At 45.7% G+C, this 120273-nt stretch overlaps 2 protein-coding genes, 1 long non-coding RNA gene and 1 pseudogene across 13 annotated transcripts; 2 read left to right on the top strand and 2 right to left on the bottom strand.

Annotated features, from left to right (window-relative positions):
• Nucleotides 1–15993: 15993 nt before the first annotated feature.
• LOC129526225 (L-lactate dehydrogenase B chain-like) lies at nt 15994–17252 on the bottom strand (annotated as a pseudogene).
• Nucleotides 17253–28787: 11535 nt separating this feature from the next.
• CUL4A (cullin 4A) lies at nt 28788–88210 on the bottom strand. 6 transcript variants are annotated; one of them, XM_019039598.4, is made up of 20 exons: nt 88083–88210; nt 86578–86693; nt 75359–75462; nt 66308–66377; nt 64822–64895; nt 61163–61325; nt 60547–60636; nt 59324–59406; nt 57592–57659; nt 54925–55043; nt 51308–51500; nt 49960–50064; nt 49411–49521; nt 49233–49318; nt 48400–48507; nt 40998–41111; nt 39391–39496; nt 39062–39234; nt 33428–33580; nt 28788–30379 (listed from the first exon to the last, which is right to left on the bottom strand). In XM_019039598.4, exons 3-20 carry the CDS (start codon nt 75424–75426, stop codon nt 30284–30286), a joined length of 1980 nt encoding a protein of 659 aa, XP_018895143.1. In that variant the 5' UTR covers nt 75427–75462; nt 86578–86693; nt 88083–88210; the 3' UTR covers nt 28788–30283. The 6 variants fall into 6 exon arrangements, with proteins under 6 accessions (XP_018895143.1, XP_055216210.1, XP_018895142.1 ...); XM_055360235.2 differs by lacking the exon at nt 88083–88210 and adding an exon at nt 87322–87386; XM_019039597.4 differs by lacking the exon at nt 88083–88210 and adding an exon at nt 86891–87141.
• On the top strand, nt 44878–48413 carry LOC109029409 (uncharacterized). The gene is made up of 4 exons (XR_008671011.2): nt 44878–45634; nt 45801–45885; nt 46309–46496; nt 47727–48413. It is a non-coding gene; the product is annotated as an uncharacterized lncRNA (long non-coding RNA).
• On the top strand, nt 87969–119417 carry PCID2 (PCI domain containing 2). 6 transcript variants are annotated; one of them, XM_055360236.2, is made up of 15 exons: nt 87969–88091; nt 96092–96181; nt 98396–98469; nt 99416–99481; nt 100437–100478; nt 101532–101586; nt 105650–105753; nt 111507–111582; nt 112579–112720; nt 115806–115906; nt 116805–116878; nt 116994–117119; nt 117943–118070; nt 118741–118854; nt 119020–119417. In XM_055360236.2, the coding sequence occupies exons 1-15, from the start codon at nt 88056–88058 to the stop codon at nt 119022–119024; spliced, it is 1233 nt and encodes a 410-aa protein (XP_055216211.1). In that variant the 5' UTR covers nt 87969–88055; the 3' UTR covers nt 119025–119417. The 6 variants fall into 6 exon arrangements, with proteins under 6 accessions (XP_055216211.1, XP_063553653.1, XP_055216212.1 ...); XM_063697583.1 differs by having other exon boundaries at nt 99416–99483; nt 100439–100478; nt 117943–118066; XM_055360237.2 differs by having other exon boundaries at nt 117943–118066; nt 118741–119417.
• Nucleotides 119418–120273: the final 856 nt, after the last annotated feature.

Below are 120273 nucleotides of genomic sequence, written 5' to 3'. Positions count from 1 at the left end.
ACTACGTCACGGGGTCGTCGTGCCATCTAGTCTGAGTTAGGACAGATGCACAGGACAATGAAGGAGGCGGCTGGTCCACAGCAAAGATCAGTAATGGGAAGCGGGGAAGTCTGGTCTCTGGTTTCTCCTAGTCATTTACAAAACAAGAACAAGAGGCTGTGTGGTCACCTGTCAGCCTAACCAGTCCAAGAAGCTGAAGTTGCAAACGTGCTGCATGACTCAGGCCACAGGGCCTAGCTTCCCCCTTGGCACAAGAAACAGGCTCCTGAAATTTTCTTCTGCAGTTTCTGCCACAAGAGTTCAGGTTTGGTAGCTGATACATGGGCTGAGTATTTGAAATAAAGTAGTGGTTGATAGGTAAAAATTGAGATAAGTAGTCTTTTTATAACAATTCTAAAGGATATTTTAAATAAAAGTAGAATAATATAATGATCCCCGCCTTGCCTACCACTATTACCCGCCTTTCAGTTACTAAGTAAAAAATGTTTTTTAGAGGTAGGGTCTCACTGTGTTGCCCAGGCTGGGTTGCCCAACACTGCAGCCTCATCCTTCTGGGTGCAACTGAGCCTTCCACCTCAGCCTCCCAAGCACCTCCAACTACGGGCACGCACTGTCACACCTGGCTAATTTATTTTTACTTTTGTATAAAAGACAGGGTTTGCTATGTTGCTCAGGCTCATTGTGAACTCCTGGGCTCAAGTGACCATCCCGCCTCGGCCTCCCAAAATGCTGGGATTATAGATGGGAGCCACTATGTCCAGCCCAGTTACCAACATTACGGCTAAACTCACCTTGGGCATTTCTAGGTCACAGTTGGAATCCATGATTTCATCAAGAAGCCCTGGTTTGGGCCGGGCGCAGTGGCTCACACCTGTAATCCCAGCACTTGGGGAGGCTGAGGTGGGAGGATCCTGTGAAGACAGGAGTTTGAGACCAGCCTGGCCAACATGTTGAAACCCTGTCTCTACTAAAAATACAACAATTAGCGGGCTGTGTTGGCGTGCGCCTGTAATCCCAGCTACTCCAGAGGCTGAGACATGAGAATCACTTGAAACCTGGGAGGCAGAGGTTGCAGTGAGCTGAGATCATGCCATTGCACGCCAGCCTGGGCAACAGAGTAAGACTCTGTCTAAAAAAAAAAAAAAAAAAAAAAGCCCTGGTTTATTTTGATGAAAAATGGTCTTTAGAGATGTCAGAGTCAAAATAAAAATGTAGAGATGACTCTCCAAATTTAACGTTTTATTTGGGAAGAAAGCATTGCAATTCAGGTGTCAACCGCAAATAATGAGATTCAGAAAATCTGATTACCTATAGTGTGTATTTGAGTGCAGAGCTTGAGGATGGCCACCCAGGAAGGCACTGACTGCAGACAAATGGGGTCAGCGTTTCCAAGTGGAGAAGCTCAGGTTTCACTTACCAGGCAGAGACAGAAACTCCAGCAGGATCACCACAGTTCTCATATGAGACCAGGGGCACACGCCGCAGCGGTTCCATTGGTTAGGGATCTCTGTATTTGAAGGAAGATTGCGTTATAACTCCATGAGGAGGGGTAGTGATCTGAGGGGGTCTTATCTCCGGTGCCATTTGGTCTTTATTGTTTACAGGGAAAAAGGCAGAAGTTGCAGCTGCGTGTGGCATGACCTATGCCGTATAGCCACATTTCCTTCAAGGCTCAGGATAATTCACAATCTCAAAGGCTTTGTGTTTGATTCATTCAATTTCACAGGGGCATACACACAAACTGCGTGTCTTTGAAGAACAAAGAGAAGATTCGGGGTTCGATAAGAATGAGGAAGGTCTTGAGAGAAAGTTCCCTGCTGTTGGTAAAGCTCTGGGGAGCTGGCAGGGTCCGTGGGCGTGGGCGGCAGCGGGGGCGGGGAAGTTTGTCCTCTGAGGCTGTCGGGTGTCTCAGCAGCCATGGATGGAACTGGATTCAGGTTACAGCAGCAGTTTTCACTGCCAGGCTTGAAGAGAATTACATTTTGGAGCAACATTGTGTGTCCTGAGTGCTTTCTCCCCGGGCTCTTTGACTGTTTTAGTTGGGTGTGGCGAGAATGACCCAATTTCTCTGATCAACTTTCATCGAGATCACAATCTATTTTAGCAACTGGTTTGTCAAGCTTCTAGGTCTTTTCCATACACAGACCTAAGAAAGACAGAACATTTAAGAGAAAATCAGGACTTTATACTGGGATTTTCTATTCAAATGATAATTAGGGAGTTTTAACATCTTTTTTTTTTTTTTTTTTTTTTTTTGAGATGGAGTTTCACTCTTGTTGCCCAGGCTGGAGTGCAATGGTGCGATCTCAGCTCACCACAACCTCCGCCTCCCAGGTTCAAGCGATTCTCTTGCCTCAGCCTCCTGAGTAGCTGTGATTACAGACATGCACCACCATGCCCGGCTAAATTTTTTGTATTTTTAATAGAGACGGGGTTTCTCCATGTTGGCTTGGCTGGTCTCAAACTCTTGACCTTAGGTGATCCTCCCGCCTCAGCCTCCCAAAGTGCTGGGATTACAGGTGTGAGCCACTGCACCCAGCCTAACTTCTTGTTTATGTCTGTATTTGCTCCTGTGTTTTCTTACGCTGACAATCTTGACTCCTGACAAGGGTCCCATAATTTGCTTTCTCCTACAATCCATGAGTGACTGCTTTGTGGGGCAGCACCCAGGTCGCCACCAGGACTGCTGGGTGCTTTGAGGGTCTGTCCACAGCTCTTTTTCATCTTTTGGGCATGTCCTCTCAGGGCAGCAGCCGGTGCTCTGTGTAAAAGTCACTCAAGGCATCTTCTTTGTGTGGTTGTGCCACCCACTGTTTATACAGTTAGGTTCATTGACTTCATTTCTTTCCAAGTTTTAAGGAGTGCTTTTTGTTCCTTTTCTTTCTTTTTTTTTTCCTGGTTTTTTTTTTTTTTTTTCTGTTTTTGAGACAGGGTCTTGCTCTGTCACCTAGGCTGGAGTGCAGTGGCACAATCTTGGCTCACTGCAACCTCGAACTCCTGAGCTCAAGTGATCCTCCCCCCTCAGCCTCCCGAGTAGCTGGGACCACAGGTGCGTGCTACCACACATGGCTAATTTTTTGAACTTTAAAATTATAGAGACGGGGTCTTGCTGTGTTACCCAGGCTGGTCTTGATCTCCTGGGCTCAAGCGAACCTCCTGCCTTAGCCTCTCAAACTGCTGGGATTACGAGCTGGTCTTGAACTCCTGAGCTCAAGTGATCTTCCCACCTCAGTCTCCCAATGTGTGGGGATTATAGGCGTGAGCCACCACGCCCAGCCTGAACCATAAATGCATTTTGTGAAGCAAAACAAAACAAAACGAAACAACAAAACAAAACAAAAACAAGCCCCAAAAGATCACAAGTGGGATTCCGTGCACATGGCATTCTGGAAAAAGCAAAGCACTAGGGACTGCTGGGGCGGCGGGCAGCTGGCTCCAGCATTCCAGCATGACAGGACAGTTCTGGGGCCGGGGGGAGCAGGCCGCAGCATTCCAGGATGACGGGACAGTTCTGGGGCCCGGTGGGGAGCCGGCCGCAGCATTCTAGCATGATGGGACAGTTCTGGGGCCGGGGGGAGCAGGCCGCAGCATTCTAGCATGATGGGACAGTTCTGGGGCCGGGGGCAGCTGGCCCCAGCATTCCAGCATGACAGGACAGTTCTGGGGCCGGGGGGAGCAGGCTGCAGCATTCCAGCATGACGGGACAGTTCTGGGGCCCGGGGGGGAGCCAGCCGCAGCATTCCAGCATGACGGGACAGTTCTGGGGCCCGGGGGGGGAGCCAGCCGCAGCATTCCAGGATGACGGAACAGTTCTGGGGTCAGGGGGCCGTGGGGGTTCTGGGATGACAGGAAAATTCTGGGGTTGGGCCGGGGCCATGGGGGTTCCAGGATGACAAGACAGTTCTGTAAGGAATATGGTGGTGGAGGACATTCTGAATATTTGTCAAACCCATAGAGATGCACATCACAGACTAAACTTTACTATACATTAATGTTGGAAATCTACCTGGAGGTAGGGACGGGGGAAGACCCAAGACAGAATGCAGGCTGTGACCAGCAAAGACGGTGCATGGGAGTGAGTCCCGCAGCCACACTGAAGGACGTGAGGAAGAAAGGAGCTGGTCTAAGTGACTTGAAGTCTTCACAGGATGCTTTTGGGGAGGAAATATGATCTTCCTCAACCTCCATGACTTCTGAGTTGGGACAGAGTCCTGTGACAAAAGACAGGTTAACGAGAGAAAAGCAAACGGTTGATAAACACACACAGTGCGCACCAATGGGAGGAATCTCAGTGTGTTAGCTGTTTGCATCGCTAGAAAGGCATACTTGAGGCTGGGTAATTTACAAATAAGAGGTTTATTTTGGCTCATGGTTCTGCAGGCTGCACAGAATGCATGGTGCTGGCATCTGCTTCTAGGAAGGCCTCAGGGAGCTTCCAATCGTGGCAGAAGGTGAAGGAGGAGCAGGCGCATCACCTGGCGAGAGAGAGACGCCAGGCCGCCTGAAACCACCAGCTCGCGTGAACTCAGAACAGGTTCTCGCTTGGTACCCGAGGAGAGAAGCAAGCCATTCACGAGGAATCCGCCCCCATGACCCACACATCTCCCACCAGGCGCCACCTCCAACACTGGAGATTATGTATTTCAACATGAGATTTGGAGGGACAAACATCCAAACCACCTCACTCGGTGAAAATAACAAAGCAGTGGCTCACAACTCTGGCTTACAGCATCTTCAGGAAAGAACAATACATTTGCAGACAGAGGGCAAAAAAAAGCAATTTTGGGCTTCCAAAGGCGGGAAATTGTGGGAAGCTAAAATATATGGGAGGAAACGAATGGGGTAAGGTTTGCTTGCAGATTTCCCTGGTATCTTCTCTGGGCTGGTGAGCATCCAGAGTTGTCTCCAGTAAAGGAGAATTTATATCCTGTCTTGGTGTAGAAGAGCTTTTCTTCCATTTGCTGCTAAATTGCTTTTAGCTCAAAATAAGTTTTATGTCAAAGAGGCATATTTTACGGTGACACATTCTGGTTTCCTTTAATACTGTGAGGTTAAAGGCGCAAGAGCTGTTCAGAAACACCACACTCTAGTTGGTAAATTTGTTTCCCACAGGGGTGTGGATTAGCAAACTATGTTTGCCAGTGTGGAACCAGTGGATATTCTGCAGATGATGATTTGCAGGTCCTCCCTGTGGAAGACAGAAGTTATTAGTAAGGAAAGGTACAGGTGAGAATGAGTTCTGTGGCACTGGATGGGCAGGCCCTGGGGGGGGGCCTCAGGATGAACCCAGGTGTCTTTAAATAGATACAGCCGCATAGTTACAGAAATAAGCAGACCTGCACGTGCATGCACACGTGAGTCACGGACCCTCCTCTCCTCTCCTGGCTCCAGCTGCTGACAGAGCTGAAGCTGCAGCTTCAGCGACAGCAAGCACAGGCCGTGGCCACATCCTGGTCTCTCAACACTGTTCTCCAGTAAAGGAATCTGGGCTCCTTGGAGAATGGTTGATCCAAGACTGGGAGGGAAAATGCAAAATGAGCCTGGAGCATCCTGTGGCTCCAGGAAATTAGGATGTACTTGAAAAGCAAACTGACAGGTGTGATAAAAGGACCCAGATGCCACCCCAAAAAACATTCCCAATGGCCAAAGCTGGAAGAGTTTGAGTAGGAAAGTAAAGAATAATAGCTTTGGTGTATGAGCAAAAGAATAAATGTCTCTTGTTGGGAGCAGGCCCCCCAAAATCTGGCCATAAACTGGCCCCAAAACTGGCAATAAACAAAATCTCTGCAGCACTGTAACATGTTCATAATGGTCCTAATGCCCAAGCTGGAAGGTTGTGGGTTTACGGGAATGAGGGCAAGGAACACCTGGTCTGCCCAGGGTGGAAAACCGCTTAAAGGCATTCTTAAGCCATAAACAATAGCATGAGCGATCTGTGCCTTAGGGACATGCTCCTGCTGCGGTTAACTAGCCCAACCTATTCCTTTAATTTGGCCCATGCCTTCTTTTCCCATAAGGGACACTTTTAGTTAATTTAGTATCTATAGAAACAATGCTAATGACTGGTTTGCTGTTAGTAAATATGTGGGTAAATCTCTGTTCAGGGCTCTCAGCTCTGAAGGCTGTGAGACCCCTGATTTCCCACTTCACACCTCTGTATTTGTGTGTGTGTCTTTAATTCCTCTAGCGCCGCTCGGTTAGGGTCTCCCCGACCAAGCTGGTCTCGGCAGTCCCTGAATCCCTTCGGATGGAAAAAACTGAATAAGTAGAGGAGAAGAAACAAATCTTTCTTACAGAAATTCCCATCATTCAATGCAGAAAAGAGGAGGGAAGTGGAAAATTAGCATTTCCACCGTCATAACGATTGCTGCAGGCTGTGTCCACTGGCAGACCTGAACAGGAATGTTTAAGGAGAAACAAGTATTTGCATCGCCTTGAAACCTCCCGGCTGCCATGAGCTGAGTCTGCTGATGGAGGCTGGTATCCCCTGTGGCAGGATCTGCTTGCACCATGTGCCTCCTGACAGGCCGCTGTACATGCCCAGCCCCCTTGGTGCTGGCCTTCAGAAAACAGACCAGCGCAGATGGAAGGCAGGTCTACCAGGTACCTGACCAGTACTCCTCAAAACCTCAAGGTCATGACAGACTGTGAAAGAAAAATGAACTGTCATAGACAAAGACACCAAGGAGACATGAGGACCAATGCAGCGTGGGACCCTGGACCAGCTGCTAGAATAGAGATAGGGCATTTGTCAAAAATTGGTAACATTCAAATGAGCTTTGTACTTTAGCTAATGGCAGTGCACCAAAATTCATCTTTTGTTTTTGATGGGTGCACCACGGTTCTGTAAGGAGTTAACATGGGACTGGATGAAGGTATCAGGCTTCTGCCACTCTTATGTCTGCAGCCAATGGCGTTTTCACTGGATCACGTTGCATGTACAAGTTCACTGAGGGAGGTTGACATCTTTGTGGTGTTGCACCTTCTTACCCAAGGGCACTTAAATTTGTCCAAGTCTAGCTTAAGTTACTTATTTATTTATTTATTTATTTTTGAGAAGGAGTCTCATTCTGTTGCCCAGGCTGGAGTGCAGTGACACTATCTGAGCTCACTGCAACCTCCGCCTCCCAGGTTCAAGCGATTCTCCTGCCTCAGCCTCCCGAGTAGCTGGGATTACAGGCACCTGCCACCATGCCCAGCTGATTTTTTGTATTTTTAGTAGAGACAGGGTTTCACTATGTTGGCCAGATTGGTCTTGAACTCCTGACCTCGTTATCTGCTCGCCTCAGCCTCCCAAAGTGCTGGGATTACAGGCGTGAGCCACCGCACCCGGCTCTCAAGCCATCTTCCTGCTTCAGTCTCCCAAAGTGCTGGGATTACAGGCATGAGCCCTGCCTTATTTTATTTTTTAATTGACATATAATAATTGCACATGTTTATGGAGTACGTAGTGATGTTTGGGTCCATATAACGTGTAGTGATCAGATCAAGGTAATTAACACTTCTGTCAAATCAAACATCATTTCTTGGTATTGGGGTCATTCCGCATCCTCCCTCTAGCTATTTGAAACTGTAGTCCCCCTCCAGTGCTGTAGAACACTGGAACTTGTTTCTTCTGTAATTTTGTATCCTTTAGCAAATCTCTCCCTATCCATGATTGTTTTCTTTTCCCAAGAATCAGCAAATCGTCCCATATCGGAGGAGACTACTGTTGTGGTGATCAGAATTTCTAGCACTGGACCTGGGGGGGAGGATAGGTTGCCAGGGGTCTTCCTCCCTCGAGCCTTCCATTCTCCCTGGGGTTGCATCAGAGCTGAGCTCTGTTGAGGCTACTCAGAATGTGGGCTTTGGCACCAGGCGGACCTGAGCTTGAAGCTCCTGTCTGTCACTCGTCACTGGGGTCCTTGATTTTCACTTCTTCACCGTGCTCGTGCACACTTACCTCAGCAGCATTTCCTGTTGGTCCATTAATGACAGGAGAGGCAACTGATCATGCCGATGGGTGTACGGTTAGGGTTAACCAAGGAGAGGCAACGATCGTGCTGATGAGTGTATGGTTAGGGTTAACCAAGGAGAGGCAACGATCGTGCTGATGAGTGTACGGTTAGGGTTAATGAATGAGAGGGCGACTGATCATGCTGATCAGTGTACAATTAGAGTTAACAAATGACGCGTCAGAAAAATGCAAAACAGGAAGTGTTAAAGTAAAATATATGCTAATAAGCAGAAAAAAGAAGCAAAACTCCCATGATGTGATAATTTTGTAAATGAGCCCCTTCTATGGGAATTTAGATTACTTTTTTCTGTTTAAAATAATGCCTTTGGGGCCAGGCAGAGTGGCTCACGCCTATAATCCCCGCACTTTGGGAGGCCGACGTGGGAGGATTGCTTGATTCCAGGAGTTTGAGATTAGCCTGGGCAACATAGGGAGACCCCATCTCTACAAAAAATACAAAAATTAGCTGAGTGTGATGGTGCATGCTTGTGATCTCAGCTACTTGGGAAATTGAGGTGGGAGGATTGCTTGAACCCGGGGGGTCAAGGCTGCAGTGAGCTGTGATTGTACAACTGAACTCCAGCCTGGGCAACAGAGCAACACCTTGTCTCAAAAATAATAAAATGGACTGGGCATCGTGGCTCACACTTGTAATCCCAGCACTTTGGGAGGTCGAGGTGGGCAGATTACAAGGTCAGGAGTTCGAGACCAGCCTAGCCAATATATAGTGAAATCCTGTCTCTACTAAAAATACAAAAATTAGCCAGGCATGGTGGTGGGCACCTGTAGTCCCACCTACTTGGGAGGCTGAGGCAGGAGAATTGCTTGAATCTGGCAGGTGGAGGTTGCAGTGAGCCAAGATGGTGCCACTGCACTCCAGTCTGGACAACAGAGTGAGACTCCATCTCAAAAAATAATAATAAAATTTAAAAAAAATGCCTTTGGGAGCATCTTTTATACCTATGTGTTGGTTCATCTTGGATAGTTTCCTTTTGAGAGACTCCTTGGAGAATGGCTGGGTCAGAGGGTGTCAGCCTTTCGGCTTCTGTGTCTGAGTTGCTTTCCAGGAGCTGCTCATGAGAAGGCCTTAGTACTGTCCTGAGTGTTAGGTGCCGTGACTTAAGCCTCTTAAAACGGGCAAGGTTTACCAATTTCCTTGAAGTACTTAAACCATGGTAGTCTTGTTTTTAGAAGGTTGTGAAACGGAACCCTCTCACAAAAAAGAACCAAAACTTTTAGCTTCTTCGAAAGTGGGTTTAAAAAAAATAGTTCTAAGTCATTTGCAGCAAAAGAAATTCGGTAACTGCAATAATGCTCATGTGCCCATTACAGACTCACTGGAATGCTGTCTCCTGAGATCCCTGGGATCCAAGGTGTGCTTAATTAGAGCCTGTTTTTATTTAAGAATGAAATCCTGCTAACCAGAGCCTATTCCTAATAATGAAAAACACAGAATGGGAACTGAAATCCACATGAAGCCACTTCTCCATCTGAACTCATGACTAACCTCAAAGGGGGATTTAAAAATGGCTCTGTGAGGCCTGGCGCGTTTTCTCGCGCCTGTAATCCCAGCACTTTGGGAGGCCGAGGCGGGTGGATCACGAGGTCAGATCGAGACCAGCCTGGCCAACATGGTGAAACCCCGTCTCAACTAAAAATACAAATATTAGCTGGGCGTGGTGGCAGTCACCTGTAATACCAGCTACTCAGCAGGGTGAGGCAGGAGAATCACTTGAACCTGGGAGGTGGAGGTTGCAGTGAGCTGAGATCGTACCACTGCATTCCAGCCTGAGTGACAGAGTGAGACTGTCTCAAAAAAAATAAAAATAAAAAAAAAAGAAAAAAAGGCTCTATGTTACTGTTGCCATGCAGCAGAACTGAGCATCACGGCACAGACATGTCAGAACCGTGTTCACGTCATGCCTGAGGAGATGATGATGAGAGGAAGGGTGTGACGAAAGACCTGCAGACACATGTCCATCTGTGGTCTCCAGGTGGTATCTGTTGGGAAGGCTACCTGGAGGCATCAGTCATCAGTTAATCTGGCCATTGTCTGTTTCTGTTTCATAAGAAGAAAACTTTAGGATCCAGACCAGAGCATTAAGAAAGATCACGATGACCATGGCACTGACTTTGAAAAAGATCCTCAATGAGGAACTATTAGTTTATCTAAGTAGAGCTAGGTAAAAATGCCTCGTTCATTTTCCATTTTTTCTTTTAATTTTTATTTTATTTCGAGAAAGTCTTGCTCTGTTGCCCAGGCTAGAGTGTAGAGGCATGATCTTGACTCACCGCAACCTCCGCCTTCCAGGTTCAAGTGATTCTTCTGCCTCAGCCTCCCAAGTAGCTGGGATTACAGGCATGTGCCACCAAGCTGGGCTAATTTTGTATTTTTAGTAGAGATGAGGTTTCGCCATGTTGGACAGGCTGGTCTTGAACTCCTGGCCTCAAGTGGTCTGCCTGCCTCTGCCTCCCAAAGTGCTGAGATTACAGGCGTGAGCCACTGCACCTGGCCTCTTTTAACTTTTAAAATCAACTTCATTGAGGTTAGTTTACATAAAATAAACCCATTTTAGGTGCTCAGTTTGAAGAATTTTTACAAGTATGTATACCCATGAAACCACCACCCCAATCAAGATAGGAAACATTTTCTTCAATCCAGAGGGCTCCCACATGGCCTCTGTGGTTCACCCGACCCCTAAACCCACACGGCCACGGGTCTGCTTTGTTGCAAGAGATGAGTTTTGTATCACAGCATTTCACTTTGTTGGAAGCACAGAGTGTGTACTTCGTTGTGTCTAGGTTCTTTCTCTTTGGGTGATGTTTTTGAGGCTTGCGCATGTTGCTGTACGCAGCATGCCTTCACCCTTTTTAGTGCGAAGGCACATCCTGTTGTTTGGCTCTACCATAATCGTTTGCTCATTCACCTGTTGAAGGACATTTGGGTTGTTGTTTCCGTTGTTTTGGTAGTTACAGATAAGGCTGCCGTGAATGTTTGTGTACAGGTCTTTTGTGGACCCGTGCTTTCCCTTCAGTAAATACCTGGGAGTGGAATGGCTGGGGCGTGTGGTAGGTGCGTGTTTAGCTTCCGGAGAAACTGCTACCTGTTTCTCCAAAGTGGCTGCACCATTGCATGTTCCCCACAACAGCATCTCCACATCTCTGCCAAAACTTGGTATTGTCAGTCTTTTTCTTTTCTAATTTTTTCTTTTTCTTTTTTGTCTTTTGCAACAGAGTCTTGCTATGTTGCCCAGGTTGCTCTCAAGTCCTGGCCTCAAGTGATCCTGCCACCTCAGCCTCTCAAATAGCTGGGATTACAGGTGTGCACCACCACTCCCAATTTGTCTTTTTAATTAAAAAAATTATAATAGCTTTGTAATAGTGTCTCATTGTGATTGTCATTTGCATTTTACTGACAACTAATGGCATGGAGGGTCCTTTCATGTGTCTGATATCCATTTGTATCTTTTTCAATGAAGTGTCTATTTATAGAATGTTTGGCATATTTTTAAGAATGGTTTATTTTCTTATTGTTGAATTCTGAGTGTTCTTTACATATTTTGGACACAGATCCTTTGTCAGCGCTATGTATTGTAAATATTTTCTCCCATTCTATGCCTTGCCTTTTTTTTTTTTTTTTTTTTGGGACAGAGTCTTGCTCTGTCAGGCTGGAATGCAGCGGCACGATCCTGGCTCACTGCAAGCTCTGCCTCCCGGGTTCATGCCATTCTCCTGCCTCAGCCTCCTGAGTAGCTGGGACCACAGGCACCTGCCACCACGCCCAGCTAATTTTTTTTTGTTGTATTTTTAGTGGGGACACGGTTTCACCGTGTTAGCCAGGATGGTCTCAATCTGCTGACCTTGTGATCTGCCTGTCTCAGCCCCCCAAAGTGCTGGAATTACAGGCTACAGGCGTGAGCCACCGCGCCCAGCCACCTTTTTGTTTTCTTAATGGTATCTATCAAAGAGCAAGCTTTCAGTTTTTTTTAATGTATTTTATTTTGAGACAGGGTCTTGCTCTGTCACCCAGGCTGGAGGGCAGTGGCACAATCAGGGCTCACTGTGGCCTTGACCTCCCAGGCTCAAGTGATCCTCCTGCCTCAGCCTCCTGAGTAGCCGGGACTACAGGAATGTGCCACCACGCCCAGCAAATTTTCTGAGTTTTTTTGCAGAGACAAGATCCACTGTGTTGCCCAGGCTGGTCTCAAACTCCTGGGCTCAAACGAATCCACCCGCCTTGGCCTCCCAAAGTGCTGGGACTCCAGGCATGAGCCACCACGTCCAGCCCAACACCCCCTTATCCTATCTCAAGCATTTCTTTCTACTGACCTCAAGTCTTTAATTCTTTCAGTCAGTTGCCAATCAGAAAATCTTTGACTCCATCCATGACCTGTAAGCCCCTTCCAACCTTCACTTCAACATGCTCTGCCTTTCCAGGCCAAACCAACGTATACTAACCTGCATCCATTTACGCCTTTGCCCACAACTTCTGCCTCCCTAAAATGTGTAAAACCAAACTGGAACCCAGCCACCTCACGTGCATTCTCAGGACCTCCTGAAACTGTTCCCTGGGCCATGGTCACTTGTATTGGCTCAGAATAAAACTCTTTCTTCTTTCTTTTCTTTTCTTTCTTTCTCTTTTCTTTTTTCTTTCTTTCTTTTTCTTTCTGTTTCTTTCTTTCTTTTCTTTTCTTTTTTTTTTTTTGAGATGGGATCTTGCTCTGTCCCCCAGGCTGGAGTGCAGTGGCACAATCATAGGCTCATGCAGCCTCAAACTCCTGGGCTCAAGGGTAAACCTCTTTCAATATTTTACAAGTTTGGCTTTTTCATCAAAATTGCCTTGGCATCTTTATTTTTTTTGTTTATTTGGTTTTTGCTTTTTTGAGACAGGATCTCACTCTCATGACCCAGGCTGGAGTGCAGTGGTGCCATCACTGCTCACTGCAGCCTCAACTTCCCAGGGCGGGTGATTCTCCCACCTCGGCCTCCCAAGTAGCTGGGACTACGGGTGCATGCCACCACACTCAGATAATATTTGTATTTTTAGCAAAGATGGGGTTTCACCATGTTGCCCAGGCTGGTCTTGAATTCCTGAGCTCAAGTGATCCACCTGCCTCGGCCTCCTAAAGTACTGGTATTACAGGTGTGAGCCGCTGTACCCGGCCTGGCATCGTTGTTGAAAATAACTTGACCTGATGTAAGTGGATGAAGTTTTATTCTCTCTGTGTAACTCAGTTGATCTCTATGTCTCCCCTTTTGCTAATATCACAATGTCTCGATTTATAGTAAGTCTTTGGTATTAGGTAGAGTAAGTCTTCCAACTTTGTTCTTTTAAAATTTGTTTTGACTATTTGCACTTCCATATACATTTTAGAATCAGCTTGTCATTTTTCTATAAAGAAAGCCAGAATTTTGCTGGGCTCTGGATTGAATCTATATATCAATTTGGAGAAGACTGACATCTTAATATCGGGTTTGACAACAATGTGGTATACATCTCTATTTATTTTAGTCTTCAACTTTTTTTTCAACCATGTTTTGTAGTTTTCAGTTGTGTTAGATCATTTTGGCTGCTATAACAAAATACTGTACATTGGGTGACTCACAAACACTGGAAATTTATTTCCCACAGTTCTGGAGGCTGGGAAGCCCAAGATTGAGGCGCTGGCAGACTCATTGTTTGGTGAGGGCTGCTTCCTGGATCTTTGATGGTGCCTTCTTGCTGTGTCCTCGCATGGCGGAAGGGACTGGCTAGTTCTCTGGGCTCTTAAAAGGGCACGAATCCCATTCACAGATTCCACCTGCACGACCTCGTCACGTCCCAAAGGCCCTACCTCCTGATACCGTCACCTTGGGGGTGAGGATTTCAACACACAAGTTTTGGGGGTTCACACTAGTCTACAGCATCATATAACCATCTGAATCCACAAATGTCTCTCTAAACACGCTCTAGTGCATCTGACAAATTTTTGGTCAATTATTTTCATACTCATCAAATTCAAAACATTTTCTAATGTTCTTTGTGATTTTTCTTTGACTAGTGGATTACTGATTTACAAGTGTGTTATTTATTTAGAATTTTCTCTTTATATTAGATTTATTCAAAAATATATTGCTTAATTTGTTTTTTTTTTTTTTTTTGAGACGGAGTCTCGCTCTGTCACCCAGGCTGCAGTGCAGTGGCACGATCTTGGCTCATTGCAACCTTCGCCTCCTGGGTTCAAGTGATTCTCCTGCCTCAGCCTCCTGAGTAGCTGGGACTACAGGCGCCCACTACCATGCCTGGCTAATTTTTTGTATTTTTATTACAGATAGGGTTTCACCATCTTGGCCAGGGTGGTCTTGAACTCCTGACTTTGTGATCCACCTGCCTTGGCCTCCCAAAGTGCTAGGATTACAGGCATGAACCACTGCGCCCAGCCTATGCTGAATTTCTAACCGTTTAGTTATTTACAGTTATCTTTCTGTTAGATATCTAACCTCATTGTGGTCAGAGGATGCATTCTGTATAATTTTAATCCTTTAAATATATTAACCCTTGTTTCATGAGCCACCCGTGCTCATCCTGGTGTGTGTGGCTGTTGTTGGGTGTAATGCTACGTGACTGTCATTGTTGGGTGTAATTCTATGTGACTGTCGTTGGGTGTAATTCTATGTGACTTGTTGGGTGTATGCTATGTGACTGTCGTTGCTGGGTGTAATGCTATGTGACTGTCATCGTTGGGTGTAATTCTATGTGACTGTCGTTGGGTGTAATGCTATGTGACTGTTGTTGGGTGTAATGCTACACGACTGTCATTGTTGAGTGTACTGATACACGACTCTCAACTGGCTCCAATTAGCAAAGAGTGTTTTTCAAGTCTTTTCTATCCCTCTTGATTTTCTGCTATCTCCTCTCAGTTACTGAAAGAAGAGGGTCAGCACTCCTGCTGTACCCATGGGTAGGCCTGTTTCCTGTTGCTCTTGTCTGCCCATCAGCTTTTGCTTTACATATTTTGAGGTCTGTGAATAGAGGCCTGCCCAGTTAGGGTTAAGTCTTGGGATGAACGTCGGTGTTTTACCGTTACGAAAGGTACCTCTTATCTCTGGTGAGATTCCTTGTCCTGAAGTCTACTTTGATCTGAATGTAGCCACTCTATCTTTCTCATTCGTCTCCATGGTATGTCTTTCTTCATCTTCTTTCTTCTTTAGACAAGGTCTCAGCCGGGTGCCGTGGCTCACACCTGTAATCCCAGCATTTTGGGAGGCTGAGGTGGGTGGATCACTTCAGGTCAGAAGTTCGAGACCAGCCTACCCAAATCCCATCTCTGCTAAAAATACAAAAATTAGCCAGGTGTGGTGGGTGGTGGGCACTTGTAATCCCAGCTACTTGGGAGGCTGAGGCAGGAGAATTGCTTGAACTCGGGAGGCGGGGGCTGCAGTGAGCCAAGATCGCACTACTGCACTCCAGCCTGGGCAACAGAGCAAGATTCCATCTCAAGAAAAAAAAAAGGCTCTATCTTGCCCAGGCTGGAGTGCAGTGGCATGATCTTGGCTCACAGCAATCTCTGCCTCCAGGCTCAAGCCATCCTCCTACCTCCGCCTCCCCTCAGCCTCCCAGGTAGCTGGGACTATAGGTATGCACCACCATGCCCGGCTAATTCTTGTATTTTTTTGTAGAGATGGGGTCTTGCCATGTTATCCAGGCTGGTCTCATACTCACGAGCTCAAGCAATCTGCCTGCCTCGGCCTCCCAAAGTGCTGGGACTGCAGGCGTGAGCCACCGCGCCCAGCCTTCTCTTCTTTTTGTTAAGAAGCATGCTAGCATGATTCATTTGGTTCATTGTATTTGTTCAAGGACTCGATTGCAAGCATGAAATCAAGCATGGGATTTGATTCTGTGAGCCCAAATTCACATTCTGAAGAAGGTAAAAGCAAACGGTGATGCATGTATATGGATGAACACTAAAGGCTCAGGGTTCATCTCACTGTGGTTTTAAATTTCTACAGCTTAGGAGTCACAGGTCTTTGAGGTCCTTCTGGATGTCCCACGGGGTATCTGCACTTTTCTTGAGCAGAACAACCTCATTATCCCTTAGCTGTGGTTGATAACACCGGTTAATCCCTGAGCAGTGAGGGTACATGGGAGGCTCCAGAGGGCTTCATTCTTGGTGCCCTGCATCCCCTTCACTATTGTTGATACTGGGTGAGCCCTGGACAGATTTTTCAACATGGATTCAATAAGATCAGCTACACTTCACCCAGGAGCCCAGTCGGTATATCCTTTTAGCTTGATGACCACAGGCACTTTCAACCACTATCTTATACAGTTCCTTCCAAGTTTCCTGATCATCACTAGTTCCCATTTCTGGATTCGATTCCTGGAGAGAAACACCTGCCACGTTCACACTACTCCACACAGCCACACTTGAGTCACTGTGTTCTCCCCAAATCCATCCGTGGCAGAATCCAGATCACACCCACTTCCAATCACACAGTGCTTGGGTAATCCAACATATGTAAGAATGTGCACTGCATTGGAACCTCAATTGTGATGCAACCAGGCTCTCTCTGTACCAGGTTGAGATGACTGTCTCACTCTTTTGTTTTTAGACGGAGTCTCGCTCTGTTGCCCAGGCTGGAGTGCAGTGGCGTGATCTCGGCTCACTGCAACCTCTGCCTCCCGGGTTCAAGCAATTCTTCTGCCTCAGCCTCCTGAGCAGCTGGGATTACAGGAATGCGCCACAACACCTGGCTAATTTTTTTTGTATTTTTAGTAGAGATGGGGTTTCACCATATTGGTCAGGCTGGTCTCGAACTCCTGACCTTGTGATCCTCCCACTTCGGCCTCCCAAAGTGCTGGGATTACAGGTGCGAGCCCAGTGGTCACAGAGTCATCTTTATCTGCCACAATTTTAGGTGTCTGAAGAAATAAGCTGCCATCTGCAGATCCACCATGCCACCTTTACACTGATCTTCCATAGCACGCACAAGAGCAAGCTCATCAGAGACCTTCCCAGAGGCAGACAGCACGCGCCTCACCAGCTTCTCCAACACGCCCACAGTGATCTGCTTGTTTGGGACCTGTTGCCCCTTCTGCAGCTGGTGCAAGGAGTCTTTCCTTAAGAAATGCCCTTGTGCCCAGGAGAGAGAAGGCTCTGGAAACTGCTGTAACAGTTGTACAGAGAAGACAATGCCAGCTGCGTGCGTCTCGTGGTCTTTCTTCATCCTTTAACTCATCTGTGTCTTTATTAAAATGGCTCTCTGGGCTGGGCATGGTGACGCACGCCTGTCGTCCCAGCAGTTCTGGAGGCTGAGGCGGAGGATCCACTTGAGCCCAGGAATTTGAGACCAGGCTGGGCAACACGGTGAGATGCCATCTCTACAAAATATAAACAATTGGCCAGTTGTGGTGGCGCACACTTGCTACTCAGGAGGCTGAGGTGGGAGGATTGCTGGAGCCCGGCAGATTGAAGCTGCAGTGAGCCGTGATTGTGCCACTGCACTCCAGCCTGGGTGACACAGTGAGATCCTCTCTCTTGAAATAACAGTGCCTTTGTAGTAGACAGCATATACTTTGGTCTTAATTTTCTATACAGCTTGAAAATCTTTGGCATTTAATTGGAGTGTTGTTTATGTCATTGTTACCAATAAATTAATGAGATGGTCAGGTTCAAGTCCACCCTCTTTCCATTTCCATTTGTCCTATCTGTTCTTTATTTCCTTTTAAAAGTGAATTTCCAGGCCAGGCGCGGTGGCTCACGCCTGTAATCCCAGCAATTTGGGAGGCAGAGGCAGGCAGATCACGAGGTCAAGAGGTTGAGACAAGCCTGGCCAACATGTTGAAATGCTGTCTCTACTAAAAATATAAAAATTAGCTGGGCATTGTGGCGGGTACCTGTAGCCCAGCTACTCGGGATGCTGAGGCAGGAGAATTGCTTGAACCCAGGAGACAGAGGCTGCAGTGAGCCAAGATCACGTGACTGCACTCCAGCCTGGTGGCAGAGCAAGACTCCATCTGAAAAAAAAAAAAAAATGAATTTCCTGTCTGCATTTTGTAAAACAAAAATAAAATTCAAAGCCCCTCACACCATCTGAATGGGCCCCTGTATCAGGGAGGGCATTTCCAAGGCTAACCTGAAGGGCTGGCTCTGGCCATGATGGGGGCAGGGGTCAGACATGCCTCATGATGCCGCCTTTTGGAATTATTGATAGAACAGACTCTTTAAGCCTTATGAGAATCTGTTCCCTCTGAAGCCTGCCACCTGGAGGCTGCATCTGCATGGTGAAAGTTTGGTCTCCACAGCCCCTTATTATAACCCAGACATTCCTTTCTGTTGATTCCAGGTCTTTAGATAATAACTCTTTCAACCAATTGCCAATCAGAAACATTTTAGATCTACCTATAACCTGGAAGCCTCCCACAGCCCCTGTTCCAGACCAAACTAACGTACATCTTACATGTATTTGATTGATGTCTCATGTCTCCCTAAAAATAAATTAGTCTGTGTCCTGACCACCCTGGGCACATGTTCTCAGGACCTGCTGAGGCTGCGTCATGAGCCATTGGTCACTCATACTTGGCTCAGAATAAATCTCTTCAAATATTTCACAGTTTGACTCTTTGTCAACACTTTGGATTGAGTGTTCTTTCAAATTATACTTTGTCTCCTCTGTTGGCTTGTTCTCTCTTTGCCGCTCTCTCTGGTATTGTTAGTGGCTGCCCCAGGGCTGCCACACGCATCTCTGGCTCATCACACTCACTAGACCATCTCCCCTTTCCCCCAGGGTTACCACACACATCTCTGGCTCATCACACTCACTAGAATCTCCTCTCTCCCCCAGGGCTGCCACACGCATCTCTGGGCTCATCACACTCACTAGACCATCTCCCCTTTCCCCCAGGGCTGTCACACGCATCTCTGGGCTCATCACACTCACTAGACCATCTCCCCTTTCCCCCAGGGCTGCCACATGCATCTCTGGGCTCATCACACTCACTAGACCATCTCCCGTTTCCCCCAGGGCTGCCACACGCATCTCTGGGCTCATCACACTCACTAGACCATCTCCCCTTTCCCCCAGGGCTGCCACATGCATCTCCAGCTCATCACACTCACCAGACCATCTTTCCCCATTCTTTGTGTCGTGTCATACGTTTTACTTCTACATATGGTATTAATGCCAACATATATTATTTTTGCTTTCAACAGTTGTTTTTAAAGAAAATAATGATTGTGAAGCTAATTTGTGTGTGTGTCTACCCAAATGCTTGCAAGTGTGGGCGCTCCCCAGGCCTTTGGCAGACCCTGGCTTCTATCTGGCTTTGCTTTCCAGCAGCTGAAGCTCCTTCCTCCTGCACTTCTACTAGAGGTCTCTGTCTGAAAAGGCATACTTTGCCTCCATTCAGAAATGCATGTTCACTGAATACAGACTTCCCAGCTGACAGTGTTTGCTTCAGCTCTTCATTAATGTTTCTGAAGACAAGCCATTTAGATTTGTATGGAACTGCGTTTTCCTGATGAAGAGACACTGTGCTTTTGCGTGACTGTGACTCATTCCTCTTTGCTGGTGTGTAAGTACGTGTCCTAAGCAGCTTTGTGTGTGTTCACTCGGAACCACCCCATGAGGTAAGTAGGATTATTATCTCCACTTATAAGAAAACCAAGGTTTAAAGAATTGCAGGAATTTGCTCAGGGGCACCTGGACAGTGCCAGAGGGAGGACCTGGCAGAGGGGGGACCTGGCCAGTGTTAAAGCTTCTCTGCTGATCCCAGTGCCTTGAAGGTGCTGTTCATTCTGTGAAGAGTGGACTCCTGGCAGGCGTCCACTTCTCAGTACAATGCTCCCTCAACTTGTGCTGCAGTTGGCCTTGGTTCCTCCATCACGGACCACAGAAAGCCTTACCTCTGCTCGGCTGTCCGCCCCTCGGCTTCCTTAGGACCTCTGCCGGGGGAGCACGCTGCGCGGGGATTTGGTTTCTCTGTTCTGTTCCCTGGGGGGGAGCACGCTGCGTGGGGATTTGGTTTCTCTGTTCTGTTCCCTGGGGGGGAGCACACTGGGCAGGGATGTGGTTTCCCTGTTCTGTTCCCTGGTGGGGAGCACACTGGGCAGGGATGTGGTTTCCCTGTTCTGTTCCCTGGGGGGGAGCACACTGGGCAGGGATGTGGTTTCCCTGTTCTGTTCCCTGGGAGGAGACGCTGCGCGGGGATGTGGTTTCCCCTGCTGTTTGGGAAACCTGCCCACAGTTATTTCTCCTTTCCGTATGCTCAGATTCTCCCCTTTTCTCTCTTGCTTGCTCAGTTTGATGCTTGCTCAATTCTCATTACCCGAGAGCAGCTCTCCCTGGCCTCTGCCTTACCTCCAGCTACATCTCGCCGCACCCACCACCCGTCGGGCCCAGCACACAAACTGGCCCGAGATGCCACCGTGATGGTCCGTTTCTGATTCTCACCATACCTTAAAACTCCCTTCTTTTGTTCTGTCACACCCGTACTTCTCCCCATTCTTATCTTGCTGGTCTTTGTTCCTTCCACTGGCCCTGCTTCATTCACTCCTCAGCGTTTACTGAGCACTGTGCACCAGATGCTATAGACTTGGGGACAGGCTTGTGCCTAAAAACACGACTTCAGAAGCCTGACGAATGGGGGCCCAGATCACAACACACGTGCTTGAGCTTGAGACCTGTCTTAAAGAAAAAAAACTGACAACTCTCTGAGGCACTAGTTCAATTTTTTTCTTGACGGCATCTAGCTCTGTTGCCCAGGCTGGAGTGCAGTGGTGCCATCACGGCTCACTGCAGCCTTGACTTCCTGGGCTCAAGCAATCCTCCCACCTCTGCCTTCTGAGCAGCCAGGAGTATAGGCATGTGCCACCACACCTGGCTAATTTTTGTATTTTTTTGTAGAGATGGGTTTTCACCATGTTGCCCAGGCTGGTCTTGAGCTTCTAGGCTCAAACAATCTGCCCACCTTGGCCTCCCAAAGGGCTGGGATTATAGGCTTGAGCCACCGCGCCCCACTGGTGTGTAATTTTAATCCTAACATCATTTGCCTGATGTGCAGGAAGTCAGTACACTGAGACACTGGGGATTGCAGCAGAGACGGAGCTTAACACCCAGAGGGGAAATGAACAAGAGACAGAGGAAGCCTTGGACGCGCCTCTCAGAGGAGTCTGGGGCTGGGGATTTTAAGGGTTTCGGAGTGGCCGAGGTGTGGGAGTTGCTGATGGGTTGAAGAGTGCAGGCTAAAATCATGGGATGGGGGATGAAGAAACTGCATTCTCATGCCGCCTCAGCGCCCTGTGGGAGCCTTTGACTGGTTGATGTCAGCTGTTCTGCTGGAATTGAGGATCTGAAAAACATATTAAGCAATGTTTAAAGCCTTATGGTTCTAACGTCAGTGGTCCTATCTATGAGAATAATGGGGATGCAAATGATCAGTATCCAGGGCTACAAGACTTCCAGTTACAAGGAACTGGGCCAAAGTGCAGCCTGATTCATGCTTAGTTGTGACTCCATTTCTGCCCAGAACCCGGCGTGTAATTCCTGCTAACCCAGTGAGGACAGTTTGAGGTTCAAGAAAATATTCTAGAAATAAAATAAAAACAATTTTTTATTAAAAAGAAAAATAAGAAATAATATAAAAACATAAAACAATCTTTTATTAAAAAGAAAACCAAGAAACAATAATCTGATAATAGAGGCCACCAAGAGAAAAGCTAACCAGAAACAAAGATGGACAGTGAACTATGAGTGGGGAGGGGTGAGGCCAGCCCTTCCAGTTGGTTTACTTAGAAAGATCAGTGCTAAGGAAAGTGACAGCAAAGAAATTGAAGGGGAAGAGGCAATGTAGAATGTCAAAAAAGAACACTTCCTGGAACAGAAGTCCGGAGTCTTCCAGTCTGAAGACTCAGTGGGTGGCTGGCAGAGGCCAAATGAAAGTGGACACACGCCGAGACACTCTTGTGAGATACCAAAACTCCAGGAACAGAAGATTCCAAAAGTGACATGAAAGAACTACAGGTTAGTTAACAAAATGGCATCAGACTTTAGAGCTGGAAAATAGAAGACTATGGCAGTGCAATCCCTTCAAAGTTCTGAGGGAAAGTGATTTTGAGCCTAGAGTTTTTATGTAGCCAAACAATTAAACACAAGTGTAAAATAAAAACAGTCCAGCCAGGATTCAGGAAATTTGTCTCCCAGGCATTCTTTCTGAGAAGATCATTTAAGAATCTACCTAATGAGGCCCGGCACAGTGGCTCATGCCTATAATCAGCACTTTGGGAGGCCGAGGTGGGTGGATCACCTGAGGTCAGAAGTTCGAGACCAGCCTGGCTTTTTCTCTACTGAAAATACAAAAATTAGCTGGGCGTGGCAGCGTGTGCCTGTAATCCCAGCTACTCAGGAGGCTGAGGCAGGTTAGGAGTTTGAGACCAGCCTGGCTAAATGGTAACACCCCATGTCTACTGAAAATACAAAAATTAGCTGGGCGTGGTGGTGTACCTGTAATCCCAGTTACTCGGGAAGCTGAGGCAGGAGAATCGCTTGAACCCAAGAAGCAGAGATTGTAGTGAGCTGAGATCGTGCCACTGCACTCTCCAGCCTGGGCAACAGAGTGAGACTGTCTCAAAAAAAAAAAAAAAAAAAAAGAATCTACTTAATAAAACCAGAAGACAAGAAAAAGAGAAGACTGAGATCCAAGGAGTGGACCTACACAGGAATGCAGAGAAAATGCGTTCCAGGATCACAGCTATGCAGGGGCTCAAAAGCAAATGATGCGGCCGGAAGTGAGGGTGCATCGAATCGTGCCTGGGAATGGCCAGGGCACTCTACTCCGGCCTGGGAAACACAGTGAGACCTCGTCTCTTAAAAAAAAGAGGCAAATGATTCATTGTATTATTATTATTATTTGTATTTTTAGTAGAGATGGGGTTTAACTATGTTACCCAGGATGGTCTCAATCTCCTGACCTCGTGATCCGCCTGCCTCGGCCTCCCAAAGTGCTGGGATTACAGGCATGAGCTACTGTGCCCAGCCGATTCATTGTATTATTTATATTATTTTTATTTATTAATTTATTTTTTGAGACAGGGTCTCACTCTGTTGCCCAGGCTGGAGTGCAGTGGTGCGATCATAGCTCACTGCAGCCTCAACTTCACAGGCTCAAGTGATCCTGCCACCTCAGCCTCCTGAGAAGCTGGGACTACAGGCAAGCACCAGCATGCCTGGCTAATTGTTAAATTTTTTTGTAGAGCTGAGGTCTGTTATCCAGGCTGGTCTCAAACTCCTGGCCTCCAGCAATCCTTCCACCTCAGCCTCCCAAAGTACTGGGATTATAGGTGTTAGCCACCATGCCTGGCCCATAGTTCAATTTAAAACACTATTAGGCCAGGCGCGGTGGCTCACGCCTGTAATCCCAGTACTTTTGGAGGCCACGGCAGGCAGATCACAAGGTCAGGAGTTTGAGACCAGCCTGGACAACACAGTGAAACCCTGTCTCTACTAAAAATACAAAAATTAGCCAGGTGTGGTTGCACACACCTGTAATCCCAGCTACTCCAGAGGCTAAGGCAGGAGAATCACTTGAACCTGGGAAGCGGAGGTTGCAGTGAGCTGAGATTGCACCACTGTACCCGAGCCTGAATGACAGAGTGAGACTCCATATTAAAAAAAAAAAAAAAAACCCACGAAAACCCCAAAACAACAAGAAAACCACTATTAGAGGATTCTGATAAATGATTTTTTTTTTTTTTTTTTTTGAGACAGAGTCTCGCTCTGTCGCCCAGGCTAGAGTGCAATGGTGCAATCTCGGCTCACTGCAAGCTCAGCCTCCTGGGTTCAAGTGATTCTCCTGCCTCAGCCTCCCAAGTAGCTGGGACTACAGGCACGAGCCACTACACCCAGCTAATTTTTGTATTTTTTGTAGAGATGGGGTTTCACCATGTTGGACAGGCTGGTCTGGAATTCCTGACCTCATGATCCTCCTGCCTTGGCCTCCTAGTGTTGGGATTACAGGCGTGAGCCACCGTGACCAGCTCCGAAATGTGTGTTTTAAGAAAAAAATTGGGTTTATGCAAACTGTGATAAGGAAATTATCTTAGTGATAAGACAAAAGGCACCTTTTTTTTTTTTTGGTCATCAGTAGCAATTAAAAACTCCAGGAAAAAAAAAGCTGGACAAAAATGCCATAGTGCAAATATAAAGCAAGTTAAAACATGACATACATTTTCAGCTTTAATGGAATGTGGAAAGAAATAGCTTGTTTTGATGCTTAGAATATTCTTTGAGCTGCACAAACACAGGATTACATTTCTCTTTTTTTTTTTGAGACAGAGTCTCGCTCTGTTGCCCAGGCTGGAGTGCAGTGGTGCGATCTTGGCTCACTGCAAGCTCTGCCCCTCAGGTTCAAGTGATTTTCCTGCCTCAGCCTCCCGAGTAGCTGGGACTACAGGCATGCACCACCACGCCTGGCTAATTTTTTCTTTAGTAGAGACGGGTTTCACTGTGTTAGCCAGGATGGTCTTGATCTTCTGACCTCGTGATCCGCCGCCTCGGCCTCCCAAAGTGCTGGGATTACAGGCGTGAGCCACTGTGCCTGGCCTGCCAATACAGGAGGTATTCATGAGAAACTGAGTATATTCATGGATCGAGAGAATAGGGTTTCAATATGTCCATTACAATTACAAAGGTAACCCGTAAAATAACTGATGACCACAGTGGATTAGGTTGGGAGGAGAGCGGGCGGGGAAGTGCAATTACTTTGGGTTGGCTGATTCCTTGTGTTTTATGGTAAAGAAACAACACAGTGGGTGGGGCCATTTTGTTTTCTTAATAATTTGTCATTACTTTTAAACATTCTTTTGACACAAAATTAAAAAAATACAAAATGGTATATGCATAGAAAAGATTCTCGCATACCTGCTCGCAGCCTTCCAGAACTCCATTCTGGAGTTGAGCCGTCGTTATTCACACGTACACGGGCCACACACACAGTGGTGGCAGGACGGCACTGCTCTCTTTTCTTACGTGGTATCTCTTGACACTCACTCCAAATGGACATCTAGATCTTGGTTCAAGCTGCATGGTCAGAATATCACACATGCATGGACTTAGCACATGGTCTGTTTCCTTAGTGAAGGACATTGAAGGTATTTTCTATGTGTGCGAGAACAGTACTAGAAATCATTCGACGTGAGTGAAAGGAACTCACTGGATCAAAGGTGTGGGCATTTTCAAATTTAATATACCCTCACAAATTTACCTGAGAGACCATCATTTCACAACGTCTCAGATCCCTCGAGCTGACCTCCCTCACCAGAGCCCACCAGCCTGTCCCCCATCACTGCTGGGCCTCTCACTCTCACATGGCCCAACTGTCACCTCTGCCCCCTCCAGCCCTTTCTGAATTCAGTCTGTGGTTGACAAAACCTCCATCTCCTAAACGTTCTTGCTAGGCGGTCCTAACACCTGCACTCCTCTTCCCCTGAACTTCCCGGGCTGCTGCACGAGGCCTGGGCGTGGCCACTGCCTGGTTTCTCCTTCCAAACCCACCACAGGGTGCCCATGCCTCCGTGGAGGGGGCAGAGGCCCGCTGCTCACTTCGTGACCCTCCCCCTGGGGCTGCATCTGGGGCGAGGCCCTCCCTTCTGCCCATTGCCGCTTCCAGGCCATGCTCCTTCCATGCTGCCGGACACCCCGGCGGGGGTGCGCCCTTCTCACTGGCTGGCCCACCTCCAGGCCCCAGGGCTGTCCTGCACTCAGGGCCTCCATCACCGGCTCCTGTCACCGTCCCTGACTGCTGGACGACCATCAGGTCTTGTCTCCCATGCTCTGGCCCCACTTCCCCGTCTGTCCTCACCCAGACCATCATTGCCAACAGCTGCACCCTCCAAGCTTACCTCCTAAATCCTCATGTTACATGACCCACCACCCTCCAGCCTAGGGCCACGGTCACCGTCACAACCAATGTCTCCCTCGGCACCACACCTATGGCCAGCCCTCACCTGCCCCAACTCCCTGTGCCCTCGATCCCGCCCTCTCCTGGGATATTAGGGCCTTGCTGCAGGATGATGCCCAGTCACCTGCCACTGAAGTGCAGCTCTGCTCCTGCGACCTCTCGGAGTCATTCTCAGCCGCTGTTCATCTGTTCTTGAAAGCAGGTCTGCCCTCAACGGTACCCGTTTCCTCTGCTCCCACTCTCTTAAAGCTAATGAAGAACTCACTTCTCCAAAGGCTTGTTGCTGGTCTTCTTGCTGACTTCTAGTTCTGTTAACATTAAACTCATCAGTACTTTGTCGTACATTTTATCCAAGATGGTTCCAGTTTTTTGTTTTTTTTTTTGAGGTGGAGTTTTGCTCTGTCATCCAGGCTGGAGTGCAGTGGCGCGATCTCAGCTCGCTGTAAGCTCCGCCTCCCGGGTTCACGCCATTCTCCTGCCTCAGCCTCCCCAGCAACTGGGACTACAGACGCCTGCCGCCACGTTGGGCTTTTTTTTTTGTATTTTCAGTACAGACAGGGTTTCACTGTGTTAGCCAGGATGGTCTCGATCTCCTGACCTTGTGATCCGCCCGCCTCAGCCTCCCAAAGTGCTGGGATTACAGGCATGAGCCATCGTGCCCGGCAAGGGTTCCAGTTTTTTTAACCCTGTTTTCCCCCATGTTGACTTTAAAAGATGTCATTTAATGTCAATCCTTTTTTAAAAAAATCGATGTGAATTCACTAGATCACTTAGTGGAAAAACACAAATAAAGGGGCAACGGGTACAAAAATCTTAGAAAGGAGGACTATATTTTTCTTTTTCTGAGTTCTATTGTACAGCATGGTGAATACAGTCAAAAACTGAGTATTGTACATTTCAAAATTGCTAAGAGTAAATTTCAGATGTTCTCACTACAAAAATGTTAAGTATTTGAGGTGATGGATGTAACTAGCTTGACTAGTCCACATTGTATGCATAATTTATAAGATCACTTTATACTCTATAAATTTATACAATAATAGTCAATTTACAAAAAAGTATCTTATGATTATGGTTTCATATATGTATTTTTTTTTACACGTAAATACTTGACCACTTGGAACTTCTCTTAGTATAAAAAGGAGTCTAATCCAACTTTTCTCTTTTCAAGGTGGCCCAAACTTCCAAGCATGGGTACTTGTTGCTGCAAAGTTCCAGTTCCTGATCACACACGGCCCCTTTGTGCCATGCCGAATTCCTGTGTATTTGGCTTATTTGTGGACTTTCTTGTTCCAGGAATCTTTTTAAAGGGCCAGCATCATGCTGTTTCAATTACAATGTTCTAAAAACAGCAGAATTTAAAACAATTTGACTAGTCTGGCATATCTGCTTTTCTGTTTTAACTTTAGAATCCACTTGTGTTTTAAAGGAAGGTTTTACATCTTAAGATACTGTATAGCAAAATGTGAGAATAAACAGAACTTTCACTTATTCAGGGCCTGTGTTCCTTAGTAATGTTATAATACCTTTCACATAGGTGTTTCCCTATTTGTTACTAGGTATTTTATCTTTTTTGGGGGTTGCTATTGAAAAAATGACTTCTGGTCAGGTGCAGTGTCTCATGCCTATAATCCCAGCATTTGGGGAGGCTGAGGTGGGAAGTTCGCTTGAGGCCAGGAGTACGACAGCCTTGGCAACATAGCAAGACACTGCCTCTATAAAAAATACAATAAAAATTATCTGGGCGTGGTGATGTACACCTGTAGGCCCAGCTACTCAGGAGGCTGAGAAGAGAGGATCGCTTGAGCCCAGAAGGTAGAGGCTGCCGTGAGACATGATCATGCCACTGCACTCCAGTCCAGGTGACAGTTAAGACCCTGTCTCTAAACAAAAATAAAAAATGACCCTCCATTATAGCCTGTATTTATAGGAAAGCTACTGATGTTTTTGTTAATTTTGTGTCCAGTTAACTCGGTGAATTCTTTCTTCAGTCACAGCTTTTCATTTGCTCCTTAGATGACCTGGGTATGCAACCATCTAACCTGCAAGTAATTTCACCTTTTCCTTCCCACTTTTACAGCATTTCTGTCTAAATGCTGTTTCTTTTTCAATGATTTCTTCTATACTTGATTTCTTCTATATTTGTTTTACCACACTGACCTTTAACAATAAAACATTAAATACTGCTAAATAAGAGAATAGACATAAATAGATTTTCCTTTCTTTTATAAAACAGAAACAGGCAGGCCGGGCATGGTGGCTCACGCCTGTAATCCCAGCACTTTGGGAGGCTGAGGCGGGCAGATCACCTGAGGTTAGGAGTTCAAGACCAGTCTGGCCAACATGGTGAAACCCCGTCTCTACAAAAATACAAATATTAGCTGGGCATGATGGCGGGTGCCTGTAATCCCAGCTACTTGGGAGACTGAGGTGGGAGAACTGCTTGAACCCAGGAGGCGGAGGGTGCAGTGAGCTGAGATTGCACCACTGCACTCCAGCTTGGGCAACAGAGCGAGACTCCACCTCAATTAAAAATAAATAAACTAAAATGGAAACAGGATCTCCCTATGGTGCCCAGGATGGTCTGGAACTCGGGCTCAAACGATCCTCCCACCTTGCCCTCCCATAGCTGGGACTACAGGCGTGAGCCACTGTGCTCGAATGAAACAAAGGCACAGCACAACGCATCGTCCAAGTAAAAAAGACCCACTTGTCACTACCTGGCCCCACTGGTATTTTGTGGTAGAGGTGGCCAGGAAAGAATAATCACTTGAGAGGGGACAGGTGCTCCCTGCTCTGACTTCTGTCTAGTGCACTAGTAGTCAAAGCTGCTAAAGAGTTATGGAGAATGTGTCATTTGCATATCACAAAGTTTTATTAATGTAATTTTAAGGCCAATTAAACTAATTTTATTCAATGTAAGTCTACATTAAATTACAATATTAACAATCTCTAGACACAACGAACTTAAAATATAAGAAATAAAAATAGAAATCTGGTCTTTCTTAGACCACATATCATGGAAGTCATAAATGAAAATTTTCAAAGACAGAAATGACAATTAAAGAGTGAGGATTTTAATATGGAAACCCACAAGGCGTCCTATTTCAAACCCGCATGTTTCAAAAAGAGACTCTTAATAATTTAGCACAAAATCAAATTATGTAAACTTGGTATATTCCAGAAAATATTGCTTTAAACACTTATGCCATGATCAAAATTCCTTTGGTAGCTTTTAATCAAAATGAAACATGCTATTATGTAAAATATAAAGTACTTTTAAATGTTGTCTCAAAAGTATCTTTGTCATAGTTACCCTTCTAACATCACTACTGAACTTTCCTTTCACTGTTCACCCTCATGTATATATACACAACACAAAACCAGGTACCAAGAAAATGCTTTTAATCTTTCCACAAAATAACCTCTGCTTCACAACATCAAGACTTTAAGTCTCCATAAACTTTTTACAGTTTACAGCAGAGAACAAGGATCGTCCCTGCGCATGACTGTAAAAACCAAACCAAACTTTATTATTGCAATCACACAAATACTGCAATTAAAAAAAATGAAAGAGCAGTTACCCCAATGCAAAAAAAACAGGGACTGCCAGACTCAATCTTAGAATGGAAACACAAACACACTAGCCCCAAACCCTAAAACAGAGATTCACAAGGAACTCAGCTGAAACGAACAGACGCAGCAGGGCGGACACCATGGCCTTGGCACCTCAGGGAGCTCACTTAGAAACCTGACTTATGAAAAATCAGCCATCAAAGTTTACAACTTTTGGAAATACATGAAACAGAGAGGGGCCAGTGGCTAGGATGCGTCATCCATTCGCCAGCTTTGAACCCTGGCTCTTTCTAATGTTCACCCACAAAGGGCCCTTGTTTTCACTCTAAATGCTGATCATCTGAGCGAGCTGTCTTCAGGGATACCTAAGGAATCTTCAGAGCTAAAAAATGCAGCATCTAGGGTCTTCTTCATTGTGCACTCATGATCACACACAAGAACAAACCAAACTTTCAGCTTTTTGACACAAGAACAAGACCTTTTAAAGGAACTTCTCTTTAGTAACATCTTCTTGTCCAATCTCAAAGTTATTTTGCACAGAGTAACAGAAACAATTTAAATGCCTAAAAGAACTAGAGGAAAAACTGGAGGGAAAAAGATACATCTGCAGGTTGAAGTCTTGAGCCTTGTGAAAGATGACCCAGGAGCCACCTCCCTTCCTTCACCTTCCAATGTCCACAGCTGGATCAATCAGAGTCCCAGAAATGGCACAGGTGTGCTTCCTGCTCTGAGGGTACATTCTAGTGTTTCATGAAGGGGAACCGTCTGCAGATGCGTCAGGCCACGTAGTGGTACTGATTCGGATTGTCTTTGTCTCTCTCCATATAGTCTCTGTCTATCAGAGATTCAATTCTCTTTTTCAAATCTCCAGGCTAAAAAAGAAGAATAAAACCCCCCTAATTACAGTGACATTAAATTTACAAACATTTATATACAAGGGGTATATGCATGAAGTATGTAACTATAATTATAGAAATATATATACAGATATTTATATGAAAATCATTGATAATTATACACATATTTATGAAATGAACAAAACTTTCTATTTTAAAGACAAAGTTAACGTTATCTCTTGATAAAAAAAGCGTCCATGTGAGTTTATGGTCAGAGCATGGCTTCCTGAGGGAAACGTGAAACTTGTGAAATGTACATACATCATCTGCCATCAGTAAGGGCACATATAAGAGAGGCAGATCCGACATCTGCCATCAGTAAGGGCATATAAGCAAGGCAGATCCGACATCTGCCATGAGTAAGGGCACGTATAAGCGAGGCAGACCCGACATCTGCCATGAGTAAGGGCACGTATAAGCGAGGCAGATCCGACATCTGCCATCAGTAAGGGCACGTATAAGCGAGGCAGACCCGACATCTGCCATGAGTAAGGGCACGTATAAGCGAGGCAGATCCGACATCTGCCATCAGTAAGGGCACGTAGAAGCGAGGCAGACCCGACATCTGCCATCAGTAAGGGCACGTATAAGCGAGGCAGACCCGACATCTGCCATCAGTAAGGGCACGTATAAGCGAGGCAGATCCGACATCTGCCATCAGTAAGGGCACGTAGAAGCGAGGCAGACCCGACATCTGCCATCAGTAAGGGCGCGTAGAAGCGAGGCAGACCCGACATCTGCCATCAGTAAGGGCGCGTATAAGCGAGGCAGACCCGACATCTGCCATCAGTAAGGGCGCGTAGAAGCGAGGCAGACCCGACATCTGCCATCAGTAAGGGCGCGTAGAAGCGAGGCAGATCCGACATCTGCCATCAGTAAGGGCATATAAGCGAGGCAGACCCGACATCTGCCATCAGTAAGGGCACGTATAAGTGAGGCCGACCCGACATCTGCCATCAGTAAGGGCATATAAGCGAGGCAGACCCGATCACGTGACACATTTTTATTTGAAAGGAAAATCTCAATATGTCTTACTGGGGCACTTTTATCCTTTGAAAGGATGCTTCTGCCTAAGTACTGTATTTTATTTTGTTTATTTATTTTGAGATGGGGTCTCATTTTGTCGCCCAGGCTGGAGTGCAGTGGTGCGATCTCAGCTCACTGCAGCCTCCACCTCCTGGACTCAAGCAATCTTCGTGCTTCAGCCTCCCCAGTAGCTGGGACCACAGGCTGCATACCACCATGCCTGGCTAATTTTATTTTTTGTAGAGAAGGGGTCTCACTATGTTGCCCAGGCTAGTCTCAAATTCCTGGGCTCAATCAATCCGCCTGCCTCAGCTCCCAAAGTGCTGGGATCGCTGGCGTGAGGCAGTGCGCCTGGCCTGTATTTTTATTCTCGTGTATTTACATAGTTATTGAATGCCATGTCCACGTAAGTGAAACTACAATCCCCAGTGTTCCTGCACTAAGAGTAGGTGGCTGAGGAGACGAATCCACAGCCACAGCCTGTCTCTGCCCAGAGGGAACAGCCACTCCAGCTCTGCTGTATTAGGAAGCAAATCTGTGTGAGCACTTACGTGCAAGGCTCTCCCTATACAAGGGAGACCCTCTATTTTCCAAACAAACTTCACCTTCTATTCAGTGATAAGCCACACATTTTACAAGATGTGGCTGAGGCTGGGCGCGGTGGCTCACACCTGTAATCCCAGCACTTTGGGAGGTTGAGGCAGGCGGATCACGAGGTCAGGAGTTTGAGACCAGCCTGACCACACGGTGAAACCCTGTCTCTACTAAAAATACAAAAATTAGCTGGGTGTGGTGGCGCGTGCCTGTAAGCCCAGCTACTCGGGAGGCTGAGGCAGGAGAATTGCTTGAACCCGGGAGGCAGAGGTTACAGTGAGCCGAGATCATGCCACTGCACTCCATCCTGGGGGACAGCAAGACTCCATCTCAAAGAAAAAAAAAACCCAACTATCCCTGAGAGCAGAGCGGGCGCCCTGGTCTGCCACACTCTACCCCTGAGAGCAGAGCGGGCGCCCTGGTCTGCCACTCTCTACCCGAGAGCAGAGCAGGTGCCCTGGTCTGCCACACTCTATCCCTGAGCAGAGCGGGCGCCCTGGTCTGCCACACTCCACCCTTGCTCGCCTCTGCTTCGCGCTGGGCCTGATTGTTTGCAGTGGCAACAGGAGACTTGCTCCAGCTGGTGGGAGGAAGGGGCAGTGAACCTGATGGTGCTTTTGGAGCTTCCCAGGGCCCTGAGGACGGCACCTCACCTCTGCAGGGAAGGGGGCAAATGCGGGCTGATGGACAGTGGCACTTCCACAAGACTCTTAAGTGTTCGACTATTTAGTGCATCTCAACTTTATTCCCTTGATGGAATGGGAGGCTCAAACTGCACAACATGGAATCTGGGGACTTTCCCTCCAAAGCACGTGTGGCCGGTCCTGTCCCTGAGAGGCCAGGTGTCATCAGAGTTCAGTGTTTCCTGGGTTGATAAATACATGTTAAAAATGTTTCATAATACTTTGCCGGCTTATCCTGCATCACACACGTGGCAGGACAGTAAATCTCAGTTCTGAAAACACAACGCGGATTGACAGGCCTGGGCTGACTTTCATAAGCAACAGCAACAGTAGACTATTACCGTGGTGGAAAACGCGGTGTAGCCTGTAAACGCTGAGTAAGTTAGTTATTGTTATCATTTCCTTAAAATCTTGTGATGTAACCTTGACCGCTACTACTGTGAGAAAAGTGTTCAGCTTTTCATGTCCCATCTACCGCTTCCCTTCCTGAAAATATGAACAAGCGCTGGGGAGGAGAGTTTTAGGGCTCTATCATTTCTGCAGTGGCGATGAGCAACACCTGGAATAAAGAGCTTCACATTTGCCAGTTTTTCTACATTCAGTGTATACACAAAGCACCATGAATAATGCAGGTCAAATGATAAGACAACATAGAATTAAACATGCTTTGTCAATTGTTTAGCAAATACTACAAATTTAATTATGCTAATGTTACATTTACCTTTACTGGAAATTTCAGCTGATTATATAATTCAGAAACTAGAAGATTATGACCAAGAGTCTTTCTCATCTTCATTATTCTGACGATAGCAGCATCAATCTGATATTGTCTATCCTGAAACACTCTCTCAGTGGTGCTAACCTGTTCCTCAACCTGTATAAAAAAGAAAAAAAAAGTTAAGTGTAAAACTGTATTTTCTTTTTATTTTTTGCGATGGAGTCTCACTCAGTCGCCCGGGCTAGAGTGCAATGGCGTGATCTCGGCTCACTGCAACCTCCGCCTCTCAGGATCAAGCGATTCTCTCGCCTCAGCCTCCCGAGTAGCTGGGATCACAGGCACCCGCTGTCATGCCCGGCTACTTTTTGTATTTTTGTACAGGCAGAGTTTCACTATGTTGGCCAGGCTGGTTTTGCACTCCTGACCTCAGATGATCCGCCCACCTTGGCCTCCCAAAGTGCTGGGATTACAGGTGTGAGCCACCACACCTGGCCTATATTTCAATATTAATGACTTGATGTTACCGAATTTGATGGGAAATGGTTTGTTTTTTTTTTTTTGAGATGGAGTCTCGCTCTGTCACCCAGGCTGGAGTGCAGTGGCGTGATCTTGCCTCACTACAAGCTCCGCCCCCCGGGTTCACGCCATTCTCCTTTCTCAGCCTCTCAAGTAGCTGGGACTACGGCGCCCCCCTCCCCCCGCACCACGCCAGGCTCATTTTTGTATTTTTAGTAGAGACACGGTTTCACCATGTTAGCCAGGCTGATCTCGATTTCCTGACTTCATGATCCACCTGGCTTGGCCTCCCAAAGTGCTGGGATTACAGGCGTGGGCCACCGTGCCCGGCCGGAAATGTTCTTTTGATGCAAAGAAAGGTCAGACACTGGATGAATCCTACTTTATTATGCATGTTTATTTGTTGTAGTAAAAGGCACCTTCCCAGAATAGCAAAACTCCAAAACCAAAACTTAAAAAATATTTTTAAAAGTTATTTTCCTTATAAGAAAGCTGCAACAACTCTATGTGTGATGTAGATTAAAACTAGCAGCACAGTAAACAAAACATAATGACCATCAGGATATATTCCAGAAATGTTAAGTGTTGATCAACATTAGGAAATCTGTGAATATAAGTGAGAGCACTGTAGCAGTTGAAAGGTTAGATTATATGACCATCTTGATAGATGCTGAAAAGGCATGATAAAATTGAAAATTGATTTTTTGATTTAAAACAAACATTAGCATACAAGGATGAATAAAAAAGAATCTGAACATGATAAAACATGGTTATCAGAAACAAACAGCAAATACTAGAGACAACTTAACCTTAGTCCAACAGGAACCTGATGGGGATCTGCAGTTGAAATGAGGGCTGGGGGAAGGTCTGTGCATACATATGAGGCAAGTATGCTTCAGGATGGGAGAGACTCCAAGCTTTCATCACATTTTCAACAGGATCCATGACCCCCAAAAAGTTAACATCCTCTGAACTAGAGATAAAATTAGGAAGCTCAGCTGCACTGCTATTCCTTAAAAACATTACTTTAGAGGTTCTAACTATGCAACACAGGAACAGACTAAAGAGGTATATTGAAAAGGTGCAGACAAAACAATCATTATTTGTAGATGAGCTGGAAAATCCAAGAAAATCAACAGAAAAACTTTCAAAGCTAAAGAGTTTTGTAAAGTGGCTGGAAATAAAATAAATATACAAATAGCATTAATACATACATTCTGATAAAAACCGTCAGAAATGTAAAGAAAAAAGGTCCCCTTTATAAGATATCAGCATTTCATTAGCCTGTCTTGCTTAAAACTCTAGTGGTTTTCCAAATGCTTCATGGATCTGAGCCATCTTCAGAGGGTCCAGCTGTGGCTGCCTGATCAGGCCTGTCTGGCTCAGCTTCCCCTTTTGGCAACGATGCTGCAGCCAGAGGCCTTCTTTCAGTTCCTGAGCAAAGCTAGTCACTTCTTCAGGAAAGCGTTGGCTGACGACAGTATTTAATTAGACTCTCCTGCACTTCTCTATCCTAACATTGTCCTCCACTCTTACAAGTTAGTCAATGTGTGTGATCCTCTGCTACCTCTCTGCTGGAAAAGACTGAACACTCCTAGAAACAAGGACTTATTCTTTATTGTTAATGGATGAATTCTCAGTGCTTCACAGAGGACCTGGGCCACCACAGATGCTCAATAAGTATTTGTTGAATGAATGAAAATTTATGACTAGCAAGAAATATGCAAGACTTACAGAAGAAAACTAGAAAGCTCTGAGAAAAAGATTTGTATGTATTTACATATATACACATATGTATGAATCACAAGATTTAATATGATAAAGATAAAAGCTCTGCAAATTAATGCAATATGGATTAAAAATGTCAATGTTCTTATTTGGGGGAGCAAAGGCGTGATACAATTATTGTCAAGTTCATTGGAAGAATAAAGTTATAGGAATAGCTACATTAATTAAAAGAACCTGGTGCCAGGCATGGTGGCTCACGGCTGTAATCCCAGCACTTTGGGGGGTCAAGGTAGGAAGACTGCTTGAGCCCAGGAGTTCAAGACCAGCCTGGGTAACATGGCAAGGCCTCATCTCTACAAAAAATACAAAAAATTAGCTGGGCGTGGTGGCATATGCCTGAGGCTGAGGTGGGAGGATCGCTTGAGCCCAAGAGGTTGAGGCTGCAGTGAGCTATGATCACACCACTGCACTCCAGCCTGGGCGACACTGTCTCAAAAAACAAAACAAAAAAAATGGCTGGCTATGAAATAGATACAGAATTTATAGAAGAGAATTGAGAAACTGACCTATATGAATTTGATACATAATAAGGTGATAATTCAAATAACTTGTTCAAGGATGATATTTTAAATTTGGTTTTGGAAAGGATGGGGGCAGTTAGACTGTTTTCAGATACTAAAATAATTTCTGCAACATGAAAAGAAAGATTTAAATGTAAAAACTTCTAGAAAAATAACATAGTATAAATGTTTTTTATAACTCTGGTTAAGGGAATTTCTCTCTTAGGCCAATGATATGGTTTTGAATATGTGTCCCCTCAAAATCTCATGCTGAAATGTGGTCTCCAGTGTTGGAGATGGGACCGGCTGGGTGGGGGCAGGTCCCTCATGAATGGCTTGGGCCCTCCCCTTGGTGATGAGATCTGGTTGTTTAAACATGTGGGGCACCTCCCTCCCTGTTCTTGCTCATGCTTTTGCCATGTGAGACACCTGCTCCCCTTGCACCTTCCACCATGACTGGAAACTTCCTGAGGCCTCGTCAGAAGCTGAGGTGATGCTGGCGCCATGCTTCCTGTACAGCCTGCAGAACCGTGAGCCAATTAAACTTCTCTTCTTTATAAATTACCCAGTTTCAGGTATTTCCTTATAGCAATACAAGAATGGCCTAATACAGCATTACATGTTAAGTCAGAAACCATAAAAGAAAAGGAGACTATATTTGAGAACTTAAAAACTGTTATGTGAAAAAAAACCCAATAAAAACAACAAAATTATCTGTCAAAAATGACAAAGCAGGCTGGGCATGGTGGCTCACGCCTGTAATCTCAGCATTTTGGGAGGCCGAGATGGGTGACTCACCTGAGGTCAGGAGTTTGAGACCAGCCTGGCCAACATGGTGAAACCCTGTCTCTACTAAAAATAGAAAACTTAGTTGAGTGTGGTGGCACATGCCTGTAGTCCCAGCTACTCGAGAGGCTGAGACAGGAGAATCGCTTGAACCCGGAGGACGGAGGTTGCGGTGAGCGAGATTGTACCACTGCACTCCAGCCTGGACGACAGAGTGAAATGCAAAAAAAAAAAAAAAAAACATGAAAAAAAAAAGGGACAAAGCATTAATATCCTTAATATATAAAGAAAACCTACTAATCAGTAAGAGAAAAAACATTATAATGAATGCATATGACTTGAAAAGCAATTAGAAAAAGAAAAATACAAATGGCTAAGCATAAAAAGAGCAGCATCAACATGTATGAAGTGCTTACAGGTGTGTGGCAAAGAGCTTTCTAAACGATTCATTTAATTCTCACAACTTGAGGTAGTAGTATGTCTATTTTAAATATGAGAAACTGAGCATTAGAAAGATTATATAATTTGTATAAACTACTGAGTGGTAGAAAGATGCTGTAAAGAATCAGAAATCAAAATGAAAACTGCAACAAACTATCTTTGGGCTGCTCAGAACAGGGTGAGCAAAGGACAGGTGGAGGTGGGGGCAGACACTGTGCTCTGGTGAAATCTGCCAGACTTCAACTTGGAAAAGAGCAAACTAAGACAAGTACACATTATTTTACCCAGCAGCTCCAGAGCAAGAATCACACTAAAGAAACAATCTAACAAGTGCACAGAAATGTCTGTGCCAGGGTGTTGAACGTAATCTTATTTTCAGGAGGGGCAGTGGAGGAATGTTAGTGCCTGTGGCCGAGGGCACTGCCAGCCCTGGTGGGTCTACACAACTGGCACTGTGCTCCTGCAACAAGTCCTGGCAAGGAGAAGACTGCGATCACCAACGAAAACTGGCTACAGGAGGGCCCTGACAGGTGCCATATGTACAGTGATCCCAGGTGTTTTTTCTTTTGTAGAGTTTGGGGTCTCACTGCATTGCTCAGGCTGGCCTCAAACTCCCGGGATCAAGCGACCCTCCCGAGTAGCTGAGACTATGCGTGCATGTCACTGTGCCTGGCTTAGTGATCCCACTAAAAAAAAAGTTTACATATACTCACACCACAGAAAAAGGCTGTGACCACAAACAAAAAGGGCAATAGTGGTTACCTTCGGGAGAAAGAACTGATAGACCTTCTCACTTTTGCCCACTATAAAAGGTGCACCCTCAAAGGAGTTAAAAACTTAAGTCCACATAAAAACCTGCACAGAAATGTTTATAGCAGCTTTAGTCATCATCACCAAAACTTGGAAACAACCAGATGTCCTTCAGTAGGTGAAGGGATAAGTTGTGATGCATCCAGACAACGGAGAATCCTTCAGTGCAAAAAGCAAAGAGTTACCCAGCCATGAAGAGACATGGTGAACCTTAAATGCATTCTAATAAATACAGAAGCCAATCTGAAAAGGCCATATACACTATGACTCCAACTGTATGGCATTCAGGAAAGGGCAAAATTATGGTGACAGTAACAGGGTCAGGGGTTGCCAGGGGCTTGGAGGGAGACAGGGATACAGTGACAGAACATAAGAGAATTTTTAGGGCAATGAAACTGTCCTGTATGATCCTATAATGGTGGATACATAACATTATACATTTACCCAGACCCACAGAATGTACAACACCAAGAGTGAACCATATCAGATTCTATTACCATAGAAAAAGTGTGGATAATTTTCGAAACCCTATGACCATGGGGAGTTCTGGCTTAGCACACAACTTTTTTGTGAATAGGAATAACATTAAGTGGCTTTTTTTCTGATTTTCTTTCCTACTGAGAATGTGAAGTTAATGAAAGCGACATGAAAATGAGTACTCTTACAAACATTACATAGTGAAATTGGATTATTTTAGAAATGTGCTTCAGGCCTCTAACAGCCAAAAACATTACTACAAAAACAAATGATTCCCTGCTAAACCCCCTATAAGTAAAAAGAGAAAGTTTATACATACAGTTTCCTTCATCTGAATTTGATTGATCTTTATTCTAAACAACTTGTGCTTGAACTCTCCATTAAAAATGAACTTGTCTCCATCTTCCACTTCCTTTCCTTTGGGACTTTTAATCAGCACACGTGCTTTGCCACAGGCCAGGGACTGCAGCGTTCTGCGCAATTCACTATCCTCTGAATGGGAAGCAAATGCAGGCAAAGGCTGGCGTTAAACGAATGAGACTCAACAACAGTAAACGAATCATGCTACCAAGTCTATGTCTTATCTTAAAACAAATATACATGCTTTAAGAACAACTCATGGAGCTATGCACTCTGTGGTTTTCGTACCTATCCCCGTGGCCATTTTTATCTCCTCAAAGCTGAAGCCATCTCCCTCGTTGAACATGAGGAGCACCAGTGTCTGGAAGAGGGACACCTGGAATTCCTTCTTCCCCTGGAAGAGAAGGCCTCATCACACCTCTGAAGCTGTGCATGCACAATCTTTGAAAAATTAAAAGAAGCTTCTTTTTGCTCTCAAACTTTTTTTTTTTTTTTTGAGAAGGAGTCTCGCTCTGTCACCCAGGCTGGAGTGCAGTGGCACAATCTCAGCTCACTGCAAGCCCCACTTCCCGGAATCACGCCATTCTCCTGCCTCAGCCTCTCGAGTAGCTGGGACTACTGGTGCCTACCAAGCCCGGCTAATTTTTTTTATTTTTAGTAGAGATGGAGTTTCACTGTGTTAGCCAGGATGGTCTCGATCTCCTGACCTTGTGATCCACCCACCTCGGCCTCCCAAAGTGCTGGGATTACAGTCCAGCTTTCTTTTATACAGGACTGACTGTAACGTAGGGGTGAATGCAATTTGGCCTTATATATCCCAGGATGATCTCCTTTTCTATTCAGGAGTTAGTGCTGCAGCAACTTGCCACATGCCTCCAGGTCAGACCCGCGAGAGGCACATGAGAGTTCGGGTGACAGTTGGTGGCTCCCTCTGCGGACCCAGCCCGGACTCATCACAAGCCCATAACAAGCCCTTCCTGCACACCTGGAGAGAGCTGCAGTTGGTGGTGCTGGTACACACCCTGTGGAGGTCAAGTTCAACTAAAGTCAGCAAGTAGGGCAAAAACTGGGGATAACAGAAATTAACTTTCCTAATACCTTAAGGAAGAGTATATATGGTTTCATGTATATGACTCTCTACAATAATAAAGTAGGTATGTATAACTTATTTGATAATGTACAGATAAGTTTATTATTAATATAACAGCTATACGAAATAGGAATTTTATGTTTTTGCTTAGTGTATATAATTGCCCTGTTTCATAAGCGCCTTTCATTGATCAGTGCATTGCATGCATTCTCCCCTCTTAAATAATCGCTCATAATAACAGCACTGCAACCACTATTCTCATTCATTAATCCGTGAAAACGTCTCATTAAGATGAGTTCCTAGAGTTGAAACTAAGGCAGCAATTCGGCAGCAGGGTTGCCAAAGTTCACAATGCCAAACTGCCCTTCCAAAAGCTCACTACAGTTTATGCTTCTTCCAGCAGTGGGCAAGAGTCCGTTTTTTTTAATTTTTTTTATTTTTTAGGCTTCATCAAATCTCTTCGTCAAAAAGTGGCATCTTACTGTATTTTACTTTGAAGCCCTCTGTTTAGCAGAGAAGTGTAATGCATCTTCACAGATTTTTTTTCAATTTTTCTTTTATGAGTTGCCTCTTCACATTCTCTGCTCTTTTTTTCAATAGGTAAATGGTTTTCTATGGATTGATTTCTTAAGAATTTTTATTGATTGGAATATTAACCCTTTAACTGTTATAAATTTTATGGACTTATAAAAGCTAGTGAATTAAAGTGAAACACTCCTTTTTTGCTACTAAAGTCCAGTAACAATAAAAAAATTATATTAACATATTTACAAATAATAAAAAATAAATGAAACAGACAACTTACTTCTTTAAACTCCGCTTTTAAAACAGCATGTCCCAAAGTAGTTTGCCACTGAAGTTTTCGACCGCTGTGCTTTCCAAGATAAAATGCCTTAAATACTTCCTGAAGTTTAACCATCTGTCAAGCATAGGAGAACAACGAAATTATGCTGCACACCATCCATCTCAATAGCCCCCCATTCAATGCACAGAGTTTTACAATTTTTCACGGCTGAATTAAAAGGTCAGCTCTATATTCTGACACTTTCTGGATTCCATTATTTGTAAAAACGTCCTCAATCCTTGAACTTTGGGGCTTCTCAGTGTCAACGAGATAATGCCTGCACTGGTGTTTCATGGTACAGACCAGCTGTATTCCGTGGTCTCTGTACATACCAGGGCTTGCTGGGGGCCAGTGGCACAGAGTGAAGACTGGAGCCGTCAAGAAAAAGGTGTCTGAGGCCAGATCCTGTGTCTCAGCCCGGCCATGGCTAGCCCTGGCCTCGGCTGGTGTTCCCTGCAATGAGCGAGGCTCCTGCTTCCTCATCTGTGAAGGGTGACACCACAACCCCTTGCGCTGCACTGTGCAGGGGCTGACGGCAAACACCTCCATCAGGGCCTGCACAGAAAGTGCAGCACGAGTTAGTTGTTTCTATGATTAGTTTCTGGGTGAATTTCTTTTCTTTTTTGGAACACAGGCTTGCTCTGTCAGCGAGGTTGTGGTGTGATCCTAGCTTACTGCAGGCTGGATCTCCCAGGTGCAAGTGATCCTCCTGCCTCAGTGTCCTGAGCAGCTGGGACTACAGGTACATGACACCAAGCCTGTTGATTTTTTTTTTTTTTTTTTGTAGAGATGGGTCTTCTCATGCTGCCCAGGCTGGTCTTGAAATCCTGGGCCCAAGCGCTCCTCCTGCCTCGGCCTCCCAATACGCTGGAATTAGACTGTGCCTGGCCTTGAGTGAATTTCTTACATTTTCCAAACTTTCTACTGATCCTTAAAATTGTGGTTGCTGCATTTTCAAGTTCCCAGCGTTCAGTGCACCAGCCTTTCCCATCGCCCGGATCCTGCTCGTGTTTCCCGGATGCCTCTCAGGGGCAGGCTGTGCGTGACTCTCCCATGTGCAGTGCTTTCCCTGACTTCTGCATGCCCTTCCTGGTCCGTCATACCCTCCACTCTTCAGCTTGATCCTGTCTGGTGTCCACTGCACCCGGGATCTCCGACGCGTCTGTGCTGCGCATGCGAGGGCTCATCAGTTTCGCCTCAGGAGACCATCTCTGCACAGCCCAGGGCGTGGCCTCCCCCTGCTCTCGTCCACTCCACAAATGCCAATGCTCCGGGACTCAGCATCCACCTATACGTCTTGTATGGGTCCATTCTTTCACTGCTATAAAGAAATACCTGACACTGGGTAATTTATAAAGAAGGAAAGTTTAATTGGCTCACAGTTCTGCAGGCTGTACAAGTAGCTTGGCTGTGGAGGCCTCAGGAAACTTTTAATCATGGCAGAAGGTAAGAGGAAAAAAGCAGGCATGTCTTCACATGACGGGAGCAGGGAAGAGAGAGAAGGGGGAGGTGCTACATACTTTTAAACAACCAGATCTCATGAGAACTCACTCACTACCATGAGCACAGCAAGGGGGAAATCTGCCCCCATGATCTGGTCGCTTCCCACCCGGGCCCTCCCCCAGCAGTGGTGATTACAATTCAATATGAGATTTGGGCAGGAACACAAATCCAAACCAATCCCTCCTCTCCCACACGCTCACCATTCCCTGTGTCTCTGGATGGCTTCCAAAGATCCTGGGACAAAGAAAGCGTGAAATTCTAACCTCTGATCTCACAGACCTGGCCTGTGCCCCTCAATCCCCCAGGCCCAGTTCAGTCGATCATTCCACTGTCTTTCATACATTCTCATCCCCTCAGACTTTCACACACGTGGTTTCTTCTGCTGGATCCCATAACCCATCTCCCTCATGAAACCTACTCATTTCCAGAACTGCCTCCTCAGAGAGGTCTTCTCTGACACCCTCTTAGCTCTACCAGCATCTATAGCACAGTGTGAATGTGGACTCCGGACACGGGCTCACAGGGCAGGGCCTCTGGCTCTCTGACTCCCCATTGCAGCACTGTACATGGCACCAGCAGGTGCTGCATAAATGCCTGCTGCTCTCTAGACTTGACGTGCCCTTTTAGTTTCTCTGTGTTTCTGTCTAAGCTGCGCCCTGTCAGAAATTCCTGCTGACCTCACATCTGCTTGGCAATCTCCTCTTCATGCTTCAAAACTCAGCCCAAGAGTCACCTTTCTATGAAACCACATGTATAAATCACCTGCTGCACCTACTCCCCATCTTCAATGACACCAAATCCCAGGCACGATATCATCGATTTCATTTCATTTGTAGGTATTTCTGTATCTCTAAAGGACAGGAACTCTTTTAGGAAATGTATCTACTATGCCATTACCATACCTAAATAAAAGTCAATAATGTGATCAGCCTCTTTTTTCTTTTTGCCTTGAGAAGTACCATGGTTTGTGATAAACCTCTTAGCGCATATCTTTCCTAAAAACCATCTCCTTGGGATTCATTCCTAGGACTGGATTGGTATTAATGAGGATAATTATCATCATAATGCTATCATTTGAGTACTATGTGCTAGCTACCAGTCCAGGCCCAAAATGGGTCAAAGACTGAAACATATGAGCTAAAACTATAAAACTTTTGGGAGAATACATAGTGCTATTTTATTTTCTTTTTTTGAGACACAGTCTCGGATCTCACTCTGTTGCCCAGGATGGAGTACAGAGGCTCGATCACAGCTCACTGCAGCCTTAACCTCCCAGACTCAAGCAATCCTGCCACCTCAACCTCCTGAGTGGCTGGGTCTGTAGGCAGGCACCACCACATGCGGCTAATCTGTCTATTTTTTGTAGAGACGGGGCTTTACCATGTTGCCTAGGCTGTTCCTAACTCCTGGGCTCAAGTGATCTTTGGCTTCCCAAAGTGCTGAGATTATAGGTGTGAGGCACTGCACCTGGCCTCGTCAATTTTTTGTGATCTTGATTTGGCAATGGTTTCTCAGACATGACACCAAAAGTTACAAAAGAGAAAATAAATGTGATTTTACCATAATTAAAAACTTTTGTGGAAAGCACACTATCAAGAAAGTAAAAAGCCCACAGAATGGGAGAAAATACTTGCAAATCACAGATCTGATAAGGGTCTAGCATTTGGAATATAAAGAGCTCTTATAGCTTAATAACAAAAGATAAACAGCCCGGTTAAAAACTAGGCAAAGCACGTGAACAGACATTTCTCCAAAGAAGATATGCAAATGGTCAATCAGGACATGAAAAGATGCTCAACATCAACAGTCATCAGGGAAATGCAAATCACGGCAAGATGAGAGACCAGCTCATATGGACAGGGATGGCTACAACGAAAGAGGCAGATCACAGGTGTAGGTGAGAAGGTGGGAAGTTCTCGTGATTGCTAACTGGAATAAAAGCTGCTGCAGCCACTATGGGAAACAGCCCGGCAATTCCTCAGTAACTTAAAGTTACTGCATGACCCAGCAGTTCCACTCCCAGGTATATACCCCAAAAGAAGTGACCGCAGGTGTTCAAACTAAAACTTGTACACCCATGTTCACAGCAGCATTATTCACAGCGGCCAAAAGGTGGAAATAACCCAAATGCCCAATGTTTGGTGAATGGAGAAACCAGATGTGACCTATCGATACAATGCGATGTTATTCAGCCAGAAAAGCAATAAAGCGCTGATGTATGGCACAGCACGGATGGAATAAAGCGCTGATGTATGGCGCAGCACGGATGGAATAAAGCGCTGGTGTATGGCGCAGCACGGATGGAATAAAGCGCTGGTGTATGGCGCAGCACGGATGGAATAAAGCGCTCGTGTATGGCGCAGCACGGATGGAATAAAGCGCTGGTGTATGGCGCAGCACGGATGGAATAAAGCGCTGGTGTATGGCGCAGCACGGATGGAATAAAGCGCTGGTGTATGGCGCAGCACGGATGGAATAAAGCGCTCGTGTATGGCGCAGCACGGATGGAATAAAGCGCTCGTGTATGGCGCAGCACGGATGGAATAAAGCGCTCGTGTATGGCGCAGCACGGATGGAATAAAGCGCTCGTGTATGGCGCAGCACGGATGGAATAAAGCGCTCGTGTATGGCGCAGCACGGATGGAATAAAGCGCTCGTGTATGGCGCAGCACGGATGGAATAAAGCGCTGATGTATGGTGCAGCACGGATGGACTTTGAAAACAGCATGCTAAGTGAAAGAAGCCGGACACAAAAGCTCACATATTGTGATTCCATTTCTGTGAACTATCTAATGTAGACAAATCCACAGAGACAGGAAGCAGATAGTGGCTGCCGGGGTCCGGAGGAGAGCAGGCTGGGGAGGAGCTGCTAATGGAATGATGGAAAAATTCTGGAATCGACAGGGGTGACAGCTCTGTAACACTGTAAATGTACCACTGGCCTTCTGTGTCCATGGGTTCCACAGCCATGGATTCAACCAATCTCAGGTCAAAAATATTCGAAAGCAAAAAAAGGATGGTTGTCTGTACTGAACATGCACTAAGTTTTTTCGTCAGTGATCCCCTAAAAGGCCAGGAAGAATCTGAACAGACAGGTCTGTTACTGTACTGTTAACAATACAGTGTAACAACTATTTACACAGCATTTGTTAGGTATTATAAATCATCTAGAGATTATTTACAGTACATGGGAGGGTATGCATAGGTTATATAAGATCTCACACTTACATAAAATAACAGAATTGAGTCTGTGAATTTTAGTATCTGTGGGAGTCCTGGAACCAATAGCCCGTGGATACTGAGGAACAACTGCACTTGATGTTACTGAACCACACACTTTAAAAAGGTAACTTGAATGTTAAAGTGTATTTTACCACAATAAAAAAAATACAGTATGGTAAGCTTCAAACAACTTTTGCTAGAAAACAAAAAAGTACTAAAAAAATGATGTAGGCATATCAAAGAGCAAAGGAACCAGTGTTAAGGGTGGCTCACAGACCACATATGGGACAATTTAAGCATCAAAATAAGTACATAAATTAAGAATCCGTGAGTTCATAATGATATAAAGAGAAATACATAAGTAAATAAAGGGGGTGGAAAGAAGGGCTCTTCCTTAGAATGCCAACTTCTAAATACAGAGAAATGACAGAGCTGGAAAAAAATCCCCATTCACCAGGTAAAAATCAATTTAGCCAGGAATCGCCACACAGGTGACAGCTGGATGAGGATTAAGAGGTTTACATAGTCTTGAAATGTCTCCTCACAGATTACTTAGTGATTACAAAAGGAAAAACACTAACGATACGGTGGAGAAACCAGCCAGCACCTTCACAGGAGGATCCTATCGAATGTCACCAAGACACTGGGGCACGTGATAGTGCACACCTCCCGCCAGGATCCTGATGGGGACACGGGGCATCTGGCTGGACCTGCCCAACCTGAACCTACTCACAGGTAGCAACGAACGCCGCCTGGGTCCTGGGGTCAGCTGGGTACCGGAAAAACACCACAAAGGACATATCGGAGACAACCAACAGAAATGGGGTGAAAGTATTATATCAGGGTGAATGCCCTCATTTGACAGGTGCTTATGTTCTTGGGAAACAGCCACTAGAATATTAAGGGGAAAGGGAATGGTGTAGAAGCACAAACATCTGTGGAGAGAGGAAGGGACAGCACCACGTGGCCAGCGTGGAAAGCAGGCTGCCTGGCTTTCTTTGAGCATCCCGCCCATGTTCTCTAAGTCTGGCTAGGACGCCTCAGAAGCAAGATCTCTCACTCACCTTCTTCCACCCCACCTTCTCCCCCAAAGTTCTCCTGGAATGAGAACTCTTCTTCCCCAAGGCAGGCCAGAGAAAACTCAAACCCCTCTTGCCCAAAGCCAGCCATAAAGCCTGGAGATACTACTCTATGCTTCCCCTGCCCTTTTGTGTAGGATCTGGATATTAAGAAGTTCTCTGACCTACCTTGCTGATAGTTAAGTCATAAGACTCTTGTTCCAGAGGTGTCCTGCCCTACACCTGGGAGGAAAGAACATTGCCCAGTGAGGCCAAGAAGAATCTGGACAGGCCTTACTGGTTTCCCCGCTACTCTACTACTGTTAGATGGTACCCTTCTGTCCAGTCACATTGATAAGAGTTTGGGGGTCTGTCCCCTCTAAATCTCACGGTGAACTGTGATCTGCAGTGCTGGAGGTGGGGCCTGGTGGGAGGTGTTTGGGTCATGGGGGTGGATCCCTCATGAATGGCCTGGCGCCCTCCCTGTGGTAATGAGTTACCACGAGATCTGATTGTTAAGGAGTCTGGGACCTTCCCCCACCACCTGTTGCGCCCTCTCTCTCGCCTACTCCCCCTTTGCCTTCAACCTTGAGTAAAAGCTTCCTGGGACCTCATCAGAAGTTGCACAGACACAGGTGTCACGCTTGTACAGCCTGCAGAACCATGAGTCAATGAAAACTCTTTTCTTTACAAATTACCCAGCCCCAGGTACTCCTTTACAGCAATGCAAAACAGACTAACACACCTATTTCTACATGGCTGCCCATTCTTTATCAAACCTAAGCATAACAATGGACAGTCTTCCCTGGGTCTTTGGTCTTCGTTTCTGAAGCCTGATGTGTTAAATAAAACTTTGATTAAATAAATTTGTTATGGTTTTCTCCTCCTAATTTGTCTTTTGTTAAAGGAGCATTGGCCATGACCCTCATGATGGATAAGAAAAGGAATTACACTGTCCTACCACTGTAGCTGTGTGTCTTTCTTCCCTTCTCAGCTGATGAAATCATCATTCATCTTTACTTGAGATCAGGCTTAAGGGACGCCTTTTCCAGGAAGTCTTCCATGATTCCAGGCTGGTCTCAGCCCTTTCCCTTTGCCTGGTATTAAATGAATGGTGCATGTATTGTATCTCCCACTGATTTTAACTTCATTGAGCACAGAATTCTACCTCCGGCGTGCAAACCCTCCACTAAAGGGTTTAGTGTAGCTAAAGTAGTGGCTGACAAAGAAGGCCCTAAATAATGCCATTCCCAAGACTTCAGCACTGTCTACAATGGAAAGAAAGAACAACCAGACAAGAACCGCAGCTTAATAAGCCATAACTTCCAAAACAAGTGCCTGTGCTCATGGACCCCCTGCAGGTCAGCAGGTGGACACAGGCTGCACTGGGAGGAGCCACAGAGGGTGACAAAAGTGGTCACTTTCTCAAGCAGATTTCCAAAGACCATAAGAGCACTTTGATTTTGGACTGAGTGGGCTATTTTTAAAAACTCCCCATTAAACAATTCTTGAAGGCAACATATCTGTGCCTGGTAAGGGCATGACAGTGGGAGCGGACAGCATGCTTTCTGCACACTTACTTCTGGGGTTAAGTGCACTTCCATGGGCGTGTACGTTGGCCAGTAGCCCATTGTGAGTATGTTCACTGTGAGGTCTATAGGGCCTGAGTCACTCTGATTCTGCATATGCTAAAAACAGAGAAATCCAAGACAATCATTTTGAGAAAGTAATAAAACATAATTAACCTAAAACAAAATAAACCGTGTAATTTTCAATATAAAGTTTCATCTGTGTTAGAATTTATCTCAGTTCCCAGAATGTATTCCATGAAACCCAATGCCTCACTAGGACTGCCTTTTTCCCTTCTTCAGGTGTCACCACCAGACTCACTGAAATAAAATTCTTGCCACACGTTTAGATCTTCTTTTTCTTCTTTTAAAATTTACTTGTGAAACATTAATAGTGTAATTTTTTTCTTACATAGAGTGAGATTCATTCTTTCTATCTAATCTATTGAATCTACCTACCTTATCTATTTATCTATCTATGACAAGGTACTGCTATCTCTGTCTATGTATGTATCTATCTATCCACCCATCCACAACAAGGTCTCACTCTGTTGCCCAGGCTGGAGCGCAGTGGTGCAGTCACGGCTCACTGCAGCCTCAAACTCCTGGGCTCAAGTGATCTTCTCACTTCAGCCCTACCCCAGTAGCTAGGACTACATGTTCATTTAAAAAATTTTTCTTTTGTAGAGACTGGGTCTTGCTATGTTGATCAGGGTAGTTTTGAACTTCTGGCCTCAAGAACGCCTCTTGCCTCTGCCTCCCAAAGTGCTGGGATTACAGGCATGAGCCACCACACTAACAGATACTTTTTAAAAAGCTGCTTTACCTGAAGAAACACAACTCACCTGCTTGAAATGAACCATGATGTCCTTCGAAAGCTCCATGTCCTTGAACATGCCTTCCAGCTTGCTGGTGAAGGCTGCACCGCACTCTGGACACAGCAAAGGAGGGAGTGAGATCGGGGTAACACACGGGGCAGCAACCCTCAGTTACAGGGGAGGAGCCCAGGCCCCACACGCTTACCATGCTTGAGCTTTGACAACATAGACTTTTCAGCATCGACTGAGGCACTTTTCCCAACAAGGAGTCTTTTTGCCAAATCTTTTTTATAAAATGCTTCAAAGACATCTTTACCTATTTATAACCAGATGAGAATAATCAAGACATCAGAGAGTTGATAAGCAAATGTTAAACTTCAAACTTCAACTGCTGAAAACCCTTAAAAGTTTTTTTTTTTTTTTTTTTTTTGAGACGGAGTCTTGCTCTGTCGCCCAGGCTGCAGTGCAGTGGCGCGATCTCGGCTCACTGCAAGCTCCGCCTCCCGCGTTCACGCCATTCTCCTGCCTCAGCCTCCCAAGTAGGTGGGACTACAGGCATCCGCCACCACGCCTGGCTAATTTTTTGTATTTTCAGTAGACGGGGTTTCACCATGTTAGCCAGGATGAAAAGTGTTCATTCTAATGCAAACTGGCTCTACTGATACTGACATTCTCATGCTAAACCTCCTCTGAGAAAGCAGGGCCTGTTTACACCTCTTGATTATGCAGCATTTTCTGAGTGCCCGAGTCTCACCGTGGATGAACCTGAACAGGATCATGATCTTGTCCAACGTCCGCTCCAGCTCCTCGTCTGTGGCTTCTTTGTTGCCTGCTCTTAACTTTGAATCCACATGCTTTGCTGTGAGCATAAACATATAGTAAATACTCTAAACTAGAAAAAGAGAACATCTTCAATTTCTATTAGCAACATTGTACAGGAACATTCTGGAACCTTCCCCAAATGACTATGACAAAAAAACAAATATCTGATTTTCTAAGGTAAGTACTTCTCAAGTCATGTGAGAGTAAATACTTCCCAAAATTTTAATGAAGCCAGGACTGAATGTTTAAAGCAGGTTTAAATATCTTTCTTATCTTTAAATGCAATCTGAATTTCAAAATAAAATGGCTTCAGCAAATACATGCTCAGGTTTCAGGACATGACTGCCCCGGATGCTGGAGTGCCTATTTCTAGGATCTGGTGTCATGAATGCAGAGGAGACATTCTCAAAGAGAAAGACTTTCTCAGGGCATCCAAGGTGGCAACGCAGGGTGAAAGCATTTCTACTCAGGCTTCCTGTTTCTGAGGCTGCACAAGCCATCGTCAGGTGGCTTGGGAGGGAGGACCAAAGTCCCCATGTGATGGGAGAACCCAAGACTTCCAGAAGCCCAAACTCCCAAGAGCTCAACATCCCTTTGCTTTAGAGAAACCACAAATGATACAGAGGAACAACAGCCAAAGTAAACTGCCTCCTGAATTCCTTCTGTTGCTGTTTTTGTTAGTTTTTTTCTTTTAAACATTTTGTAATGGAATATTCTGAACACACAGAAAAGTAGACAATTGCACAATGAGCTCCGTGTTCCATCTTACATCTTCAGCAGTAATCAACAGTCAATCTAGTATCGTCGTATTTCAGTTCTTTGCCCCCTTTCTCCTTCGAATTAAAAAAAAAATTTTACTGACTAGAGAAAGCCTATGAATTCTGAAATATATTTTGATATTATTGTGAAAAAATTGTACAGCTTAAAAATAGTATTATCATTTGAGATCTCATCTGGTTTTATCCTATTTTAATATGGATTAGAGGATACAAAGATGGTGATCACCCCTCCCTTCTTTGGCGAAGTCAAGCGTCATTTCTTTTCTAAATTCTTACCTCATCTTCCCTTATGGAAATGCCCTCCTCCACCCATGCATGCAGGTGTGTCGGTTTTTAAATGTGTGTCCTAATAAGACTTGATAAAAACGCTTTCCACACACCGCTTGAGCAGCTTGAACATTCTGGTTGATTTTACCTTATTTTCCCACATTAAAAAATTGTCTAGAAATGGGTGAGACTGTCTCAAAAACAAACAAACAAAAAAAACAAATATTTTTCTACCGATCAGTTCTGCAGGCTTGTTGGGTCTCTTGTTGATGAATGTCTCAAAGGACTCCTTCATCAGGTTGACGAACCGCTCATTCTTCTGGAAGCAGACCTCGATCACGTGGTCCACCTTGTCCTTGAAGTCCAGCAGGTCTTGGACCATGTCTTTATCTTTCTCAGGATTGATTACGATCGCTGTTCCAAAAGTCTGCAAAAGCATATCAATACCAACTCAGCAACATGTTTACAATAGCAAACAGTATCTTCTCCTGCTATCATATATCAGGATAGTTTAACATAAATTACTCTTAGTAGTAAATACTCAATAACTTTAAAAGTTTCACAAATTGAATTCACATTTCAAAAATTAAGTGAATACACTTTTTTTTGAGGCAGGCCCTCACTCTGCGGCCGAGGCTGGAGTGTGGTGGTGCAATCACGGTTCACTGCAGCCTCAACCTCCCAAGCTCAAGCAATCCTCCCACCTCAGCCTCCTGAGTAGCTGGTGCCACAGGCTCAGGCCACCACATCTGGCCAATCTTTTTAAAGTTTTGTAGAGACGGGGTCATGTTGCCCAGGCTGGTCTCGAACTCCTGGCCTCAAGCAATCCTCTCACTGTGATTTCCCAAAGTGCTGGGTTTACAGGCATGAGCCCCTGTGCTTGGTGTGAATATACAATTAAATACACAATTAATGCGTTGGTCTTACGATTCTGTTTCTGAGAGAACTTACAAACGACTGGAAAATGTCCGTTGCTTTTTAAAGAATGTTTATGTATAAGTTCCTCCAAGACAAGTTAATTCCTATTAATTCAATATACCTCTTGGGACTTCTTAGCTAGTTTTCCTTCTCCATCACTTCTAACCATGAAAAGCTCACTTTTTTAGTTTGTATTTTTTTTTGTTTGTTTTGAGATGGAGTCTCGCTTTGTCACCAGGCTGGAGTGCAGTGGCGTGATCTTGGCTCACTGCAACCTCCGCCTCCCATGTAGCTGAGACTACAGGTGCACACCACCACGCCCAGCTAGAGACGGGGTTTCACCATGTTGGCCAGGATGGTCTCGATCTCTTGACTTCATGATCCACCTGCCTTGGCCTCCCAAAGTGGTGGGATTACAAGCGTGAGCCACTGTGCCTAGCCTAGTTTGTATTTTTGATTTAAAACTGTTACATTAAACATTCCTAAAAGTCTGTGTAGGGCACTAATAAACAGTTAACATTTGATGATATAAACTATATATGCCGAAGAGGAACTGAATACAATGACTGGATTTAAAAAATTCGTCTCAATAGAATGCACATGTGCACTCACACATCACACACACACACGTGAGGTAGCTGGCTGGTGGAAAGATGCCAACAGAAGGCTGGGCGCAGTGGCTCACGCGTGAAATCCCAGCACTTTGGGAGGCTGAGGCGGGTGGATCACAAGGTCTGGAGTTCCAAGACCAGCTTGGACAATATGGTGAAACCCCATCTCTACTAAAAATACAAAAATTAGCCGGGTGTGGTGGCGGGAGCCTGTAATCCCAGCTACTCAGGAGGCTGAGGCAGGCAACTGCTTGAACCCAGGAGGCAGAGGTTGCAGTGAGCTGAGATCACGCCACTACACTCCAGCCTGGATGACAGAGTGAGACTCCGTCTCAAAAAAAAAAAAAAAAAAAAAAGATGCCAACAGAAAGGGCACAGACTCTCCCAGAGAGGGGCGGTGTGTGGCTAGCAGGTGTGGGAGGGACTTACCTCTTACTCTACACCCTGTGGTGCTAACTGCATTTTAAAATAATGCACATACACTACAAGGCCCAGCTTTATTTTGATAACGGCATGTGGAGTTGAATATAAACTACTATTTTGTTACAGCATAACTACTCATTGCTGACACTCAGGGGTGATGGTCACTCACTGATTTTTATTACCCAGACTGGAAACTGCAAAGGTGAACTTTTCCTAGTTTTTAGCACATATTCCCATCCCCTGAAGACTGTCTCACTGGCAAAAAACCCAAATCTTCAGTAGCTTTATGGCCAATTTAGTGTGACTCAGTTATAACTTCCAATTCTATCACTGTACGAGACCTTGTGGGGAGGGGTGCTGTGAGTGCTGGCTTTCCACAGCTGGACTGATACACGACTTCAGGTCTGATTATTCCATAAAGCAGCATGTAAGCTTTATCTTTTTTATTTAACGGAAATCTTCATTCAGATAATGAAAGATTTGCATAATAGTAAAAATAGCAAAGCAATCCCAGTATCTTTGTTTCCACAGTTTCCTCCAATGGCAACGGTTTGCAAAACTACACAACAGTATCTCAACTGGGATACTGACACTGACAACACACCAGTCTTTTTCACATGGCCCAGTTTACTTGTAACTCATCTGGGTGTGCACATCTAGACCTCGGCCAAAACCCCGACTGTTCCCGCAGAAGGCTACCTCCTGGGGCCTTTTATAACCACACACCCCGCCCCATCCCTATACCCTGGTAACTTTTCATCTATCCTCCATTTCTAAATTTTGTCATTTCCAAAATGTTATGCAATAACATGTTAAGTATCTGTGATTGGCTTTTCTTTTTTTCCTCTCAGCGTAATTCTCTGGAAATTTTGTTTATCTTTTCATTATGGGACTTAAGAATAGTCACCAGCAAGCAAAAACACAGACTTTTGCTAAATGTTCACCATTTAAGCTGGAAAATTCATGCTAGGCAACTGGCACATCCTGAAAACACAAGCTATCTGTGAAGGGGCCCTGATGTCTGCCTCAGTTCTCTTGTTTCTGTGAGGGGCATCTGGAGAATGGCTTCTCATTAGAGGGTCTTCAGCAGGTTTCTTGGGCTGGGCAACTCTGGCCCTCTGGGCAGGTGATTCTTTGTGGTGAGGGCTGCCTTGTGCATTCAGCAGCACCCCTGGTGCTGCCCAGCAAAGCAAGCAGCACCCTCTCTGTTCAGACAGCCACAAATGTCTCCAGACATCAACAAATGTCCCCTTGGTGGGGTGGTGCCCTGGGCCGAGAGCCCCTAGTCTTCAGGGAGGTCCTATGTCAGCACCAAGGGGCCGTTCTCCTGGGCAGGACATGTGAAAACTCAGGGTACTGCCCAAGAAGCCACTACGACGGGTTGGACTGGGCTTGTTAGGGATGCCAAAGAAATGCTTTCGAAACATGAAAGCGAAAGTTTAAGTAATAAATCCTAAATTTGGACCGTTAAGAAATAAAGTCTATAAAGCAACCCGATATGCCAAATATATAATAGTTCTCACTGAGGAAAGGGCATGAGGAGATCATGTCTGACAAGCAGATTTACAAAAATGATTACTTTAGGAAAAATCATGATTTAGAATTAAACCAATATTTATGCTGATGAAGAAGAGCAAAACAGTTGTTCTTTAAGTTATACTTTCTACCTTGATGGTGCTAATCACTGCTGGTGTTATCCTAAAAAGCAAATTCACACTGGTGATTGGGAAGCAGATGGAAGCCTACCGTCCACCCTATCATCTGTGATGAAAATGCAGACGGGCCCTCCAGCAGCCCAGTTCCCTTTGCCAGGGCACACTAGACGTTCTCAGGAGGGGCTCTGCTCCCTGCAGGGAATGCCCACGCCCGCGGCCTCAAAACCCCAAACCCCGCCAGTACCTTGATGTACTCGCTCCAGTGCTGCAGCAGCGCCTGCTGCCCGCCCCTCACCCGGCTGAACAGCTGGTACATCTGCGCGAGGTCCGGCACTCTGTTCTCATCCAGTAAGTGGTCGAGCCCTGAGATGTGCAGTACACGTCAGCAGAGTACAGCATGGGCAGCATTAACAACAACTCAACTAGAACACAGCGTGCACCATAAGAACGTCAATACACCGCTTAGAAATTGGGCGGGTCTCCATATCGCTGCCTCTACATGAGCAGGTTGATCTGGTTAAATATCTGAGATGGATCCTATTAGGTGAACCTCATTTTCTCTGAGTATGTTGGAAGATGTATTATTTACTTCTTCATGTCATTGAAGCCCTCTTATTTCACTTAAGTTAGCAAGTCAGAAAATCCAGTTTACACCAACTATTTAACCTGGGAGGTTCATGTTCTCAATCTACTTCTGATTTAGTCCATCGGCCAGACAATGTAAAAGGACAAGCTATCAAATCTAATTTATAGTGGATTAAATTTATTCACACCTATAGTAAACTATAAGAGAAAAACATCATCAGATATTTTGAAGTGTTTAACACAGCATTTAAAAAAGTTTTCAGTGTTTTAGATTTTTAATATTTGTAACAGTTTTCTAAAACCATATCTCAATTAGAAAAACTCTCATAGATTTTCTAAGTACTTGCTTTATGATAACTACTGAGAGGCAGCCAGGTTAAAGCATAAAATGGTGAACAGTCATACAATTCACAAAGTCTCAGATTCTGCCTACAATGGGCACGATGTTCACACAAACGAGGAGGTTTAAAGTTGTGTGCAAACACATGGTGGGGCTATAATTACAATCCTTACCTAGAGTTCCAAATGTTTATTTCTCTCAATTACATTCTGATCTACTGACACAAACTTTTTATACTTTATTTTACTAAAACCCATGTCTTAAGAATTCAAAAGTATCTTTTTAATTTTTAAAACATTTCTAATAAAACTTAGGGTAAGGTTTTACATATATAATTTACCATTTTCTTTAAATAATTTTGCTTAACAAAGAATGCACTAGAACAATTTATGCAAATTTCTACTATTTACTTGAAATCTTTTCTCTCTTTTTCTTTTTTTTTGAGACAAGTCTCTTGCTTTGTCACCCAGGTTTTTGTAGTTTTGTAGCCTTAACCCCCTGGGCCAAAGTGATCCTCCCACCTCACCCTCCTGAGTAGCTGGTACCCTAGGCATGCACCACCTGTGGCTTTAAAAAAATTTTTTATTTTTATTTTTTTGGTAGAGACAGGGTCTCTCTTTGTTGCCCAGGCTGGTCGTGAATTCTTGGGCTCAAGTGATCCAAAGTGATACTCTGGCCTCCCAAAGTGCTGATGTCACAGGTATGGGCCACTATGCCTGGCCTTTTTTCTTATAAAGTGACTCCTTTCATAAAAACACCTGACACAAATTCTGAATGCATTTGTTTTTAGGTGGATAGGTGATGTGTAGGTTTCAGTGTGGAATAAGCAGAAACATCATAACCAGATTGGACCCGTGACTCTCAGCTCACAAGCAATGTGATCCCAGGCACCAACATCTGGCTGTTTTAAGCCCTGGTTTTCTTATTTGTAGAATGGGGATAATGATTTCACAGAATTGTTTTAAAAGATACTCACATCAAGTGGAGTTGTTTGTAACAGGAGATGCTCAATCATGTTAATTCTCCTCCCTTTTGGTTTTATTCTGGTTTCACTTAAGTATCTCATTAGCCATAATACTATTATCTGACAGTGTAGAACCCAAACCAGAATATATTTGAATACCATTTAGGGCCTTTTCAAAATTAAACTTTAAGGTTTCCAATGGCTTGAAAAAAGTCTTGTATTTTCCAAATACATTTAAAATGACTTTCAGAAGGTAACATTGTTTCAAATGGTAACAGTGAAATGTCCCAGTAAGTACTAAAGTGTTACAAAGGTTAGACTGCTCATTGTAATTTTCAAAGAATTTAGCACACTTTGAAGCCTAGAAAAAACAGCAATAAACAAAGATCAAGGTAAGACATCAGCATCAATTTTAAAGGTGCAGGCTGCTAGAAGCCATCTTCCTGTGGCCAGGTACTGCCACCACTTGGGGAGAAGTGGACGTGAAGGCCGCGCTGTCAGCACTAGAACACATGCTCTTCTCTTCCAGAAAACCAGAAGAAAAGTATACTCTGCTTAAGCAGACCACCTAGTCGGTAGTTCATCTGACACTAAGATGCACGAAGTCCACAGGTGAGGGAAGCCTCACGAAAATCTAACAGCCCGAACGGCTCCCCGAGTCCCCTACATCCGAGTGTGCATGAAGAATGGCTGGACACAGGAAATGAGTCTGCTCAGAGAGCTGCAACAGGCTCACTGCACCCATGTTTCAGCATGAGTGTGGTACAGAAGGTCTGCCGGGCCTTCTTGCCACTGGGGTTTTAGCAGTGAATGTAGTTCCACTAGGTGCCTTCCATTATTTCTCTTACTGATTTTTTTTTTCTCCCGTGGATGGCTAACATGTTCATTAGAAAAGACTTTTAATGACCGTCTTATGAAAATAACAAACATCCTAACATTGCTATTTGTAATGCCCCCTTTACTTTCCTAATGAACTAAGGATAATTGTTCAGTTTAATTTGCACAAGAGTTAGGAAATCTACCTTTCTGCAGAATTGCTGTTAAATGTTCTCCTAATAGCTGTTTCTCCACACAAGCAATCAGTGGTTTCCTATATAAGGTAAAAAGAATAAGCGTTAGAAGTAAAGTTTAAAGAAGAGACTGTTTTTCTGTAGAAGACTGGGGCGTTTGTCTACGACAGATGCAGTCTACAGGCAATCAGAAACGGAAGGTTAAGAACATTTCCTCATGCAAACGGACGACGACTCCTGTTGCTAATGACGCTGAAGGAAGCCCTTTCTAAAAACCACCTACTGAACAGCACAAGCAGGCCCACGGGCGGGCCCAGGGAAGCAGGGATGCTTCTGCGTTATTCCAAGGATTGCTGATTTTAGCCATCTTCCCAAGCCTTCATTTCCAGTTTATAAGGAACGTTTTAATGCACCATCTTACGGAGAAGGGCAGAGCCGACATTCCGCCTTCTGCTTCCTACATGAGCAGAAAGGGCTCAGGGAGGCTGTGTGTGACCTGCACACCCTGGTTGTGGGGCTTCGCTGTGGCTGCCGCTCTCTCCACTACTTCCCCCGGACTTCCCTGGCTGCTGCTTCCCAGTCTCCTGGGGGCTGCTCTTCTGCTCCCAGTTGGAAGGAAGCACAACATGGCCCCTGAGCCACCCTGGCCTGGCTCGAGATCCTGGATTTCCCACAGGCTCCTCCAACTCCACACGTCTAAGTGACCAAATCTCTTTTTCTGCACCCTCTCTGTTTTTGTGCTGGATTCTGTCATAATCCTGCCCCTTTCCGTAGCTTACTGAGTCCAGTTCTGCACACCGTATCATTTTCATCTCTCCTCCTGTTTTCTCTGAGTCCTACCAAGTCCTGTTCTGCACATCTGTATATTTTATCATCCCCTACTGGGTCCAGTTCTGCACACTGTATCATTTTCTTTTTTGAGACGGAGTCTCGCTCTGTCGCCCAGGCTGGAGTGCAGTGGTGTGATCTCGGCTCACTGCAAGCTCTGCCTCCCGGGCTCATGCCATTCTCCTGCCTCAGCCTCCCAAGTAGCTGGGACTATAGGTTCCCGCCACCACGCCCGGCTAATTTTTTGTATTGTTAGTAGAGACGGGGTTTCACCATGTTGGTCAGGATGGTCTCGATCTCCTGACTTTGTGATCTGCCCACCTCAGCCTCCCAAAGTGCTGGGATTACAGGCGTGAGCCACCGCGCCCAGCTGCACACTGTATCATTTTCATTTCTCTCCCTTGCTGTCCCCTCTGCCTCTGTCCTTGCCTCCCATCATATGGACACTCTGTGCCTGACACGCACGCTCACATAATCTCTCCCTTTTTGTTTCCCTAGCTACTCATCTACCTCAGGTTTGCAGGAAAAAAACATTAGATGAAAAGAGAAAATTGTGTGACAGCACCATAAATAAAATTAAAGCGATATAAAATGTGTAACAGAGAATGCACAATCAAAATAACCTAATATTCAGTGATACTCCATTAACATAAATAGACCGTCTCAAAACTCAAAGATGCCAAGTATCTCAGCAAGATTTACTCTCTTTAGACAGTAACTCATGACAAGGCACTGGGTAAAAACTGTAATTTGTGAATGCCAAATAATGACAAATAATAAAGTAAAATATGCTAGGTGCAAAAATACTCTTAGTACTGAATGAATTGACAAAGACACCCTTTATTTCAATAACCAGCCAGGAGAACCTTCCAGCCACGGTGAAGATACGAACGCTTAGCGAGCAAATGGTACTTACTGTGTGCTGTGGTCCAAGTAAGTGATTACTCTGTCTCCCTCTTCCTCTAAGCGTTTACTTACATGGTTAAGATATTCTGGAACCTTACAAACAAAACAATTAAATGGATCAGTAACAAAAAGAATGTCGACACTATCCAAGAAATTGAGATTTTGTTTTCCTTACATGTAATTTTTTTAAAAAGCAGAATACATATTCAAGCCAAATATTAACACAGATTAACAGGGAGGGAGAGGTAGGACGGAAATGTGTGTGGGGGGGACATGGAGAAAGGACCCTGATATTAACATCCATCCTAGAACAGGGCCCAGGCTGCACTTCTCTTTCGTCCCTGCTCACCACCAAGTTTCAGGGTCTGTGCACACCCTCCTCCCATCCCCAGGGCCCACAGGGAGCTGAGCCTCACTTGGTAGGAGGGTGAGGTGCTAAACGGCAACGCTGCCCCGCACAGCTGGGTCAGCAAAAGCAAGTCAACAAGTTGGTTGTTCATTTGGGGGACACCAAACAACACGGTTGCAGGAGACTTCAAAGTACGCCCATGTTTCCCAAGACAATGTGGGAAAGGCCTGAGGCTCTGCCGGGGACCTTAAAGTACCCCCATGTTTCCCAAGACAGTGCAGGAAAGGCCTGAGGCTCTGCTGGGGTAGCTGCAGCCGGGCTCAGCATCTGACATGAAACTTCCTCTCCAAAGCCAGAATGAAGGAACCAATGGCTAGGGTCCATTCTAGGCAGTAGCACGCACCATTTGGGTGACAGTCTATGGGGCAGGTTCCTTTATGATTTTGCTCTGGTATCTGGAAAGGTGATTAAGTTTTTTGGGTTCCTATTACTACTACGTGTTTTTTCGCACAGCTTTTTTTGGGAAAATTTTTTGCAGTGCTTCACACAAATGAAAAATTTTATCATTTGTATTTATATTTTTAAGTTTTCATGTATGTTTTTATCATCTTGCTTAAATTTGAGTTATTTTAATTATTTCAGAAATGATCTTACAGCTTTTTACTTGTGGGGGGAGTGCAATAGTTTCTAAGTTCACATAAACTAAATTCTTAGTATACTAAGAACGAAGCTCATTACTGGGGATTCTGGCAAGACTGCAGCTTTCAGAAGATTTTCAATGAAACATTTGCATGTGTGTGAAAAGGCAAACATGAGGAAAGTCCTCCTAGGTGCTCATCTGCAGAAACGAAGCCAGGGGATTCGGAAACATCCCATCATCTCACCTCTCTTTCCTGCATTAACCTTTGGCCTTCGGCAGCATATAAGCAATTAGTCTCTTCCAAAAATTTCAGTTCAAATGAATCTTTATACACCTAAGAAACAAGCAGAGTTGTTGACCAATTTCAGTAAAAGAAACTATCTTCACAAGTGCTAACACATCCCAGTTTCTAACGGGGCAGGCTGCCATGACCTGAACTTGGAGGCGCCTGTGGCCACCCAACCGGCCGGCTGCACTGTCCTTCCCAAAATGGCCAGGCAGGCCCTCCTCTGTTCTCTTCCTATAGTGCCTTGGGGTCCTATTGCTCTAAAGAACTTCGCCCTTTGTCTTTTGTGTGTGTTGCTAATATTTTCCCCCAGCGTGTCATCTGGTTTTGTCTCTGTTTATATTTTCCATGAAAAAGGTGCATTTTATGTAGTGATATTGATCTATCTTCTCTTTTGTGGCACCTGGTGTGGTGTTAGCTTGAGCGCTATTCCCCTTCTAGGGATTTTAAAGACTCTCCTATCTTCAACAAATGCCCTTATGATTTCATTGTTTAACATCTTTGGTACAACCATTTATTCTGGTGCAAGTAGCTGGGCAGGTACCCAGGTATCTTCCGCACAGGCAGCACTCACCTGCAGGTCAGACAGCATGCCCAGCAGGCTCCGCAACAGGCTCCGGTCCACGGCCTCGCCGCTCCTCTCGCGCTCGATCAGCAGTAGGATTCCATCAATGGTTTTACTCTGAACCATTTTATCACTAATAATATGGGTTCTAAACAGTTCTAATCCCATATCCCTGTATAGACAGTAAGAAACAGGACTACATTTTAGTTTCGCTTTTTAGAAGTTATGGGTGAATCTCCAGCTATGCTATTCAATATCCCAAAAATGTGAAGTTGCTAATTCTCTACATCTAGTTGCCAAGAATTCCTTTTAAAAACTTCTGTTTCTCGGCCAGTCTAGCGTGCCTTGTATTTCCTTCCTTAAACAGAGCTGCTCCACGTTCCTGGAGACACTGCTAGGTCATGCATGCCACTGACAATAAAACTGGTATCACACAAGCTGCTGGCAGAAGCCCGGGGTCCTCGCCACCTTCCTGCTGAGTGACTGGAGACACTCAGGCAGTTGGGCACCACGACCCTGCCTGCCCCACCTGCCCCTCCCGCCACCGTCTCCAACAGCCCTCAGGGTACACTCTCTTCCCAGTGTCCTCTGCTGAGCACGTCCCAGCAGCTTCCCTTCTCCAAGCCCCGGGAGCTCTCCTACCAAACGTTTGCTGCTTTCCCCTGAGAAGAGAAGGTGACGCACAGCTTTCAGAGTTCATCGCAGTCCTCAGCTCATGGCCTGAGGAATGTTAGGAAGATGGTTCAGCTGCCAGTGGCTGTCCACAAAACCCATCTTGTGGGCTCTGTGCTTTGCTTCAACACTCCTACTGTCCCCAGTGGCCAAGTACTCCATTAAGGAGGGGCCAAAAATACAGATGCTGGGCTCCAGCCAGAAATCCGGAATTGGCACATCAGGGCAGGAGTGGTGCTGGTGGTGGCAGTAATAGTGGTGGTGGTGGCAGCAGTAATATAGTGGTGGACAGGTGGTGGTGGCAGTAGTAATAGCGGTGGTGGCGGTGACAGTAATACTGGTGGTGGCAGCAGCAGTAATGGTGGGCGGGTAGTGGTGGCAGCAGTAATGGTGGTGGGCAGGTAGTGGTGACAGTAATGGTGGTGGGCAGGTAGTAGTGGCAGCAGTAATGGTGGTGGTGGTGGTGGTGGCAGTAGTAACAGTGGTAGGCGGGTGGTGGTGGCAGCAGAAATCGCAGTGGTGGTGGTGGTGGTAGTAATATTATTAATAATATTATGGTGGCAGTAGCCGCAGTGGTGGGTGCCACACAGGTGTGCAGAGGGCCCTCGGAGCCACCTCAATGGTGGAGACGTGCACCTCCCTTGACTGCCCACATCGCCATGGGCATCTCCTCTTGCTCCCGGGTGTGCTGCACACCAGGTCTTCTGTGCACTTCACCACAGTTGGAGCAGGAAGGTGCAGTGGCCAGACTTGTGGGCTCGAGGCAGCTGCCTGGGTTTGAATCCTGGCCCTACTACTTGCTAGCTGTGTGACCCTGGGTGAGAAGCTTAATGTCTCTGTGCCTTTCCTTCCTGAACTGTAAAATGGGGATCAAATGTTATTAGTTCCTGCCTCTGAAGCCCTTGGGGCAGTGCCAGGCAGGTAGCCAGTGCTTAGGAAGGCTTAGGTCTCCACTTGTGTGACTCTCTACCCTGCCACTGGGATCTTCTCTTTAAAACATCAACCTCAGCTGAAAAACCCTTCAGGGCCCTCATCAGCTCTATCCCTCCCCCACCTCCCACTCCCCACACAGGCTTCTTCTGGTCATGCTGCTGTCCTAGCCATCACTAGCAGGAGATACTTGGCTTTGAACTTACCGCTTCCTTCCTTCTACTCTTTCTTTCTTAGCTGCCTGACCACCTTTGCTCATTCTTCAAAGCACAGGCCAAGGTTCACCCTCAGCCCTCCTCCCCATCCCAGAGATGGACAAAGTATCTCCTCACCATGCATTGCCCACACACACCTCAACCAGGATTCTTCTTGTAATGATGCTCACGTTCAGGTTTTTAGCCTCTTGTGGTAGACTGGAGGTGGTATCATTTATTCTATTCTATAAACAATGTTTATAGTTTGTATGACAGTTATGGTATAAACTATGTTTATAAATTAAGAGTTTAGTGTTGGGCATGGTGGTTCACAACTGTAATTCCAGCACTTTGGGAGGCTGAGGTGGGAGGATCGCTTGAGGCCAGGGGTTCGAGACCAGCCTGGGCAACATAGCAAGATCCTGGCACTACAAAAAAATTTTTAGAAGTTAGTCGAATGTGGCGGTGCGTGCCTATAGTCCCAGCTACAGGGGAGGCCAACGCAGGAAGATCGCTTGAGCCCAGGAGTTTGAGGCTGCAGTGAGTTATGATTGCACCACTGCACTCCAGCCTGGGTAACAGTGTGAGACCCTGTCTCTAAAAATAATAATAATAATAATAATAATAATAATTTTTGAAAAGCAGTTAGACTATGGGCCAGACAACTGAGGTAGGGCAAGTTATTTTAACTTATGTGCTTTAGTTTGTATAAAATAGGAGTGACAATGGCCACGCCACAGAGCTGTTCTAGGGATTAAATACATTAGTAGGAAACAGTCCCTTGCACAGAGCAAATGCTAAATAATCTGCTATGATCACTTTTATCATCTCCATTCTTTCCTGGAACACAGGGTGTCTTTTCTGTGCAGCATTTGCCTTCTCGTAGACCACATGGATGCCTGCTAGGAGATGTGTGGGAGTTCCATGAGGAAGTTAGAAGGGCAAATGGCACTAACAGGAGCTTCAACAAGGACAGGGTGTCCAAAATTGCAGATACTGTATAAAATAAGGACAAAAATGCTTGCTGGATTTGGTAACTGGCAGGTCACCGACATCTCAGACAAGAGCAATCTCTACATGGCGAAAGCAGAAATCACATTGCCTTGGGTCAGTGTGCCCAGTGGGTGGGGTAGGAAAAGCAGGCACATTTTAAAGAACTTGGATTTAAAGCTCATGAGAAGGCACGCCATCACTTTTATGTATGAATGTGAGAAGAATGAAACACTACATTAACAGAGAACAAGACAAATCAGACGGTGAGACCGGACACAGCTTTTGTCCAAAGTCGGCTTGCAGGAGGTGGCAGGACTCGGCACCATGGGGTGGTCATAGAGGACACACAGGGGTCAGCAGAGGACATGTAGGGGTCAGTGACCATGAATGCTGCTGAGGAAAGGCCCCAGAACCCCTAGTGTATACAGTTCCCGAAAGATGACGGATGATGAGTGCTATGTGCTCAGGAGGCCGGGAGGCTGAGCAAGCCATTCCACAGGGGACGCACAGCCTCAGGGCTGCGACCCCACGGGCAGCAGGCAGTCTTTCTCAGAGTTTCAACTGCAGCGCTGGAAAGAGCTGCTCCAGGCTCAGCCTCCAGTCGTCAGAGAGAAACCAAGACCCTCTGTCTTCACCCTCATGACCAAAGTCAGCCGCCTGTCCCAGCTTCCTGCTCCACTCCTCGCTGCTGGCTAGACACCTGGTGTTTCAAGGCTAAGACCCACCTGGACTCCTACGTTCACGTTAATGATTTTGGCTGAAGAAAGGAAGGCACAAGTAATCACACACACTTTACCATCTTAGCCTGCGGAAGACACAAATGGGACGAAAAGCATCAGCCGCAGGGAAGACGCAGCTCTGCGCTGTGAGGACACTCACCAGATGGAGGGCAGCGTGGAGTTCTGCAGCACATAGGTGCGGTCCAAGAACAGGAAGATGCTTCTGATCATGATCTGACCAGCAGAAAGGAGAACCATTTACTTATGAATTCTACTAGCAAAATATGAAAGATCAGGCCTTTTAACTCCATGCTAGCTGTCTCAAATCCAACAGCTGTTTCCTGTCCACCACAGCCCTCATGTTTGATTTTTTTTTTCTAAAGTTAATTTTGTCCCCTTGGTATGTGATTTCCATCTCTTTAATATTGTAAATCTGACTGTAGGAATTTTAACGCACTTAGCCTAAAATGGTATCTTTTTTTTCTTTTTTTTTTTTTTTTTTTAAAGAGATCCTGTGTTCAGCCAAGGCCTAAAGGATATCTTTTAAATTTGGTCATTTTTCTTTTTTTTTTCTTGAGATGGAGTCTCGCTCTGTTGCCCAGGCTGGAGTGCGGTGGTGCGATGTGCAAGCTCCGCCTCCCGGGTTCACACCATTCTCCTGCCTCAGCCTCCCGAGTAGCTGGGACTACAGGCGCCCGCCACCCCACCCGGTTAATTTTTTTTTTTTTTGTATTTGCAGTAGAGACGGGGTTTCACCGTGTTAGCCAGGATGGTCTCGATCTCCTGACCTCGTGATCCACCCGCCTCGGCCTCCCAAAGAGCTGGGATTACAGGCGTGAGCCACCGCGCCCGGCCTAAATTTGATCATTTTTTTGACTGATGTGGTACTTCTTACTAGATTAGGGAGATGCACTAAGCTTTTAAAACCTGAGTTCCTGTTACATGATGAGGCTCTTGGACGTGTGTCTCTGACTCTGCGTTGCGAGCAGAGTGAGGGATGCAGGATGATCCCTGGTCCTGTCCTGTGCTCCTATCATCGAGCCCACTACCTGGCTGGGTAGACCTGTGAACACATCTCACCAAACCCTTCCCAACAGACCCTCAGCGAGCTCTAGCAGCTGCCAGCTACCTGGCCCAGAAAAGAAATACACCCATCGTCTCCTACTGATATCATTTAGAAAACGGAAGATTTCAACCTACTTAGGAAAGCTATTAATATGGTCTTTTCTCTTACTTAAGTAATTAACGGCCAGATCACACTAAAAATGTATACATGACGTTAAGTCAAAGCCAAGACATCTACAAAGCGTAAGATGCTGGTTGTGCAGCTGCAGGAAAGACCTGGGATTCAGGCTAGATTCTGAGGAGTAAATTGTGCTTAGAGATATTTAGAGACCCATGCAGGCATCTAAGAACCCTGTCACCACTGTGGACTGTGACTGTGGACCTGAAGGCCAAGAGGGTCAGTGGTGCCCTCCCACAGGAGCTGAGGAGTTCACCCTCCCTGCTTTTCTCATCATGCTGTTCAACTACAGCACTGAACACAGACAGAATCCTCAACAGAACTTCTACGTCTCAGCTCTCAATCATGTGGGTGAGGGAAGATGGATGAGGTCGTGTTTTGATAAAAAAGTTAATAAGCTTACCATTTGTCTGCAGTGGTCCTGCCAGCATGTGTTAATCTTCTTTAAAAATAAAACACTATCTAGTGAGTCTGTACAGATCTGCTAAGGAAAACTTTAAAAACGCTGGCCAATTTAATTATTACAATTTTTTTATTTTTTTGAGATGGAGTCTCGCTCTGTCGCCCAGGCTGGAGTGCAGTGGCATGATCTTAGCTCAGCAGTGCAGCCTCTGCCTCCCAGGTTCAAGCGATTCTCCTGCCTCAGCCTCTTGAGTAGCTGGGATTACAGGCGTGTGCCACCACGCCCAGCTAATTTTTTGTATTTTTAGTAGAGACGGGGTTTCACCATGTTGGTCAGGCTGATCTCGAACTCCTGACCTTGTGATCCACTGGCCTCAGCCTCCCAAAGTGCCGGGATTACAGGCATGAGCCACTGCACCCGGCCATTATTACAATTTTAACCCCTTAATTTCAGCTACCTTCTCCACTGAATATTACACACCATTCAGTAACTGGAATACTGAAAGAATATTAGTCTTGAATGTTCATGTCCCCCCAAAATTCACAGGCTGAAACTCTCACTCTACGGTAATGGTGTTAGGAGGCAGGGCCTCTGGGAGGTGATTAGGTCATGAGAGTGGACAAGCCTCAAAAATGGGGTTACAAAAGAGACCCCAGAGAGCTCCCCTGCCTCTTCCACCACATAAGGATGCAGTGAGAAGGTGCTGGCTATGGACCAGGAAGCGGGGCCCCACCAGACATGCAATCTGCCAGTGCCTTGACCCTGGACCTCCAGCCTCCAGAGCTGTGAGCAACAGACTCCTGCTGTTGATGAGCCACACTCTATGGTGTTTTGTCATAGCAGCCCCAGTGGGCTAAGATACACTAGAAGTTCAATCATGGATCTCTGTATCTCATCACCAATGTGCACTCAGCTTGCCTGCGCTGCTTTCCCTTCCCACGGCCCCGCCTGCCTGTGGCCGCTCGCCATTCCCTCTCCAGCCTCCCTTCATCCTCTCCTTCCTTCACTGCCAGACACCTTCAAGTCCCTGCCGGCAGAAACACACCCAGGCCATAAGTGCCCTGGGGCTAGGTGGCCGGACAAAAGGCCCCACTTCACAAAGGGCAGACACTGAACATACTCCCACAGGGGGGCTCCTGGAGATGGTGACTGGCCTGGTAAGAGTCACTAGGACTATTTTTTAAAAATTAAAAGAGACGGCACCTCACTATACTCCTAGGCTGGTACTGAACACGTGGTCTTAAGTAATCCTCCTCAGTCTCCCAAAGTGCTAGGATTACAGGTGTGAGCCAGTGTGCCCAGTATGTGGCAAAGTGCAGCTGGACAAGAAAATGGCTCAGGTTTAACTTCCAGCCTCAATGAAAACTAACATGAACTCTCATCCATGCACCAAATTAGGAACACTCTTACCTTGACTCTTAGAATGTGTATTTTTAGGAAAAGGCCCAAAAAGTAGTTTAGGACAAAGAACCCAGAATATGGGCTCCTAGAGCAAGTGGTCTGGTGTCCCTCAGGTTCATGCAAAGCTGAGAATCATAAATGACTATAAACTGCTTTATGGTTTACAAAACACTCTTCACATCCACTCTCACTGAAAATCTCCCCAACCTCGTGGTGAAGGCATTGTTCCCTTTGTACAGATTAAGAAAATGGCTTGTCAAAGTGGACAGAACATGGACTTCCTACATTTTAACTCTTGATCCACCGCCTGTCAGCAACACAATACTGGCCAAACCAAGGGACTTCTCTAGGTCTGTTTCTGCCGTGCAGCAAGACACTTCACACTCAAGAGCCAACGTGAGGTGGTGACAACATCCTCACACACAGAGAGGGGAAAAAACACATCAGTTAAGTAGGATGCACAAATCAGACATGAGCTGGAGTCTCAGGGTGGCAAAGAGTGGCCTGACAAAGAGTGCCAGGGAGGGTAGGGTGCCAGGCAGAGCCTGAGGAGGAATAAACGGTGCTGAGGACAGCCAAGGGGCTCCCGGGGGGTCTGAGTCCTTGTCACACCAGGAAGTGCTGTGACCACAGCTACAGGGGCCTGGCTAAGACAGCTTACTCTATTTTTTCTTGAGGCTTTGCTGAATTCTCAGAAGCACTGCCAGAAAATTAAAAATAGACACTTACAGCAAAGACCTGACGGTTGAATGGTTAACAGGTTCCTCTGGAAGTACTCTTTACAAATTGTTCAAAATTATAATGGCTCATTATATTAGGAATCTACAGAAACAGTCTGGACGAAACAAAAAAACCCGTCCCAAGTCCATGTGGACAGGCTTCAAGGACCCCCAACAGCCATCCTGCAGCTCTGACTCCAGGAGCTGAACGGGAACTGCGGCCTGGATCTCCCAGCAAGTCTCTCTGCTGGCAGGCGGGCCACACCAGCCGAAGGCGGAGCTTTGCTTCCAGATGAGGGTGCACAGATCCTTTAAACTTAATGGGGTTAAACTGACGCCAGTCTATCTGACACCACTGGGCAGCTCAGGTGTTGTGAAGACAGAGTTCCACCTGGGGCAGTGTCTTGTTAAGATGGAAAGTCCAAAGTAAAGTGTTCATTAAATGAGAAATACTTCCTCTAAAATAGCTCTGTAAAATCGATATAGATCCTCAATCAATAATTTTTTTGTTATTTCCCACAGAAAAAACTACAAAATGGTAAGCTAAAATCAGTGTGGCATTTACTAAGTAAGCTTTGGCCTTCTAAACATCAAAATCAATTCCATATTCTAGGATGTAACACATAGCCACAATGGTGTGCAAGTAATTCCAGGATGTGAGACACACAGACACCGTGAGTCTGTCAATAGTGTATTCTCGAGATAGGTTCTTCAGCAACCATCCTTTTTCTCACTTCAGAAAAGGGCCAATCTTCATTAAACGATTTATACAGCCTACTGAGACGAGTTAGGCAGGTCTTCAAACAGCAAACAAAATCCAACAGTAGAAATGCTTACACCATAGAAAAAAACCTACCTATCATATCTGTAACTAAAAAGAAAAAGAAAAAGCAAGCAAAAAGACGGTGCTTCTGTTGGGGTAGAAGAGGGATACATACATTTTCTACACTTGGTTATCTGCTTCTGCAATTCCAGGAACAAGTGGCCCATCTGCTGCCTGTACCGACAGACCGGACAGACCGCGAGGGGACAGCCCTAGGCCGACCCTCATTCATCCACACAACCCATGAAGGCAGGGGTGCTGTTTTGTCTCCTCTGATCTAGCCGAGCACTAACAGGGTTCTCTTGGGCTTTCGTCTCTTCATCTGGAAAATATGGTCAATAAAGGTACCTACGGCTCAGGGTGTTGTGAGACAAAGCAATTCATGAATGTGCAGAGCTTGGCCTACTGCCAGCAAGTGCTCCGTACACGATATCTGGTCAGATGAGAACAGGCACAAAATCTTTCTAAGGAAAGACAAGCCTGCTGTCGCCAGTGCGGATCATAAAGGCACACTTAGAGGAAACTGGAGCTTTGCAACTTCCCCAACAGCCAAGGTTCCCAGCTCACTCCCGTGCCCTTCCCTTCTGACCACATGGCTATCATGGTGTCCACCACTGCCTGGCATTCTGTGGCTGACCAGAGCTGCAATGCTGTCAAGGTGAACCAGGGGAAGGAAAATGTGAGTTTCATCTATAGTTATCTACAGGTTAGATTCTGAGGACAGTCGGCTTGACATTTTTTTTTTTTTTGAGATGGAGTCTCGCTCTGTCACCCAGGCTGGAGTGCAGTGGTGCGATCTCAGCTCACTGCAAAATCTGCCTCCCGGGTTCATGCCATTCTCCTGCCTCAGCCTCCCGAGTAGCTGGGACTACAGGTGCCCGCCACCACGCCCGGCTCATTGTTTTGTATTTTCAGTAGAGAAAGGGTTTCACCGTGTTAGCCAGGATGGTCTCGATCTCCTGACCTCGTGATCCGTCCGCCTTGGCCTCCCAAAGTGCTGGGATTACAGGCGTAAGCCACCGCACTCTGCGGGCTTGACATTTTTGAAGAGCTCCTGTTGCCCACGTAGCTTGGCTGGGTGGCACGTGGTCCTGCAGCATGTGGTGTGGGTTCTGCAGCAGCTGCCTGTGGCTGAGCATGTGTATGAGTGCACAGGTACAAATGGCCTTTATTTTGAGGAAGGGACGTCACCAAGAGCAGGTATCTATTTTGAAACAGACAGCTAAGTGCAGAATTTATCAAACATGTGAGACAAGAAAACGGATGTGGTAAACGAAGAAGATGGTAGTGAATGACTCAATTCCACAAAAGCCCTTTTTCTACCTGCACATCTGATGGGTTTCATCTATAATCTAATATCAGCATACAATCAAAATATAATCGGTACATAACGTTACTTAAATCTGGCCAGGCATGGTGGCTCACGCCTGTAATCCCAACACTTTGGGAGGTCGAAGCAGGCAGATAATCCAAGATTGCAAATTCGAGACCAGCCTGAACAACATGGAGAAACCCCATTTCTACTAAAAATACAAAATTAGCCAGGCGTGGTGGCGCATTCCTGTAATCCCAGCTACTTCGGAGGCTGAGACAGGAGAATCGCTTGAACCCAGGAGTGGAGGTTATTGCGGTGAGCCAAGATTGCGCCATTGCACTCTAGCCTGGGCAATTAAGAGCGAAACTCCGTCTCAAAACAACAACAACAACAAATTACTTAAATCTTAGAAAGTAGAGTTACTTGAAGTACTGGAATATCCCAGAGGCAAAAGAAATCTGAATATGCAGACCTTGGAATACTCCCTGCCACACAGTATCTCAGCATCTGCCATCACATTAACATTTCCCCATATGAGACTGGGCTGGGTCAGAACTCTCTTCCAGCAAAAACAAGCTTTTTGAGAGCAGGACCCGTGCCATTCATGCCTGTCCCTGGTCCCCAACGCACAGTGCTGAGTTGGACAGAAACACCCCATGTTTGCTAGGTTAACGTACGAATGTAGCCTAAAAGCCTTCATCACAGTAACCAGCCACTTCCTGGTCTCATCATCCCTTCAGACTCTACTTACTGGTCACTAAGCCTCCTGCCATATTAAACTCGCCCCTCGATTCCCACAAGATGACTCTCCAGGTTCTCCTCTCATCTTCCTGACACCAGCCCTCATCCACCTCCTCTGATGGCTCTGCTCATTTTCTTTTTAGAGATAGGGGTCTTGCTCTGCTGCTCAGGCTGGAGTGCCGTGGCGCAATCTCAGCTCACTGCAGCCTCGGCCTCCTGGGCTCATGCAATCCTCCCACCTCAGCCTCAGAGTAGCTGAGAACACAGGTGTGAACCACACACCCGGCTAATTGTTGTCTAGGCTGCTCTTGAACTCTTGGGCTCAACTGACCCTCCCAACTTGGCCTCCCAAAATGCATTGCTAAGGTTAGAGGCGTGAGCCACTGTGTCTGGCCACTCTGCTCATTTTTCCTGGGCATCTCATCCATGTCTGGAGCCACTGGATCTGTGTCTCCAGCCCCAAATGCACAACAGGCATCTCTACCTGAGTGCCTCCTCACCTCCTTCCAAATCAACGTGACCAAGACAGACCCTCCCCACCTCAATCTGTGTCTCCTCCTTCCAAATCAACGTGACCAAGACAGACCCTCCCCACCTCTATCCGTGTCTCCTCCTTCCAAATCAACGTGACCACGACAGACCCTCACCGCCTCAATCCGTGTCTGGTTCATCCTTCCACAGCAGTCAGATCCTTTCCCTCTGAACCATAAGAGGTTTGCTGGCAGGATGCTGCCATTCCACTCTGTGGTTCTGCTGCCCAGTCAAACCATTGTGGTGTGGCCCCTCGCACCACAGTGCACACACACAGGCACACTAACTTCTTACCAACATAACCCAGCCATGCTGTGCCTGAACACCTTGGCTCAATCTCCACCTTCAGATAAACCTCAACCTCTTGGTTCAACAAAGGCTCCTCCACAATTCAGCATCCACCTTCCTCTCATTTTCCCCTTTAGGGATCCTGTCAGTGGTCAACTCTCCCACACCCAGCAGCATACCTGGCTCTTCTGCCCAGTAAGCTTCCTCAGCGCCAGGGCTGCCCACGCTGCTCCCTGGCCTGTGCCACCTTGACATCCCACAGCGCCTGCCACTTCCTCATCCATCCTTTAGGACATGGCCCAGACATCGCTTCGCCCCTGCAATGCTCCCCTACACAGGTGGGCTAGCTGCTCTTTCTTTAGGTCCCAGGAGCTTATCTGAACCTTTGAAAACCCTTATCACAGGCCAGACGCGGTGGCTCACGCCTGTAATCCCAACACTTTGGGAGGCTGAGGCAGGCGGATCAGGAGGTCAGGAGTTCGAGACCAGCCTGGCCAATGTGGTGAAACCCCATCTCTACTAAAAATACAAAAATTAGCCGGGCATGGTGGTGGGCGCCTGTAATCCTAGCTACTGGAAAGGCCAAGGCAGGAGAATGGCTTGAACCCATGAGGGAGAGGCGCAGTGAGCCGAGATCGTGCCACTGCACTCTAGCCTGGGTGACAGAGCAAGACTCCGTCTCACAAAAATAAATAAATAAATAAAAAACACAAAAAAAACAAAAACAAAAAACCCTTATCACAGCACTGCGTAAATGCTTATCCTGATGCTTTTGCCGCCACCATTCGGGTTTAAGCTCCAAAGGGACAGAATCCCATTCTGCTCAGATTTATTTTCCCAGGGCCTGGCATTATACCTAGGCACATGACAGATACTTAAAAACATGTGCCGACCCAATGGAAGGCTGTGGTGTGCTGGTCTATATGTAAACTTATCTCATCATTCTGCCAGAGTGACCTCCATGAACAATCTAATTCTGGTTTCTTGCTTAAAAAACCTGTGAGGACTCTGGGATACTCACAGACTGAAGTCTGACTCCTTGATAGTATCCACAAAGATTCAAATTCAATCTGCAACTTAGCATCACAGCCTAAGGGCCACCAGGTCTCTGGAGTTCTAGTTGTGCCCGCTGCTCGGGGTTTCCAGAGCACCCTCCATGCTCTGCTTCTGGTGCCACATCCACAGGAGGGCACATCCTCCCCATCCTTCAGGAGGGTCTCCTCTGGGAGGCTCTGCCCCAGATGCTTCACATGCCACCATTCCTGGCCTGACTCGCAGTTCTCAACTCAAGATCTTGTCTCATGACTAATAAGGGCATTTAATATGGTAGTGTTTTTTTCTTTTGCCTTTAATGAACCAAATGATAATTTTTGTAATCACAGTTTTGCCACTGCACCAGGGAAATACAGTAATTCCCCTGCCTCTCCCATAGGCCTGCGACTTCTTGGAGGGTAGAAATCATGCATGGGGGTCACTTTCCATTTTGTGGTGCCAGTGCAGTAGGTAGAAAGCAAGTGCTTGTGCAGTGAGTGAACTGATGGCACATTAGTCAACCCACAGAGTAGGAGTAATTGGCAGAAGATTCATTTGATCAGGCAATCAAATAGTCGTTTTCAAGTAAATTGGGACAGCAACTAGAGTAGGAACAATTATCGCCTACTGACTCTCATAAATGCTAAGTCTCTGGGAGAAGGCTTGGGCATCTGCTAAAGACTTCCCCCAAGCCTAGGAGTCAGGCCACTTTTTGGATGGAAACATCTGGAACATGGGTTCCTGGAAGCGCATTGCTGAGCCGTGGCACTGGGGCGGGGCCTGCTTCTGTGCGCCCTCACAGGCGCCTCCTGAGATAAGGTGCACTTTGGCCAGGTTCCAAAAGGTCGTGTGTGGTCACTGATCTCTTGAACGACCTCATGATCTTTAGGAAAGGGCTTTGCTGGAAAACACTGCAGAGGCGTATTTACAGAAGCCAGCACAACAGAGCTGGAACTGACTTCACTCACATCTGTGCGGGGTGCTGTGGAGATTGTCTAAACAGAGACCTCTCAGCCTGCATTTCAGCTTCCCTGTCACGTGCTTCAACTTCAGCAGCACCAACTGCTGCAGATTCCCTGAGGATCCTTCCAATGAACTCAGAATGGTTTAGTTTCCCAAGATCAGGGAGATGGGGGAGCAGAAGTTTCCTTGAACTAGAAGAACACTTAGAAATAAGCAAACACAAACCACCTAATTTTACACATGAAGAAATGGAGGCCTAGAAAAGTACAGCCACAAGTAGATTTTCTGCAATTATAAACTCTACTTTCTAATTCCTACCCAATGAGACACATGGACAGCTACAGTAATGGGAGGAGGCTGGGGAATGAGATTGAGTCCAGATTAAAGGATTTTCTATAGGATGCCAAGGAGCCCAGAGACTCCCCTGTAGACGTCTGAGTCACAGCTGGTGTGGCAGCAGAATTCCGAGATGCTCCTGCCCTGTCCCCACGTGGAGGATGCCTCACACGCAACTGTGAACGAGGCTGTGAATACGAAGGTCATCATTCCTTGACTGGGTTACGGGTTACATCATATAAGGCCCTATCTCAGCAGGTCAGACAGGCAGATTCTCCTGCTGGTCTAGAAGCAGAAAAGAGTCGTGCTGTGAGAGGAGAGGCAAGGACCTGTGCATGTGGAGCTGAGAGTGACACCGAGCAACATGGGACAGAAGGCAGGGCCCTCAGTCCCACTACCACAGGAACTGGCTTCCGCCGACTGCCTGCCCGTGCTAGCAAAGACCTCAGGTGAGGCCCCAACCTGGCTGACACCTTGACTCTGCCCGTGAGACTGAGCATTGAATCCACTGAATCCTGCCTGGCCTCCTGACAGACACAACTGTGAGCTGATAAGTGGGTGTCTTCATAAGTCGCCAAGTCGATGGGACTTTGTTGCCTATCACAGAAAGCCAATGCAGATGGTGTTTATTAGAATAAAGGATACTCAAACTTGAAGACATTTTTCAGAACATTTCCTAAATACTTCAACCATACCCAATAAATGAACACGGTTTCCCTTTAATTCAAATCAGCAAAATAATTTAAATGGTAAATTTCGCTTACAAACCTACCAAATAAAAGAGAACTTTAAAAGCTGTTGTTTTAATATTAAGGATACTCATTAGTTCTTTATCATAATAACGTTCAGTTTTAAAAGACTTAGATAATGAATAGAAACTTTATGAACCAAAAAAAGGATATTCTCTAAACGGAAGGATCTGTGCCTGGACGTGGTCTTCACAGGCCTGACGCAGTTGCTTGTAGAGCATTGGGGAGACTTTGTGAGAACAGAGATTTTCCACAGCCTGCAAACAAAAGGGCTACATGAATTCTTCAGTATGAACAACAGATTGGTTCATAAAAAAACCCTATTGTTAACATAGCTGTAATCATAAGAAAAAGGCACCCCACACCCTACCCCAGTACTTCAGGAATCTACAAATAAATTATTTATTATGGCTAAGTTTAGGGCACTTCTCGTTGGAACACTGCAGTCCAGTCATAGTTGGCATGGGGGTAGAGGTAACAACAGTTAATGTGGGCACACTGCACCTGCTGGACCTCGGGTCCCAGGCGGCTGGCCTGCACCACTCCTGAGCATCTATGGTGCCCAGTCACTTGGGACTTCTCAACAGGTTTGATCCTCACAGGCCTGTTTCCGGGTGCTCCGATTCCTCAGTCTGAGGTGGGGGTCACTGGAGTGTGTTTGTGTTTAAGTTCACCTTGATGATTACAAAGTGAAATCAGGGCTAGAGAACCAAGAAAATCTTTTCCCTCAGTGACCACCTTCCCATCAGGAAGGAGAACAACAGGCTGGGCCTTCCCCTCACACTCCCCAGGGCAGTGATTCAGTCCAAACTGAGCTTTTTCTGGGTGACACAGGCCAGACTGTATTGTTTCCTATTTATTTTTCTGCAGGCTAGATGTGTAATTCACTTCAGTTTGTTTAATTAATAAACTTTTTTATTCTGTGAACACCCCTAATACAAGAAGAAATGTTTTTTTTTTTTTGAGTTGGAGTCTTGCTCTGTCACCCAGGCTGGAGTGCAATGGCAGGATCTTGGCTCACTGCAACCTCCACCTCCCGGGTTCAAGCGATTCTCCTGCCTCAGCCTCCCGAGTAGCTGGGATTATAGGCGCCTGCCACCACGCACAGGTTAATTTTTGTATTTTCAGTAGAGGAGGGGTTTCGCCATGTTGGCCAGGCCGGTCTCAAATGCCTGACCTCAGGTGATTTGTCTGCCTCGGGCTCCCACAGTGCTGGGATTACAGGCATGAGCCACCGTGCCCAGCTGACACCATTTTTTGAAGCAGAAAATTTTTTCTCACAATATTTTTACCCACCTCAAAGAAACAATGCTTGTACATTCTTACCAGTTCTAATAAAATTTCCTTTCCAATCTTAGGTACAAAAACTTAAACTCATTCAATTCCAATATGAAATATTATAAACAGAAATATGGTTTTTCTAACAAGTTTTGAACCAATGTGGGGTTCGAAAAATGTGGGGATATACAGAATAAAAACACTTTAGATAAATAATCTGAATTTAATTAGGATACAATATACCCCTAGGAAAAAAGGTAAATTAAACTTATAAAGCTATTCATTTTACTGATACTTACAAGTATTAATAATTCCAATACTAAATATCGGAGAGCTGCTACATATTAACCAAAGTTAAATACATACAGTGATTACTACCATATAAAATACATGCATATTTACAAAGATCAAAAGAGGATGTGGAATAATTATAATCCTGTTTTTAATTATAATCCTGTTTTCTAGCAAGCTTATTATCAGCATAATAACAAAGAAATACAAACTTTCCCCCTACATTTTGTCTTACTATAGAAACAGGGAATTCCTACCCACATTCTGTATTTACTTTAACTCCTTTCTCAAACTCTTCAGTTCCATCCCTTTGAATTCCATATCTTCATAATTTGGTCAAAGATCTGCCATCCTTTTGTCTCCTCAAACAACCAAGAGAACTTTACGACAAAGGTTTTGCTCCAGTAGTTAAACATTAGTGAATACCACAAACATAATTATTACAAAGTAAGTTTTTTATATAACACATGAAGAAAATGTATTTTCTTCAGCAAAAATCAACAGTAACTTAGGACTATTTTCTGGATGTTTTAATTCCTAGACCAAGAACCAATATCCTTAAAACTATCTTTTCCTGGTTGTGGCAAATGACTAAATATTTTATAACCCACTCTGCCTCCTATGTGTCCTATTTGGTGCACATTTACTATTCATATGAGTCATACTGCAATTTACTTTGTTTTTAAAATTAAGAATTTAAGAACCTCTCAAAACAAGTGGCAAGCCCTGGGTAACCCAGGTTTGCTGTAGGTGCTGAGTCAGGACTCCCGGCTTCATATTACAGGCACTCATCACTGGAAAGGCGACAGCCTTTGTTTCTCCCCGCCCTGCCAACTCCTTGCTGGCAGGAACATACTGGAAGACTTTTTTGTGCTGTTATAGAAGCAGCGCAACACAGGAGTTGCCCCTCCCCCAAATGGATTTTTGACACTCAATCATACTTTGGGATTTAGAAATACCCTCTCTGGATGCATAAAGTACTGTGTGCTTCATGTTGGTGCACTCAGGCCATTAGTATTTTAAAGATTCACCCCAGAGAAAAGGAATGTAATCCAATGATCGGAGGTGGAGAAGTATCATTTGCATTCTACTCCTATTAGTATCAAGATGCTTTCCTTGTATCAACAACCAAGTGAGGAAACTTGCTGTATATCTTCACCCAGCACTGTCTCTTCTCACATCACAGCTACTTCCTAACTAGCAGGTTCGTCAAATGATTGTCTGTATTAGCTCAACAGACACGTGTGTGAATGTCAAATACACGTCTATTTATAGTGTCAAAGCATTGCCTGGAGTGAACTCACTGCTACTTAAACAAAATGCTCACTGCGGATAAGGGCAATCCCTGCTCTCAGATGTGGAAGACAGAACAAGGAAGGCCATGGAGCTGTGGGACATGACCTCCATAGTCACACAGAGACCTCCATAGCCACATGGGTCGTGACCTCCATAGTCACACAAAGACCTCCACAGCCACATGGGACGTGACCTCCATAGTCACACAAAGACCTCCACAGCCACACAGATGAGACCTCCATAGTCACACAGCGACCTCCACAGCCACATGGGACGTGACCTCCATAGTCACACAAAGACCTCCACAGCCACGTGGACGAGACCTCCATAGTCACACGCGACCTCCACAGCCACATGGGACCATGGGACGTGACCACCATAGTCACCCAAAGACCTCCACAGCCACACAGACGAGACCTCCATAGTCACACAGAGACCGCCACAGCCACATGGACGAGACCTCCATAGTCACACACGCGACCTCCACAGCCACACGGACGAGACCTCCATAGTCACACAGCGACCTCCACAGCCACATGGGACATGAGCTCCATACTCACACAGAGACCTCCACAGCCACACAGGACGTGACCCCCATAGTCACACAGAGACCTCCACAGCCACATGGGACATGACCTCCGTAGTCACACAGCGACCTCCACAGCCACACAGACGAGACCTCCATAGTCACACAGCGACCTCCACAGCCACACGGACGAGACCTCCATAGCCACACAGCGACCTCCACAGCCACATGGGACGCAACCTCCATAGTCACACAGAGACCTTCAGAGCCACATGGATGAAACCTCCATAGTCACACAGAGATCTCCACAGCCACAAGGGATGTGACCTCCATAGTCACACAGAGACCTCCACGGCCACAAGGGACGTGACCTCCATAGTCACACAGAGACCTCCACGGCCACATGGGACGTGACCTCCATAGTCACACAGAGACCTCCACGGCCACATGGGACGTGACCTCCATAGTCACACAGAGACCTCCACAGCCACACGGACGAGACCTCCATAGCCACACAGCGACCTCCACAGCCACATGGGACATGAGCTCCATACTCACACAGAGACCTCCACAGCCACACAGGACGTGACCCCCATAGTCACACAGAGACCTCCACAGCCACATGGGACGCGACCTCCATAGTCACACAGAGACCTTCAGAGCCACATGGATGAAACCTCCATAGTCACACAGAGATCTCCACAGCCACAAGGGACGTGACCTCCATAGTCACACAGCGACCTCCACAGCCACATGGGACGTGACCTCCATAGTCACACAAAGACCTCCACAGCCACGTGGACGAGACCTCCATAGTCACACGCGACCTCCACAGCCACATGGGACCATGGGACGTGACCACCATAGTCACCCAAAGACCTCCACAGCCACACAGACGAGACCTCCATAGTCACACAGAGACCGCCACAGCCACATGGATGAGACCTCCATAGTCACACACGCGACCTCCACAGCCACACGGACGAGACCTCCATAGTCACACAGCGACCTCCACAGCCACATGGGACATGAGCTCCATACTCACACAGAGACCTCCACAGCCACACAGGACGTGACCCCCATAGTCACACAGAGACCTCCACAGCCACATGGGACATGACCTCCGTAGTCACACAGCGACCTCCACAGCCACACAGACGAGACCTCCATAGTCACACAGCGACCTCCACAGCCACACGGACGAGACCTCCATAGCCACACAGCGACCTCCACAGCCACATGGGACGCGACCTCCATAGTCACACAGAGACCTTCAGAGCCACATGGATGAAACCTCCATAGTCACACAGAGATCTCCACAGCCACAAGGGATGTGACCTCCATAGTCACACAGAGACCTCCACGGCCACAAGGGACGTGACCTCCATAGTCACACAGAGACCTCCACGGCCACATGGGACGTGACCTCCATAGTCACACAGAGACCTCCACGGCCACATGGGACGTGACCTCCATAGTCACACAGAGACCTCCACAGCCACACGGACGAGACCTCCATAGCCACACAGCGACCTCCACAGCCACATGGGACATGAGCTCCATACTCACACAGAGACCTCCACAGCCACACAGGACGTGACCCCCATAGTCACACAGAGACCTCCACAGCCACATGGGACGCGACCTCCATAGTCACACAGAGACCTTCAGAGCCACATGGATGAAACCTCCATAGTCACACAGAGATCTCCACAGCCACAAGGGACGTGACCTCCATAGTCACACAGAGACCTCCACGGCCACATGGGACGTGACCTCTATAGTCACAAAGAGACCTCCACAGCCACATGGACGAGACCTCCATAGTCACACAGCGACCTCCACAGCCACATGGGACATGACCTCCATAGTCACATAGAGACCTCCACAGCCACATGGATGAGACCTCCATAGTCACATAGTGACCTCCATAGTCACATAGCGACCTCCACAGTCACACAGCGACCTCCACAGCCACATGGGATGTGACCTCCATACTCCCACACAGACCTCCATAGCCACACGGACGAGAGAGACCTCCATAGTCACACAGCGACCTCCACAGCCACACGGAACACAACTTCCATGGTCACACAGTGACCTCCACAGCCACATGGGACGCGACCTCCACAGTCACACAGGATGCAACCTCCACAGTCACACAGCAACCTCCACAGTCACATAGACAAGACGTCCACAGCCACAAAGGACGAGACCTCCACAGTCACACAGCGACCTCCATAGTCACACAGCAACCTCCACAGCCACATGGGACATGAGCTCCATACTCACACAGAGACCTCCACAGCCACACAGGACATGACCCCCATAATCACACAGAGACCTCCACAGCCACATGGGACATGACCTCCATAGTCACACAGCGACCTGAACAGCCACACAGACGAGACCTCCATAGCCACACAGCGACCTCCACAGCCACATGGGACGCGACCTCCATAGTCACACAGAGACCTTCAGAGCCACATGGATGAAACCTCCATAGTCACACAGAGATCTCCACAGCCACACGGGACGTGACCTCCTTAGTCACACAGAGACCTCCATGGCCACATGGGACGTGACCTCCATAGTCACAAAGAGACCTCCACAGCCACACGGACAAGACCTCCACAGTCACACAGCGACCTCCATAGTCACACAGCGACCTCCATAGTCACACAGCGACCTCCACAGCCACATGGGACGTGACCTCCATGGTCACATAGAGACCTCCACAGCCACATGGATGAGACCTCCATAGTCACACAGCGACCTCCATAGTCACATAGCGACCTCCATAGTCACACAGCAACCTCCACAGTCACACAGCGACCTCCACAGCCACACGGGATGTGACCTCCATACTCCCACACAGACCTCCATAGCCACACGGACGAGAGAGACCTCCATAGTCACACAGCGACCTCCACAGCCACACGGAACGCGACTTCCATGGTCACACAGTGACCTCCACAGCCACACGGGACGCGACATCCATAGTCACACAGGATGCAACCTCCACAGTCACACAGCAACCTCCATAGTCACATAGACAAGACGTCCACAGCCACAAAGGACAAGACCTCCATAGTCACACAGAGACCTCCATAGTCACACAGCAACCTCCACAGCCACACAGACAAGATGTCCACAGCCACATGGGACGCGACCTCCACAGTCACACAGCGACCTCCACAGCCACACGGGACGAGACCTCCATAGTCACATAGCTACCTCCAGAGTCATACAACGACCTTCACAGCCACACAGGATGAGACCTGTGTGGCTGTGGAGGTCCCATTCCTACGCTGGGCCTGCAGCTTGGGTGTGAGGGAAGGATGCCACCTAATACAAAGGACTAACCTCTCTCTTTCACTGACCATTATCACCTGGTATCAACATGTCACGGAGACAACTACTCTGTGACTCAAGAAAGACAGCCTGGCTTTCCTCAGAACTTGCATGTCAGCCGGGTGCAACGGCTCACGCCTGGAATCCCAGCACTTCGGGAGGCCAAGGCAGGAGGACTGCTTGAGTCCAGGAGTTCCCAAGGAGCCTGGACAACACAGGGAGGCCACGCCTCTCCCTTTTTTTTTTAAAAAAGGCCTGAGAGGTTTGTTTTTGTGCAACAAAAAACAAAAAAACCAGTTCTAAATCAAAACACAGCCTTTCTCTGAAACCTTTCTAGAAATGCAGTCTTCAGTTTTCTGTTGTCTCATTTAGCAACAAGCAGGACTAAAACATAGAGACACAAGACACAGAAGATGCACTTTCTTCAGGAGTTAGTTATTACAGACCGAAATTCAGGTCGTTCAATGGAAAAGATCCATGCCTTCACAACATTCTCCTCTACACATTACAGGAGGAAAATGATAAAAACAAAGTAACAAACAGAAACAACAGGCCAGCTGAGGCCCAAACAGTGTAAGTGACAGGACTCCTAAGGTGTTTAGACATAGAGGGAGAGTGAGCAAAACCAAAAACCAAACACGAAACCAAACCTTTCAAACTTGGGTGAGAATTGGTCCTTTCACATAAGATTCTTTGGCAAAGTATACACCACCCTACCTATACAAAAACTGAGACTTTATTTTGAAACACCAAGTCAAATGTATTGCCTGCTTGATCAGACATCAGTAATTTCACATTTGCTTTTCTTAGATTTCTATCCCATTTGCTTCCAATAGATCTGAGGCAGCTCATGCTTCAGACTCTGTGAGAGGCCAGAAGCCCACCTGTGCGTGGAGAGATGACCACAAGTAAGTGAATCAACTGATTCCACATATCCCCTGGTGGGGCAGCACCTCCAGAGATGCCCCTGGAATTTGTGATGTCTCATTCCAAGGAGGAACCAGTGACTGTCATTTTGGGGTAAGCACTCCTAGTTCTCAGGGTTTCAAGACAGACACCTAAGGCACCTACAAACATTGTTCATAATATCTAGTGATTGTTTTATAAGACACATCACTGTGTACAAGGTGTTGCAAAGTAATTCCGCCATTTTAAGTAAAAATAATGAGGCAGCAGATATCAGACAGCCAAATCTCCAGGAAAAAAGTAGTAAGAAGCTTTAGCTGTAAGGTATCATATTTTATTAAACCAAGGACCTCTGAGAGTTCAGGTGGGACTCTTGTTTCTAGTCAAGACACAGTACAAGAACTGTATTAACTTTCTGCCTGAAATAACCACAAAATCAGACAAAATATACGAAGCAACAGTTTTCGAAGCACTGAGTACTGGGCTATGAAAGACAGTGAATCTCAGAAAGATGGGAGACAAACAGGCCCCAGCTGCTCAGCTTCCTGCGTGAAGAGCTTCCAGGTTGTGGTGTGGGGGCCCTGAGTAGCTGGGACTACAGGCATGCAACACCCCACTAGGCTAATTTTTAAATTTTTTGTAGAGATGGGGTTTCACCATGTTGCCTAGGCTGGTCTCGAACTCCTGGGCTCAAGCGATCAGGCCACCTCAGCCCCCCAAACTGCTGGGATTACAGGTGTGAGCCACTGAACCCAGACTCTCAATACTGTTAAGAATTTAATTCTCCTACATTGATCTGTAGATTCTATATACCGTCAATCAAAATCTTAGCACACTTTCTTATACAAATTGGCCAATTCTAAAATTCACATGGAAACACAAAGTACCAAGAATAGCCAGAAACCTGTGCAAATGTATGAAGCTGGGGGGCCAACACACCCCGATTTCACAACTCACTCCACCTACTCCTACGTGGTTTTTGACAAAGGAGCAAAGGCAATTCAGTAGGGGAAAAGAGACTGAACAACTGGACATTTGCAGGGAAAACACTGACTCTAGACTTTCCTTTGTTTTTTTTTTTGAAATGGAGTCTCACTCTGTTGCTCAGGCTGGAGTACAGTGGCACAACCTCGGCTCACTGCAACCTCCGCCTCCCGGGTTCAAGCGATTCTCCGGCCTCAGCCTCCCAAGTAGCTGGGATTACAGGTGCCTGCCACCACGCCCGGCTAATTTTTTGTACTTTTAGTAGAGATGGGGTTTCACCATGTTGGCCAGGCTGGTCTCAAACTCCTGACGCTCAGGCGATCCACCCACCTTGGCCTCCCAAAGTGCTGGGATTACAGGCATGAGCCACTGCACTCGACTCTGACTCTAGATTTGTATTTCACAATATATACAAAAATTCACTCTACATAGATCGTAGACCTAGATGTAAAACCTAAAACTCTAAAATGTCTGGAAGAAAGTATAAGAGAAAACTTTGTGACCTCAGATTAAGCAAGATTTCTTGGATACTAAAAGCACAATCCATAGAAGAACAAACTGATACATGTGACTTGAAAACTTAAAACGATTACTCTTCAAATGGCACAGTTAAGAGAATCAAAAGACAAGTTGAAGACTAGGCAGAAAGTATTTGCAAGGCGAATATCTGATACAGGACTTGTATCCAGAATACATAATAAACTCAAATACTCAATAATAAGAAAATAACCAACCCAATAAAAATGAGCAAAATATTTAAATAGACACTTCGTCAACGAAGATACATAGAATGGCAAGTAAATACAAAGATGCTTAGCATCAGAGGGAAATGCAAACTAAAACCACAATGACACTCCACCACACACCCACTAGCACTGCTAAAATTACAGACTGAGGACACCACACGCTGGTGGCGGAGTGGAACTGGAACTCCCATACACTGCTGGGAGAGACGCAAAAGGAGCAGCCACTTGCAAAAACAAGAAATTTCGTACAAAGTTAAACATATGTTTTCCATATGACCCTGAGAACTTACTTCTAGATAAAGAAGTAAGCAGAACTCACCTGAGAAGAATAAGAATATATGTCCAAACAAAGGGTTATTCACAAATGTTTACAGCAGCTTTATTTAAAACAACCCAAGGCCAGGCGCGGTGGCTCATGCTGGTAAACCCAGCACTTTGAGAGACCGAGGTGGGTGGCTCACCTGAGGTCAGGAGTTTGAGACCAGCCTGCCCAACATGGTGAAACCCCGACTCTACTAAAAATACAAAAATTAGCCAGGCGTGGTGGCAGGTGCCTGTAATCCCAGCGACTCGGGAGGCTGAGGCAGGAGAATCGCTTGAACCTGCGAGGTGGAGGGTGCAGTGAGCCAAGATCGTGCCATGGCACTCCAGCCTGGGCCACAAGAGTGAAACTCCGTCTCAAAGAACAAACAAACAAAAAACCCCAAACATGGACACCCAAATGTCCATTAACTGGTGAATGGATAAAACAACTGTGGTATACCCATTCTACTAGTTAATAAATTACAATCACACTGCGTGTGCATGAATCTCAAAAGCTCTGTCCTAAGTGAAAGCCAGATACAAAAGACTATGAAATACATGACTGCATTTAGATAAGGTTCTAGAAATCACAAAATATAGTAACAGAAAGCAAATGGGGGACCGCCAAGGGCTAGGAGTCAGGGGAGAGGGCTGACTGCAAAAGTGGTCATGGCAATTTCGGGGGTGGTAGCAATATTCTACCATTCTACCAAGAAAGATTCTATCTTGACCGTGGTGCCGGTTACATAACTGTATGCATCTGTTAAAACTTCCTGAAGTGCACATTATATGTAGACTATATCTCAAAGCTGGTAAGAAAACATAATCCACTTACACTTCAGACAAAGAATGGATGTATGTACACCAAACTGTCAACAGTAGTTTTCTTTGGGTGGTAGGAGTATAGGTGATTGAAGTCTTCTTTTTTGTATTTTTTATAATTTTTACAATGCAGTCACTTGCATATCCAGAAAAAAGTTTTTTTTAATTCAAGCCTTTTAATAGAAATAATTGTATGACACATCGTGACCTAAAATATAGATATTAGACTACTTAATGAATGTTGCTTTGCAAAAAGAAGACACCAGAAAAAAAGTCGCTTATAAATAAAATATCCAAGTATGGTAAAATGTACTTTTTTGTTACTTCAGAAACGGAACACCATCACTTTGAATTAAATGCTACCAATCTGTTTGAATATCTTAAAGGCAACCACTAATCACAAAACACAACAGAGAACAAAACCACTTTTTTTGAATTTTGAATTTTTTCAAAATCTGTTTGAATATCTTAAAGGCAACCATTAATCACAAAACACAACAGAGAAAAGACCCTCTTATTACTGTGGCAAGTGACACAGTCATGAGTTTTACATATAACGAGAAAATAATTTGCTGTATACTTGCAAAATATGAGTCACGTGGCTCCTAGAAACACACCTCCTTCTCTTCCGTAATGGGGTAACTTTAAATATCGTTCTAAGCAGCTTAAGCCTGAAAACAAAAATTCCACCACGGCAGTAAACAAAACCACTTGTTGCCTCTGGGGCTCCCGGCCCTGCAGTGGAGGCAAACGCCCTGCCTTTCCCCTCCCCGGCGAGAGCCTGCGAGGCACCCGGAGCGGCCGCCCGGCAGCGTCTGCGTCACGCGGGGCAGGAGCGGCGTCCCCAGCCCTGGCCGCCGCCTCACCTGGTAGAGCTCCTCGAGGTTGTACCTGATGGAGGTGCTGCTCTGCACGGCCCGCACCGCCTCGTGCAGCTTCCGCCACGTGTCCTGCGTGTAGTTGTCGGGCAGCCGGGGTCTGTCTGCAGGGCGGAGGGAGAGCGGGCGGCTCAGGGCGCGCCGCGAAGCGCCCCGCGTAGCCACCCCCGACCCGGCCGGCGCCCCGGCGCCCCCGCTCCCGGGGCCCGCACGGATCTCGGGGCCTTCCCCCCAAGTCGGGCGGGGTCTCGTGGGGTCCCCGCCCGGGGCGCCTGGCCCTCGACCCGGCCGCCGCACCCACCTCGGAAGTTCTTGATGACCAGCTTCTTGGAGCCGCCCGCGCCCCCCGGCTTGGCGGGCGCGGCTGCCAGGGCCGCGGGCTTGGTGAGGCCGTTGGTGCGGCCCACGAGCGCCGAGAAGCTGCCCTTCCGCGGGGCCTCGTCCGCCATGGCTGGGCCGGAACCGCCGCGCCCCGCCCCGAGCGCCGCCGCCCGCCGAGCTCCGCTCCGCCCGCCCCGGTCCGCGCGGCCTCCGCCCCGTCCTCCTCGCGCGCCCCGCCCCGCCCGCGTGCCCGAGCCCAACCGCCGCCGCGCCCGGCTACTTCTGAGGGCTTAGAAACGCGCGCCGGGAACCCCTCCTGAAGGATCGCACTCCCCCTAAGAGATTCGGACACCCCCTCCTGGCTCGACGGCGCGCGCCGGGACTCCCGTCCTGAGGGATCGGGACCCTCACCCCCGGCTCCGGGGGGCGCACCGAGACCCTGCCCCCAGGGCTCCGGGCCCCCCCCTCCTGGCTCGGGGATGCGTGCCGCGGGCACCCCTCCTGACGGGATCGGGAGCCGGGACACCCTCCTGAGGGGATCGGGAGCCGGGACACCCTCCTGAGGGCCCCGGGGCGCGCGCCTCCTGAGGGCTCGGCACCCCCACCCCGGGCGTGAGACCACCTCGAGGGCTCGGGGTGCGCGCCGGGACGTGCCCTAACTCCTGCAGGCTCGGGAGTGCGCAGCGGAGGCACCTTATGAGAGCTCGGGAGCGCGCGCCATGTCCCTCCCACTACCCCTCCTCGGGCGCGCGCTCCCCGAGGCCCTGGCCCAGCCGGGCGCGGAGGGTCCTCCGCGGCCTCGTTTTCACAAGGGGAAGACGAAGGGTCAGCGCAGTGAAAGGCAGTTTAGCCGTGGGGCTGTCCTCGCCACTGGACCCCAAACCCCTCAGCCCGAGCGGGCCCGAACACACAATCAGAGCCGCTGGCGTCCCGGCTGAGAGGACGGGGCCCCGGCAGAAAGACCCCGGGCCCCCTCAGCCCGAGCGCGTCGCCGAGCCGGTCCCCGGGTTCTCCCTCCGGAACCACCCTGCGCCCCGGCGGCGGGGCCGGGGGCGCCAGGACCCAGACGGACCGAGGGCCGGAAATGACGCCAGCTGGCCCGCTTGAGGCGTAGGGGGTGGCGCTCTCCGTTCGGCGGCGCTCCCATGGCGCACATTACCATTAACCAGTACCTGCAGCAGGTGGGTCCTAGCCGGGGAGCGCGCGGCGGCGTGGTTGGCCCTCGGCGTGTTCCGTGTGTCCCCTCCTACCTTGGACCCTCAGGCCTTTTCCTTTCCCGCCTCGCCACCCTTTCTCCGTCCGGGTCCCCGGCGGGCAGCCGCGCGAGCCGAACAGCGGCGGCCGGGACTTGGGAAGGCGGCCCGAGTTCTCCCCTGCAGGGCCGCCGTGGGGGCCGGGCGGTGTCCGTGGATCGCGGAGTAGTCGCGGTGTAAGTAGACGCGGCGGTCCCAGGTCGCTGCCCTCACTTGCTGGCATGTGTGGCCGCGCTCCCAGGCGGTCCGAAGGGCCTGCGGGCCACGCCGAGGGCCCGCTGTGGGCGGTGCTGTGTCGGATGGACGCTGCTTCCCAGCAGGATGCGGGATGAATTCGGGGACTCCAGGAGGCGATGGAGGAGTAAGCGCGAGGCTGTGGCCGTGCTGCAGGCCGGGCTCGTGCCCCTCGTCCTCGCTGTCGTTTAACGCCCTTCACTCTCCGAGCACAATGCACACTTCATATCGCTCGGTACATGCGTCTGACAGATGTTGTTCAACAGCTTGTAAGTAGCAGAAGCACAGTTAAAAGATGGACACTTGTAAAGATTCAACGCATATTCTTTCCACTAAACTATGCCTGTCTTCAGAACCAGCACTGTGGTAACAGGGATAGGAAATATAGGGAATGGATTTTTAAAATATTTGAAGGAAACATTACCAGGACGTGGTGAATAAGAATGGGTGGGCTGAGGGACACGGAGGAGTTAAGAATGATTCCCAGGCTTGTAATCTGGGAAAAAGATGAATAGAATGGATTTGGAGGGAGAAATAAATTAAGTTTTGGGCATGTTGAGTTTGAGGTGTCTGTTGACAACTAGGTAAAGATACGTACTTGATAGCTGAAAAGTCTGACATGATTGGGCCCAGCAGTTGCTTGGTTAATTGAGAAAACTGGTTAAAACAGGAATCACGAAAAAATGGATGTATGTTTTTAACTTAAAACATGAAAGTATACATTCACTTGCCAATTTTTTTTTTTTTAAACCACTTACCTCAAGTTCTATACTTGCCAATCTTTTGATGTAAGCCCAAGGCCTTTTCTTTAGGCTGTGTCTGTTTTGGCCTAATCTTTGCAGAGTTAACATTTTCCAATATAAGTTTATTTAAAGTTAAACAAGGGTATAGGCATTTAAGAACCAATTTGATACGATTATCTTTAGAATTAATCTTTTACAATTTTTCCCCCACACCTAATTATTTTTTTAACAAACTCAAATGAGCCTTTTAAAAACAGACAACTTAGCTTATAGAGAAACAACTGCTTCCTTTTGCATTCATATTTCATTGATGAGCTTAAAAGTACATAACTATCGTAACAGGTTCAGGTAGCAAAAATAAATTTGAGAACAAACACATCTGGATATGAGAACACATACAACTTAGCTGGCAAAAGCTTGCGATGTATTAGAGTGAAGCCTACTTGCTGAAAGTCGTCATCATGCCTTGGGCATCAGCTCGTGTATTTCAGGGAGGGTTTGGAGAGAGTCATTTTTCCAATTCAAGTCAGTTAAAGTGAGACTGGTAAGCGAGCTTCTACTCTATGTGTGTAAACTGAAGTTTAAACAGACAGATTTGGGTTAAAGATACAAATCTGAGACTCCTTCGTAGTCACATGATGGGAAAGACTGAGAAGGGAAGGGGTGACCCAGGGAACAAGTAGAGAGAGTAGACAGGGGCTGGGCCCAGGATGGACTTCTATGGAGATGTGCATGCCTACATCTCCGCAAAGGGCAGTGTAGCCACTAAGGTGAGACAGCAGAAAGTCCACTTCCTCCTAATTTTGATGGATAAAAATATTTCTGGTTGAACTGGCATGTTACCTAAGTTTTATGTATTAACAGATTCTTGAATATTTTAAAAAAATAGGTGCCTCTTCGATACAGAATGGCAACCGGTTATACATGGTAACACGTTTGATTTGTTGTATAGGAACATAAGTGCCAATGTAACTATCTCTTTGGGAATAAAACCATCATTTGCACATTCATCAAAGCTAGGAAGTTGGGGGAAATCATTGACTCCTCCTTTAGTCTCAGCAAATAGTCCTTTACCTAATTGGATGTATCTCCGAAGTCTCTCAGATCCATCCCTTCTTTATCTGTTGCCACATGCTCCCCAGCCAGGACCCCCTGCTGCAGGTACTGGTTGATGGTTTCCTTTACTTTGCCCTTTCCAAGTGAAACACAGCAAAGAGAGCATAGACTTTAAAGACAATAAGACTTCAGCCCAAATCCTGGCATTTTTACTAATTCTGGGACCATGACAAGTTATCTAACTTCTGTGACTCTCCGTCTCTAAACAGGCTTCACATAAGTTGTGAGAATTAAAAAGACCATGAATACACAGTAAATGCATTTACTTAGTAAATGATAGTTCTGGTATTTTATTGAAGAAGAGTTGAGCATCTGCCTCTGTTACTAAAACTTCATTGACTCTCTGTTTCCTCCAGGGAAAGTTCCAAATGCTTTAGCGCATCATCTGGTCCATGTTTACCTGTTAACTTGGCATCACCAGTCTGAAGGGTTATTTCACTTGTGCTGAATGCACCATTGCCCCGCCGAAGTACTCATAACTTAAAATTTACCATTTAACCATTTTAAAGTACACAATTAAGTACATTCACAATCTTGCACAACCATCACCATTATCCAGAATTTTTTGTCACCCGAAATGGAAACGTCATAAGCATTAAGCAGTCACTCCCTGTTCCTCCCTCCCGAGCCCCTGTCAACCGCTAATCTACTCTCTGTCTGTATGGATTTGCTGATTCTGGTGATTTCAGTATGTGGCTTTTGTGTGTCTTTTCCTTACATAATGTTTTCAGGGTTCATCTATGTTGGAGCATGTGTCAGTGTGTCGTTCTTTTTTATGGCTAGTGATATTCCATTGTATGGAGTATTTTGTTTATCCATTCATCAGTTGATGGACCACTTCAGTTGTTTCCTCTTTTTGGCTATTGTGCTGCTGCTGTGAACATTCATGCGCAGGTTTTGTATTCTTTTTGGCATATACCTAAGAGTGGAATTGCTGAGTCATATGGTAATTCTGTGTTTAACTTGTTAAAGAAATGCCAAAGCAGCTAGCTGCATCATTTTACATTTTCACCAGCAATGTATGCGGGTTGCAATTTCTTCACTTCCTTGTCAATGCTTGTTTTTTTCCATTCTTTTTATTATGGCCATCCTGCTGGGTGCGGAGTGGTATCTTCTTGTGGCACCCCATGATCTTTCTTGTCCCAAAGATTTTCTTCATTATGTTCCTTTTGCCAAGAACACCTCTCTTTTTTACAGGCGTAGTGAACACCTTTATTTAGGGAATCAGCTTTGAGTTAGATACTTTACTCCTGAATCTTCAGTAGTTCTTCATATTGTCTTTCAAGAGTTTATGGAATTGGAAAGTTTGACTATTCAGAAGTGACTTCAGAGGTTCATGACCTGTAATGATTTTGAATTTTTAAAAGAGTTATGAGTTCCAAGAGTAGATGGTGCCTCCTGTGGACCAGACTGGAGGGCGTGAGGGGCATGCAGCAACCACAAGGAAGTCTTCCTGGGGCCAGAGCCAGGGAGCATCCCCTGGTGAGCCAGGCCTGGGGGTGCCGCTCAGAAGGTGCTCACTTGGAGTCTGGTTGTGTGGTCCCATTGAGGGCTGAAGGCTCTGCAGCATGAGCTGTTAAGAGTTGGCCAGGTGGCTGGGCTGCTAGGGGTCCCGTGTCCACTGCGGCGCCAGTCGCACCTTTAGGGCTTGCTGGTACCGTCCGTTGCCATCCCTGCTTTTCCTCTTCACATCCCCAGTCTTCTCATAGTTTAGTCATTGAGGCAGGGGCATTGATAGGACCACCCTTGGGACACATTCATGCCTGCCAAGCAAGCTGGGGCCCTACTTGGGCTCAAGGCCCTGTGGCACTGAGCCCTCCTCTGGTCAGGTCACCCCTGGGACACTGGGTGCAGCCCAGGTAAGTGTGGCCAAGCAGAGCCGAGGATGTGGCGACATCACCCTGCATATGTGCAGGGACCACCCTGGGAGGTTACAGGCAAAGGAGGGCTACCAGTGAGTGCCCCCAGCAGGGGTCTCCACCTCTCCTTGGAGGGCCCCGGTGTCTGTACTCCAGGGTCTGATCCCTTCGTGACCACTGTGTCCCCAGTGTGTTTAGTCATTGAAGTATGCTTCCATTCCACAGTGCTTGCTCCAAGTCTGGGACTCTCAGCTTTCAGTCACCCGTAGGTTCCTTCTGCAGAGAGCTCTGGAGGCCTTGGCGCCATCAGAACATCATGCTCAAGTGTGACTGGTCACCAGAGTACTGATGTTAACCAGAACACTCCTCTTCTCAGGCTCCTGGGGCTGGGCCCAGTGCAAGGCCCTGGGTGGTGCGAGTGATTGCACAGTGCGGGGCCTGGAGTGCCTGGAACCATAAGCAGGGGTGGCTGTGGGGAACTCTTAGCTTGAACCTCCTGTTTGTGTGGAACCAAAGAGAGCACGGCTTGGCCAGCAGGCTCCAGAACTGCTTTCTAGCCAGAAGCGCCTTAGTTGAGCAAGGTTGGAGTCTGTTTGGGCTCCTGTGGCTAGGCCTTCCCATATGGCACAGGGAGGGCCACTTTGGAAGGCATATCCTCTTTGGGGCTAAACTGACTAATACTGGTTTTCTTGGGGGACTTGCAGACCAAGACCTGGGTGGGATCGGTTGTTTTGCCTTCCAGCCCAGGGCCAACTACTGATGGGAGGGCAAACAGGGAAGACGCAGTGTGCCTGCCTGGCCAAGGCAGTTGCCACCCTCATCCTTGAGGGCGCTGTTCCATTGCACCTGGTCAGGTGGTCTCGAGGGAGCCAGAGGAGGCCCCTTTGGAGCTGGGCACCAGTGAGTTCTTGCAGGGCGTGGGCAGGGGACACCGGAAAGCCTCCTGCAGAGGATGGGCAGATACCAGTGTTGTCTTCTTGGGGCCACCTTCAGCTTCTTGATGATTGGCAAATGCAGTGTTGTAAATTGCAAAATACTGATCTGTAGCATGGTGATTTTAAAGAGGAAACCTTACCCTTTCCCCTCAACAGCTGAGGATCTTAGTATCTGTCTGTCTACCTTTCAGATGAAATTCCTAAACCTGTGGCCAGGGCTATGAAGAGAAACTTAGTTTCCATAATACTTGGGCCCAAATCGTCTTGCACCCATTTGTGACTTTGAAAATGTCAGGAGCTAGGCTATGATGTGACGTTGAGCAGCAGCCTGTGACCTTGCATGGACTGGGGCAGAAGGGCTGCCTCTGAATGGCTGTAGTTTTCCTATGAAGGCAGAAAACCTGCAAGTCTTCAGATGGCTTCAGCTGAAGATAAAGTTAAGTTCCTGCTTACACCTCCAACCCAAATCCCATGGGACTCTCCCTTCTCCTGCTCTGTGCCAGTGCTGCTCTTTCTCACTGACGACTGTGGTCCTGGCGACACCACCCTACCCACTGCACTCACAGGCAGTTCAGGATTAGGGCCCTAGTGCCACCAACAACATTCTACTCAGTGATGTTGAAATTCAGGATTTTTTTTGTTTGTTTTTGACAGTCTTTTCGTCCTTAGAATAAGGACAGTCAAATTCCACAAACTACTGTTTTCAAAGGTTACTCATATAGGTATGTATTTTCTATTTGTTTCAATTTTAAGGTTTGTCTTTCTATTTTATTTCTTGAATGGGGTTGTAAGTAACTTATATTTAAAGGTGTGCTCAGAAACTTTCCTTCTCTCTCTCACCTCATTCCACCCCCCTCTCTAGAAAGATAATCATTTGCATTAGATTCTGCTTTCTCCATCCTGTATTTCCTTTTGGGATGTACATGTGACACACACACAGACATAAACACACATATTTTTCTTGTTTCCCTTCATTCTTATACAAGAGGCAGCATTCTATACATACTCTTTTACAACTTGCTTTTTTCACTTAACTGTATCTTCCTAGAAATTATTCCATGTAAATTCATAGAGATCTTCCTCATTTTCAAAAAATGGTTGCATAGTGTGCCTTAAAATAGATGTTTCACAGAGTATTCAGCCTGTCTCTATGGATGGATATTTAGTTTGTGTCCAATATTTTGTGATTACATGTAGCCGAGTACAAGTACCTTCTGTTTCTAGTTGTCAGTTCCTGGAAGTGTGATTACTGTTTCAAAATGTAAATGCATGTGTAGTTGTATGGAATAGTCAGGTGGGAAATTCCTTATCATGTAAGTTACTCTTCAGGAAGGTGGTGTCAGCCTCCCTGTCATACCCTGAGTTGAACAATGGGGTAGTAGGAGTTGGGCTCCAGCGTGTTGAACTGGTGGCATGTGCCTCCCTTTCTTCTGGGTATGGACACCTGGGCACAGGATTACTGGGTCAGAGAGTAGGCGTTTGCTTGCTTTAGTAGAATACCAATTTTCTTCTAAAAATTTACCCCAAGTTACCCCATCACCAATGTGTGAGCCTTCTAGTTGCTTCAGGCTCCTGGCAACACTTGGTGTCATCAGCCTTCCTAGTTGTAAGTACTCTTGTGGGTGTGTAGAGGGATGTCATCTGCTTGTGCTTTTTTGCCATTTGCACATGCATGTTATGACATCCCCGGTCAGTCTTGTGTTAGCATAAAATGTAAATATTTAATTTTATCATAGTTAAATTATACTGTATCTAAAGCTTTGTGCTTGCCTTTTTGCTTAGTTAGAATTTTTATGTCCTTTTTTTTGAGACGGAGTCTTGCTCTGTTGCCCAGGCTGGAGTGCAGTGGCGCGATTTCTGCTCACCGCATGCAAGCTCCGCTTCCTGGGTTCACACCATTCTCCTCCCTCAGCCTCCCGAGCACCTGGGACTACAGATGCCCACCACCACACCCGGCTAATTTTTTTGTATTTTTAGTACAGATGGGGTTTCATTGCGTTAGCCAGGAGGGTCTCGATCTCCTGACCTCATGATCTGCCCGCCTCGGCCTCCCAAAGTGCTGGGATTACAGGCGTGAGCCACCGTGCCCGGCAGTTTTTTTGTAAATATAATTTAAAAGCATATTTGGTTTTCTAATTATAAAATGTCTGTTGTGGCAGGCGCTAGATAGGGCAAAAGGCTCCCGGGTCTCCTAGTCTCCACCCGACGTTCTGCGCAGTCAGCTGGTGTGGTATGGTACAGGCCCTGCATTCTTTCCTGTGCTTGCATGTTGTACATAATTTTTCTCTTCTTTTTTCTCCCAAATCAAGTTACACAGTTTTCCTGCAGTTAACTTTTTTTTTTTTCATTTAATCATCATATTGTGGACATTTTCTCATGTTACTACATACAGATCTATTTTATTCTTTTTAACAGCAGCCAAGTGTCGCATTGTATGAATGTGACATCTATTTAGCTATTTCCATTTTCCTTTTATTTTATTAAGGTTGAGTGGAAGCTTTTTGAATTTTGAATATATGAAGCTTTTTGAATTTTGGATATATGTGGTTTTTAAACTGATTTCTTTTTCATAAGCTGTATATTTGGATTTTCAAACATATATTTGTGTGATTGAGTAAAATTAGAATAATTCACCTTCATGAAGAGCTACATGATAAACCACAGACTTATTTTTATTTGCTTAACCTGTTTTTTTGCTTCAGGAACATCTGTTTTTGTTTTTTTTGGTCTGTTTTAAAGAGATGGGTCTTGCTATGTTGTCCAGGATGGTCTCGAACTCCTGGCTCAAGCAATCCTTCCTCAGCCTCACAAAGTGCTGGGATTACAGGCCTGAGCCAGCCAGGAACAGCCTATTTTGAAATGAAATTATTGTTTACCCACTGCAGAGAGTAGTGACCATCTGTTACATTTTGATTGTTCTGTCTTCTTTCAAAGTAGGGGAAAATGAATTTTCCCCTGTGTGGCATTCAGTGTATTGTTGTAGGTTCTATTCGAACAGAATATTTTATTTTCTACTTAGGTTTCCCTTTCAAATGTTTCAGGTGTACGAAGCCATCGACAGCAGAGATGGAGCATCTTGTGCAGAGTTGGTGTCTTTTAAACATCCTCATGTTGCAAACCCACGACTTCAAGTAGGTGAAAGAGCTGTGCACACAGGTGTCTGCAGACAATTACAGGGTAACCACTTTCCTAAGAGAAGCGTAGAGTTTGAGTAAGAAGAAAACTAATATTGTCACTCTTATTTGAAAATTTTAAAGTTTCTTTATGATTTATGTAATTTCAATTCATTTGTGGAGCACTGACTATGTACGTACACTGTAGTGATGTGGACCTCCTGCCCTTGTGTTTGATTCTTAGACAGCTCTCTGAGGTTTAGAGAAGTTAGATGGTGGAGAGGCGGTGGAGCTTAGATTCTGTCTAGGCCTGTGCGTCCCCAAAGCCCCATAGACGTCGTGTACCACAGGTGTCTCCCATTTAAGTTGTTAGTCAGAAAGGCTGGCAAGCCAAGGCCCAGCCTGGGGTTGTACATGGAGTTTCCATGTCATCTGTGGCGTAGATGATGTTGAGGCAGTATTTTCTATAGAAAATCCTGTGGACATTTGGTAAAGCCCTGTTTCCTCATTGATACCCTTTATCATTTTGGAGTGTGTTCCTACTGGAAGCAGCGTTTTTCTTTTGGAAGAAAAATGGGCTTATCTATTGGTGATTATGTTTGGCAGTGTACAGACTTGCAACTCAGACCAGGTAAATCAGTCTCTGAAGTAGCAGCAGGCGTCTTTTTGTTTTTCTAATAAAGTTACCTAGGTGATTCTATGTGTAGACAGTGTTGAAAACCATTGCTCTAAGTAGGAGTTAGTGCTAGAGACTCGATGAGACTCAGGCTTGCCTTGGCCAGAACACCCCATGGCTGGTGCCCTGTGCTTTGTATTGTATGACATGAGAGGACACACACTGTCCTGTTTGCAATGTGAGACGGATCCCTTCATTGTAAAATTCCCAGTAAACTTTCTTCCGGTGGTTTCATTCACCAGGGACTGTAGAATGGTGATTTTTCTGATACTGTCATTCTTCTCTCACCATATCAGCATGGGCTCATTGCTTTTGTAAACAAAACAAAACAAAACAAAAAAACGCAGTATGCTTATAATCCATTGTGTGTTAGTCTGGATTCTCCAGAGAAACAGAGCCAGTGGGATATATCAATACTTATAGAGATTTAGTATGAGGAACTGGGTCCTGTGATTGTAGAGGTCATGAAATCCCACACAAGGAGTGAATTCTTCCTTCCTCGACCTCTTGTTCTATTCAAGCCCTCATCAGATTGGCCATTGCCCGTCCACACTGAGGAGGGTCATTGTTCTATTCAAGCCCTCATCAGATTGGCCATTGCCCGTCCACACTGAGGAGGGCCATCTACTTTCCTGAGTCTACTAGTGCAACTGCCAGTCTCATCCAGAAACACCCTCACAGACACTCCCAGAAATAACATTGTCTGGGGACTCCATGGCTAGTCAAGTTGGCAGAATTAACCATCACCTATTGAGATGTTCAGATTATCTAAAATTTGACTGTTAGGAGGAAAGGAAAACTTAGAAAGAAATGTCAGCTAGACTAGCCCAGGAGATGAGACTGGTGCTCTCAGCAGGAAGCCGAGAAGAACGAGTCCTAACATAGCACCATCTGTAACTCATTAGACCTCACTTACTAAACCTGTGACAGTTACTTAACAAGTATTTCTTGACTGACTGGTCAAGAATACTAATATACTAAAATGTATATGAAAGTGCCTAGAATATTTTCTGACTTGCAGAAGGCGAGACTAAATTATATTCATGGGCTTCTTGTTCCCCTGAAATATTGACAAATATTTGTTGAAGTAATGAACCATTTATTTATTTATTTATGAGACAGAGTCTCCCTCTGTCACCCAGGCTGTAGTGCAGTGGCACGATCTTGGCTTACTGCAACCTCCACCACCCAGGTTCAAGCGATTCTCATGCCTCAGCCTCCTGAGTAGCTGGGATTACCAGCGTGTACCACCACATCCAGCTAATTTTTGTAATTTTTTTTTGTAGAGACGGGCTTTCACCATGTTGGCTAGGCTGGTCTTGAACTTCTAGCCTCAAGTGATCTGCCCACCTCACCCTCCCAAAGTGCTGGGATTACAGGCATGAGCCACTGTGCTCACGGCCTGAACCTTTTATTTAGAGTGTTAAATATAAAGTGTTACTGTGAACTGTAAAGCATAAATTCTCTTGAAACAGAGGTTTAAATCTCTTTCTATATGTTGCATTCTTTCTGTGCCTATTAATTTTACTTTTGCCGTTTTTCTTTTTTAAAATCAGATGGCCTCTCCAGAGGAGAAGTGTCAACAAGTCTTGGAACCCCCTTATGATGAAATGTTTGCAGCTCATTTAAGGTATCTGTTGGGGAGGAAGAAAAACACACACATCTGGAAATTGCTGAATTAACTGGGGATTTTATCTTGCATTATCTTATGCTTGAAGCAGTGAATAACTGACTTTGAAAAAGTGGGAAAATGCGTTTGTAGCTTCAGTTTGGTAAAGCCTGTGAAAATTGTATGCATCAGTTATATAATACTATTTTTACCATCACATCGTATTTAGCATAGTGCCTGGTTAGTGGTCTTTTTAGTAGAGTTTGGAGCCGAACTGCTCACTTACCCTTTTCGTGGAAATATGTCTGTTTTTGAAGCTCTTTACATTACTGGGAAAGAAACTAGAGTTGAGCAAAGCAAACAATGCTACTTTTTATGTGCACTTCATATTTACTGTTTTATCTCTAGAGGATCAGTTCGGGCAGAAGATTGTGTCCTTATAGCCATGTGAGATTTGATTACTGTCTTTCAGAGCAGGCTGGGTTACAGGACCAGTGTGGGGTCTGTGAGCAGGAATGTTCTGTGAACCCCACAGGGTCTTTGGAAGAGTTGGGGCACCACCGTGTTCCTTGTAGTACAAAGCACCTGTGATTTCCTAGCTCTGTGCAGTGTGCGATAGGTTCCAGATTTGGCGATGAACTGACACTGACATTACCCAGCTGGGAATCTAGTTTGAATGTCATTGTCAGCCCCTGCTAGAGTGGAAGGGGCATACTATGTTATCAACATGTGTTACTCATAAACCCGCTGGTGCTAGGTCCTTCTGGGACTTGAAAGAGTAGTCTCCAAGCTTACTGTGGGACTTCCTCTTATCCTCACCTGTTTGTGTTCAGCCATTTGTGTGTTTCTTCCTTCACTCCTTTCATCCCAGGACCACTGGGACCTATGCAGTGAAGTGAGCTGTGTGGGCTGCATAACTAGTGCTAGGTTTTTATTGTGTGACAGCGTGTTTCTGTTTCTCCTCCAGGTGCACTTACGCAGTGGGGAATCATGACTTCATAGAGGCATACAAGTGCCAGACCGTGATAGTCCAATATCCTTTGTCGTTCATGGCAGCTGTCCAGCATAGAACACATGCAGTGGATTACTTGGGGCTTGAGACCCGGAAACACTGGGCCAGTTGCTCATTTCTGCAGTTAGAAAGGAATGACAGTGTTTTGGAACAGAAGCTCGTTTCAGCTGTTTCACTTGGGTACTTAAATTTAGCATGGATCTGAAGACTCGTGCAGTACTTAGTAAGGAAGAACACTGGTTAGGAAGAAGGATCTTACTCTGCTGAGAAGAAGAATGCTTTGTTGCCTTTAGTAAGGTAGTAAGTATATTTACAGGGACTGGTTAAGTCCTGTTGGTGAAATATCAGAAATCCAGAATTCAGGCAGAGATGGACAAGAGTGGACTCAGATGTACATCGGCATTGAATTGTGGCAGCTGAAGACCTTAAATCAAACCAATTCATACTTCAGTCATTTAAAGGGTATCTTTAGTTATGGCCTGAGTCAGTGAGTGTGCTAAGAATTTGTACGTATCTCTAGTTTTTGTCTTTTCGTTTTAACCACCTTGTTTAAATATACACAGAAGAGAGTTGGGCTATTTGCTAACAGCCTCCTTAGAATTCAAGAATTCTAGAGTTGATAAAGTCAGCCTTATGCTACAGATTCTAAAGCACTTAAATATAACTCACGATCATCTGGGCTCAGAGAAACCAAATAAAATGTCAGAAAGGGCCGATTTTAAAAAATCTTGTAAGTCTTTTTTATTTAGGAGACAGTATGTATGAAATAAGTGTATTTAGTATACTTGAGCCTAATGAGATACAGATATTTGTAATGTGAGCTTATACCTTTTTTCCTTCAAGAACTTACTATTGTTGCAACATAAATCTGCTCAAGGGTGAGCTACATTCCTTAAAATTTAGATTCTTATTCTTTACTTTTATTGTACGTAGCATTATTTGAACTTTGTATGCCATATCTTCCTTAATACAGTACATCATTCTTGCGAGCATTCCAGGCCCACAAAGAAGAAAACTGGTAAGTGTGAACAGAAACAGCTGCATTAGCAAATGGCAATTTTTTTTAGCAGAATCTTTTTACAAATTTGCTTTAAATAAATGTGTATTGTATTTTCCATGTGGATATTTAATAATCAGTGTGTTGACATATGGTAATATCTACACAGGTGAGTGGAGTCACAAATCTAGTAAACTGAAATGGTAGACCAGCCACATTGTTTGCAGTGTGTCTATGTAAATATAGTATTATTTTTATTTCAGATGTCCATTTCCCCAGATATTTATTAAATACTGTTTTTTCCTTCAGTTGTCAATTTTGAACTTTTGGTTTTAAACATTAGATAAAAGAGGTAGACCGACTACAGTTCATTTGGGGTGTTCTAATACATAATAATGGTGGTATTTTTAAATGCCTTGCCAAACTAAATTTTATGATTTATTAACAAACTATAGGTTAATACTGAAATTTGTTTATACTGAAATAACCAAAGGCCTTTTGCAAACAAACCCACCCTTTTATCTTTTTTTTTTTGAGAAGGAGTCTTGCTCAGTCGCCGAGGCTGGAGTGCAGTGGCGCAATCTCGACTCACTGCAGCCTCTGCCTCCCGCCACCCTTTTATCTTTTAACGTGAAAACTTGCACATGAAAACAGTCCAGTTTTGCCAGTTGGCTGTAAAAGTTGTTTTGTGACATTTTGTGTATTACATATTCTGGTTCCTATTAGGAAATCTGATCAAACCACTTCTTTTTTAGTGGTGCTGTTTGGATACTGGTGGGAAGCTGAGGGGAGGAGGATATCCTGGGAGCCCAGAACTGAAGCAGGGCTGGGGCCTCTGACAGGGTTGGGGACAGGGGTGTGGAGCACCGCATTGTGGGGCCCCAGGATGATCAGGAAGTCTGAGGCCTGCAGCCTGCCTGGACAGAAGGTGAGGAAGCAGACAACTGTCAGAGTTTTGGATAAGTGCGGACTCCATTCTGGATAGTAGCCCTGGGTGTCCGTGTTCTTCCCACCTCTGGGGATGGAATCTTGGCCCACGTAGCCCCTCACACTTGTTTACTTTTTGCCCTGCAGGGCTCTGCCTGTCATGTATGCAGTAGCGCTTGACCTTCGAGTGTTTGCCAATAATGTAAGTTTAATTTGCCGTCATTATTGTTTTAAAACTAAAACTTGGTGACTATCTGTTGTTTAATTTCATGTCATTCTTCCCAGAAGTTTTGAGGAGCAAATTGGAGTTGAGATGTGTCTGGTATAGGGAGCAAAAGAAAGATATTGACTATTCTTTCTGGGTTAACACCAACAGATTTATATAAACATTTGCTCAGATTTCCACACTGTTCATATAGAGGGAGAGGTTCCATTTTGTGGTTAACCATTTGTGGTATGTGTTATTTTTATGAAGTGAGTGGAACAACAACAAATGAGCTATTCTGCATCTCTTCTACCTTTAAGATGTGGCCTGCTCCCCCGCCAAAAAGAATTCAGCTTCATATAGATTTGGGCAGTAGGAGGGGGCTTCCCTGGGGTGAGGGGAGATCCTGGGTTTTATGGAGGCGACGTCCCCATGGGGACCCACGGAAGTCCCCATTATGGAGCAGCATTTGTCAACTTTTTGGTTTTAGGACGACCCCTTTACAGTTTTAGAAATGATTGTTGACTTCAGTTCCAGTCAGGATGCAATGGATTTCACCCTATTGTGCCTGCTAGAAACAGTTAAAACCCTGGGAGTTGTCAGGCCGGCATGGCTATGGGAGGTGGAGAGAAGAGGGGGATGGGGCTCAGAGTCACGTGTAGGGAGTCTCCAGGTTTCCTTTTTGTCTCCTGTCTGTCCTGGACTGGGCGTGTTAGAAACCTGAAGCCTTTCACCATCAGGCAGAGACAAAAAGCCCCAAGGAAACCAGGAGCCTGGGAAGACAGTCCAATCCAGCAAGACAGAACTCTGACCGTCACTGCCTCACTCCAGTGCCAGGCGCAAAGAAGTCAGCAGGTCCCTCCCGCCCCATCTGCAAAGTGGTGCGGCCTGGGGGTGGCCCAGGACCTCCACCCTGGGTTAGCAGTAATGAGGAGCTAGTCCCCCTCCCCACCAGGTGGATGTCAGAGGCTAAGCAGGGGACCTAGACCTCCCCCACTCAGTGGCTAAGGGGATGCACCTGTTTCTCTGCTTGTATGGTGAGGCCTGCTAAACAAGATAAATAAAGTCCATAGTCTCGTCAGGTAGTGCCTCAAATGTCCGGGATCTAATCGACACTGATTACCAGGAAAATCTCAACTTTCAGAGATTTCGAATGAGAAAAAACATTCAGCAGAAGACACCAAGGCTGAGATTGTACAAATGTTGGAATTATGTGACAAGAGTTTTAAACAGCCCTCTTGATTCAGCAAGCAATTTAGAACATGCTTGAAACAAATGAAAACATTCAAAGTCTCAACAAGGAAATAGGCGATATAAAGAAGAACCAAATGGAAATTTTAGAACTGAAAAGTATACTGAAGACCTCAGAGAGCTTTTATTTTTGTTATATCTATTTATATTTACTGTATTAGAACTTTTAATTAGAAAAGATTTTAAAATATTCATTTTAAAGCAACAATAATAAACCTTTTACATGTAACATAACCGACTTTTTAAATAAAAAATAACTATATTTGCAAAACAAAATACTAAGAAAAGTGGTGTCACATCACTTTTGACCTCTTTGATGTCTAGTTCAACAGAGGCAATCTGGTCCCCTTGCCTGCTTCTGCACTTACTCTGTTGCAGTACACTGTTTTGAGTAAAGTATTTCTCTGCCTGATGGTGAAAGGCTACATCACAAAGTTGTAGATGGAAAAGAGAGGAATATTCTCATAGGCTTTCCAGACCATTGAGATAATTCTTTGACTCTATATAGGAAAACCCCAAGAGGCAGTTTTTTTTTTTAAAAGGTTAGTTACAATGTGGCTTCTGAAGTGTACCAGTAAACTTTTTCTACCTTTACACTGAAATCCACTGGTCTGCCTAAAGCACTGAATGGATTTCGTAATATCTTGCGTTAGTCATGTCTTAGTCCATTTGGGCTGCTATAAGAAAATACTATAAACTGGGTTGGCTTGTAACCAACAAGCGTTTATGTCTCACAGTTCTAGAGGCAGGGAGGTCCAGATCAAGCTGAGTTTCTGATGAAGAGGGCCGCTTCCTGGCTCATAGCATCTTACTGTGTCTGCACATGGTAGATGGGGCAAGGGATCTCTCTTTCCCATTCATGACAGCTTCACCTTCATGACCTCATCACCTTCCAAAGGCCTCTCTTCCAAACACCGTCACTTTGAGGGTTAGGATTTCAGCATGAGTTTTGGAGGGGACACAAGCATTCAGACCATAGCAGACCATTTGGAGTATATTGGCTTACTGAGCCATGCAGCACCTCCCAAGTGTTGATATACCACTGTTAAAAACCCAACCCCCAAACCCCTACCTTCCTTAACATCTCCAGGGGCCTCATCAGAAAAGCCTTGGAGTAAGGAAAAGCTCCAAAGCTCACAGTAGTTCATAAAAGTTTTCCAGAATTCTGGTTTTTCTTGAAAGCACAAATGTTGTCTTTGGCAACCAGTACCATCAGTTGTTTGCCTGGAAGTGACAGATTTGTTCCATTCGTTTTGGAGAATATGGTCAGCCAGATGCCCAAGCCTGGGTAGCTGTGTCTGCCTGTCAGTTTTCTGTTCTGCAAGAAGCAGCTAGTTCAGCTCACAGCTCAGACAGCTGCCCAGAGCTTTTCTGTAAACAGCCATGAGACACCCGTGTGCAACAGAAGTGCTGTATGCTTCTCATTTCATCACAAAGAATATAAAAAACGTGTGCTCAAGGACCAAGATTTAAGAAAATTCATATTTACTGCATTATCAAGGACATTTTATTTATTTATTTAGAGATGGTCTTGCTCTGTCACCCAAGCTGAAGTGCAATGGTGCAGTCATAGCTCACTGCAGCCTTGAGTTCCTGGGCTGAAGCCTCCCACCTCAGCCTCCCGAGTAGCTGGGACTACAGGTCTACGCCATGATACCGGGCTAATTTAAAATTTTTTAATTAAGACAGAGTCTTGCCATATTGCCCAGGCTGGTCTCAAACTCCTGGGCTCAAGTGATTCTCCCACCTCAGCCTCCCGAAAGTGCTGGGATTACAGGTGTGAACCACTGTGCTTGGCTCATCAAGGACATTTTTTAAAGGAAACTAATTTTACTGGTTTGTTGATTGATTGATTGATTGCAGAGTGTCTGGTGTTTAAGAACATGATGATTACTTGTGTAGTTTGGTGCTGGTGGGAGCACTCCAGCATTTTACCTATTGCTGTTTTTGCACCATCAGTGCAAATGTTAATACAGTAAAAAAAGACCATAATGGCTTAGTGTTGTTGTGAATATAGTTTGAGCTGTGGGTCATCTGCAAGCCTGTTACAGGCCTCGGGTTTGTGGAGAACACAAGTGGCAGAAACAGATTCTTTCTTCTTTAACCAAGGCCATCCTCCCAAATGCGAGGGAAAAGTCAAACTCAGTGATGACTTTAATATTTGTTAAACGTTTTTATTTCAAGTGTTTTGACTAGCCAACTTCAGGGACTGAAGTAAGAGAGAGCTTAGTTGCTTAGTAACATATGCAGTGCAGGTTTGAAAAATTGGTGACTGACTTAACTTGAAATAATTGAAGAAAGATTTGGTTTGTGGAAGAATTGGAGTAATACAGACTTCTCAATTTTTAAAAATATTATAGTACATGCTAGCTGATTTCTCCAGGATGTTTTGGGACTTTGAGTCTTAATTGTACCCATTTTTTGCTTCATTTTGGCTGGGCACAATGGCTCATGCCTGTAACCCCAACACTTCCGGAGGCCAGGATGGGAGGATTACTTGGAGTCAGAAGTTCAGGACCAGCCAGAGCAACAAAGTGAGACCCTGTCTCTACAAAAAAAAAAAAAAGAAAAAAATATTAAAATAAATAAAAAAAACAAACAAACAAAAAAAAAAAACCCAAAACTAGCCAGGCATGGTAGTACCTGGTTCCATGGTTCCAGCTCCTCAGGAGGCTGAGATGGGAAGATCAGTGGAGCCCAGGAGGTTGAGGCTGCAGTGAGGTGTGATTGTGCCACTGCAGTCCAGCCTGGACGACACAGCAAGATCTTGCTTCGGAGAAATGAAATAAAAGTTTTTATATTTTATTAGGCAGATCAACAGTTGGTAAAGAAAGGAAAAAGCAAAGTTGGGGACATGTTGGAAAAAGCAGCAGAGTTACTGATGAGCTGTTTCCGGGTCTGTGCCAGCGACACGTGAGTAAGGACTTGAGGACCGACCACCAGACGCTGTTGGTGGTGTTTTCATTGCAGCGTTCACCCTTTCTGGCCTGTGTTTATTGTTGACACATATTTCATTTCTACACATGCTATAATCCCACAACCATCGTTATTTTTGCTTTAAAAAGTTGATTGTTTTGTAAAGGAAATAAGAGCTGAGGGAAAAAAGAGTCTTCATTTGCCCACATTTGACCATGTCTGGAGCTCCTCTGCAGGAACCAGTTTCCGTCTAGTGCCATTTCCCTTTCCTGAGGCACTTTCTTCCACATTTGCGTTTGGTGAGGGTCTGAGGGCAGTGAATCTTTTAAGCTTTCATTTTTCTGAAACTCTCGTTATTTTTTTTAAGAAATGTTCTCTCTTTACCAGTGAAGAAGCAGCACTGATCACCTTCATTTTTAAGGCTCCATTTGCTACATGGAGTCTCGTGGGTTGACAGTTTTTTCCTTTTGGCACTTTAAAAATGTCATTCCATCTGGTTTCCTTTGCTTCTGATGAGTCGTTGCCATCGTTCCCTGTATAGAATGGGTCTTTTTCCTCTGGCTATGATTTTCTCTTTATCATTGGCATTCAGTAATTTGGCTCTGATGTGCGTAGTTGGTTTTTTTTTTCTTTAATTTCTCCTGTTTAGGGTTCATTGGGCTTCCTGTATTTGTAAGTTGATGTTTTTAAAAATTTAATGTTTTACATTCTTTAACTACTTTTGGCCCCATTTTTTCTCTTCTCTTTCTGGGATTTCAACTGCATATGTGTTAAATGCATGATATTATCCCTCACAGGCCACTGTTAGTCTCTTTGTTTATTTTTTAATCTTTTTTTTTTTTTTTGAGACAGACTCTTGCTCTGTCGCCCAGGCTGGAGTGCAGTGGTGCCATCTCAGCTCACTGCAACCTCCGCCTCCTGGGTTCAAGCCGTTCTCCTGTCTCAGCCTCCTGAATAGCTGGGATTACAGGCGCATGCCACCACGTCCGGCTAATTTTTGTATTTTTAGTAGAGATGGGGTTTCACCATGTTGGCCAGGCTTGTCTTGAATTTCTGACCTCAAGTGATCCACCCTCCTCAGCCTCCCAAAGTGCTGGGATTATAGGCGTGAACCACTGCACCTGGCCTCAATCCTTTTTTTTTTTCCTCTCCTTCATTTTAGGTAATTTGTAATGACCTGCTTACAAGTTGACTGATCTTTTCTGCCATTATTTATTTTTAAATTCTCAACTTTCCGTCTGATTCTGCTTTAGAATTTCCATTTTTTCTTCTAAAACTCCCATCTCTTCACCAATTATATAATCACATTTATTTATGAGATTTAGGAAATTTTAAAGCAAAGAAAGATTATCAAAGGTATCCATATATAAATAAACAAAAAACTATTGTTCACAGAGAGTAGTTGTTTTAGTCTTCTTGTGTTGCTATAAAGGAATACCTGAGGCTGGGGAATGTAAGAAAAGGGGAATACCTGAGGCTGGGGAATGTAAGAAAAGAGGGGAATACCTGAGGCTGGGGAATGTAAGAAAAGAGGTTTATTTGGCTCACAGTTCTGCAGGTTGCACAAGAAGCATGGTGCTCGTATCTGCTTCTGGTGAGGCCTCAGGCTGCTTCCACTCATGCTGGAAGACGAAGAGGAGCCCACTACATGGCAAGAGAGGAGGCAGGAGATAGAAGGGGAGGCGCCAGGCTCTTCCACAACCAGCTGTCTGGGAACGCTCACAGGAGCTCAGAGCGAGAACTCATTCATTATGGCAAGGACAGCACCAAGCCATTCATGAGGGGTCCACCCCCATGACCCAAAAACCTCCCATTAGGTTCCTCCTCCAACAACGGGGATCAGGTTTTAACATGAGGCTTGATGTGGCCAAAAAACCACATCCAAACCATAGCAGTAGCCCAGCTTCTCTTTTCACTCATTGTGTTTGTTGCCAATAAACTCCGTAGCCTCAAAAGATGGGAACTTTTCCTTTTGGGTGTTGTAGATCCCATCCATGAAACCGAAAGTAAGTGTTGAGCAGAGCAAGCTGTATGTAAAGGCCAAGGAATGAAGAAGCAGGAGTGTGGCTCACAAATCAACTTCTCTACTCCTGAGGGGTGAGGGGATTGAAATAGAGGGTTTCTTGAATGAAGGGGTTGGACATTGAAAGCAAGGGGAAGAATATTCATGGCTTTTCTGGAAATGGACGGTGAACTTCTGGGAGCTGAAGCACTGCCATCTTTTTGTCCTTTGACGGCGTCTTCCCGTCATTGTCATGGTGATTGTCAGCCGCTGTGGCACTGGTGGGAGTGTCACGGAGCATGAAAATGAGGTTGTAATGAAGTTGGAGGCCCCGCAAAGGCCAGGTGGACTTCTACTTAGCATCCTGCTGGTCTTAGCTGGTTTAACCAAGAGGGGAGCCTCTGACCTCAGGCATCCTATTGCTGAAGATAAGCAGAGTTTGAGTTGTGCAACTGTTCAGCCAAGCCTACAAGATGTATAGTGCTGTGGGGGTAACATGGCCTCCCTATCCAGCCTCGCTTCAGAACTTTCGCACCAAGGCTGGACTGTAGAAAAGTCCTTCCTATGCCATAGCACTTGCCCACTGAGGCCTCCCATGGGTGCCGTTTCCTTTGCTGGAAGGTTCTCCTCGACTCCTGGCAGTCTATACTCATTTAAAGGTTTCCGCCTTCTCTAAAGCCTCTCGCTGCTGGACTTCACGGTGGATCAGATTTCCCTTTTATAAACATTCATAGCAGACTGTACATTTCTTGCACTGCGTTTACCAAACGAGTTGATGGCGAAGTGCGTGAGGGCGTGGGCCTTCTCCATCACTAGCGTTCCTTGCACCCCAGGAGCTCAATCCGTGTTTCCTAAATGAATACTTGACATTTTGCTTGATCGTATATTCTTGCACAGCAGTGATCTTCACGACCTTTGATTAGGCAGTGGCTTCTCAGATACGACAACAAAAGCATAAGCAACCAAAGGAAAAAATAAATTGGACTTCATCAAAATTAAAAACTTTAGACTTCAAAGGACATTCTCAAAAAAGTAAAAAACAACCATAACCTAGCAAATAATACATCTGATAAGGGCCTAATATCCAGAATATATAAAGAATTATTACAACTCAACAGTAAAAAGACAATCCAATTCAAATTCTTTAAAATGTTTAAAGAATTTGAAAAATCTTCCAAACAAAATACACAAGTGGCCAGTAAGTGCATGAAAAGATGCTCAACGTCATTAATCACCAGTGACTTAGTCACCAATGACTAATGCATCAGTCACTTGAAATGCAAATCAGAACCTCTGAGAGCTGCCAGGCCACACCCAGTGGGATGACTGTAATCAGAAAGACGGGCAGCGCCAGTGAGGATGCACGGAGACTGGAGCCTCGTACACATTGCCAGGGGAACAAAAACAGTGCAGCTGCTGTGCAGAAACGGGAAGGCAGTTCCTCAAAGTTGGACGTAGAGCTACCATGTGACCCAGCATTTCCACCCTGAGGGGACACTCAGAAGACAGAGGCAGATCCCCAGTGACATCTCTTTCCCGTTGGGGTTTGCTTTTGTCACATAGTCTCCAATAGAGGTCATCATTCCTGGTGCCAGACCAGCTACGATATTACCATACGTGTAGCGTTTTACGTGAGTTACAGAGTACTTGTGTGTTTTGTTTGGTTTTTCCATAGCTCTTTGAAGTCATAGAACATTATTATTATTTGTCTCCGTTTTCAGATGAGGAAAACGAGACCTTGAGAGACTTTTGTTTGAGGTCATGCACGTAGGGAATGATAAAAGTCATAGACCTGCTTAGAGCAGCTCACAGGCAGTTATAAAACAGAGTTTGATATTTTAAAATTGTATTTTTACATTATTTTAAGTGTTTCTATATGGACACATTTTGGTCTTTAAGAGTAATTTTATGTTCTGTGGCTTGTAAAGCACCTACTTGTTTTCTGTACTGGGCACTTTTGTATTTTTGTGCCTTGAGTTTAAGTGATTTTATCATTTTGTTAACACCACAGAGTGTACTTCGTAAACCGAAATGGCGTGGCCTATTACACACCCCCGCTGTGTGGCGCAGCCTGTGGGTCCTAGGCTGCGAGGAGCAAGAGCTGCACTAAATGCTGTAGGCAACTGGAACACAGTGGGAATTATTTGTGTGTCTAAACAGATCTAAACACAGAAAAGGTGCAGTAAAAATACAGTGTGAGACTCTGTAGGGCCCTATCTCACATGTGGTCAAGTGTAAGACTCTGTAGGCCCTATCTCACATGTGGTCAAGTGTGAGACTCTGTAGGGCCCATCTCACGTGTGGTCAAGTGTGAGACTCTGTAGGGCCCCATCTCACGTGTGGTCAAGTGTGAGATTCTGTAGGCCCCATCTCACGTGTGGTCAAGTGTGAGACTCTGTAGGGCCCCATCTCACGTGTGGTCAAGTGTGAGACTCTGTAGGCCCCCATCTCACGTGTGGTCAAGTGTGAGACTCTGTAGGCCCCCATCTCACGTGTGGTCAAGTGTGAGACTCTGTAGGGCCCCATCTCACGTGTGGTCAAGTGTGAGACTGTAGGGCCCCATCTCACGTGTGGTCAAGTGTGAGACTCTGTAGGGCCCCATCTCACGTGTGGTCAAGTGTGAGACTCTGTAGGGCCCCATCTCACGTGTGGTCAAGTGTGAGACTCTGTAGGGCCCCATCTCACGTGTGGTCATCTGCAGTTGACCGAAATGTTGTGTAACCTGTGACTGTTTCCAGGTTAATTGCAGACAGTGGCACACCCTCCCCTAGGTGCTTCAGTTTCTGTTTTTTCAGTCTTTTGAGGTAAAATTTGCATGCAGTGAACTACCTACAGTATTATCTGTCTGCTTGCTGCTGAGGTATAGGACATGATTGCCACCCCAGAAACTTCCCTCATCCCTCATGTGGGGCAGGCCCTTTCTGCTGTCTGGATTTGTTCCACTGTGGGTCGCTTCCTGCCTGTCCCCAGAAACTTCCCTCATCCCTCATGTGGGGCAGGCCCTTTCTGCTGTCTGGATTTGTTCCACTGTGGGTCGCTTCCTGCCTGTCCCCGGAAACTTCCCTCATCCCTCATGTGGGGCAGGCCCTTTCAGCTGTCTGGATTTGTTCCACTGTGGGTTGCTTCCTGCCTGTTCGGTGACTTTATGTAAATGGACGACCACAGTGTGTACTTTCTGTGTCTGCCTTGGTGGGACTCATCCTCTTTGTGTGTTTTACTGGTTTGTTTTGTCGTACTGATGAGAAGTATTTTTCCATTTTTCTTTTCTTTTTTTGTTTTTGTTTTTTGAGACGGAGTCACGCTGTGTCACCCAGGCTGAAGTGCATTGGCCTGGGGTCGAGTGATTCTCCTGCCTCAGCCTTCTAAGTGGCTGGGATTACAGGCACACACCACCATGCCCTATTTTTCCATTTTTCAAAAACGGTTTATAACAATTAACTTTTACACATTGTTGCTGCAAATGAGGCAGTTTTTAGCTGGTGCCGCGGAGGAAGGATATTACTCAAGTAGTTAATTGGGATTTTCCTGGTTTGTTTCCTCTTTTATTTTTACCCATCAGGTAAGACATCTTTTTTCATGATGTTATCTTGTTTGATGAATATGACTTGATATGAATAAGTTGATATGAATATGACTTGAGCTTTGGGACTTTACCTCAAGATATTAATTTGTTTAGGCAGTTTATTTGGTGATTTATAAATAAAATTTTTATTTCCTATGTAACTTAAAAAAAATTATTTCCCCATAGCCGTGCTGGTATAGAGGACTCTAAGAAGTGGGGCATGCTGTTTCTGGTGAACCAGCTGTTTAAAATCTACTTCAAGGTGCGCTTCTGTTTGAATCCTTTCTGTCTTTACAATTTTCGATTCTCCTGGGCTTCCCACATATCATATATATCAGCTAGCCTCCCTGGCGTTGCTTGTGAAATGATCATAACCGTATTCCTAGTCCTAATAGCGAACATTTGTTGAATGCCTACTAGGTGCAAGGCACTATTCTGAATGCTTTACAAATGTCTTCCTGTTGATAATCAGCCCTCTGAGGTTAGCGCTCTCAGCCCCAGAGGAAACGAAGGCCCCTGTGTGTGAAGCAGCTGGCCCAGTGTGGTGGAATTGGGCTTTCAGTGCAGGCGGTTTCACTCCAGAGCCTTTTGTCTTCTGTGGTCATAATTAACTATGGAAAAGCAGGCATGTAGATGGATAGATGGATAAAGAAACCATTGCCACATAAAGTCAGTCCGGTTAAGAGCAGCCCATCACGTGTCAGCAGCTGGGACTTGGGCCTTCTGTCCAGCGCCTTCCACTCCTGTAGAGCACCCCACCTTCCTGCCGGTGCTGCATAAGCACAGGCTCCTGCAGGGCTGCGCCCCCTGGAACGGCTTCCCAGAACCTCCACAAGCATGGGCTCCTGCACAGCTGCGCCCCCTGGAATGGCTTCCCAGAGCCTCCACAAGCACGGGCTCCTGCAGGGCTGCGCCCCCTGAAACGGCTTCCCAGAGCCTCCACTAGCACGGGCTCCTGCAGGGCTGTGCCCCCTGGAACGGCTTCCCACTGCAGGGCTGCGCCCCCTGGAACAGCTTCCCAGAGCCTCCACTAGCATGGGCTCCTGCTGGGCTGCGCCCCCTGGAACGGCTTTGCAGAGCCTCCCAGGGTGAATGCCATCTATGCTGGCTGCTCTCTGTTTTGGTTTTATTATATAAATAATTTTTATGATATAATAGGTTTTGTAATTTGCATTTTAAGGAGACTTGCTTAGTAATTTGTTTTGCCACCTGTTTTTGTTGTTTTTAAATATTTTAAATGGATTGTTATTCATTATAGATCAACAAACTCCATTTATGTAAACCCCTAATTAGAGCAATTGACAGCTCAAACCTGAAAGACGATTACAGCACTGCACAGAGAGTAACATACAAATACTATGTTGGACGCAAGGCTATGTTTGACAGCGATTTTAAGCAAGGTATGTTGCTAATCTTTTTTTCCCAGTATTTTAAATAAGACATTGCATTCTGAACAACTTTGAATAATATAGTTTCAGAGAACACAATTACTGTATTTTATTTTTAAATGTGGACCAAGTTATATATACATATTTGACACTAAAGCTGATTAAAGGGAAATTATATTGAAGATTCTTAATCCACACTGGGTCTCTGAAGTGCATGCTGGAGTCTCACAGGCATTACAGACATCGTTTCTGAGTTCACTGAGCATGACTGTTCTCAGAATAGAATGTAAATCATTGTTTTCTTTATTTGCTTTTTGACCCTGTAATAGATGATGGTTATGTTGACATAGGAAATGGAGATTAGGACAACATTTAGTTCAGCGACTGACTTCATGACCTACAAATCCTGCATGGAGATGACTTAGAAGCAGGGGATGTGCCCTTGGACCTGGTGTCAGAGCTCTCGTTTAAACAGCCTCGTGCAGTGTGTCGCTACCACACCTGACACTATTGTATTAGTTTACGTTGGTAACTTTCTCAAGAACAGGAAACTAGTCTTTTCTTCTTTTTGTAATTTTTATCGGCTGTCACAGCATCATTCTTGGTGATCTCTTCTCTTGTGCTCAAACCAGACTTTAAACTCTTCTTCAGCTGTTTGTGGAGCACACAGTCCCAAGTACATGAAGCAACATAACTTTAGGCAATGCAAGATAAATAATAGCCCTTTCATAAGGACGCTCTGGCTTTTTATTCTATAGGCTTGTATAGACCATTTCCTTTCACAGTTTTTACTCTGTGGGCTTGTATGGACTGACTGTTCATTTCCTTTCAGTTTTTAGTAGATCTAGGGCTTTTAAAGAAGGGCTTTTCTTGTCTGTCTCTTTTTTTTCTCTTAATATGAAGCATAAAGGTAGAGAAGCTTTTAAATTCTGTCCTATTGGATTTTATTAAGATACTGATTTTTTTTCTTCTGAGGATTCAGTAAGTGGTATTTTTGAATACCTAACATAGCCAGAAATTATTATTAATATTGATGCGACATAGTCATAGTTTCTGACATCTTTAGAGCTAAAAAGTTTGTTTAAGTCTGTATCATCCAACCCTTTCGTTTGACTGTAAAAGAAATAGGAAGCCATTGAGAGTGTGATGCTCTGAGATTACTGAGTGATTCTGTGTCCCCAAAAAGCCAGCGCTGGCGATAGATCTTCTGCCTTGTAGCTCGCAGAGATTTTGTTTTCCATTTTACTGCTAGGAATTCCTAGAACCCTGATTGTATTTAAGTGGATAAAATGTCTGCAGAGATTGTGGTGATTTTCTTTCCTGTGATTTTATATTATTTATGTAAGAAAGAATATTTGGAGTATCTCAGTTGTTGTATGTATACTTTCATTAATTTATTAATTTCAGAGATTTTTACCCCTCTAGATATTTTTGACTCCAACCGAAATATATTATTTGATGCAAAATGACTTAGGTTCCCTCAAAGACAGCAGAAAAATCTCAGCTTGCATTAACTATTAGAAAATGCATTTTTTGGCCGGGCGCGGTGGCTCACGCCTGTAATCCCAGCATTTTGGGAGGCTGAGGTGGGTGGATCACGAGGTCAGGAGATCAAGACCACGGTGAAACCCCGTCTCTACTAAAAATACAAAAAATTAGCTGGGCACGGTGGTGGGTGCCTGTAGTCCCAGCTACTCAGGAGGCTGAGGCAGGAGAATGACGTGAACCCGGGAGGCGGAGCTTGCAGTGAGCTGAGATCGCGCCACTGCACTTCAGCTTGGCGACAGAGTGAGACTCCATCTCAAAAAAAAAAAAAAAGAAAAAGAAAAAATGCATTTTTTGTACATCCAGGAGAATTTGAGATTACCTTGGGCAGTAGCAAAGGTACACTTTTTAGAGGCTAGTTTGCAAAAGTCAAACTGGCAGCTGGTGGGTTATTGCAGACTCTCAGTGAATCCTTGTTCCTTGGTCTCAGCCCCACAGGGCTCCTCGTGGGTCATGGCTTTGTGGTTTGGAAGAGACACTGGCCCCACTGCATTCACTCTCACTGTGCAAGACTGGATGTTTTTTGTGCCAATGTGGCCACATAGTTTAGGAGCAGAGGCAGTGTGTGGTCTCAGTGTGGGTTCCCTAGGCCTCGACCCAGACCCCAGGGCCTGCTGCTTCTGGTGACCCATTCTGCATAAGGGAGGGCCTCTGCAGCTCTGAGCATCTCTGTTCTCTTATAGTTGGGACTTAATATCACTGTTCAGGAAGAACTTACATAAACAGGAACATCTCACTTTCCTAATTCTTGACCCAAACTCAGCCTTAGCGAAGTCTCTTCTCTTCACCTAGGGAGAATGTGGAATCATTGTCCAGAAACCCCTGACCCTTCAGCTTTCCAGCCTCAGGACAAGGCTCAGCTCCTGCCTGCCTGTTCTGAGAGTTCCTTGTTAGCGTGGGCTGAACTCTTTGCAGGCCTGTCCTGCAGTTTGTAGGATTAATCTTGACAAATAGAATTACTTTTGTATTTTGAAATCTATTAAATTCAAATCTGTTTTTTAATATTGCTCTCAGGACAGAATTAATATGTTGTGTGTTAGTAATAAGTTAATTTTTTAAAGCATGTGGTCATTTAAAATGGAAGATATATGATCACTAATTATATGTTAAGCTGGAGGATGGTGTTTTACTAAGTTATTTTCATTGTTTAATTATGGGTGATTAAAATGTATTGTGGAGGTACATTTTTAAATATGTCTTTATATTTTTCATGAATGTAGAAATCATCTGAGCAGGGTCAGACTTTTAAAATGTTATCATAATGGCTTGCCAGATGACCTTAGGCAAATCAGAATCTCTGTGAAAGTTATTTTCTTCAGTTTTCCTCTGTTAAGTAGGACTTCCCAGGCAGTTCCTGTTGAATTTGGGGGTATGGATTTTACTTAAGGAAAGTCATTGATCACAGAAATGAAACTGGGATGATATTTTTTGAGATAATAAAGGGAGGGGGCTTTTGCCTTTTAAATCAGGAAATAGTGGTAGAAAATGGAGCAGGAAGGGGCCTGAAGCAGGTGCGTTGGTCTCACGCGTGCTGGCTCTGCCTTCTTTGCAGCTGAGGAGTACCTGTCATTTGCCTTTGAGCATTGTCACCGTTCTAGTCAGAAGAACAAAAGGATGATTCTGATCTATTTGCTTCCAGTAAAAATGCTATTGGTGAGTGATTGTTACTCCATGTTTATAGATCCTGGTGCTTTCACAAAGTTGACAGCTGATAGGTTTTTTAAAACCTAGCAGACAGTCTGTAGTTGATCACAGCCTGAGCTGTGTATGAGCACACCCCAAAATAAAGAAGGAGCATGCATTGTGTGTGGCCCAAACCCAGAGCTTCATGCCTTACACCTCCAGGTCCTTCTAGAAAAGCTCTCGCTGTGTCTTGTTTCCCTTAAAAGTATTTAACTCAAGAGTTTAACGTTCATGTGACAAAATAAGTACGTATCATTTGTATTCCTCCCTTAAAACCTAAGTTAAAAGCAGTGGATTCACCAAGAAAGAAAAATGTCATTTCCCCCTCTCTGTGGGTATTTCATTTAGTTACTAAAATGTATTTTTGATACTTGAAATAACTGGTAAGTTAATTGACTAATGAGAAAAGCATTGCACACAGGTGGCTAAAGCTTCTGTAGCTCTGAATGGATTGTGATGGAGAAGCGCTGCTGTGGCCTTGCCCTCCTCACTTCTCACCCCATTTAACTGACAGCCAGTTTCAAATGCTTAGCTGATTCTTCTGGAAGCTACTTCCGTATGCCTACATCTCATGCTTATACTAGCATTTCTTCAGTTATCACTCTCCTGTTATAGAAATTCGAAGAAATGTGAGAAGGTCAAGATCAAGGTCACGTGTCATGGAATGACAAAAGTGTGTTGTACCCAGGTGTTCTGATTTCTAGACCTGTGTTGTTTTCCTAGTGTACTATGATGTGTTTAATCCATGGACATTCTAAGAAACTCAGGTTGCAATTTTCTTAAAACTTAATTCCTTGATATGAATATTTATCAAGGACAGTTTTGTCAAAAAATGAAAGCATTTTCATTCTGGAAAATTGACTCTTAGGGTCACATGCCCACTGTGGAGCTCCTGAAAAAGTATCACCTGATGCAGTTTGCGGAAGTAACCAGAGCTGTAAGGTAGAGTATGCCATCCTTCCTGTTTGGGGTTTTAAAAATGCAAGGCTGATGAGAGTTGACGTGCACGCTCTGTGAGAAACTCACCCTCCTTCTGACGCGCCTCCCCCCTCACCAGCGAGGGCAACCTGCTGCTGCTGCACGAGGCGCTGGCGAAGCACGAGGCCTTCTTCATTCGCTGCGGAATCTTCCTCATCCTGGAGAAGCTGAAGATCATCACCTACAGGAACCTCTTTAAGAAAGTGTAAGCGTTTCCCGGCACATTGGGCTCCCAGCGTGGCTCTCGGCAGAGCAGTCAGACATCCAGGGCTGTTGCAGGCTAAGAGAGAAGGCCACCATGTGGGGTTGTTATCTTCCTTCCATTGTGTGGGATAAAATGAAGCCTCCGCCCACTGCCTCCTGGGGACCCTGCGCGGAGACACGTGAGTAGCACAAGCTGTGCCTGGACTTGTGGGGGAGGTAAGCAGGTTCTATGTGAGAAGACAACTTGAGAACATCAGCCCTGAGAGCCGCGGTACCACATTTCATCAGAGCACACAGGACTCGCCACTCACTCCCCTCCCTTAGTGCTGACCAAGTAGCCCTCCCAGCCACTCCTGCCTGTCACAAAGGCAGATGCAGAGATCGTCATTCCTTTCCTCACACGTCTTCTGAGGCCTCGTCCCAGCAGGATCTCAGTTCAGTAAACTTCAGGCAAAGGCCAACTTTGTATAGAGCTGTGGGTAGCACGTCACAAACAGTAGGGACCCTATTTCGTGGAGTCTGTGAGATACAGCCCATTGTCAGGTGCTTCCTGATTTCAGGGAGATTAAAATGTGAAAAAAAAAACTGAACCTTAATGAAATACTTAGAAAATAATTAAAAATTGTATTTGTACTAGTGACTTTTTAAAGATTGAAAAGTCAAATTAGATTTAATAGCTCTGAGAGTGTAGTTTAGAGTTTATCTAATAGGTGGGAATTTTTTTACTGCTTTAGAACACCGGCTTATTAAGAGGTGCCTTTTCTTGGCTGTGGAGTATTGCATCCTGTCGGTAACCACAGTGCCCTTCTCCTCCCCTCTTCCAGGTATTTGTTACTGAAAACACATCAGCTGTCTCTGGATGCTTTTCTGGTTGCCTTGAAGTTCATGCAGGTGGAGGACGTGGACATTGACGAAGTTCAGTGTATTCTGGCTAACTTGATATACATGGTGTGTGAGTCCTGGTTTTAATTTAAGCAGCTACTCACAGCAAGATTCAGCCCAGAATTTGAAGCTTCAGTGTGGTGGTGTTAAAATTGTTAAAAGGCCTTTTGCTTTTTATTTGATAGAACTAATTTTAGCCCAGGAAATACCATTCACCAGGGCCTTAGGAGCATGAGGGGACGGATACTCTTGTATGTTTGCATATTCTTTACTGGCAGTACATCCCTCAGTATCTGTCGATTCTCCGACCCCCCTCGGATACCAAAATCCACAGGTGCTTCAGTCACTGATAGGACGTAGTATTTGCATATGAGCTATGCACGTCCTCCTGTATACTTTATCTCTAGGTTACTTAAAATACTCAGTGCACTGTAGATAGCTGTTGTACTGTATTGTTTAGGGAATCACAGCAAGGGAAGAGCATCTGTACATGTTCATTACAGATGCATTTTTTTTTTCCCAAATATTTTCAGTCCACAGTTGGTTAGATTCATGGATATGAAACCCACCGTGGATATAGAGGGTTGATTGTATTTATTTTTACTCATTGTCTTCCTGCTGAGCTGAACTGTGCCGCTCTTGGGGAAGAATGCTAATGCCAAATTAATTAGATCACCCAGCATTTTTGACATGACTCAGATCCAAAAATGTAAACGCATTCCTCCCTTTCTGCCCCGCAGGGACACGTCAAAGGCTACATATCGCATCAGCATCAGAAGCTAGTGGTCAGCAAGCAGAACCCATTTCCTCCCCTGTCCACGGTGTGTTGAGAGTACACGGAGCCCTGAGGACGGGTGAGCCGTTGTTTCTTTCCACTTTGGTTGTGCTGATGAGACCGGTCCGGTACTGCAACAAGGTTCCCTGAAGCCGGAACTCTTGGAGGCGCTTTTCCCAGGGATGCTGAGGCTGAGATTTTCAGCACACCCGAGTTAATCTCCTTCATTTGTAACTAATTTCAGCCTGATGAAAACCTGGAATTCCTTTTTCACAAACTCGGCTGGTTCTGGAGTCTTTGTGAGACTTCTTTGAAGGAGGCTTCGCGTGAAGGCCGCTCTGGCTCACTTTTCCTAAGTGTGGTTCCTGAAGGCTGTCTTTGTAACTTTTTGTAGTTCTTTGTGTAAAAAGGGTATTCTGAATTTATACACATGGCATGTTCTTCATTATATCTTCCAGGATACATCTGTTTTTATATATTAAATTTGAATATGTTATCAAAATGCTTGATTAACTTAAGGCACCTTTTTAAAAGCAGAATTTAATTTGATTTAAATTTTCCAGATTTTATAGCTTGCCTGTATGGATGCTCCTCAATTTATGATGGGGTTACATCCCAATAAACTTATTTTATTTGCCTTTGCTTTGTTGGTTAAAAAAAAATTTCTTTTAAAAAACCATCTTAAATTGAAAATACATTTAATACACCTGCTACTAAACATTATGGCTCACTCTAGCCTTCCTTAACATACTCAGAAGCCTCCACTTAGGCAAAATCAAACACAAAGCCGATTTTATTTTATAATAAAGTGTAGATGCCGGGCGCGGTGGCTCACGCCTGTAATCCCAACACTTTCGGAGGCCAAGGCAGGCAGATCACCTGAGATTGAGAGTTGGAGACCAGCCTGACCAACATGGAGAAACCCCGTCTCTACTAAAAATACAAAATTAGCCGGGCGTGGTGGTGCATACCTGTAATTCCAGCTACTCAGGAGGCTGAGGCAGGAGAATCGCTTGAACCCGGGAGGCAAAGGTTGCAGTGAGCCGAGATCATGCCATTGCACTCCAGCCTGGGCAACAAGAGCGAAACTCTGTCTCAAAAAAATAAATAAATAAAAATAAAAATAAAAGTGTAAATACCTCGTGTAGCTTACCGAGTGCTGCACTTAGAGTGGAAACCGAAGGGCTGCTGGACGCTGAGGCATGGCTGCCCCTGAGTGCGTCCCTTCGGCACCACGGTGAGGTTGACAGTCGCTAAGTTGGGCCACTCACATTGGGCTGTTGGGGCTGCCCTCACAGAATACCACAGGCAGCTTAAGCAACAGGAATGTATTTCCTCACAGTTCTAGAGGCTGGAGGTCTGACTGAGATGGGGTTGCCAGCACGGTCGGCTTCTGGGGAGGGCTCTCTTCTGAGTTGCACACTTAAGAATAAGGTGGTATTCTTGCCGTGCTAGAGATGGTACAGATAGAGATGACTCCCTCCTTTTTTGAGACAGG

This window comes from Gorilla gorilla, chromosome 14 (genome assembly GCF_029281585.2).
Source record: "Gorilla gorilla gorilla isolate KB3781 chromosome 14, NHGRI_mGorGor1-v2.1_pri, whole genome shotgun sequence".
Taxonomy (NCBI): domain Eukaryota; kingdom Metazoa; phylum Chordata; class Mammalia; order Primates; family Hominidae; genus Gorilla; species Gorilla gorilla.
The sequence above is the reverse complement of the archived record's forward strand: the minus strand, read 5'-3'. Positions and strand labels throughout refer to the sequence as shown.

Bases quoted from the DNA above. Each gene is read 5' to 3' on its own strand.
- PCID2 (XM_031007284.3), top strand. From the start codon at position 88,056: ATGGCGCACATTACCATTAACCAGTACCTGCAGCAG. The intron at 99,482-100,436 runs ATATCCTTTGTC...TTAATACAGTAC, and splicing joins TGCCAGACCGTGATAGTCCA to ATCATTCTTGCGAGCATTCC. The intron at 118,071-118,740 runs GTGAGTCCTGGT...TCTGCCCCGCAG, and splicing joins TAACTTGATATACATGGTGT to GGACACGTCAAAGGCTACAT.
- CUL4A (XM_019039597.4), bottom strand. From the start codon at position 87,038: ATGGCGGACGAGGCCCCGCGGAAGGGCAGCTTCTCGGCGCTCGTGGGC. The intron at 49,319-49,410 runs GTAAGCGTGTGG...TGCTGTGTCCAG, and splicing joins GTTGTCAAAGCTCAAGCATG to AGTGCGGTGCAGCCTTCACC. The intron at 30,380-33,427 runs GTAAATGTAACA...CTTCTTTTTTAG, and splicing joins AGCTGAAATTTCCAGTAAAG to CCTGGAGATTTGAAAAAGAG.